General features: G+C 40.7%; 5 protein-coding genes and 1 long non-coding RNA gene across 12 annotated transcripts in view; 3 read left to right on the top strand and 3 right to left on the bottom strand.

Annotated features, from left to right (window-relative positions):
* Positions 1–10,729, bottom strand: part of LOC133653874 (S-adenosylhomocysteine hydrolase-like protein 1) — a 25,637-nt gene extending 14,908 nt beyond the window's left edge. For both annotated transcript variants that reach the window (XM_062053665.1, XM_062053674.1), the window contains exons 1-4: positions 10,239–10,729; positions 1,282–1,393; positions 1,050–1,193; positions 708–808 (exon numbers count right to left, since the gene is read on the bottom strand). In XM_062053665.1, the coding sequence (XP_061909649.1) occupies positions 708–808; positions 1,050–1,193; positions 1,282–1,393; positions 10,239–10,406 (525 nt within the window). In that variant the 5' untranslated portion in view covers positions 10,407–10,729. The remainder of the gene's footprint in view (positions 1–707; positions 809–1,049; positions 1,194–1,281; positions 1,394–10,238) is intronic.
* A 16,042-nt stretch (positions 10,730–26,771) lies between these two features.
* On the top strand, positions 26,772–35,433 carry srsf3b (serine and arginine rich splicing factor 3b). Its single transcript, XM_062053653.1, has 6 exons — positions 26,772–26,930; positions 28,465–28,675; positions 28,751–28,894; positions 31,515–31,553; positions 31,626–31,712; positions 34,899–35,433. Exons 2-6 carry the CDS (start codon positions 28,473–28,475, stop codon positions 34,924–34,926), a joined length of 501 nt encoding a protein of 166 aa, XP_061909637.1. The 5' UTR covers positions 26,772–26,930; positions 28,465–28,472; the 3' UTR covers positions 34,927–35,433.
* Positions 35,434–53,645: 18,212 nt separating this feature from the next.
* Positions 53,646–61,782, top strand: cdkn1a (cyclin dependent kinase inhibitor 1A). 2 transcript variants are annotated; one of them, XM_062053639.1, is made up of 3 exons: positions 53,646–53,803; positions 59,325–59,760; positions 59,882–61,782. In XM_062053639.1, the coding sequence occupies exons 1-3, from the start codon at positions 53,795–53,797 to the stop codon at positions 59,935–59,937; spliced, it is 501 nt and encodes a 166-aa protein (XP_061909623.1). In that variant the 5' UTR covers positions 53,646–53,794; the 3' UTR covers positions 59,938–61,782. The 2 variants fall into 2 exon arrangements, with proteins under 2 accessions (XP_061909623.1, XP_061909613.1); XM_062053629.1 differs by lacking the exon at positions 53,646–53,803 and adding an exon at positions 58,020–58,155.
* Positions 61,783–72,264: 10,482 nt separating this feature from the next.
* tmcc2 (transmembrane and coiled-coil domain family 2) lies at positions 72,265–91,900 on the top strand. 4 transcript variants are annotated; one of them, XM_062053582.1, is made up of 5 exons: positions 72,265–72,385; positions 81,169–81,570; positions 84,205–84,854; positions 87,069–87,204; positions 89,165–91,900. In XM_062053582.1, the coding sequence occupies exons 1-5, from the start codon at positions 72,383–72,385 to the stop codon at positions 89,462–89,464; spliced, it is 1,491 nt and encodes a 496-aa protein (XP_061909566.1). In that variant the 5' UTR covers positions 72,265–72,382; the 3' UTR covers positions 89,465–91,900. The 4 variants fall into 4 exon arrangements, with proteins under 4 accessions (XP_061909566.1, XP_061909573.1, XP_061909582.1 ...); XM_062053589.1 differs by having other exon boundaries at positions 72,320–72,380; XM_062053598.1 differs by lacking the exon at positions 72,265–72,385 and adding an exon at positions 80,899–81,088.
* LOC133653856 (uncharacterized) lies at positions 80,486–81,576 on the bottom strand. The gene is made up of 3 exons (XR_009826782.1): positions 81,424–81,576; positions 81,115–81,345; positions 80,486–81,036 (listed from the first exon to the last, which is right to left on the bottom strand). It is a non-coding gene; the product is annotated as an uncharacterized LOC133653856 (long non-coding RNA).
* A 19,099-nt stretch (positions 91,901–110,999) lies between the features above and the next one.
* Positions 111,000–139,368, bottom strand: usp49 (ubiquitin specific peptidase 49). Of its 2 annotated transcripts, XM_062053548.1 has the most exons (7): positions 139,170–139,368; positions 133,421–133,535; positions 122,910–124,360; positions 120,526–120,727; positions 117,509–117,617; positions 112,572–112,777; positions 111,000–112,511 (listed from the first exon to the last, which is right to left on the bottom strand). In XM_062053548.1, exons 3-7 carry the CDS (start codon positions 124,293–124,295, stop codon positions 112,408–112,410), a joined length of 2,007 nt encoding a protein of 668 aa, XP_061909532.1. In that variant the 5' UTR covers positions 124,296–124,360; positions 133,421–133,535; positions 139,170–139,368; the 3' UTR covers positions 111,000–112,407. The 2 variants fall into 2 exon arrangements, with proteins under 2 accessions (XP_061909532.1, XP_061909541.1); XM_062053557.1 differs by lacking the exon at positions 133,421–133,535.
* Positions 139,369–144,179: the final 4,811 nt, after the last annotated feature.

The following is a 144,179-nucleotide window of genomic DNA, read 5'->3' as shown; positions in this document are numbered from 1 at the left end:
TTCATTCAATACATAGGATTTCAGCAGGATCTACCCCAGTCTGCTGACATGCAAGCAGAGGAGTAGATTTTTGTAAAAAGCTTTTAAAATTGTAAAGGACAATGTTTTATCAACTGATTGCAAAAATGTAAATTTGTTTTAACTATTAAATGAACCAAAAATATGACTTATTTTATCTTTGTGAAAATATTGGACACAGTGTGTTGTCAAGTTTATGAGATGTGATGCAAGTGTAAGCCACTGTGACACTGTTGTTCATTTTTATTTTTATTTTTTTATAAATGTCAAATGATAATGTCAATAAGGGACTTTTAATCACTGCTATGTTGAAATTGTTACTAATATTGATACTGTTGTTGATAATATTCATTTTTGTTTCACTATTTTTGGATTGTTCTGTGTCGTGTTTGTGTCTCCCCTCAATTGCTCTGTTTATTGCTGTTCTGAGTGTTGCTGGGTCGGGTTTGGTTTTGGAATTGGATTGCATTGTTATGGTATTGCTGTGTATTGTTTTGTTGGATTGATTAATAAATAAAAAATAAATAAAAATAGAAATAAATAAATAAAAGAAAATCGATTTTTGAAAAATGAGAATCGATACTGAATCGTACAACGTGAGAATGGCGATTTGAATTCGAATCGATTTTTTCCCACACCCCTACAAAATACTATATCTACGTTTAAGCTTGAAGACAGAAATATCTTACAGCAGTCTGTGCAGTGATGTGTGTGCAGCCCACTATTTTGGCACCTGCCAACGGTTTCTCACTCTGTGCTCTCTTCCTGAGAGCGAGCAGTGCTGACATGTCTGAGAACATAACGTTAGGAGCGATTAGTGGGAGAGAGAAAGAACAATGTCAAAGATGTCAAAGCAAAAACACACACTTGTGTAAGAAACAGGTGGAATGGAAGGCATTGCCACTCACTGGATACCGCATTAAGCACATCTGCACAATGCAACAAAGAAAAGCTATACATTACATGATATTCAATGTGCAGCTGTGCCTGATGTAGAGTCAAGTGAGTTTTGTGTCCTCTGTGCGTCTTACCTTGTTCTGCTATCTCAATCTCACGCCTGCCAAACTCTGCTTGCTTAATGTTCTTGACACAGAAGTCACCGCTGCCCTTGGAGTTGACCTGTGTTTTGTCCCGCGGGGAGGTCTCGTCGTCTGAGCTGTCGGTGTAGGATGCGGCTGAGAGGTAGAACAAAAAGTTCAAAAGGTAATATAAACAAGTCTGAGACTAAAATTAGACGATAAAAAGACTGACGCTGCTTTTTACCGGAGCTGTAGCTGTCTGTAGACGACTGAGAAATGGAGCGGGACAGCGAACGGCGGCCTGCTTTGGTGGGAAACCTGCTGAACTCCTGCTTGTCCTCCACAAACTGGATTTGCTGATAAAAAATAAGACATATTTAGGTAACGGCATAAGTTCCATGCATCTGTGATTTCAAAGTCCCTCCACTGAGAGTATCCGTGTTTTTCATACATTTAGTGCCTGTGGTCAAGGCTCATATCGTTCAGTTTCGCTCCCACACCAACGGCACAACATCATTTTTACTTCATAAAATAGATTTACTGGTAGTAAGTAAGATACCAAAAGTTCGGAAATTGACACCTAGCCCATTTTGTGTAATCGGTGTTGAAAGCCGGTACTATTTTTCAGTGAGGCGCAGTGATATCTAGTGGGGAGTGGCGCGGTTTTGGTCACATGGACCAATCAGGTAGCAGCTTTATTCTAACAACATACCTGCTATGGCGACGACAACATCCGAGAGTGAAGAGGAACGAAAGACCTCAAAAGTTAGAAAAAAAGTGCGTAAAGAGGAAAATAAAAGATGCTATATGCATCTTTCATCTGTGAACAATGAGGACGTCCAGCACTTCACTCGGACACGGTGGGACACATACAGAAACTATTTAAAACAGTGGCTTTGTCTGCAAGACCAGAACAAGCATCTGGCAGAAATCTATAAACATTGCTCGGATGTAGATTTTGACGCTATTCCTGACGACGCTGGGTTTCACGCAACATGCTACCGACGTTTTACAGATAAATCTGCATTGTTTTATGCCGAGAAAAGGACCGCACGGGCGGTGGGAGAACCATCTGCAGCCGCAGGTCAGTCAGCAGGCACGTCTGAAACTCCCCGAAAGAAACTTCGATCTCGTTCAGGTTTGCCCGTTGCTTCTGCCGGCCCCGTCCTGCCAGCCATCTGTATAATTTGTCAAAAAGTGGAAAAGTACACTCGTGTGGGAGGAAAACGCCAGAGGGATCAACTCACACAAGCAGAAACCGTGTCGGCAGGTATGTGACACACACACACACACACACACACACACACACACACACACACACACACACACACACACACACACACACACACACACACACACACACACACACACACACACACACACACACACACACACGTGTGTGAATCTATAGTAATAATGTTACAGTACATAGCGTAGGATTGAAAGAATGTGTTGTTACTTTGTAATAACCAAATGGACCATTTATACACTGTCAGAGTTAAGGGGAGACCTTGGAATTTAAAAGTTTGAGAACCACTGGCCTAGAAAAGGAAGCCCCACCCATCCCCCCATATACCTTCACACCACAGCCCCAATCTCTCTCTCCCCCCCACACACACACACACACACACACACACACACACACACACCCCTGGACTGATTTACACATCACAACCCCCACCCCTCCCCCCGCACACCTTCACACCTCACCCCTCATCCCTGAACTGACTGAACTGTGACCACTACCCACATCCCTGCTGTGACTTCATGTCACCTCCACTGCTGCTACAATAATTGAAGAATGCATAGTGCACTTTATACATCATCATTGTCATATCATCCATTATCATCTTCACTGTGAACTGAATGTGCAATACTGCTTCTGTCTACTCATGCCCACTATAGATCTGTTGTAAGATCCACACTTTAATTTACTTTATCTTATTTCTTTATTTTTGTTTCTTATTTTATTTTATTATATTTATTAGTATTAAACATCCTTAGCATTTACATTTTTAGTAAGTTTATTGTAAGTGTGCAATATAGTTTAAGTTTATTCTTGTTTAATTTTTATATTCTGTGATTCTTTATTTAGCTTAAGTTTATATTTATATTTATATTTTGTGAATTTGCAAGGGGGACCAGCAAAATAAGCTTTTCATTGTGCAGTGTGACTGTCTGTTTATCTGTGCATATGACAATAGATATCTTGAATCTTGGAATGTTTAGCTGGGAGTTCAGCAGCTCACATCACAGAGTCGTAAATCACAGGGTCATAAATACCTCTCCAACCCCCCACTCAAGACACACACACACACACACACTTTTTTACTTGTAAATCTCTGATTTTGCCAATAAAGCTTATTCTAATTATTTTTCTTTTAAAGGCCAGTTGCTGAAGGCAGCTGAGATTAAGAAAGATGCTGCCATTCTTGTCATCAAAAGCCCTGACACTGATGTGGCAGTGATTGCTGTAAGTCTTCAAAGAGCTTTACAGTGTAGCTTGTATTTTTTCACGGGAGTAGGCAACAGAACGAGGATCATAGACGTGGCTAAGGTGGCAGCAGCTCTTGGCAACAGTGTTTGTTCTGCACTCATTGGCATCCATACCTTCACAGGTTGTGACTCGACCAGTGCCTTTCATGGCAAGGGCAAAAGGAAGACATTTTCTCTTGCTTGTCAGAAAGACGAATACCTGACTGCGTTCTCAAATCTGGGCAGCAGTTTTAACCTTGACCAGTCTACGTTCAAAACACTGAGCAAATATGTGTGCCACCTGTATGGACAGGCATCTGCCAAAGACGTGAACGATGCAAGATACAAAGCATTCTGTATGGCATCGTCAGCTTTGCCAGAACTGTCCATTCCCCCAACAAGTGATGCCCTCCACCAACACTGCAAAAGGGCAAACTACCAAGCAGCAGTAATGCGACATTCCCTGACTGGTATGATGTGTGCCCCTTCACCCATTGGCAATGGATGGTACATTGAGGATGGGGAGTTAACAGTAAGATGGATGACTAGAAATCCTGCCCCAGATAGTGTGCTGCAGGTAGTCCACTGTGGTTGCAAGACAAGCAAATGTGAAACAGAAAGATGTTCATGTATGTCTGCAAAAATGTCTTGTACTGATTTATGTCACTGCCAGAACTGTGGAAATGTTTCAAAGGAAACAGAAGAAAGAGGTGCATGGGATGATGACACAGATGAAAGTGATATTGATGAGTAATTACGCACCATGTCACCATGTAAAATTTGCCACTTTTGTTTCTTTATCAAGATGTTTGATTATCGAGATGCCACACTGCCATTTTAACGGTAAAGCTTAAATAATGTCTGTATTACCTTTTTTTTCAAATTTGTTTTGGTCTTTTGTGTGTGTTTGTGTGTGTGTGTGTGTGGGGGGGGGGGTATAAATGACACATGCTGTGAAACAATTTGCTACTTTAATAAATATTTATCATATTTTATACCAATTTGGGCCTTTACTGCATCTATTTTAATCTTGTCCATTTTTGCCTTATTCCAGTTTTGGGGTGCATGGTAATATTTTGCTAGATTTTAAGCCACTTTTGGCCACGGTGTGTTACTTCTTTTGTACCTTTGATTACATAGAAGGTTGTGACATTTTTTTAATGTATGATACATAAGCTTTTAGCTAAATTTAATAAGTGTGTGCTTCATTGTGCTGGGGCAAATCACTTCAGTTGAATCGTTTTTTAAGAAATTTGCTACATTTCATGATCTAAATTCACATATGAGTATACTAAGGCACCAATATTTGTTTCAGATGTTAGGTATATGTATTTATGATATTTGAGAAAGATTTTGTGTTGCCAAAATGAATAAGACATATTTTACAAGCCAAAACTGCAGCACAAGATTTTCGTTTTTTGTGATTTACCTCTATATACATTTCTGGCTTGTGACAAAATTTGGCTAGGTATCATGTTCTGAACTTTTAACCCAAAGTCCAGAAGGGTATTATCTATGCAAAAATGCATTGAACAAGTTGTGCTTAGACGTGGGAGCGAAATTCATTTTCTAGGCACTTTTTCTCATGTCAGCTCACCGTCTAATTCACTTACAGCAGTTGAGGTTACAATTTTATTTGGACTGCCACCAAAAGATCGGGCATTAATTTTGTCTATGTTCTTTTTGGCTTGTCGCTTACAAGTAATTATCTTTAAAACAACCAAGTCACGCCGTCCAACATCTAAAATAAATACACACACTGTTAGAAAAGCCACTATTTTGCATGTTTTGTGTTTCTTATTTTAGTCTTAGTATTTTATCTGTTTAATGGGTAAACTTTTTAAGTTTTAAATATTGGTTTGTACTGTGGCACTTTAAGATTCATTTGAATGAGAAGTGTGTAACAAAGAATCTATTATTATTATAGAATTTTTCTGTTGTGCGTTGTGGCGTCAAACTGTGTTTAGCGGTCTTTGAACGCACCGTAAAAACACCTCCGTCTTATATTGATCCGTGTATAGAACAATCACTGTGAGCTAACAAAAAAACACACACAGCTTGTAGGTTCAATCTGCACAATTGAATATCTTAGTTGTAGAGACTGCAATGTGTTTATATAAATTTAGATTGGGGTATGTTGTTTCTAAATGGCGAAATACGTTAATTTGACTTGTTTTCAGTTAAACATTCAAGCTGTTGCCAGTCCATCTGTGAGCTTATCAAAGTGCATTTATCAATTTTAGTTTTATGATCATTTAAATTTAAAACAGTAATAGTAACTGTTGGGAGTTTTACCGCGGTTACCATTAATACTGTTCATGCCTAGTTGACCTAATCAACAACGTCAATTATTAAAATGCTTCAACAAAGATTTGTTATTTTTGACTAGTCATTTGATACAATTTATTGGTAGACTGTCAAGAATGTTTATGTTTACACTTTTAGGTAAATAATTGCAGCTAAATAACCCTAACAGTACTGGATACAAATACTTTTTGCACTGAATGGTATATTTACAAGACATATTGCACTTAAAGTATGTTATATTTTCACTGTGGTTGTATACTTTGTTTAAAAAGTCAAACCATTCCTTTCTCAGTAAATTATGTTTCTTTTGATACAATGTAATTTACTAGAATAGGTTTTAAAACTGAGTTTAATATCAAGTCGCACAGACAACGTCAAAAAATGTCAATCTATTCGACAAAACGACTAGTGGACTATTAAAACAATCGTTAGTTGCAGCCCTATTACACATAATAGAGTAGACACTGGATTCCTTATTCTCCAACAGGAAATAAGATTCTGAGCAACAAGAGTCTACAATTGACCAAAAACCAATCATTTGGCCATTGAGTGAGATGCCATTTGTGCTCAGAAGGTGAGTCAGATCTTCAATTGTGATTCATACCTGATTTCAAGGACCTGCTACTAAACCCTGGCCGCATACCATCAGATATAACGTAGCAACAAAGAACAATGGGAAGCCGTTTCTCGAGATTTACATGACAAGATGCTGCATAATTCACCTTGCACAAGTTGGCAGAGGTCAATCCAGGGTTTTGTTTCCCCTTCAAAAATAAAATATTTTTTGGCAAAGTTCTTGGAATCCCACATACCTGTTGAGGCACCAGGGCTCACGGCTTACACACTGATGTGTGATTGTTATGTTTAATGCTGGGAGAACTTACTTCAGGTTTTTTGAGCCAGTGTGATTTGGTTCATGCATTGTATACACTTTATTGTACTTTGATATAAAGTTGATTTACAAGGGGAATCGGCATTGTATTCTGCATGTAAAAGTATTAGTGTTCTCTAAAGCATGTGTTTGTGTTTATATCTTTGGCTTCAAAAGTGTCTTATTTGTTGTGGGAAAAATTTGTTTACATTTTTGTCTGACCCTTTACAGTTACTCACGAAAACCAAGATACCTCAGTCAGTACATAATGATTTCACCAAATGTTTAGCACATGCACACGCCTACACAATTATTAGTCTTTTAATCCCACCCACTTCATGTTGTTCAAATGCAGATTTGGTCACAGACGGCACATTTTCATATCACTCAAAAAAAGCTGCCAAATAACCAGAAGGATTACATAATCAGTATTACCGTGACTTGATTTCCATTTTGTTTTTAAGAACAGCATGTCACGTTTGTAATATTTGCACCAAGAAGAGTACAATTCTACCCAATGTGTCTGATTGCAACCATATTCACAATTCACAACCACATTACATTTTCAGGGTATGGAATTGATCGCAGCTGGACTGTTAAGAACAGACAGGACAGCTGCTCTGGTCTTTTGAGCGTGAAATGATGAAGCCTGAAAGCATGAGAGATGAAACGTTTTCTAAAACAACCTAAACGGTCCAGTTACAAACGAGTATACAATGATGGATGAATAAGACTATTGTCTCAGTGCATTACAGATTTTGAAGTACCATTGAGTGAATTGAGATTTTCGAGTACCCATTTAGGTTTTCAAGTGTATGAAGTGTTTTAAGAGCATAAGCGTGTGTGAAAGCTGTGCGTAGTGTTTATAAAGACTTTAAATCCATATATTAGTCACATAAATCATAATAAATAGTGTCCCTATTTGCAGAAATTAATTTACCACATGGGGGGTCTGGAACATAACCCAGTGATAATCGAAAGAACGCTGTAGTATTCTACATTTAATCAGCGACACAATGGAAAGGTGTCCATTTTTAAAAGTAATGAGGATGTGAAAGTATAACTCTAGCACAACACTTCCTGTTGATAGACAGTAAACTGGGCTAAGGTTTGGGCAAAATCTTCCGATTAGACCAACTGAAGGTTACTTTGCTCAGTCTTACTTTGTACACACTAGCTTCGACACAATACAAATATGTCTCACCTTGGAGAGTTCTTCCTGGTTTTTTGATGGCACGGAACAACAAACCCACATGTTGTATCAAATAATAGCAATACAAAATAAATTGTTTAAGACTGTGTTTACAAACTGACACCTGTTCGTTGTTTGACATGTCTGAGCACAAGTCCCTCCTTTTATTCCAACTTTAAAACTGTGCTCAGGGTTTATCTGGCCTAATTTGGCTCAATGTCAATCTAACTGTCTCATTGATGGCCTTGTTCAGCTCACAGGAAACCTTATTTAACCCTTCAGAGATTCTGGGGTTCAATTTTGTTTTATTGTTTAAGCTATGTTGGGGGTGTTGAATACTTTTTGTCTGATTATAATCATGACCAACACATTAAGGAAATGACTAAATCATGAAATAAAAATGGTCAGTATCAGTATCTGCAATAATGACCCTAAAAATACTTATACTTATTAGATTGATGACAGCATTCCCAGTAGAGTATATCCTAACCCGGGGGTCTGCAGCCTGCGGCTCAAGAGCCACATCTTTAGCGCCACCCTAGTGTCTCCCTGAAGAGTTTTCAAAAATGTATGAAAATGGAAAAAGGTGGGGGGAAAATATATTTTTTGTTTTAATATGGTTTCTGTAAGAGGACAAACATGACACAAACCTTCCTAATAATTAGAAATCCCACTGTTTAACTCAATCAATTGGTGAGCACCGTTTTATTCTACTAATTACGGGAGTCCCTAAACTCACCGTAGTTTGTTTACAAGTACAACTATCTACGGCGCTGCCACAGAAAGACATGTTTTATGCCACTCCTTATTTGTCTCATTTTGCCCACCAAACATTTTATGCTGTGCGTGAATACACAAAGGTGAGCTTTGTTGATGTTATTGACTTGTGTGGCGTGCTAATCAGACATATTTGGTCACTGCATGACTGCAAGCTAATCGATGCTAACATGCTATTTGGGTTAGCTGTATTTACGTATTACATCATTATGCCTCGTTTGTAGGTATATTTGAGATAATTTAATGTATTTTACTTATGTCCTCTGTGTATTTAATTCATATTTGCATATCTCATGACACATTATCTGTATGTAATATTGGCTGCATTTCTGATAGTTGTTTGTGTGCCATGCTGTTACATCCATCCATCCATTTTCTAACGCTTGTCCCTTACGGGGTCGCGGGGGGTGCTGCAGCCTATCTCAACTACATTCGGGCGGAAGGCGGGATACACCCTGGACAAGTCGCCACCTAATCGCAGAATGTTCTTCCAGACCACAGCAAACGTTATACAGCTTGCAAAGATTGTAAAAAAAATAGACTAGAAGAACACAGCCTGCGGTTTCCTTTAACTCGGACACACACATCTATACCTTTGGCCGTTCTAAGCCAGTAATTTCCAGGAGTTATCTCACCCTCTGAGAAGCCTCCGTTTTACTACTGTTTTCCAATGTTGTAAAAATTTGTAGAATAAATATTAAATTTCACAACATTTCTGTCAACAAAGATTTGCGTCAGCATGCGACAGTCATTTTGATAGTAGGCTAATACAACTAATATAAACACGTACATCATGTGTTCTCTTCATTATAACACTTATATAAGACTTTTACAGTCATTTTGATAGTGGGCTATTATAACTAATATAGACACTTACTGTACATCATGTGTTGCCTTCATTATAAGACTTATATAAGGCTTTTAATTTTTTGCGTCTCCAGACAAAATGTTTTTTGTATTTTTGGTGCACATTTTGGGTTGCCGACCCCGGTCCTAACCCCTAGTACAAGGCCATTCAACCAAAACTGTTTTGAGGGAGGGGTATTCACCCTTTACTAATATTCTTACTTTGTATATTTCCGAGTAACAGCGTCCTCTGCGGTGAACATCTGATTTGTGTTTATTTTGTCAAATTTACGGAATTTGGGGAAAAAAAACAGGAACACTGTGCTGTTTTCCAGGACCTACTGCGAAAATAGCTAGTTAAAGATTGTCTATATGACAGCGCTTCAGTGTTTTTAGGAATCTGCTACAAAAAATGTTGGTCTCTTTCAAGCGGGACAATGTGGTTCTCTGGGATGGATCTGGCCCGCGGGCTGCCAGTTGAATAACCCTGCCCTAGTAGTCAGGGGATAGATGAATATATGTATTTATCTCGAGAATAAATTCACAGGATTAGTAAAGGCACAGCTGAGCTGTTAGCTTGGTGTTAAATGGTCATTAAACGATTACTGCCCAAAATAGCTGCATGTTACAGCCACTTAGCGTCTTATATACGCTTGTATGCAAACTAGTGTTAACAATTGTAATACATCCACTTCTACTAGTAATACTACCTGCTTGGTGACTACAGTCTTACCTTTTTAACGGGCTTGTGAGTGGGCACGGCGCTGAAGGCGGACGACAGCTCTTCCATGTTCATTTCAGTGTTCTTGCTCACCGTCAAGGCGGAGTATTTCTCCGCGACATTTTCGCTTTCTTTCACCTCTTTGCTCGCCTGCTTTGCCTCCCCGGTGGACTCCGACATGTTGACCGAGACTGTCCGTTCGTTACCGGGCACCCAAAAAAAAAAAGGAGAGTCGATCTTCCGTCGACGTCGCACTTCTGTTGTCTTCTTGTGTGTGCTAGTCAACGTCACAAGCTCGTGTCATCGATGTCCTCGCGCCGCTAGGAAGCTACGCGGAAGCGGGAAATTAAGTCTCAATTGCACTTGTTTGCTAATTATGGACAAAAATAAATCCTTTTGGATTGTTGCTGCGAGTCTAGCTTTGGTATGATGCTGAGTTATCTTGAAGGTGGTAGTGTCGTTCGCCAACTGTCACCTGGCTGGTTGAGATTGTGGGCGGCAACCAAGCTTGGGGGCGTGTCCACAGCGTGTTGCGTTCAGGGTAAAATCGATTCTAGCAAGGTCATTTGGAACTTCTGTTTAGTATGTATTTTGAGGGATGAATCTTCACTTAATCCAGTGTTTTTCAACCTTTTTTGAGTCAAGGCACCTTTTTTGCGTTGAAAAAAATCCGGAGGCACACCACCAGCAGAAATCATTAAAAAACAAAACTCAGTTGACAGTGAAAAGTCGTTGTCGCAATTGTTGGATATGACTTTAAACCATGGGTGTCAAACTCTGGCCCGCGGGCCAAGATTGGCCCGCTGTGTAATTTCACTTGGCCCTTGAGGCAATATCAAATTAACACTAGAGCTGGCCCGCCGATTATATACAGTGGCAGCATACTTGCCAACCCTCCCGGTTTTACCGGGAGACTCCGGGAATTCAGCGCCTCTCCCGATAACCTCCCGAAAGAAATTTTCTCCCGATAAACTCCCGGAATTCAGCCGGAGCTGGAGGCCACGCCCCCTTCAGCTCAATGCGGACCTGAGTGGGGACAGCGGCGACAGTCTGTTTTCACGTCCGCTTTCCCACAATATAAACAGCGTGCCTGCCCAATCATGTTATAACTGTAGAATGATCGAGGGCGAGTTCTTGGTTTCTTATGTGGGTTTATTGTTAGGCAGTTTCATTAACGTCCTTCCAGCGCGGTAACAACACACAACAACAGCAGTCACGTTTTCGTCTACCGTAAAGCAGTTCGTCTGCCGTAAACAGCAATGTTGTGACACTCTTAAACAGGACAATACTGCCATATACTGGATAGCCTCCGGAACACTGAAATTCAAGTATTTCTTTTATTTATATGTATAATAAAATATATATATATATATATATATATATATATATATATATATATATATATATATATATATATATATATATATATATAGCTAGAGTTTATTTATATATATATATATATATATATATATATATATATATATATATATATATATATATATATATATATATATATATATATATATATATATATATATATATATATATATATATATATATAGCTAGAATTCACTGAAAGTCAAGTATTTCATATATATATATATATATATATATATATATATATATATATATATATATATATATATATATGAAATATATATGAAATACTCGAGTTGGTGAATTCTAGCTGTAAATATACTCCTCCCCTCTTAAGCACGCCCCCAACCACGCCCCACCCCACCCCCCACCTCCTGGAATCGGAGGTCTCAAGGTTTGCAAGTATGAGTGACGGTGCCGCGGTAACACCGCATTCACCGCTAATTCTCATACTTGCTAACCCTCCCGGGAGACTCCCAAATTTCAGTGCCCCTCCCGAAAATCGTCAGCTTTTCACCCGGTCCAACGAGTGCTGGCCCAGTCATATAATATGTGCGGCTTCTGCACGCACACACAAGTGAATGCAACGCATACTTGAATCAACAGCGATACAGGTTACACCCCCGCTACCACCAAACCCCGCCCACCTCAACCGACGCACGGAGTGGTGGGGGGGGGGGGGGGGTTGGTGGTAGCGGGGGTGTATATTGCATCCCGGAAGAGTTAGGGCTGCATGGGATTCTGGGTATTTGTTCTGTTGTGTTTATGTTGTGTGTATGTTGTGTTACGGTGCGGATGTTCTCCCGAAATGTGTTTGACATTCTTGTTTGGTGTGGATTCACAGTGTGGCGCATATTTCTAACAGTGTTAAAGTTGTTTATACGTTCACCCTCAGTGTAACCTGTATCGCTGTTGATCAAGTATGCGTTGCAGTCACGTGTGTGTGCGTACAGGAGAAGCCGCACATTTCTTGTGACTGGGCCGGCATGTTGTTAGAATGGATGAAAAGCGGACGTGACGACAGCTCGTAGAGGACGTTAAAGGCAGTGCCTTTAAGCCCACGCCCCCAAGACTGTGGTCCGGGTGGCAGAGGTGTGGACTCGAGTCACATGACTTGGACTCGAGTCAAACTCGAGTCATGAATTTGAAGACTTTAGACTCGACTTGACAAAATGTAAAGAGACTTGCAACTCGACTTAGACTTTAACATCAATGACTTGTGACTTCACTTGGACTTGAGCCTTTTGACTTGACATGACTTGCTACTTTCCCCAAAACCTAAAGCTTAAAAAGTTATTTGGGAGCGCTCCGTAGCTTTCATTTTGTAGGTGTCTGTCTATCAGCGTGTGTGCTGCGTGTCAGCGTGTGTGCTCTCAGTACAACAGCCAATCAAATTACATCTACATTGATTTCATCACACAGCATTCATCCAATCAAATTGCAGGAGAAACAATGAACAAGAGTTGTCAAACAACGCGCCAGTGAGAAAGATGTATACCAAAGTTGGTTTCGTTCGGGTATAAAAACTACGACTTGGTCAACAAAAAACGAATTGCCGTATGCAAATCACGCAGTTCGAATATTACAGACGGAGACGCAACAACTTCCAACTTCGTTCGACATTTGAAGTTGCACAAAGAAGGGTAAGTTTTGAATGTAAGATAACGTTTATTGGCTAAGTAACATGACTTTTATTTGCTGTGTAGTTAAATCAGTGAGGCTGTAAACTCACTGCTAACGTTATAACCATGGACATCTTATAAGGGTACGCAGCATTGAGCGCTACTGCCTACTGGCGCAGACGAGACGCGGAGCCGCCATCTTGGAGTGGTGATCCGCTCCACTCAGTGCAATTCATTTGGCAGGAGCAATGAACTGTCAACGCATTTAATTCATTTTACCTCACTGAATACCACTCATTTTCACGCGCTTTTTCGTCATACGTGTAGCTATGATAACGGACACATGTTTTATTATTCATAGTTTGCTTAACAGTAATAGAATATTCTTATATGCTATAAGTGACCAGACGTCCGAGATCAAAACTGGGAATATAATCCCAGAGAAGGGGGAAAAAAACAGTCAGCTATTTTTCAATTGAAGAAACAATATGATTACGTTATACATACATGCGTATATCCTACATAAACAATGTATGAATACATTAGATATCTATATATCTATAGACTGTATCTCTGTTGCTGCAGCAGCAGAGAGTTTATTCTGTCTTGACACTTTGTATTGATATTTTGTATTACATTCTTCCCTTAAATGATCATGTTTACAGTGTTTGTTTTATATGTATTTTTCATTTATGTCGCTTTGGATAAAAGCGTCTGCCAAATACTTAAACATATATAAACACCTGAAAGTCTTTATATTAGCTAAAACCACCAATCTGTTTCACTGGATTCAGAATACAATCAAATGCTGTCTTACCCAACAATGTTAGTATTTGAATATTGTTACTTGAAGACTTATTCCTGGTTACAATTATACTGTTAAGAAAGTATTGTCTTATATTTTGCCTAAAATGAGAATGCATCATAATCAGTGGCGGCTGGTGAATTTTGTTTTGGGTGGGGCTGAAAGTTTGTAAACCAAACCCCTGTAGGGGCGTCATCCTCCCCCAGAAGATTTATTTGTGATTTTCACATACAAATATTGAAGATCTTTGCTCCTTCTCAACTCTGTGGTAATGTTATTTTCATAAAATACAACCAATAGTACATTAATGTTAAATCTTACTTGTGAAAAGTAATCCCCCGATTCCTATTTTCAACAGTCCGCTCATTTGAGCAGGAAAACGCTGAACACCATCTTTGTTTTCTACCTGTCAACTGTCAGTTTAGGCTGCTCGCCGGCTCCTCATCACCACTTCAAGATGCAAATTGCTCGCGTGACAGCAACCAATACTGCATCTACTTATAAGATGTCTATGGTTATAACGTCATTGCAAACACGGCAATATGTTGCGTCCACTGCAGTTTGCTACCTTATTCATACTTTTTGTCAAGTGATTTTTTTAAGCAGGGTTGCATGAGGTACCTACACTTAACGTTACGTTAATCAATGTATCACACACAGTAACATAACGTTAGACGGCGGTCAGCAGCACCGCATATTTTAGCCACCTACAAAAAGACAAACATAGTCAAATAAAGGTCAGTTAAAATGTATAGTATATTAAGAATATGTGTACATATTGCATAGGGCCCTGACATCTAAAAAGTACAACTCTGTTCATTGTTATGTTCATGTATTTGTTATGTTTTTCATGTGTACGCACACATAAATACACATACAGTATGAGATGAGATCAATGAGATAAGGTAAGAACAGAATAGAAACTGCTGTGGAACTAGTTACAATACAATATTCCATGGAAATACAATGTTAACACTTTTGTACAAATAAGTACAGTTGCACTTGTTTTTGCAAATGTGTTTATTCTGTAAAGGAATGAGTTAAATGTTTAAAATTGTTTAAACTATTAAAATGACTGGTTAATAGTGCTATTATGAATTGCTATGTCAGTACTTTTTTTCCCCTGCTATTTCAAATACACTTGTTTTAATAAATAAATACAGCGGTTTAAAAGCATACACAATCTGTGTAAAAATATTAGTCTGTGGTCAAAAGGACTTGAAAGGACTCGAAACTCAAAATGCAGGACTTGTGACTTGACTTGAGACTTTCCAGTCTTGACTTTGGACTTGACTCGGGACTTGCCTGTCTTGACTCGGGACTTGACTCGAGACTTGAGGGCAAAGACTTGAGACTTACTTGTGACTTGCTAAGCAATGACTTGGTCCCACCTCTGCCGGGTGGACTACGAGATATAATGACTGATGAACATCTTCGTTCGATAATGAAGGTTGCCTCAGCTCAAAGCCTGAGCCCCGACATTAATGAACTAGCATCCAAAAAAAGATGCCAGGTATCTGGCTTCGGCACATCAGATGAGATCAGTGTGTTGCAAACTGAGCAGTTTAAAGTCCTGAATGGTTGGTTTATTCATTGTTATTTTATTTTCAAATTTATTAGCCTGTGGAAAAAGTTAATGTTGATATTTACCTCAGAAGGCTGCATATAGAAAAGAGGCATTCAATTTTTATTTAAATTGTATTTGATATGCCATTGATATTTTTTAATTATTATTATTATTATTTGAAACTCGATTTTGCATGTCACTATAAAGTTATATAAGCCTTGCTTGTTCAATATTCAATGCGAAACTTGTTTAGGTCCCTATTAAAAGGTTAATTTGTTCAATCTTGGCCCGCGGCTTTGTTCAGTTTTAAATTTTGGCCCACTCTATATTTGAGTTTGACACCCCTGCTTTAAACCATAACCAAGCATGCATCAATATTGCTCTTGTCTCAAAGTAGGTGTAACGACCTGTCACATCACGCCGTGACTTATGTTGAGTTTATTGCTGTTTTCTTGAGTGTAGTGTTTTAGTTCTTGTCTTGCGCTCCTATTTTGGTGGCTTCTTCTCTTTTTTTGGTATATTCTTGTAGCAGTTTCATGTCTTCCTTTGAGCGATATTTCCCGCATCTACTTTGTTTTAGGAATATTTCAGTTGTTTTTATCTTTCTTTGTAGGGACATTGATGATTGTCATGTCATGTTCGGATGTACATTGTGGACACCGTCTTTGCTCCACAGTAAGTCTTTGCTGTCATCCAGCATTTTGTTTTTTTTGTTTACTTTGTAGCCAGTTCAGTTTTAGTTTCGTTTTGCATAGCCTTCCCTAAGCTTCAATGCCTTTTCTTGGGGACACTGACCTTTTGTGTATTTTTAGTTTAAGCATTAGACACCTTTTTACCTGCACGCTGCCTCCCGCTGTTCCCGTCATCTACAAAGCAATTAGTTACCGGCTGCCACCTACTGATATAGAAGAGTATTACACGGTTACTCTGCCGAGCTCTAGACAGCACCGACACTCAACAACATATACTTTGCAGACTATAATTACTGGTTTGCAAAAAATATTTTTAACCCAAATAGGGGAAATTAGATAATCTCCCACGGCACACCAGACTGTATCTCGCCGCGGCACAGTGGTTGAAAAACATTTAATTAATCAATACCTTAAATTCGGCAAGCGTTGTTTACACATTATTTAAATTATATTTGTGTACAGTACGACTAGTTTTATTGGCCATACGTACTGATTCCCTCTTTCAAAATAGACTGTTAAGTAATCACCATCCAGATTTACATAAAGTCAGTATCAGTTGAGAATGTATTTGGGCAGGGGTGTCCAAAGTGCGGCCCGCGACACATTCTAAGAATACTGTTACAGACAAAACATACAAAAATGCAATAAAAGTGCAAACAAGTGAAAAGTAATCAAACAAAATTGCAATGTCGACTCTAAAAAAAACAAAGCTGCCATGCAGGCAGATTTTTTTTTTCTTTAAAACTGGCATTGCTCAAAAAATAATCATGAATACAAATCAATGATGTTATGACTTATTTACCTGTTCAAGGCTCCAATTACTTCAAGGCTCCCATTACTTCAAATCAAAAATTCCACTTTGAAGAAAAACTTAGACTTAGACTTAGACAAACTTTATTGATCCACAAGGCAAATTTTTCAACACAGTAGCTCAGTTACAAACGTGGAAAGGGTAAGGATGGAAAGGATAATGCACACAAGGGCACAAAAAGAGGGCGAAAACAAAAGGTATAAAGTAGACTAAAAATGTACCATAGTAGCAATATAAAATATAACATATATGTACTATTTACATATTATTTATACAGTATATAATATATAGTGATACATTATATTTTTATATTCTATTTTTATATAATATACACTACCGTTCAAAAGTTTGGGGTCACCCAAACAATTTTGTGGAATAGCCTTCATTTCTAAGAACAAGAATAGACTGTCGAGTTTCAGATGAAAGTTCTCTTTTTCTGGCCATTTTGAGCGTTTAATTGACCCCACAAATGTGATGCTCCAGAAACTCAATCTGCTTAAAGGAAGGTCAGTTTTGTAGCTTCTGTAACGAGCTAAACTGTTTTTAGATGTGTAAACATGATTGCACAAGGGTTTTCTAATCATCAATTAGCCTTCTGAGCCAATGAGCAAACACATTGTACCATTAGAACACTGGAGTGATAGTTGCTGGAAATGGGCCTCTATACACCTATGTAGATATTGCACCAAAAACCAGACATTTGCAGCTAGAATAGTCATTTACCACATTAGCAATGTATAGAGTGTATTTCTTTAACGTTAAGAGTAGTTTAAAGTTATCTTCATTGAAAAGTACAGTGCTTTTCCTTCAAAAATAAGGACATTTCAATGTGACCCCAAACTTTTGAACGGTAGTGTATACAATATATACCAAATCCCAATTACATGGCAACATGGCGAATTTTGTGATTTTGCTGTAAAAACTCAAGTTTTTTATGACAAAAACGGCATTAATAAATAAATAAATAAATAAATAAAAACTTATAATCGACGGATGGATCTCAAGTTGAACTGGAGATTTAGACATTGAAAGTAAAATAATAATAATAATAATAATATGACCTTTTATAACACTTGTTTGAGTGGGGCCATGAGAATTTAGTGTGATTTTTTTTAAACTGTTAGTTTAAAAATTATTATTATTAAAATCTATGTTGTCATAAATCATCTCTATATCCAACATTATGTATTATTCTAACTGATCTTTTTTGTAACACAGTTAATGAATGAAGTGTACTTTTGTAGTTATTTCCCCATATTTCTACACAATAACTTAGATATGGTAACACTAGCGAGCATTAGAGAATATGAAGTGATGTTTGGTCTAGAACATGTTTTGCTTTATTCATTATTGATGTGTTTCTTGCTACTTTATGTTGTATATTTTTACATGAGATTTCCAGTTCAATGTATCATCAATCATTATACCTAGCAATGTGGTTTCATTTGTATTTGTGTTTGACTTTCTCTTCTACTGTTACCAAATAGCATTATTTTAGTTTTATTGAGATTCAAAGATAGTCTGTTTTTGTCAAACCATCTTTTTAATTTGTTAATTTCTTCTGTTCTTCTGCTTTGGATCACGAGGAGCGAACTGTGGGCCAATGCTACTGGGACACAAGCTGGGGTCTGATCAACCCTGGCTGGGTCACCTGAGGGAGGGAGTATGATGTTGAAAGACCCGAAACCCCCGGTGATCTCAGGCACATCACTGAGGATGTGTCCCAGTGCATCTGAGGATGTATATTACAATCATTTATATCATTTTCATTGCTAAACCAAGTGACTGCAATACCAATCGATGATAAATTGTGTTCTGATCATAATTGTATAGGATTAAATATTGCAATTGAAGACAATACACGTGGGCCCGGATATTGGAAGTTTAATCAAATGCTGAATTTATTGAAAAACAAAGCAATTTATTACAAACTTTTTAAAAAACAATGTAGGATCATCAAATCCCCAAATAGTCTGGGAAGCCTTCATATGTTGTTTTAGGGGATATGCCATTGCGTACTCTTCATGGGGGAAAAAACAACTTAAAATGGCAGAACAGGAATTAAAGAAAGAAATTGAGGATTTACAAAAAAACATTGATAGTAATGATAATCTAACTAGTGAGCAACTGAATTCCTTTACAGCCAAACAAGAGGTGTTAGCAGACTTAGTTGAAAAACAATTATTGAAAAGTTATGACTGCAACAGAGCAATCTGGATGAAAAAAGGTGAGAAGTGTTCAAAATTCTTTTTAAATATCCAAACAAAAAATCGTTCTAAAAAGAACATTTCCAAGCTTATTAAAACAAATGGAAAGGTATTGGATACACACACCACATTGTTGAAAGAAATGGAAAATTACTCTAAAAATATTTTTTTAAATCCGGTAATCCCTCCTGAAACTAAAAAATGTTTTCCAGAAAATTATGAAAGAAAATTGAATTCAGAAGAAAGCCATTCATGTGAAGGCCTCATTAGAGAGGAAGAACTTGTGGAAGCTGTTAAGTCTTTTCATTCAGGGAAAACCCCAGGATTAGATGGAATACCTGTTGAGGTTTATCAAGTATTTTATGAAGAGGTTAAGAAACCATTGCTTTCTAGTTTTAATGACTCATATAAAACAGGTTTTTTGTCTAACACTCAAACAGAAGGTCTTATTTCTTTATTATTGAAACAGGAAATAAATGGTCAGTATAAAGACCCAGTTTATCTAAAAAATTGGAGACCAATAACACTTCAGTGTTACGATGCTAAGATCCTGGCAAAATGTTTGGCTACACGACGTAAGTCTGTTTTGTCAAATATTATTCACCAAGATCAATCAGGTTTCCTACAAGGAAGAAACATAGGAAACAATATTAGACAGTTATTAGAAATTATAGAAAATTATAATATGGAAAATAAAAGAGGATTAATTTTTGTAGCCGACCTGGAGAAGGCATTTGACAAAATTAGCTTAGATTTTATTTGTAAAAGTTTAGTTTTTTTCAATTTTGGCAACTCCTTATTACACTGGATCAAGATGTTATATAATAAAACTAACTGTAGAGTTATCAACAATTTTTAAGATTAAAGATTAAAGTACCAATGATTGTCACACACACACTAGATGTGGTGAAATTTGTCCTCTGCATTTGACCCATCCCCTTGGGGAGCAGTGGGCAGCAGCGGCGCCGCGCCCGGGAATCATTTTGGTGATTTAACCCCCAACTCCAACCCTTGATGCTGAGTGCCAAGCAGGGAGGGAAACGGGTCCCATTTTTATAGTCTTTGGTATGACTCGGCTGGGATTTGAACTCCAACCTACCGATCTGGATACATCTCTGGGACAATGCCTCTATTAAGAGGTCTAAAACAAGGGTGCCCTTTGTCTCCATACTTATTTATTATTGCTATGTAAATATTGGCGATTAAAGTTAGATGGAATAAAAATATTGAAGGGCTCAGTAATATGCAGACGATACAAGCTTCTTTATTAGCCCCAATCCTCAATGTTTGCAAAACCTTCTTAATCTTTTGGACATATTTTCACAGCAATCTGGGTTTAAGCTTAATTATGATAAATGTAAAATATTAAGGATCGGAAATCTAAAGGGAAGGTCCTTTCGAATGGAATGCAAAGTGCCTGTTTTGTGGACAAATGGACCAGTTAACATACTTGGTGTTGTTGTACCAGAGAATCTGGAAGATCTAGGCTCAGTAAATTATGATAATCGACTAAGAAAGCTGGATAAAATTATGCAATTATGGAAAGGGAAATCCTTAACCTAGTATGGTAAAATATTTATTGTCAACTCGTTAATTATTCCTCAATTTATTTATTTGTTTTTGTCATTAATAGTTCCATCACAAAAAATTTTTAAGGTTTATGAGCGGAGGGTCTTCGATTTTGTCTGGTACGGCAAACCAGAAAAGATTAAAAGAAAGGTTTTGTACAATGAATATGAATATGGGGGCCTGAAACTTCTTAACCTTGAAGCTATGTGTCTGTCTTTAAAAGCATCAATTGTTCCAAAGATGTATCTAAACACTGAGTGGTCCACAAGTGTCCTGTTGGACAAAAAACATGTACTGGCAACCCCCGCGACCCCGAACGGGACAAGCGGTAGAAAATGGATGGATGGATGGATGTATCAAAAGAAATTGTATCTGTTTTTACAAGTGATGCCCTCCCATTTTCCTTATGTAGAGAGTTTGCTGGGAAACATAAAGGAAACAATCCAATCATGGTGGTGTTTTCAATTTTATGTGCCAGAAAAAAGAGATGACATTTTGCAGCAGATAATATGGATGAACTTTAATATTGTAATAGATGGAAAGCCTTTCTTTTGGAAAAATATGTTTGAAAAAGGAATCATTTTTGTCAATGATATTATCTATGAGAATGGTAAGATTATGAAGTATGATGAATTTACAACTATGTATGGTGATGCTTGTTCAAGCTTAATCAACTACCTGGAGTAATTGGGAAAAGATGGAAACAAATAATTAGTTATGGAACTACTAAATTATTACTTTGTAAACCTCTAATAAGAAATTCTAGTTGGCAAAAAGGAACTAAAATAAATAGAAACATATATAATTTGTATTTAATAAAGAAATCTTTGAAGGCTGCCCCATATAACACATATGGAAAATGGGAGGACTTTTTTGACTGCCTGTTGCCGTGGGATGCCATATTCAAATTAATCTACAAAACTACTATCTATGTGCAAAATCGTTATTTTCAAATAAAAATTATTTATAACTTCTTACCCACGGGAAAAATGTTAAAACTATGGAATATGACAGAGTCAGATGATTGCCGATTTTGTTGTCAGGAGTCTGAATCCACCCTACATTTGTTTTGGTATTGTCATATTGTGTCTTCGTTTTGGGTGGAAGTTGAAAAAATGTGTTTAAGGATTGGTTTGTTTATGAAGCTTGATGTGATTTCTGTTATGCTGGGAGAGTTCATTGACAGTCATGATTTAGTTCATTTAAATATAGTACTCGGTAAAAGGTTTATTTTTAAGGCCAAAAACAGATATTCACTTAATATTACTTTCTTTAAAACATTTATTCAGTATTTTTTAACTTTAGAAAGTTGTATGGTTGAAAATGATAATGATGCCAAAAAACATTTAAAAAAAAGATTGGAAGTCCTCAAAGGCTTATTTTGAAAATGTAATTTTGTTTATAGATTATATGCTATCTGTTGTTGTGTTCCCTAATTTGAGTGTACATAAATTAAGGTGTGTGTTACTGAGTCCGACCTGGACATAATCTGGACTGTACATAAATGCTTATTCTGAAAATGTAATTTTATTTATAAATTACATGCAATCTGTTGTGTTCCCTAATTTTCAGTGTACATGGATGAAGGTGTGTGTTGCTGAGCCCGACTTGGACATTATCTGGACTGGACCTGGTTTTAAAAACCCTTTAAACAAATCTAATTTCATTGACAACCTGGTCTGGTGAAGATAAGGTCCTTTTAAAAAAAAAAAAAATAAGATAAATAAATAAAAAACATTTTCTTGGATAAAGAATAAAGTAAAACAATATAAAAACAATTACATGAAAAATAGTAATTAATGAAAATGTTAGTGGACCAGCAGCACACAAAATCCTGTGTGCTTCAGGGACTGTATCCCTTGCAGACTGTGTTGTTCTATGTTGTGGGATCCAAAATATTGGTAGCAGAAACAAACAACCCCTTTTGTGTGAGTGGGTGTGGATGAGTGTGATTGGGAGGGAGGTTTTTTTGGGTTGATGCACTAATTGTAAGTGTATCTTGTGTTTTTTTTATGTTGATTTAATTTTTAAAAAAAAAAAAGAAAATTTAAATTAAAATAAAAAATAAAAAGGCATTGAAACTTAGGGAAGGCTATGCAGAACAAAACTAAAACTGAACTGGCTGCAAAGTAAACAAAAACAGAATGCTGGTTTACTGTGGAGCAAAGATGGCGTCCACAAAGTACATCCGAACATGACCTGACAATCAACAATGTCCCCACAAAGAAGGATAAAAACAACAGAAATATTCTTGATTGCTAAAACAAAGTCCATCCATCCATCCATCTTCTTCCGCTTATCCGAAGTCGGGTCGTGGGGGCAGCAGCCTAAGCAGGGAAGCCCAGACGTTCCTCTCCCCAGCCACTTCGTCTAGCTCTTCCCGGGGGATCCCGAGGCGTTCCCAGGCCAGCCGGGAGACATAGTCTTTCCAACATGTCCTGGGTCTTCCCCCATGGCCTCCTACCGGTTGGACGTGCCCTAAACACCTCCCCAGGGAGGCGTTCGGGTGGCATCCTGACCAGATGCCCGAACCACCTCATCTGGCTCCTCTCGATGTGGAGGAGCAGCAGCTTTACTTTGAGCTCCCCCCGGATGGCAGAGCTTCTCACCCTATCTCTAAGGGAGAGCCCCGCCACCCGGCGGAAGAAACTCATTTCGGCCGCTTGTACCCATGATCTTGTCCTTTCGATCATAACCCAAAGCTCATGACCATAGGTGAGGATGGGAACGTAGATCGACCGGTAAATTGAGAGCTTTGCCTTCCGGCTCAGCTCCTTCTTCACCACAACGGATCGATACAGCGTCCGCATTACTGAAGACGCCGCAAATTCTGTCCATAAAAGTTATGAACAGAATCGGTGACAAAGGGCAGCCTTGGCGGAGTCCAACCCTCACTGGAAGCGTGTCCAACTTACTGCCAGCAATGCGAACCAAGCTCTGATACTGATTGTACAGGGAGCGGACCGCCACAATCAGACAGTACGATACCTCATACTCTCTGAGCACTCTCCACAGGACTTCCCGAGGGACATGGTCGAATGCCTTCTCTAAGTCCACAAATCACATGTAGACTGGTTGGGCAAACTCCCATGCACCCTCAAGGTCCCTGCCGAGAGTATAGAGCTGGTCCACAGTTCCACGACCAGGACGAAAACCACGCTGTTCCTCCTGAATCCGAGGTTCGACTATCCGGCGTAGCCTCCTCTCCAGTACACCTGAATAAACTTTACCGGGAAGGCTGAGGAGTGTGATCCCACGATAGTCGGAACACACCCTCCGGTTCCCCTTCTTAAAGAGAGGAACCACCACCCCGGTCTGCCAATCCAGAGGTACCGCCCCCGATGTCCACGCAATGCTGCAGAGTCTTGTCAACCAAGACAACCCCACAGCATCCAGAGCCTTAAGGAACTCCGGGCGGATCTTATCCATCCTTGCCACCGAGGAGCTTTTTAAATACCTCAGCAACCTCAGCCCCAGAAATAGGAGAGCCCACCACAGATTCCCCAGGCACTGCTTCCTCATAGGAAGACATGTTGGTGGGATTGAGGAGGTCTTCGAAGTATTCCCTCCACCGATTCACAACATCCGCAGTCGAGGTCAGCAGAACACCATCCGCACCATACACGGTGTTGACAGTGCACTGCTTCCCCTTCCTGAGGCGGCGGATGGTGGTCCAGAATCGCTTCGAAGCCGTCCGGAAGTCGTTTTCCATGGCTTCACCGAACTCCTCCCATGTCCGAGTTTTTGCCTCTGCGACCGCTGAAGCCGCACACCGCTTGGCTTGTCGGTACCTGTCCACTGCCTCCGGAGTCCTATGAGCCAAAAGAACCCGTTAGGACTCTTTCTTCAGCTTGACGGCATCCCTGACCGCCGGTGTCCACCAACGGATTCTAGGATTACCGCCACGATAGACACCAACTACCTTGCAGCCAAAGCTCCAATCAGCCGCCTCGACAATAGAGGTGCGGAACATGGTCCACTCGGACTCAATGTCCAGCACCTCCCTCGTGACATGTTCAAAGTTCTTCGGGAGGTGGGAATTGAAACTCTCTCTGACAGGAGACTGCCAGACGTTCCCAGCAGACCCTCGCAATGCGTTTGGGCCTGCCAGGTCTGTCCGGCATCCTCCCCCACCATTGCAGCCAACTCACCACCAGGTGGTGATCGGTAGAAAGCTCCGCCCCTCTCTTCACTCGAGTGTCCAAAACATGAGGCCGCAAATCCGATGACACAACTACAAAGTCGATCATGGAACTGCAGCCTAGGGTGTCCTAGTGCCAAGTGCACATATGGACACCCTTATGTTTGAACATGGTGTTTGTTATGGACAATCTGTGACGAGCACAAAAGACCAATAACAAAACACCACTCTGGTTCAGATCCGTACGGCCATTCTTCCCAATCACGCCTCTCCAGGTTTCACTGTCATTGCCAACATGAGCGTTGAAGTCCCCCAGTAGGACAAGGGAATCACCCAGGGGAGCACTTTCCAGTACTCCCTCGAGTGTATCCAAAAAGGGTGGGTACTCTGAACTGCTGTTTGGTGCGTAAGCACAAACAACAGTCAGGACCCGTCCCCCCACCCGAAGGCAGAGGGAGGCTACCCTCTCGTCCACTGGGTTAAACTCCAACGTGCAGGCTTTCAGCCGGGGGGCAACAAGAATTGCTACCCCAGCTCGTCGCCTCTCACTGCGTGCAACGCCAGTGTGGAAGAGTGTCCAGCCCCTCTCAAGAGAACTGGTTCCAGAGGCTTTGCTGTGCGTCGAGGTGAGTCCGACTATATCCAGCCGGAACTTCTCTACCTCGCGCACTAGCTCAGGCTCCTTTTCCCCCCCAGCGAGGTGACGTTCCACGTCCCAAGAGCTAGCTTATGTAGCCGAGGATCAGACCGCCAAGTGCCCTGCCTTCGGCTGCCGCCCAGCTCACAATGCACCCGACCTCTATGGCCCCTCCCATTTAGTGGTGAGCCCATTGGAGGGGGGACCCACGCTGCCTCTTCGGGCTGTGCCCAGCCATGGGGACAGGCCCGGCCACCAGGCGCTCGCCATCGTGCCCCAACTCCGGGCCTGGCTCCAGAGGGGGGCCCCGGTGACCCGCGTCCGGGCGAGGGAAATCTGAGTCCTTGTCGATGCATTCCCCATAGAAGTCTTCGAGCTGCTCTTAGTCTGATCCCTCACCTAGGACCTGTTTGTCTTGGGAGACCCTACCAGGGGGCATGAAAGCCCCCGGACAACATAGCTCCTAGGATCGTTGGGACACGCAAACTCCTCTACCACATTAAGGTGGCAGCTCAGAGAGGAGTAAAACGAAGTAGATGCGGGAAATATCGCTTAAAGGAAGACATGAAACTGCTACAGGAAAATACCAAAAAAATAGGAGCGCAAGACAAGAACTAAAACACTCCACACAGGAAAACAGCAAAAAACTCAAAATAAGTCAGGGCGTGATGTGACAGGTGGTGACAGTACACCTACTTTGAGACAAAAGCTATATTGATGCATAGTTGGTTGTGGTTTAAAGTCATATCCAAAAATTGCGACAACGACTTTTTACTGTCAACTGAATTTCATTTTTTTGTGATTTCTGCTGGTGGTGTGCCACTGTGCCTACGGATTTTTTCAACGCAAAAAATGTGCCTTGGCTCAAAAAAGGTTGAAAAACACTGCTCTACTGAACAAAACGCTGTTGTATCGTCCGCAAATAATTGTTGTTGGTTATAATAAGAATGATTTATATATAATGATTGTGTACATACAGATATGCAGGTGTATATATTAATATGAAATTTGAATCAATGTACTGTATAAATACTTTAGTCTGCGGGCCATTAAGTCACCATTCACACCCAAAGGAGGGCGGCAATGTACTAAATCAGCCAGCAACCGCCGTAAAACAACAAAAGAAGAAGAAATACACAAAATGGCCCCGCCCTCACCAGAGTAGCTCAGTGGTCGATCGAAGCGCCATTTTCCATTGACTAGCGGAACGCGGAAAGGGCAACATTGCGATTGAAGAAGCGCCGACGAAACTTCACTCCGAAATACAACAAATACGGTTAGTTTGTGCAACAAATGTGCACGCATTATCCCTTCACAGCTTTGTGTTTTGTAATACTTGGTGCATTCACAGCAAAAGCAAATCAGCGTAAGCCATTGTTTTATTGGACTGCAGGCTAATGCTAGGCCTCGGCGGAGGCGGCGGCCATTTTAGCTATCTGAGCTAGCCACTCTCTACTGCTAGTTTCGAATAGACACAATGATACACTATGGCGCAAGTTACATATTTAAGGGTGCTGAGTGAGGGGTAATGGTTTAGTTGTATACAAAAACATTGTGACGATGTATTTTCGCCTCACAGAGACTCGGCCGTTCAAGCTATTGTTAGTACTGTTTCAGCAGTAAGGTAGGCCCAGACCCTTAGCGTTCAAGACCAGTACGTTTTGTGGTGAGAAATCTGCTTCCAAATCTTGTTTTGTACGAATTAAGTCACATTTATGTATAATATAAAGCCCTGTGTCTTAGGGAATTGTTCCAAATACTGTTGAAACTCTTCCTGCTAAGCAAGAATTTGGTTTCGAGTGACTGCAGTCGCATGATATTGAAGCGATGTGTCTTTACTGTGGTGATTATACTGCGTTTATTTTATTTGTATTTTTTATTTTATAAACATTTATTTTTAATATGCAACATTTACATACAATCAACAAACAATAATAATCAAAACAATTACAGAAACAGTACAAAACAGCGCCAGGGGGTTGTGAACTCAAAGTAACTAAAATAGAATGCAAAATATATATATGTAACAAAATGTAAAGCCCTAGGCTCACACAAGTTCCGTAAATAATCGAAATTTGGAACACAGCATCATAGTTTTCACGGCCTTTTGGTTGTTCGAGATAGAGAGCGTTTTAAAGTAGAGTTCCAATTCTATTTTTAAAGGCACAAAAAAACAGTTGGGGTATTGAGAATACTGTGTTTCTTTTACTTTGGAAGTCGGAACTGGGAATTATGTCACAGCCGAGTTGTTAGCGTTCCAGTTAGGTCGGAAATCAAAATGGCCATATCCACAATGGCCATTTTTGCGCTTGTATTGTCTGAGTACAAACAACTGACAATATGCACTCTTTCTGCAACCTTCAAACACGGTGGATGACGAGGAAGCACATACTCTACTGCTAGCTATACAGAACATACATAACACACAAAAAAAATGTAGTTTACACTACAATTGAAGATACCATATATAAGTGTACAACAATGCACTGTATATGCCTTATTTACGGCGACCAAAACTAAATAGACGTGCTAATAATGGATATAGTAGAAGCTGATATCATAGTGAACATCCAGAGCAGCCATCTTTAAAACAACAAACTTAGGGGTGATGGGAATGCTATGACTTTCCAAGTCAGAAATCAGAGCATTCCAGTTGAAATTCCGACTATTAACTGGTGAATTTAGACTTCCCAGTAAAAAAAATGGAATGCACCATTATAACCGTTGTGCCCATTTGATTGATGCGCATGTCAGTTAACCTGGATTCAAATTTAAGTCTGTTTCTCTTTTTTTCCTTCTTCCATTTTTAGATCCAGCCATGCATCGTGAATGTCCACTTGACTGCAAGGTCTACGTTGGGAATCTTGGGAACAATGGAAACAAGACCGAGTTAGAAAGATCTTTTAGTTACTATGGGCCTCTTCGCAGCGTATGGGTGGCGAGGAACCCACCAGGCTTTGCCTTTGTCGAATTTGAAGACCCCAGAGATGCTGTTGATGCCGTGCGCGAGCTTGATGGGAGGTAGGAAGTGACGGCCTGCAGCTAAATCTGACACAATAATGAGAATATTCATTGGCAATGTTTGCTGCTTTCCAGAACTTTATGCGGTTGCCGTGTGCGAGTGGAGCTGTCCAACGGCGAGAAGCGGAGCCGCAGCCGCGGGGCCCCACCTTCATGGAGCCGACGCCCTCGAGAACGAGATGACTACAGGCGACGTAGCAGTCCACCGCCACGGCGAAGGTGACCTAGAAAATGTTTTGTCATTGGCCAGTCAAAAGCAATTTGTATTTGAAACTTGACAAACGCTGCTACCCCCTCTCACTCAAAGTATTCTTCCTGGCAGTAAGATTTTCCCAAATAAGGGCTAGTGTTTTGTAATTATTCAGAATTTTTTGCCCTGCTATACGTAAGGATCATAACATTTTATAGAGACAAATAGTTATATACTTGATTACAATAGACGCGCCTATTTTTATAATCCCCGCAAAGTGAACACACTAATCTCATTCAAAGGTCAGAAAAAACTCATGGTTGTTGTTGCTAATCTTGTAATGATGTATTCACAATATATGACTGCTAATATTCAAGGGTAGATGTTAAACCAATAAACGCCCCTTGTCGACACTTTATAGCTTATTTTTACAGAAACAAAGTATATATTATTTCCTGAAATGTATCAGTTATACAGAAGCTATTTGCAAAGGTAGCCTTCTCAAACACTCAGGGTGAAATAACTAAAGATAGATGCATCCATACAAATGTCCCAAAAATGTCTATTTTGGTACCAAAACCCTACCGTATTTTTCGGATTATAAATCGCACCGGCCGAAAATGCATAATAAAGAAGGAAAAAAACATATATAAGTCACACTAGAATATAAGTCGCATTTTTGGGGAAAATTTATTTGATAAAATCCAACACCAAGAATAGACATTTGAAAGGCAATTTAAAATAACTAAATGGTGAACAGGCTGAATAAGTGTACGTTATATGACGCAAAGTAATTTATATTCATCTCCTTGGCAACTATCTGGGCGTAATTTCACACATAAATCGCACCCCCGGCCAAACTATGAAAAAAAATTGCGATTTATAATCCGAAAAATACGGTGTATGCCTCAATTATTGAATACATTTTAAAAGTTATTGCAAAAAATGAAATCTTTACATTTTAAAGCGTAGGGGGGAAATGGTGAATATGCAAGGGAGCAAATGCAGAACTGTGGATAGGTGGGTATTGACTGTCTGTTGACCCGAATATAAATGGATTAAAAAAAGTTAATTTCTCTTAGGAAAAAAGTCGATTCGTATATGAAAGGAAGTCTGAGCTTTTCATGGTATCACTCATCGAGAAAATAAAAATAGTGGCTCCAATGGTAGAGCGGTTGTCCAGAAACTTCAGTTTCTGGTATGAATCTTGCTACTGCCATCGTATCCTTTGGCAGGACCCTTAGCCACACTGGTATAGGAATGTGTGTGGCAGGATTCCTAATCTCATTGGGGGTTTCCTGGGTAAATAAGGGTTACAAAAAATATATTACTGTTGCAAAAACTGGTATAAAAAAGGATCTTATCGTCAGAATTGTCTTCTATTGGAGTCAGCACATTTGTTACTTTCAATGAGCATTATGGGTGATTGGTGATCACTTTGCGGGGACTACACATAATCTGTAACAGTTTTCAAAGTTTAAATATGGCTTGTAAGGCCTAGATTCTGCTTAGCAGTTCACTCTTGAGCTTTCTTCCATAACTGAAGTAAAGCCACTTTTTTCATTAGTGGGGATAAGAGTGGAAAATGTGATGCTTTTCCTTTTTGTTTGAGGATGCTTTTTATTTTTCATCTATATTAATAAGAATGAAACCCGTTGCAGAGCCACCACCATGCCTCTTCTCACCACCCTCAGAGTCAATCAACTAGTCCTCTTTCAGCATCATGTGACTGCTGACCATCGTGCCTCAATCAGCTTGGCTGGTGCTGTCACATGACCCAGGCACGGCCAGTCGTCAGGTTGCACCAGGCCATTGGTTCCTCATCATGCTCTTCTCAACCACCTCCTCCTTCAACCTTAACCCAAATGGCAGCGCCCGCCTCACATTCCAATCAGCGTATCGCGTTTCCAAATGTCGACAACCTACCAACAGCAGCCTTCGGCTAACCAATTAAAGCAGGGAAAAAGTCCACAGCCAGCCCCCACCTGCCTGCCACCTTATCATCTCGCAGCATCTGGCCAGGTCTATTCAGCCAATTCTACCTACCCGGCCAACAGTCTGCCACCCTTTCGTCATATCTAGCTTGTTGAAAACCAAAAATACTAGTAAGTTTTCCTGCTTCATTCAGTTCACTGATAACAGTTTTACAAGTGAAGACAGAGCTGGGTTACAAAAGGTTGTTGTTTTTTAAATTATTATTTACATAAGTTTGTCATTTTGTCCTCACCCATTGCTATAGTTCCATGTGTCAAAGGGTAAGGGGGTCCACCACCAAATGTCTGGAACTTTGTGTCCAGAGATTTGGATTGGAAGTTTTTGTCTCGGGGCTCTGAGCTCAGTTCTGTGCTTTAATCATATTCTAGCCTGTTTGTCAAGGTTTATTCCTTTCTATTTGCTTATGTTGCCTTTGTGACTGTCCACAGTGCAGTGTTCCATCCTCCGGTTTGTTGAGGCACATCTTAATCTGCTAGCATAGCTAACATAGTATATGGATGCACATTATACTGTGGCTGAAGATTTCAATATAGCTCCATGCCAGTAGTTGAATTTGTATTTAAACAAGCCTTGTAGATGGAAGCCCGCATACCAGCGTGCGATGGCGGACGTGTCAGTTGAGGTTCTTAACATCTCCACATTTTCCCTGCACAGATCTCCACGCAGGAGGAGCTTTAGTCGTAGTCGCAGCAGGTAAGTCACAAACTGGTTGATTATGCATCATATGGTTGAAAGTTGCTCTGAAATTTGGATGTTTTTGTGCAGGTCTTTCTCACGAGACAGGAGAAGGGAGCGGTCCGCTTCCCGGGACAGGAACCACAAACCTTCAAGGTCCTTCTCTCGATCAAGGAGGTAATATACCAACAATGGAGGATGCTCTTTGTACATCGTTCGATGCATGACACTAATGTTGCACTATTCTGCCAAAAATATAAATATTGGTTCTCTGGGGTGATTTTTGCTTTAGCTTTAAAGAAATTGTTTTATTTCATTATTATTAGACTCTTTGTTGTCCCCTGCTTTAAATAATTTACCACTGGAAGGACAGTTTACAGGGAAAAAGTGAAAATTATCCTTTAAGTCATAAATTTGGCATGCTCACAATGGTACAGATAACACACAGAATGGTCTGTTTTTGAAACGGTTCGTTTTCAATACTTTTTTTGTTTAATGATAATATAATTTTGCTTGTCAGCAAAGACTGCACTTTGAGGCAAGCAAAGTTATCAATGGTGTAATGAATACTGTTAAGAATTTTCTTAAAGGCCTACTGAAATGAAATTTTTTTATTCAAACGGGAATAGCAGATCCATTCTATGTGTCATACTTGATCATTTCGCGATATTGCCATATTTTTGCTGAAAGGATTTAGTAGAGAAAATCGACGAAAAAGTTCGCAACTTTTGCTCGCTGATAAAAAAAAGCCTTGCCTGTACCGGAAGTAGCGTGACGTCACAGGAGCTAGTATTCCTCACAATTCCCCGTTGTTTACAATGGAGCGAGAGAGATTCGGACCGAGAAAGTGACGATTACTCCATTAATTTGAGCGAGGATGAAAGATTCGTAGATGAGGAACGTTACAGTGAAGGACTTGAGAGGCAGTGATGGACGTATCTTTTTTCGCTCTGACCGTAACTTAGGTACAAGCTGGCTCATTGGATTCCACACTCACTCCTTTTTCTATTGTGTATCACAGATTTGTATTTTAAACCATCTCAGATACTATATCCTCTTGAAAATGAGAGTCGAGAACGCGAAATGGACATTCACAGTGACTGAACATGTAAATACACGATTAATAATTCAGCTTTGCGAAGCTAAAAAAAATAGAAGCTAACCTAGCTACATAGCCAACGTGATAGCATCAGTCTCAAATGCAGATAGAAACTAAATTAAAAAAAACCCTGACTGGATGAATAGACAGAAGATCAATAATACTATTAAACCATGAACATGTAAATACACGATTAATAATATTCAGCTTGGCGAAGCTAAAAAAATAGAAGCTAACCTAGCTACGTGGCCAACGTGATAGCATCAGTCTCAAATGCAGATAGAAACTAAATAAAAAAAACCCTGACTGGATGGATAGACAGAAGATCAATAATACTATTAAACCATGAACATGTAAATACATGATTAATAATATTCCGCTTGGCGAAGCTAAAAAAACTGATGCTATCACGTTGGCTACGTAGCTAAGTTAGCTTCTAGCTCAAATGCAGATAGAAACTAAATTTTTTTAAAAACTGACTTGATGTATAGACAGAAGATCAATAATACTATTAAACCATGAACATGTAAATACACGATTAATAATATTCAGCTTGGCGAAGCTAAAAAAACAGAAGCTAACTTAGATGCGGCGGCGGGCGTTGTACACTTTTGACGACACCCCGGCCGCCATCAGAGTCGGCAAGAAACATATATTTCCCCAAAGTTACGTACGTGACATGCACATATCGACACGCACGTACGGGCAAGCGATCAAATGTTTGGAAGCCAAAGCTAGACTCACCATAGTGCGTCTGCTATCCTGCTCAAAACACAACACAACCTCCTGGTGTTGGTGTTGCTGTAGTCCGCCGCTCCACCGATTGCACCTACAACTTTCTTATTTGCAGTCTCCATTGTCCATTAAACAAATTGCAAAATATTCACCAACACAGATGTCCAGAATACTGTGGAATTTTGTCGAAGAAAACAAGAGGCTTTTCTATCGGGTCCGACGGGGTCCAACCACTTCCGTTGCTTTTGTGACGTCACACGCATAAATCATATCCAAATGAGTTTTTCAACCGGAAGTGTGGCGGGAATTTTAAAATTGCACTTTATAAGTTAACCCGGCCGTATTGGCATGTGTTGCAATGTTAAGATTTCATCATTGATATATAAACTATCAGACTGCGTGGTTGGTAGTAGTGGGTTTCAGTAGGCCTTTAAGTTAACCGTAACTAAAACACTCTCATATGGTAAATGTCTTTGTATTACTTGACTACCGGTACTTAAATATACCAGTGCTTTTCATTAGTGGTTTGGCAGCAGGTGACCCAAACTGCAGATCTTTATTACATCAAATATCCTATATGTAATGAAGAAGCAGCTAAGTGCAGTTAGAATTTGAGGTAGTGCAGAATAATGTATGCCATCATAAAACATGTTCACTGATTATTTCAGGAGCAAGTTTAACAGCTTATGTGACAAACCCCAACCGTAAAGGTCTTTGGTACATGTTATATCTGAGGGGTTGAATTTAAGCCAACACAACAAATAAAGTGTTATTAAAAATATTTAGATATAGAAAATATCGCTACCCACACAGCCGTACACAATGCAAAATTAATTCCATCCATTTTATACTGCTTGTCCCTCCTTACTAAACAAAAAACTGCAGTCAATGAGGAAAGATTTTCCCAACTTTCCGGCATTATGCCGTGTACCGTTGCATCCTTACGCCACAGTATATTTTGCGATAGTAGGGCTGGACAATTATTTAAATATTAATTTCGATTATGGCTTCTCACGAGTATGAAAATACCATCCATCTATTTTCAATAATAATAAAAAAACACTTAATGGGCATGCAAATTCCGGAGCTTGTTACTATAACAGATGAGTGAAAAAATGAGTGGGGGAAAAACATCGCTACTAGAAGTTTGGGATGTCACCATGGTTGCTATTTTTTTGACACAGCACTAGTATGCCTAATTAATAATCACTACGCAACAAAGTAAGGCATGATTTCCGCATTCGTGCAACCACGGACGGAGTCACATAATCAGCCAATAAAACTGAATCCGCTGATGAACTCCAAATAAAATCAGGAAAATTCATTTATGCGAGTTTGCCCTGGCTGCGGAGCCCCGCTAGGGGGAAGGAAGTGTCTGCTGCCATGCCAACAAAGGTGCAGCGTTTGTGATGCAGCTCATCAAATAAATTAAAAAAACTGTTTAGAAGTTAGATGGCATCTTACTGTCAATTAGTGTGTGCAGCATTACTTACCACCTTGAATTAATTTCTTGTTTCTTTTGTCCGCAGTCGCTCCAGATCAAATGACAGGAAGTAGAATGGGAAGTGAGTGGAAGAAAACTGTAATGTTTTGACATTTTCACATGGACATTTGTGTATTTTTTTTTTTTAATCAATCAAGATTTTTAGTCCCAACACCATCAATGTAGTGTGGAAGTCCTGGGAAAAAAAAGTGCACCACCGAGCATTCCATTTCACCAGTTATATTTACTACTTGTTCTTATTTGCCTTTTTTGTAAATGGATATTAACATAGTTTGCCACATAGTAGGAGTTCATGTTTTATGTTGCTTGGTAAGAAACCTTAACGTTTTATCTAGAAAACCAACTCATGTTCACTGTGACTTTCTTACTTCACAGTGAAGGTTTCCATCTGTGCTTGTTAGTCGTTCTTTTTCTTTCTTTTTTTAAACAAGGCAGACAGATTGCTTAAAATATGGAACATACCTGAATCATAAATTACAGGATGTATTTTTGTGTACATGTTTCATTCCTTTGATACGATTTGAAATTGTCTCTCAATTAAACAAAATGGTGGTTTGAAACACGTTTTATAGCATTTTCTCTCTTAGGCTAAGTCCAATAATCAATATGTGGCTTAGTACAGTGGTCCCCGTCCGTGACACATTTGCTACCGGGCTGCACAGAAACAATTCATTCATAAACTACCGCATTTTCTCCGACATAACTTTCGCCTGTCCCACCAAACACACCAATAAGTTTGTTAATAGATGATTATTACAACTCCTTTTATATTACAACTTCAGCGTTATGGGGAGTTGATTTTTCATGCTAATTTTTGGCAGTTTTTATCAGCCACATGTGGGAAGCCGGTCTGTGAAAATAATGCATACATTAAACCGTTCCCTGGAGGAAAAAGTTGGGGACCCCTGGCCTAGAGCAGTGGTTCTCAAATGGGGGTACGCGTACCCCTGGGGGTACTTGAAGGTATGCCAAGGGGTACGTGAGATTTTTTTTTTAATATTCTAAAAATAGCAACAATTAAAAAAATCCTTTATAAATGTATTTATTGAATAATACTTCAACAAAATAAATGTTTAGAATTAAGTTCATGAATCCAGATGGATCTCTATTACAATCCCCAAAGAGGGCACTTTAAGTTGATGATTACTTCTATGTGTAGATATCTTTATTTATAATTGAATCACTTGTTTATTTTTCAACAAGTTTTAGTTATTTTTATATCTTTTTTTCCAAATTGTTCAAGAAAGACCACTACAAATGAGCAATATTTTGCACTGTTAAACAATTTAATAAATCAGAAACTGATGACACAGTGCTGTATTTTAATTCTTTATCTCTTTTTTTCAACCAAAAATGCTTTGCTCTGATTAGGGGGTACTTGAATTTAAAAAATTATCACAGGGGGTACATCACTAAAAAAAAGGTTGAGAACCACTGGCCTAAAGTACATAGTATTGTATGTTCAGTTTATTCTCCACTGAGGGCGCTGTGTATTGGAGTGGGCCAAAAGCGGCTGTGTCACTGTTAGGTTACTTTTGCAGCACAAGGCGGCATGGCCATTTTTACTAAGTTTAATTTCCAGTTGTGACAAATATAGACACTTTATTTGTTATATCAGTTCTTTTAAATAGTTAATGGTAATGTGGTGTTTTGTTGGTTTACATTATAATGGACAACAACTTTTTAAATTGACAAAACACAATGGTCTGACACTAATACTTCCCTTGGTGTCTATGTTCAATATTTGGAGCTCTAGTCTGCTCCAGTGTAGAGCTGTCTTATCTAGTCTTGAGCTTCACAATCTATCCAACCATCTTCAGTTCATGCCAAAGACTAGATAAAACAGCACTAGTCTCTGCTCCAGACATTTATTTTGGTAACATTTGGGGCTATGTTACACAATGTTGACTTTAAATGCACTGATATTTTGCTTACAAAATGCTACTCTAATATCCTTAGGACATTGAATGGAGCACAACTGGAAGCCAAATGAAATTTTCAGGTTGTCTTTGACAGTATTGCCTTTCACCTGAGCCTTATCAATTAATTAGATCTTTTTCAGTTGATGCTCAAGAGTAAGATTATGTAGAGGACAACTTTAGCTGACTAGATAAAACATCTCTTGTCTCCGCTGAAGACTCATCCAAGCAGGTTATATTAAATTCAAGCTCAAAACTAGAATAGACAGTTCTAGTGTCAGAGACTTTATCTTGAATAAATAAAAAACTAGACTAAATAGGACTGCACTAATATTGCACTAGACCAGAGAATAGAGCTGGAGCTCCGGTAGATTACATCGAGTTCAAGTGAGATAGGACAGCTCTAGCCTCCAGTGCTTGGCTAGAGCTGTCCTATCAAGTCTTGAGCTAAATACAATGTATCAAAGTGTCATTTATCCAACCATCTTCAGCTCGAGCTCAAGTAGGACAGTTCTAGTCTAAAGCAGTGATTCAGACTAGATAGGACAGCTTTAGTTTGGCGCACACACTAGAGCTGTTATATCTATTCTTGAACATGAACTAAAGATAGTGAAATGAATTGATGCAATGCAGATTCTAGTTGCGATCAATTCAATGCTCTAAGAAAATTAAACTAGGGTAAACACTTTGTTTGCACAGTATTAGTGAATTTAATGTCAACATTGGTTGGATGTCAAGATGGCCTGTTACTCTGTAGTATGCCTAAAAATATATTTTGCCAGACATACACACGTCTAAAGTTGCTTTTACTCAGAGGCATCTCGAGGACAAAAGATCCAACAACGATTTCAACGATACCAGTGGAGATACTAGCAAGACACATGCATGCTAATCCACCTGGCATGGCACAAATCAACCAGTGCCGGTGTGTGGACCCGGTTTAGGAAGCGGCCGTTCAGAACATCACTACCAGCTCTGATACTGACAAACGTGAGATCGCTAAGGAACAAAATTGATTAACTATTCCCCCCCACCCATACCAACAAAGACTACACTGAATTCTTTGTCATATGTCTTACTGAGAACTGGCTAGACCATAATGTGCCTGATCAGGCCATAACGCCATTCGGCTCCATTCTCCATCGAGCCAACAAGTCAGTGGAGCTGTCAAAGAAATCTACTTTTTGGTAAACCGGCGATGGTGCAACAACTCTTCAGAATTTCTGCTTTCCCTAGCTGGAATATATCCGTGTTAAATGCAGACCCTACTACGACCCAAGAGTATTTACATCGGCTATTCTCATTGACGTATACCATCCCACCATCAGCGAACGTCAACACAGCCACATCAGAACTCTCTGCCTCTATATCCTCTGTAAAAACCCAGATGCAGTTGTCCTTATTCTTGGCGACCTACTACACTAGCCTGTCTGTGGAATTCCCCAACTACGTCCAACAGGGCATCTGCACAAGTAGAGGGGAAAACACGTGGCAATGAAAGACTCTTGCCATTCATTCCTGCAGGCACCGATGGGTGGATCAGATCATGCGGTGCTCCTTCTCATGCCAAAGTAGAAACAGAAGCTTAAGTCCACCTGTGTACAATCCGGAACTGTTAAATGTTGGTCCAACAATGCCATCGAGACTACAAGGCTGCCTGGAGTGTACTGATAGGGACAACTTCATTGCAGCTGCTGGCAACCTGAACAAGCTGACACTGACGTCATGTCAACTTTTGTGTGGTTTTGTGTGACCACCAAAACAAAAACACATGGCAATAACAAACTCTAGTTCACAAACATTCTATTGTTACGGAAAAAGAAAAACTGAGCCATCTCTGTGGCAATAACGACCAATGTAAAAGTGTTCAAAACGGACTACAATCAGTGATCAAGAAAGCGTAATTCTCATACGCACAGAGTGCAACAGCAAACAGCTTCCAACGAATCCAGAGCCACCTGGAGAAAGTTGAAAAGCATTAAAAAAATGTTTTTAAAAGTCTGCACTTGCGATGGATATTGGCAATGATCTCCCAAATACACTCAACCAATTTAACACCAGATTTGAACAGTTATCTGTCTCCACCCTCCCCCCACCACCCTGTGCCATCTAGGAGGAGGAAGTGAGGGCCCCCTTCACTAAGAACAAAATAAATAAAGCTCCAGATTCTGATTGAATTAATAAGTCTTAAATTATGTGCTGCTCAACTTTCCCCTATTTTCACTTGCATTTTCAAATCAGTCTCTCATCCAGTGTATGGTACTAAAATGATTTAAGTCTCCATTGTCATCCCCGTTCCTAAATCAAACATTTTGTGCCTAAATAACTACAGAACCATTGCACTGACATGTGATAATGAAATCATTTTAATGATTTGTTTTACAACACTTAAACATGATAACTCCAATATTTGACAATTAAAAATTTTACATACCGTGCCAATAGATGCGTTGTCAGCCTTGCACATCATACAATACTGCAGCACCTGGAGAAGCCCAACACTTACGCCCGCATTCTGTTTATTGATTTCAGATGCGCTTTCAATACAATCAACCCAGCCAATCTTCTAAATAAACTCAAAGAAATTAACATTCATTGAATCACGAACATACCATATGCCACTGGATTTAAATGTTTTTTCTCCTCAAGGACAGAGTCAGGATCAGCAATGGCCTATCTGGACCTCTGACCCTTAGCACCGGGGCCCCTAAGGCTGCGTTCTGTCTCTATGGCTTTTCTCTCTGTACACAAATAACCTCAACTCCACCCACAACTCAGTCTCCATGATCAAGTATGCAGATGATACCCTCATAATTGTAGTCATAAACAATAACACTACCGTCTGCAAATATCTCAAACAGTAAACTGGTGCCAAGACAACAAACTCCTACTCTACAGCTAAAACACAGAAAATCACCCGTAACCCCACAATAAAATCCCCACTGTACATCACTTCTGAACCCACCTCCATCACAGACACTTTAAAAATTTCTCAGCACTCATATCTTGGAAACTCCAGTCAGATCACATCTACAAAAAAGCAAATCAACAGCTATTTCTCCTTCGCCAGCTCAGAAAATTCAGAGTCAGGCCCAACCTCCGATAGTTCTATACCTCAAGGCTCAAATCATCCAAAGCATACGCCTCTATAACCGTTTGGTTTGGTCATTTGGACTCACATTCATACAAAAAAACTACAGTGCATCGTTGATGAATCCAGCCGTAACACCCTTCCTTAGACACACTAACACAGCATCACTCTCGGGACGGCGTGGCGAAGTTGGTAGAGTGGCCGTGCCAGCAATCGGAGGGTTGCTGGTTACTGGGGTTCAATCCCCACCTTCTACCATCCTAGTCACGTCCGTTGTGTCCTTGGGCAAGACACTTCACCCTTACTCCTGATGGGTGCTGGTTAGCGCCTTGCATGGCAGCTCCCGCCATCAGTGTGTGAATGTGGAAATACTGTCAAAGCGCTTTGAGTACCTTGAAGGTAGAAAAGCGCTATACAAGTACATTTATCACTCTGACCCTTAACATCTACTACACATGCTGTTCACTCTCATGCCCTCAGGGAGGCGCCATAGATCATTGCCAGCCAAGTCTACAAGATTCACCAACAGTTTCATCTAATTATGCTACATACTAACTGGAATGCCTTTTTGATGTTGTGTGTTGCATGTTTATTTCCTTGTAAATGCACTGTAGACGTGAGCTATTAAGGCTGTACCGAATGTGAATTCCACAATTTTTTTGCGTGGCCCCTAAATGTTACCAAACTAAATTGGAATAATCTGGAGCACAGACGAGAGCTGTTCCATTTAGTTTTTGAGCAAGAACTGAAGGTGGTCGGATGGATTGATGAAGCTGGGATATATAGTATCTAGCTCTGCTCCAAACTAGAGCTGTCCTATCAAGCTCTAGTCTCTGCTCAATAAACTGGAGCTGTCCCAGCTGGTATAGGTTCCAGCACCCCCCGCTACCCCGAGAGGGACAAGCGGTAGAAAATGGATGTATGTCCCATCTTGTCTTGAGCATGATGGTGGGATAATATTGCTACATTATGCTTAGTGTATTGAGCACATCCCTCATGGCTGAGGATTTCACATTGGTTGCACAATTTTGATCTTTGCAAAATGATAGTATGATTATCGCAAATCTTCATGATGCATCTTTTTAATCAAATTTAATAAGATATTGAGATTGATTTGGTGGATTAAAAACGTCCTTGTCATTAAATGTAAATCTGTTGGTAGGTTGGTATGAAATGTAACTGGGTATTGGGTGGGTAGATTTTGAAAATAATTGTACTGTACTTTGTATATTATATAATGATGTATATTTTAACTGCGAGACCCTATCCATAAGCTTTACGCTTCTAGGGATTCCTTTTTGCAGAAAGGACTCTAATATTAACTAAAGAAACAATAATATAATATAAAATGGTGTCCGTAAATAAAAATAAATTGATGAAGCTGGAATTACAGTTACGTTCCATTCAATGCCCTTAGAAAAGGATATCATGGTAGACATTTTGTATGAAGTCAATAAATTGTATTGTTGACTATGTAGCTAGTGTATTAGTTGTATCCCCAACAGGTCATATTACAAATGAACTTCACGACATTTAATCAGGTAAAGTTACTTGGTGTCTCACATATTTCCCTCTTCTTTGGTGATACGTAGTCGTGGTCAAAAGTTTGCATACACTTGTAAAGAACATAATGTCATGGCTGTCTTGAGTTTCCAATCATGTCTACAACTCCTGTTTTTTGTGATAGAGTGATTGGAGCACATGTTGGTCACAAAAAACCTTATTACAGTGAAACTTGCCAAGGGACATGTAAGCAAATATTAACATTGCTGTATGTATACTTTTGACCCAGCAGATTTGGTCACATGTTCAGTAGACCCATAATAAATTCATAAAAGAACCAAACTTCATGAATGTTTTTTGTGACCAACAAGTATGTGCTCCAATCACTCTATCACAAAAAAATAAGAGTTGTAGAAATTATTGGAAACTCAAGACAGCCATGACATTATGTTCTTTACAAGTGTATGTAAACTTTTGACCACGACTGTATGTAATGAAGGTGACTGCAGGTAGTTTAACCCTTTCCCTGTGAAAGATAAGACCTTGTGCTGCTATAGTCACTAAGTTGTATGCAACTAGTGAGTCGTTCCATCTGCATCTGTACAAATATCACACACGAAAATCACAGATTTAACGCGGCTATATACAAAATGCCTCTTACTATTGTAACACTACAGTGACAACTTGAATATATTTGAGTCTATATTTGAAACATGAAGTACATCACATGTTTACACTTGCACAATTCAACATGTCCGAAAAGGTGACTGAAGAAGTAGAGCGTATTGACAATACCTATTCAATGTGTGGTATTTTCACTTACTATATGTTTCACATGTTAGAACAAATAAAAACATTTAGTAATACCAAGTATGATGTTTAGTAAATCATGTAAATATAGTAAAACAGACAGAAAAACAAATCATACAGTAAAAATAATAATTGAGAATTCATTTTCTGTATGTCATTGTCATGAGTGTTAATATACTTGACATACTTTTACTCCACATATTGATATGGAACGTGTCTGATGTTTTAAATGTAGTGTTTTCCCTTTATATTGTTGTGTATGTACAACTACAGTTTTTAGTGCAACAATAAACAAACGCAAGCAGCAATTATAGAGATGCTGTGTTTAACATCTCGGCTCAATTTGGAACACTAAAATACCACAAAATATAATTTTAATGGCACAATCTGTTGTATTTATTTTGCGACCCCGAGTGGGAAAAGCGGTAGAAAATGGATGGATGATTTAAATGATGTTACAAACTAAGAACAGGATGTAAACAAGTGTTGTAGTCATTGCTATGAAGTGGAAAATGGGTGTACAGGATTAAATAAACTCTGCTCCTACTCTTTTTCTGACTTGTTATGAGAAGATGAGAATATGATATAACTGCATGCATGTAAGAAATAAGCTACACAACAACCAAGCACAAACGATTTAGATCATTTTTGTTTCATTTGAAGCAAGTCAGGTATCCAGTGACTTTAGATTTAACAAGTAGACAAGAGCAGATTTTCCTCTTGTTTTTTCTTTTTTTGTGGGTATATCAATTCCCTTATTATTGATATATGATCATTAACAGCACAATTTAGCACTAAAACTAATCAGTTTGGTTTGCAGCCAATGGGTGAATTTAGATTGACCTAAAATAATCTTTAATCATTCAAAAACTAAAACAGTATAAGACGTGATGAGACATTTGTCCCACAGGCGGTATTATCTTATACCCCCTCCCCTCTCATCCCACGGTTTAATCACTTGTCTTCAGTCCCACCTGGCAGTTCCACGCGCGTAAATTCTTGCTTACATTCCACATTGCAGCAGCGCGGCGCACATGGCGGGCCTCTCGAATTTGCGCGCGCTTTACCGCCTCGAACCGATGTGACGTCACGTCACAAAGCGTGGACGTGACTCACGGTTGCCACGGAGATGGCGGGAAATCCGCCCAGAACGTGAAAGCATTGTTGTGTAAATGTGCTGTACACGCATGGTGGGTCTCATGGGACGCAAAAACACTTGTTCAGATCAATTTTAAACCCTCCTCGTTGACATTGCAAATAATAAAATAACTGCCATTCGTTTGCGCTGCATTTTTTTGTTGAACTATTTATGTTAACGTTTTATTGTTCATTTATCCATTCCTTGTGAAAATCTCCCCAAAGCTATTCCGTTCGTTTGTGCAGCAAAACTGTTTTTAACTATCAAAGTTTGTATAGTTTTTATGATATATTATGTTATTCATGATAACCAGACCCCCAACTATGTCAAAATCTCCCCAAACATGTCCCATTCGTTTGTGCTACAACATTTGTCTATTATAGTTATTTTGTTAATCAAGTGTTATTATTCATAATCAGCCCCATAACTATAATAGTTAGACAAAACATGTTTGCAGCACAAACTAATGGGACAAGTTTTGGGTGATTTTCACCGTATTATTCGGACTATAAGGCACACTTTCATTTTCTCAAAACTCGACAATGCGCCTTATACCCCGGAGCGCCTAATATACGGAATCATTTTGGTTGTGCTTACCGACCTTGAAGCTATTTTATTTGGTACGTGGTCAAATGATAAGTGTGACCAGTAGATGGCAGTCAAACATAAGAGATATGTGTAGACTGCAATATTTAAGTTAAAGTACCAATGATTGTCACACACACACACTAGGTGTGGTGAAATGTGTCCTCTGCATTTGACCCATCCACTTGTTCAGTGAGGGGAGCAGTAGCGGTGGCCGCGCCCGGGAATCATTTTGGTGATTTAACCCCCAATTCCAACCCTTGATGCTGAGTCCCAAGCAGGGAGGTAACAGGTCCCATTTTTTTAATAGTCTTTGTCTTTGGTATGACACGGCCAGGGTTTGAACTCATGACCTACCGATCTCAGGGCGGACACTCTAACCACAAGGCCACTGAGCAGGTCAACTCAAGTAAACAACACCAAAATTGTATAAGTTCCATTGAAAATATAGAACATTACACACGGCGCTGAAAAATCAATGAAAATGTTTTAGTACTTTGGTAAGCTATGAAGCCGCACCGCTTGATGGATTGTACTGTGCTTCATCATACGAGTATTATTATGGTGTGTATAAGGTAAGACATTATCTGGCGTTTTGTTTCGCAACATTATGCAAAAGGAACTTTTCTTACCTTCTGGTACCTGCTGATCTGTAGAAGTCCTGAAAATTTGCCCGCGTTCGCCTTTGTAGTCCGTGGCGACATCGTGGTCGATAAGCTTCTTCTTTTTCTCTATCTACTTATGGGACATTCATCCTCCGCTGTTGCCATTTCTAATATAAAGTAGCGTGAAGTTCTTACTTATATCTGTCAGTTAACTCGCCATGAAAGCGCTAAAACATACCGGTATATTGAGTTTACATTATTCACCCAAGGAACTTTAGTTATTAGAGTTCCGGTCGGACGTTTTTTTCACGGGACACATTTGTGTTGTTGTTGCATTAGTGAGCCACGGATGAGGAGATGCTGCTCCGTTATTGATTGAAGTAAAGTCTGAATGTCATTAAAGGCCTACTGAAATGAATTTTTTTTTATTTGAACGGGGATAGCAGATCCATTCTATGTGTCATACTTGATCATTTTGCGATATTGCCATATTTTTGCTGAAAGGATTTAGTAGAGAACATCGACGATAAAGTTGCAACTTTTGCTCGCTGATAAAAAAAGCCTTGCCTGTACCGGAAGTAGCGTGACGTCACCGGAGGAAAGACTTCTCACAATTCCCCATTGTTTACAATGGAGCGAGAGAGATTCGGACCGAGAAAGCGACGATTACCCCATTAATTTGAGCGAGGATGAAAGATTCGTGGATGAGGTACGTTAGAGTGAAGAACTAAAATGCAGTGCAAGACATATCTTTTTTCGCTCTGACCGTAACTTAGGTACAAGCTGGCTCATTGGATTCCACACTTTCTCCTTTTTCTATTGTGGATCACGGATTTGTATTTTAAACCACCTCGGATACTATATCCTCTTGAAAATGAGAGTTGAGAACGTGAAATGGACATTCACAGTGACTTTTATCTCCACGACAATACATCGGCGAAACACTTTAGCTACGAGCTAACATGATTGCATCATGCTTAACTGCATATAGAAACAAAGGAAATAAACCCCTGACTGGAAGGATAGATAGAAAATCAACAATACTATTAAACCATGGACAGGTAACTACACGGTTAATGCTTTCCAGGCTGGCGAAGGTTAACAATGCTGTTGCTAACGACGCCATTGAAGCTAACTTAGCAACCGGACCTCACAGAGCTACGCTAAAAACATTAGCTCTCCACCTACGCCAGCCAGCCCTCATCTGCTCATCAACACCCGTGCTCACCAGCGTTCCAGCGATCGACGGTGCGACGAAGGACTTCACCCGATCACAGATGCGGTTGGCGGCCCGGAGACGGAGGAAGTTAAGGTGAGTTCGGCGGCTAGCGCGTCTGCTATCCATCTCTGTCTTCCTGGTTGTGTTGCTGTAGTCCGCCGCTAATACACCGATCCCACCTACAACTTTCTTATTTGCAGTCTCCATTGTTCATTAAACAAATTGCAAAAGATTCACCAACACGGATGTCCAGAATACTGTGGAATTTTGAGATGAAAACAGAGTTTTTGTATAGGATTCAATGGGTCCGTATACTTCCGTACCAACCCTTGACGTCACGCGCATACGTCAGCATAAAAAAACGTTTTCAACCGGAAGTGTGGCGGTAGTAGTGGGTTTCAGTAGGCCTTTGAAGGCCTACTGAAACCCACTACTACCGACCACGCAGTCTGATAGTTTATATATCAATGATGAAATCTTAACATTGCAACACATGCCAATACGGCCGGGTTAACTTATAAAGTGCAATTTTAAATTTCCCCGCAAACTTCCGGCTGAAAACGTTTCGATATGATGACGTTTGCGCGTGACGTCAATGGTTGAACCGGAAGTATTGGTACACCATTGTATCCAATACAAAAAAGCTCTGTTTTCATCGCAAAATTCCACAGTATTCTGGACATCTGTGTTGGTGAATCTTTTGCAATTTGTTTAATGAACAATGAAGACTGCAAAGAAGAAAGCTGTAGGTGGGATCGGTGTATTAGCGGCCGGCTGCAGCAACACAACCAGGAGGACTTTGAGTTGGATAGCAGACGCGCTATCCAACGCTAGCCGCCGACCGCATCGATGATCGGGTGAAGTCCTTCGTCGCGCCGTCGATCGCTGGAACGCAGGTGAGCACGGGTGTTGATGAGCAGATGAGGGCTGGCGTAGGTGGAGAGCTAAGGTTTTTATCATAGCTCTGACGAGGTCCCGTAGCTAAGTTAGCTTCAATGGCGGCGCTAGCAACAGCATTGCTAGGCTTCGACAGGCGGCACAGCATTAACCGTGTAGTTACAGGTCCAGTGTTTGGTTCGGTGTCTCCTGATAGTAGTATTGTTGATCTTCAGTCCATCTTTCCAGTCAGGGGCTTATTTATTTTGTTTCTATCTGCATTTAAGCACGATGCTATCACGTTAGCTCCACAGCTAAAGTGCTTCACCGATGTATTGTCGTGGAGATAAAAGTCTCTGTGAATGTCCATTTCGCGTTCTCAACTCTCATTTTCAAAAGGATATAGTATCCGAGGTGGTTTAAAATACAAATCCGTGATCCACAATAGAAAAAGGAGAAAGTGTGGAATCCAATGAACCCTTGTACCTAAGTTACGGTCAGAGCGAAAAAAGATACGTCCTGCACTGCACTCTAGTCCTTCACTCTCACGTACCTCATCCACGAATCTTTCATCCTCGCTCAAATTAATGGGGTAATCGTCGCTTTCTCGGTCCGAATCGCTCTCGCTGCATTGTAAACAATGGGGAAATGTGAGGAGCCTTTCAACCTGCGACGTCACGCTACTTCCGGTACAGGCAAGGCTTTTTTTTATCAGCGACCAAAAGTTGAGAACTTTATCGTGGATGTTCTCTACTAAATCTGGCAATATCGCGAAATGATCAAGTATGACACATACAATGGATCTGCTATCCCCGTTTAAATTTTAAAAATTCATTTCAGTAGGCCTTTAAAATAGTTAGCTCCATCTTTTGACACTTCTTCCACTCCCGTCCTTGCACGCTACACCGCTACAACAAAGATGACGGGGAGAAGACGCTGTCGAAGGTGAGCCACGTAAATAAGACCGCCCACAAAACGAAACTCTAACGGCACAAACGAATGGCAGTGTTATTTTAATAATTGCAATGATATGGTCAGTTACAACTATTTCGGACATAAATGATCTTTTCCACACAATATTAATCTGTCATAGCTGTAATTAATAAGGTAGACAAAATATAAAGATTATTTGTACAGTATAGACCCCTGCTTTTTGCAAATGGTAAATAAATGCACTGCATAAAAATCTCCAAAAAAAGCCTGTTGTTTATACTGTAAACAAGTGGTGTCCATAGTGCGGCTCGTTTCTTAATGGCCAACGGTGAATTTTAGGGATAAAATCCAACCAAAAGGAAAAAAATGCACAATGTAAAGAGGAAAACATGTCATGTTAATGAATGTCTTTAAACACTGTACAGTGGTCCCTCAACTTGAAGACTATTTTTGAGATAAGAGCAGTCTCTCAGCTAAATGTTGCTTTAAGTTGAGGTCCAAGCATCCCTGCGAACAGTGAACCATGTGTGATCCATAGGGATGATACTCGAAACCGGTTTTCCCGGTTGTTTGATAAGAAAAGAACCGAGTCCTCGGACTCGAATCCCTTTTTGAGAACCGGTACCCGTTATCGAGACCACTATAGTAAAGGAAAAGAGTTGATTCTTTATTCGAATCCCGTCCCGACCAGAAATAATAACTTTACTGAGATTTTAGCAGGGTAAAACACATGACGAACACTTTTACGACCAACCGGAAACATAGCAACGCACCTCCTTTACGGCAGCTGTCGCAACGTTCTTAAAACAACCGCAGCACATACATATATATACACAACATATCTCCCTTTTTTAACTTTTGTTTTTCTTTCCTTGTAAACAAAACAAAATCACACTGTAGATGTGTTGTCTGTCTAATTATAAATAATGCAGACGAGGCGTGTTGGCTGAGTTCTTGACGTTTACTTTCACAGCGTGGCAACATGCAACACTTTTCGGGGCTACCGCGCATGCTCGTAACTCCCGTTGCATGCTGGGTAGTGTAGTTGTTATATTCTCTAGCTCATAACATTTTTCCCCCATAAAGAAATAATGTTAACTCAATAAAGTGTATTTCTTTTTTTAGCTTTAACTTTTCATTTATTAGCATTGTAACCACATTTGCAAAGAACTTTTCATTATTTTCAGTTTTGTGCCCAAGGGACTGATTTTATTTAACACTATATTATTATTTATACACCTATAGTGATCACAGAGACAGGTTGTTTATGTGTTACTGTATATATTTGTTTCTCTGAAAAATCCCACTTAATATACTTTGGGTAACAACAGTCAATATTTATTTTTTTTATTTTATTTTTTTAGGTGGGTAACAGTCAATATTTATTTATTTATTAGATTTTATTTTTTTATTATATAATAAAAGTGAGCTTTTGTTAAACCAAATATTGTGTGTTTTTTTCTATATACAACAACCTATCTGGACTCGATAAGAGAATCGATAAGGAATCGGTTCGATAAGAGGATTCGATAATAGGCTCGAACTCGATAATTCCTTATCAAACATCATCCCTAGTGATCCAACTAAAGAATCTTGCGCAACCGACATAACTTAGTTTTTTCAGCCATGGTTAGGAAGAAAGTGAGAGTGAATGACAGTGCTGAGAAGAAGTGGATGATATTCATTGAATAAATAAATGTTTCCCTATTGTTTGTGTTTTTACCTTTTTGGTCAAACCCCTTTGGGACTGCGCAACGAAGGTTGGCACTTTTGTTACTTTAACGCTACTTATACTTTTTTGGGGACTTTTTGAAACTGCTTCCCAGGAGCCTTTTAGCCGTGGCTCAATTGTTTGGGGTCTAAACAGCCATAAGACCTCACAACACATTTATGTGATTACTGATTCCTTTGATGATTTTCATTGTGTGCTATATGGATGTTGGTGTTTTTTTGTTGTAATCGTATCTCACATCTATACATATTAGTGAGCAATTTTTAGTATTCATTACTATTTGTTTGTTTTTCATTATGCTTTACTTCTGTTACTGTATGTAAAAACCTGCACTGCAACAACGTAATCCCCCCATTGTGCGATAAATACAAGTGTATCCTGTCCTATCCTAACACCAGTCAAGAATAATAAAGTAATATCTAAACAGTAGACATTTATCTATGAAAATATGGAAAAGCTGCTGATGGTGTGTTTGATAAAGAAGCAGCTCGAACAGACCTGGGCAAAATACGGCCCGCGGGCCACATGCGGCCCGTTAAGATTTTCAATCCGGCCCGCCGGATATTCTACATAATTTTTTTAGACCTTTAACATCAAAACTGTAGCCGCGATTATGATGTGCAGTGCTGTTTTTAGATGACAGTAAGTCTTGAACTATAGAAAGTATTTCAATGGTCAAAATCTGCGCTTTTGGATGTCATACAAGTTATTACGGTAATCTACGTCACAGCAGCTCAGATGAGGAACAAAGCAGAGTGGGCGGGGTTTGTTTTCAACCGCACAGCCAACCCAAACGCATGTGTCAGGAACAGATGCGGAAACACATTTTTACGTGATAATATATCATATTGTAGGTGTATATTACACTTTGCATTCATATTTTGCTGGGGTTTTTTTACATTTTTGAGAAGTAAAAGAGGAGCGACGTTCATTTGTTAATATTTTATTGTTCACAGTAAATCCCACTTTCTTTATTTTAATGTACATTTTGGGTGTCCCATTCAGTAAAAAACTGTAAAATTCCATTCCGTTTTTTCGAGGTGGTGTGCCATAATTTTTTAGAATTCCATCAGACATTGTGACTTTTGGTATTAGTGTTTCTGAAAAAAAGGGACCCAAACACACATACTGTACAGCAGGTTTTTACAGCTAAATGCGTATATATACATGATATATATATATACATGATATATATATACATATATATATATATATATATATATATATATATATATATATATATATATATATATATATATATATACATACACACACACATACATACATACACACACACATACATACATATTGGCCCCCCAGACACATTTTTCTCTCAATCAATGATACTCCTTGTTGTTTGAAGATAAATGTAAAATAGAGTTGGCAGTAAACTATTTTAATCAAGGTAAATCACATGAAATATTCACAACTAATTGTATTATACGCTGTAACAATAGGCAGCACGGTGGCAGAGGGGTGAGTGCATCTGCCTCACAATACGAAGGTCCTGAGTAGTCCTGAGTTCAATCCCGGGCTCGGGATCTTTCTGTGTGGAGTTTGCATGTTGTCCCCGTGACTGCGTGGGTTCCCTCCGGGTACTCCGGCTTCCTCCCACCTCCAAAGACATGCACCTGGGGATAGGTTGATTGGCAACACTAAATTGGCCCTAGTCTGTGAATGTGAGTGTGAATGTTGTCTGTCTATCTGTGTTGGCCCTGCGATGAGGTGGCGACTTGTCCCGAGTGTACCCCGCCTACCGCCCGAATGCAGCTGAGATAGGCTCCAGCGACCCCCCCGCGACCCCACAAGGGACAAGCGGTAGAAAATGGATGGATGGATGGGCTGTAACAATAGTTATTAGTCTCAACCCGGGTGACCGAATGCTCATGCTAACCAGCTAAAGCTGATGTGCTTATTTTATCGCCGTGAGATAAACACTGATGTTTATTATTCATATATTGTTATTTACAGCTGAAATGGATCGTAAGGATTCGACCAAGCCTCGTGAATTTATCATTTACTAAGGGGGCGACTTCCTGACTTTTGCACACTGTGGACAAAAGCCTCGCTGGCTGTGGAAGCAAACTACACAAGTCTACAGGGAGCTATAGTTCCAGGAATGAAAGCTTCCAGGGACTCAAAGTTTCTGAACTTTTTGTGGAAAGGAGCCTGAAGTAGGCAACTGTGCTGACTGTGTCATCCTACACTTCATTCTTAACAATGACTCCTCATACTTTTACTGTTGTAGATTGCAGTCTCATGTGAGACAAGCAGGTAAACAAGATGCAGTTCATCACACTCACACACACACACACACACACACACGTATTTGTTAACTTCTTGCGACCTCCGAAAAATGCCTTCCTCTTTAGGACCACCCTTTGTAGATATATAAAGATTTGTATTTACAACATTAATAATATATACATACTATGCAAATATTATAAAGCTTGTTGTGAAAAATGAGTTGGAATTTCACAAGAAAAGGGTGACAATTTCACAAGAAAAACTAAACATTTTGGCAGTCTTATAATAAAGGTTGTAATTTTACTCAGCGCAAGTCAAAATTTTACAAGAAAAACTGAACATTCGTGCAATATTATGACAAAAGTTGGAATTTTACTCAATAACAGTTGCAATTTTACAAGAAAAGCTTAAAATGTTGGCAATTTTATGAAAAGAGTCGTGATTTTACTCGACAAAAGTCAATTTTATAAGAAAACTTTAAAGTTTTGGCAATATTATAATAATAATCGGAATTTTACCTGGCAAAATTATGACAAAAGTCATAATTTTACTCAAAAAATGTCACTATTTTACAAGAACAAAAAAAAATGGCAATATTGTGATAAGTCAGAATTTTATGTGACAAATGTCACCATTTTGCATTAAAAAGTTATAATTTTACATAAAAAAAGTAATAATCTTTACGAGAAACAGAAAGAATGAGAAATTGTTCCCAATTTTATAAGAAGTCTGTTTTTAGTTAATTTATATATTTTAGAATTTTTTATTTGTAATTGGTTTTTAATCTTCATTATTTACTTCGTTATTACAGTATGTCTCTATATACATATTTATTTTATTTTCTTATTAATTTTGGCCAAAGGGGGCACATTTCAATATCTTACACACATTTATTACATGTTGGCCAGAGGGAGAGCACTTCGAATTTTTACACACACTTGTTATTTCATATGTTGACCAGAGGGGGAGCACTTTTAAAACTGACACAGTCAATTTGAAAAAACCCTCCTTTTTAAGACCACCCAAATTTTGATAGATTTCACCACCAGAGGTGAAAATGAGATCTCTATTTTTTATTTGTTGTAATGTGCTTAAGGCCAATGACAAACGAGTCACAGACCACAAATGGCCCCTGTGCCGCACTTTGGGCAACCCAGCTGTAAAAGCCAACTGGCCACTATAGCCTAAGTACCGTAGTGTATTTGTCCATCCTATGGTCACATACGGGACGCGGGTTGTCTTACGTCAGCACCGGAAGTCGTAAAGTCAGCTGTTCACCTGGCGGGTTTTTTCAGGCATAAATAGGGAAATCCTTTAGCTGCCGTCTTGTTCTATCATATATTGCTGCCTTTGCACCTGTCAATGTTTACTTTTGTATGCAAATCAAATCAACTTTATTTATAGAGCACATTTAAAATTTACCACAGGGGTAGCCAACGTGCTGTACAATAGGCAGGTTAAAAGATAACACAAGAAAAACGAGCCAACGCAACACAAACAGAGCACGATAAAAAAAAACAAAAAAAAAACATAGAAACAGGTTCACAGCAGGTGCATTATGGGACACCATAGCAGGATGGAGATCACAGAGTGTTAAAGGCCATGGAATAAAAGTGTGTTTTTAAGAGTGATTTAAAAACAGGAAGAGAGGAGGCCTGCCTAACACTCAACGGTAAGTCGTTCCAGAGCTTGGGAGCAGTAGCAGCGGAAGCTCTGTCACCTCTAAGCTTCAGCCTTGTGTCTAGGGACCGTCAACACAAATCAAAGCACATCAAATAAACAAAAAAATCCTGACTTTGGAGCAATGTTCACGGACTCCAGTATTTGGCTCTCTATTAGATGCAATGGTTTTCCATATTGGGACCATGACTTCGGTCTTAACTTGTTCACCGGTCCTCATATGGAAGGTACTTTTCCTTGTTGATGTCTCAAGAAGGATAGAAATACAAGAACGCACACACACACACACACACACACACACACACACATACACACACACACACACACACACACACACACACACACACACACACACACACACACACACACACACACACACAAATGCCCCTCCTGTGCTGGCATTTCCTTTAGCCAAGTATGCCAAGTGTCACGTGTGCTCGCCCCGCCCCTTGACGAGACTCCTCGTATGGGAAACCTCACCCACATGAGCTCATAAAAGTCTTTACCCGAACCAGACGATAACCTCCTTTTTGGACCACGTTTCAAAGCCTACAAGAATCGCTTAGCCCGGAGTATATTGGACATGGAGAACGTAAGTAACGTCTTTTTAACCACATGAGCTAGTTCCTCATGTCACGCAGGGCCGGCCCGTGGCATAGGCCGTATAGGCAAATGCTAAGGGCGCCATCCATCAGGGGGTGCCACGCCAGTGCCACAAATGTTGGAGGAAAAAAAAAAAAGAAAAAAAAGTTGGTACTATTATTTCTAAATATATAAAATAATCCCACGTTAATTAAAATGCAAAGTAAAGCCTATTTAATAGAAATATTATTTGTTACAACATTACGCCCCCCCTCCCCCGGCACGGTGCGCCCCCTCCCTTCCCGTATCATGACTCTTTTTGGACGTCACCACATAAAAAAATCAACACAAGATGTCAAAACGGCCAAAACTGTCAGGTGCCCAGGGGAGAAAAGAAGGGGAGAAACGATAAAAAGACAGAGGTAGCAGGTAGGTAACGTTTGCCTACATTAAATTATTTGTCTGTTACAGAATGTGATAGTAACCTGTCTTTTTAGCATTAAGCTAATGTTACATGATTCGGCAATTGCTAATCAATAAATAGCTAGTTCTGTTTTAACGTCGGGTTAATATTGTGGAGGGGGCTAAATTGTTATGGAAAATAATAATGTAACGTTAGGTAATTACAGTACTCCCTGGTGTACAGTAATTTGTAAGTCATTCTAGTTAATGCAATATTAAAAAGCACAAATAGAGAACTCTGTAGGATCCCCTTTTTTTGTAATATAGTTGTTAAAGTCATACTGGTTTGATATCTTGTTTTGTGCAGTGCCTTATTTATATTGTATTTTTAATTTATTTTATGCAACTTGTTGACACGTTTTATTTTGTGTTTATGTATGTAAAAAATATTGTATTTCATGTATTCATTTTTTATATTCATTTATTTATCCATATTTTTTTTAATCTTGTTAACTATTCTGATTGTTAATTTGCTTTCTTTAAGTAAAAAAAAAAGGTCAAAGACAAAGCTATTCGGTTTCTTGTGAGTATATACACTTCACTGCCGAAGTGGGGGGGGGGGGGGGGGCACCTAAAATCTTGCCTAGGGCGCCAGATTGGTTAGGGCCGGGCCTGATGTTACGTTGTGGTCAAAATCTGCTTAGCTAGCTTAATGGCGTAAATATAAGTATTAGCTCGTTCCAAGAGGCAAGTGGGATAATATCCAGATTTTATGTATATTTGTAAAATAATGAATACTTAAGTGTTGTTTGTTGTCCACGGAGGTCCGTCGGGTTCGACTGACAGTGCTTGACTCGCCGACAAGGCGGATAGTAAGTGGGCGGGGTCTTCCCAGTCCAGCTCGTGCGTGACTCTGCAAACTCCCGCCACAGCCTTGAATGCTCCTCTCGGCACCGCCTACTCACTTGCACTACGTCATTTCCTCTTGAACGAACTGTGTAACAATAGTATTTTTTTATTTTGTTTATTGAACAACACACATACATTTATATTGCACACAAGTCAAGGCACTTTCAACATCAGCGAAACATGTCAAGGAAAGAAAACAAAAGCAAACACAGAATATTAAATAATAATAAATAATTTAAAAAAATATGGAGAGAACAAAAAAAACAGGGCTACCTAATTCACTTTAAATGTTTTTAACAAATATATCAATTTAAGGGCTTTTGTACTCTCCAAGATTTGATTGATAATTGTAAACCATTAAGCCTATTAGAAAATGTAGGCCTTACTTTCATAAATCTACATTTATGTAGAAAATGTTTTGCCTGGAGCACAATAATGTTGACAAACATTTCTATGTTACAGTCCTATATAAAAAATACCACATTTGATATATGTGTAACAATAGGGTTCACTGTTAAGATATGCGTTCCCCTCAACTCCCCCCAAAATGGATTTACTCGCTGGAAAAAAAAGACAATATAACATACATCCATAAACGTGGACGCATGTGAAAAAGTGCAATATATTTATCTGTACAGTAGTCTATTTATTTATTTATATATATTTATTTATTTTATATATATTTATTTATTTATGTATGCACCTTATTGCTTTTTTATCCTGCACTACCATGAGCTTATGTAACGAAATTTCGTTCTTATCTGTGCTGTAAAGTTCAAATTTGAATGACAATAAAAAGGAAGTCTAAGTCTAAGTCTAAGTCGAACTATTGTTTGTGTTGCAACAGGGACATTAGTCAGTGATGCACCGAAAATGGAGTAGAGCTTGTGATGTACTGTTGTGGACGTGTTTGCCAAAGTTGAACAAAAAAATTACAGCCCATCCATTCATCCATTTTCTACCGCTTGTCCCTTTTTGGGGGTGCTGGAGCCTAGTTTAGTCTAAATAATACATTATGTAGTCCATGTGTAATAGAGAACAGAATTTAACAAAATGTAAAAAAAAATAAAAAATGTTTTATAATAATAACTACCGAAGTGCGTGTGTGTGCTCGCGGAAAATCCAACAACCACGTTTAAGTGTGGAAATTACTTTAATATGAGATAAATATGAATAAACTGATTAATTCACAATTATCTGACTTGGTTGTCAGTTATACAGGCGTGGGTGACGAAGTTACAGTAGCATGACAAATGTCAAAAGTCGTTTTATTTTATTGACATTCCTTCTGCATAATTGGGCCAACATGACAACAAATACCACAAAGTGCTACAAACCTGTGAATGTATTAACATAATGCACTTTTTAAATGTGACACATATGTCTATCTGTGTTGGCCCTGTGATGAGGTGGCGACTTGTCCAGGGTGTACCTTCCGCCCGAATGCAGCTGCAATAGGCTCCCGCGACCCCAAAAAGGGAGAAGTATATGTATTAGAGCAGCGTTTTTCAACTTTTTTGAGCCAAGGCACATTTTTTTCATTTTAAAAATCCGGAGGCACACCACCAGCAGAAATCATTAAAAAATTAAACTTAGTAGTCGATATTGACAATAAAAAATTGTTCTTGCAATTGTTGGATATGACTTTAAACCATAACCAAGCATGCATCACTATAGCTCTTGTCTCAAAGTAGGTGTACTGTCACGACCTGTCACATCACGCCGTGACTTAATTTGAGTTCTTTGGTGTTTTCCTGTGTGTAGTGTTTTAGTTCTTGTCTTGCGCTCCTATTTTGGTGGCTTTTCCTGTTTTGTTGGTATTTTCCTGTAGCAGTTTCATGTCTTCCTTGAACGCTATTCCCCACACCTGCTTTGTTTTGGCAATCAAGATTATTTAAGTTGTGTGGACGCTATTCTTCTTTGTGGGGACATTGTTGATTGTCATTTTCATTTTGGATGTACTTTGTGGACGCCGTCTCTGCTCCACAAGCTGCAAGTTTTTGCTGTCGTCCAGCATTCTGTTTTGTTTACTTTGCAGCCAGTTCAGTTTTTAGTTTCGTTTTGCATAGCCTTCTCTAAGCTTCAATGCCTTTTCTTAGCGGCACTCACCTTTTGTTTATTTTTGGTTTAAGCATTAGATAGCTTTTGACCGCTGTCGTCTGCATATTGTGATTACGGCAAACCATGTTCCCGACATCTACATAGCAATTAGCTACCTGCTGCCACCTACTGATATGAAAGAGTATTACACGGTTACTCTGCCGAGCTCTAGACAGTATAGACACTCAACAACAGCACATTATTTGCGGATTATAATTACTGGTTTGCAAAAATTTTTTTTAACCCAATTAGGTGAAATTACATATTCTCCCACGGCACACCAGACTGTATTTTACGGCACAGTGGTTGAAAAACACAGTATTAGAGCCTGCCTGAGATAGTCTTGATAATGGGAATGCTACTTTTTTTTTTTTTAATAAACCTTTATTTATAATCTGCAACATTTACAAACAATTGCGAAATAATAATCAAAACAAGTACAAAAACAGTACAAAACAGCGCCAGGGGGTTGTAAACTCAATAAAGTAACTAAAATAGTATGCAAAATATAAATATGTAACAAAATGTAAAGCCATAGGCTATGGGAATCCTACCCAACCCTTCCTGGATGAATGTAATGACTCATAGTTTCCTTTGCTTCATGTAATCCTTTTCTATATGATGTGACCAGTTAAATAGTTGCACTTCTCTATTCTATTTATAACTGAAATGTCACGCCTGGTCTTCCCAGTGCGCCATTGCACACATTCATCTCAATAGGAACTCAGTAGTTGGTGTCAGAGTCCCCCTAGTGGCGATTCTTTCCTCCTGCAGTTTTTATCGAGGACATGTTCTTACATGTCTGAGGAGGCAATGTCTAGGCATATCCCGGCCACTGTCACGTGACAGTGAGTCATGGCTGCTCAGTACAAATACAGTCCCGGCAGCAGTAGCAAAAGTCAGAGGCTGTGGTGTGGTGTGGTGTGGTCGCTGAGGAAGACTAAAACAATGGTAAGACACTTTTATACTAACGGGCACAGATAGACTAATTATCTTGTATTCAATTGTAATTAATTGGACATATCATCTACTGTTTGTCAAGTTCCAGATATTTCACACTTTTCTTCAATAATATTTTGTCACTGTCACTAAAAGGCAAAATATTTATGTATATTATTAAATTCAAACACTATTTTTTATGTACAAGAAAAAAACTGTAATGTCTAATGTTTTTATCAAAACATATTTAGAATAAAATTCAAATTTAGATATGTAAAATGTTCATATCTCGTATATGTTCAGATTAGGTTGGAATTTGTTGTGCAATATTAAAATGAGGGTGTGGCATTGGACACATTGTTAATGGACTATGAGTAACATTTGTGATTGATCATCTGAATTGACGTATGGATGGCAGAAAATGCACATAGGAGTGTATTAATTAAAATTTGATAACTTATCAAAACATTTTTGACAACTTCGATGACTGTCTCGACAGCACCCCTGCTGGTTGCAGTCACGTACTGCACCCCGTTTAGCCTTACTTGCTCAACCAACTGTTTAAATTAAATACAATTAAATTACCACTGATAGTCACACACACTAGGTGTGGTGAAATTACTCTCTGCATTTGTTCCACTCCCTGGGAGGGGAGGCGACCAGTGAGCAGCAGCAGTGGCCACGCTCGGGAATCGTTTTGGTGATTTAACCCACAATTCCAACCCTAGATGCTGAGTGCCAAGTAGGGAGGTAATGGGTCCCATTTTTATAGTCTTTGGTATGACTCGGCCGGGGTTTTAACTCACGACCTACCGATCTCAGGGTGGGCACTCTAACCACTAGGCCACTGAGCAGGTTTTACCATGCCAACTTTATTTATAAAGCCCTTTAAAAACAACCACAGTTGAAAAATAATGAAGCAGTTAATAAATATATATATAAAAATGTGATAATATAATATATTAGTATATATTATATACTGTATATATAATATGTAAATATTACATATGTTATATTGCTACTATGGTACATTTTTAGTCTACTTTATACCTTTTTGTGCCCTTGTGTGCATTATCCTTTCCATCCTTTGTAACTGAACTACTGTGTGGAACAATTTCCCTTGAGGATCAATAAAGTTTGTCGAAGTCTAATAACCATGCACATGCTTTTGTTTCCTTTAGTGTCGAATGATGGTGAGTCAAAAGCTCATCCCAAAACGTCAGGGGAGCGGCACCGCACGACGGAACCTGTTCGGCCCGGTCAACCACAAGCAGTTGCACATGTTCTTCCGGACTGAAATGAGGAAAGACCTGGAGGAGGCGTCGCGGCGCTGGAGCTACGACTTCATTGCCGACAAGCCTCTTGAGAGCGGCCATTTCCACTGGGAGAGTGTCCCGGGCACCACGGTGCCGCGGCTTTTCAGGGCCGGTGTGATCGCTCAGACGAAAGGTCAAAGGGCGGCAGTTGGTCCCAAGAAAAGAAGAGCGGCGACGTCACCAAAGTGCGGGAAGGAGAACTTCCCTGAATACGCGTTGGAAAGATGTCCTCTGGACGTGGAGAAAACACCAGAGAAGAAGGAGAAAGTCCGGCTGAGGAGGAAACAAACTAACATTACAGGTCATTATTTCACTTTAATCCTGTGCTCTTTATTAAAACTATTTGACACAGCTAATTATTATAAAAAAACATACTGCTTTTAATTTGCCATCTAAATGTTTTCCTGGCGCTATCCCAACAGATTTCTATCAGGCAAAACGAAGAGTGGTTGGAACGCAGAGTAAATCTGTGGAGTGAATCCCATCAGTCCCTGAAGGAGTGCCAATATTCCATCACTCAGAAGGGACCTCAACACCTTGTCTTCACGGTTCTTTAGACAAACTTTATTGATCCACAAGGGAAATTGTTCAAAATTAGGATGCTTTTTTTTTGAAAGGGAGGAAGATTGAACGGGTGGTTTGGGTTTTTCAAGTTGGTAAGAAGTTGACATTTGATCTGGGGAGATTACCGTTAATCTCCTCAATGGTGGATTTATTCTCATTTGGATCAAGCGGGTGTCCAAGTGTCGACTGAATTATTCCATCTGTGCATTCCGCAACTCAGTGGTGGACAATACTTAGAATGAACAATAATAATACTTGAAACACCTCAGAGTTCATAACAGTCTTCCTCTATGAATGTCATCCATTGAGGATGCAAGGTCCTCTTGACAAACAGGAGTCCACTTTTTGTTGTTGGGGAATGAGTCATTTTAATGTTAACTCTCCATAAGCACTTCCTTTCCAAAGTATATTTACCTTTTACAGCTCAGGATATTTCTGTGTGGAGGTTGTATGTTCTCCCCGTGACTGCGTGGGTTCCCTCCGGGTACTCCGGCTTCCTTCCACCTCCAAAGACATGCACCTGGGGATAGTTGTGTGGTAACACTAAATTGGCCCTAGACATGCACCTGGGGATAGGTTGATTGGTAACACTAAATTGGCCCTAGACATGCACCTGGGGATAGGTTGATTGGCAACACTAAATTGGCCCTAGTGTGAGAGTGAGTGTGAATGTTGTCCGTCTATCTGTTGGCCCTGTGATGAAGTGGCGCCTTGTCCAGGGTGTACCCCGCCTTCCGCCCGAATGCAGCTGAGATAGGCTCCAGCACCCCCGTGACCCCGAATGGGACAAGCGGTAGAAAATGGATGGATGGATATCCACACGCACCACCAATTCATAGGAATAACACTTAGAAGAGTTCTAATGTGCTAAATTTAGATTAGACACGGGTGCCATCATGTCGTCTTCTGTCTTGTGCACTGTACGGATAACACAGTGTAACACATGTACACAAAGTGTGTGTATATATATATATATATGATATAGATATTAGTTTTATAGTATATAGTTTATCACTGCATTGTAAAGTAGCATTGATGAATAGTAAACCCATTGCAGTATTGCACATGCACACATCCAGCATTAGTGTTTGCACATGCAGTAATTTAAGCGCTTAATGGTGCCCCACCTGTAACAATCATGCAGTGCATCAGCCTTAATTGTGATCTGCCTCAAATGTTTGTCTCATCATGGATTCTATGTATGCTCCTGCTGCTGTAGCTGAGCAGAACATGTTCAACTCGGCGACTGAAACACTAATCATGACAAACTGATGTGCACAGCTGTTTTATGTGTAAAGCTACAAAATGAAAAATATATTTATTGTCCCATGCCTTGTTGATTTACTTTGTTATGAAATTAAAATAAATTGTCAGAATTTGATGTTTTTTTTGTCATTTCCTATCACAGTTTTAAATTGGGATTCCACAGTGTCTGCACCAAAATCAGCTTCACGACCAATGCCCCCCATTAAAAAAAAAATATATATATAAGCCAAGTTCCCACATCTGCAGTCCCCGCCAAGGTTTCTCATTGCGTCCAGTGGGTTGACTTTTTTCTTGCCCTGATGTGGGATCTGAGCCGAGGATGTCGTGGCTTGTGCAGCCCTTTGAGACATTTGTGATTAAGGGCTATATCAATAAACTTTGATTAATTGATCATCCAACACGTCCAGACATGTTCATATTTCAGACATCTTCTGACTAGGTTGGAATTGGTTTTGTATTAATACAAATAAGGGAGTGGCATTGGACAAATTGTTGATTGTGAGTTCTTTGTTTTGTCCTGTCTGAACTTTTTTGAAGCCTCTTTCTTTGCGCTGTCCTCAAATCTAAACATCAAACATGGATATGATCAGCTGGACTCTCGACGCAATTGACAAAGTCTTTTCGACAAGGAAAAGAGGTTCGAGGAGCCTGGCTGCCCTGATGGAACCATTGCTGCGGGGTACGTGAGAGACTCCTGGGATAAATGGAGAATCATGTGCCTCTCAGTCCTTTCCATCGAGGACGTGGAAGACATCTACCTATTTGGAACCGTGATCGCGGGGCACCTGCTGATTGGGCTGGGCATTGCTCTGGTGTATCGTCAAATTCGGAAGACGATGGCAGCCACTCAAGGAGCCCAACGGCTGTTCGTCGCAATAGAAGGATTGGGTCGGGCTGTGCGAACACAGACTGTGGCGATTTCTGATCTGAATCACAAAATGGATCTCATTATGGAGAAGCTTGCTGAGAAGGAGAATTCAATTGAATTTGAGAGAACCAGCACGGACACAGAGCAGGCAAGTCATTGTTTTGACTGCTCGAAGAAAACATCCTAATCTACGATTTGACTCCCTCGAATGGCCTTGACGCAGGAACAGGCTGTTCTGAAAAACTCCCCCGAGGACTCCTCAACGATGGACGCTTTTGACCTTCCTTTTTTTCAATAACATCTGGTGTCGAACTTTGAGTTCGGCCCCAGTCCACAAAAACATTTCAACATCTCACCCAAGTTAATTGGGCGTACATGCACGCACCCGCCCCTTCCCCAATCAACACCTTCACCACTGCTTAATTCTTCTTCGGGGTTGTGGACGGCTGAGTAGCGCTTTATAGTGGCAGCCGGCCCCCAGGGCCCCAAATTTCCCCCCCTCCCCCTCTGTTGCGAGTTGTTGTTATTATATGTATCATGTTTATGTGTGCTATGCCATGTGAGTTTTTTTCCTTGGACTCAGTCTGGACCCCTCCCGAGGGTCCAGCCTTAGACTGACATTTTTTTTACTCTTCCCCCCTTTCCAAATATCACTTTTTTCCCACCTTTTTTAAGGAGCGCTGTAAGTGGCTGATCCAATGGCGGTCCCGCCTTGTCCCCCTGTAACGTATGTCTGCTCTTAGTGGGACTGTGCCAAAAAGGAAATTTCAGTTCTTATGTGTCTTGTACATGTTAAAGAATGGACAACAATAAAGCATCTTGAATCTTGAATCTTGTATGTTATGAATATATATAGCTATAGTCTTCTGAGTTGAACAACAAACATTGTAACTGTTGTAATTGTGTGAATTTGGGGCAAATGTAAGTTTTTATTTCTTTCTGCTCCTTTTCATTCATGGTTTTTTATGATTTATTTGAATGTTTTGTTAATTGTTTTTACACCTTAACTGAATGAAATAAAAGAACAGAAAAAACAACAAAAACATGTGAGTACCGGGCAGTAATACGTTTTACTTCTTTCTGTTTCTTTTCGTTCATTATTTATTTAAAATGTTATTATTGTTTTTTTGTTTGACCTTGAATGTAAAACAAAATTATGCGTACCATTTGTGATCGACCGTTTTGTCATCAGAATTGACATTTAAATGGCATGTATATATACACATGAGTATTTTTTTTAATTTTATGAAATGATAAAATCGACTCGTCCAGGGTGTACCCCGCCTTCCGCCCGAGTGCAGTTGGGATAGGCTCCAGCGCCCCCCGCGACCCTGAGAAGGACAAGCTGTAGGAAATGGATGGATGCAGCAAAATCAGACAATGAAAAAAACAAAAAAACATTTCACAACTTTATCTCTTTAATTGTCTAGAGTAGAATGGAAGCTGACGATACATTGAAAAAAAAGATTTGACTTAAAACATCAAGTTAGTGTACATTTTTATTTTTACTGTACAGTTCTGATGACTGAGCTACCATCTTTTTTTTTTTTTTTTTTTTTTTACCGTAAAATGTATGGTAATCTTTACAGCAAATTACTGTAAATTGAAAAACGGTACCACTGTTATTTTTACGGTAAAATTCTGGTAACTTAGCTCCCAGTTGTTTTTTAACTGTAAAACCTAGAGTCGTTATTTTTACAGTGCACTAAAAACGACAGAAATGGTACAACTTTTATTTTTAAAGTAAAATGCTGGCGACTGAGCTACCCAAGTAGCTTCAGTCTAACGGAATCATCATCGCTATAGCAACGTCTAACTGAAGCCTGATGAACACACTGCTTCTCTGATGCTTTTCATGTTTGCTAGCAGTTGACCTGATTTCTGTCAATCTTTTTTTGGGGTCATCACACACACGCCTGTCCCTGCTCGGTCATGATGGCAACCGCTGTCAATATTCAGATAAAGGTGCTCACCATGTACATGATGTATTTCTGGTTAATTTTCACAGTTTATCAAGTAGTTTAAATTAAAGTAGTCTGTGTACAGCATGTAAAGATGTACTATCCACTGAAAAAAATAAATAAATATAATACCATCCATCCATCTTCTTCCGCTTATCCGAGGTCGGGGCGCGGGAGCAGCAGCCTAAGCAGGGAAGCCCAGACTTCCCTCTCCCCAGCCACTTCGTCCAGCTCTTCCCGGGGGATTCCGAGGCGTTCCCAGACCAGCCGGGAGACATAGTCTTCCCAACGTGTCCTGGGTCTGCCCCGTGGCCTCCTACCGGTCGGACGTGCCCTAAACACCTCCCTAGGGAGGCGTTCGGGTGGCATCCTGACCAGATGCCCGAACCACCTCATCTGGCTCCTCTCGATGTGGAGGAGCAGCGGCTTTACTTTGAGCTCCCCCTGGACGGCAGAGCTTCTCACCCTATCTCTAAGGGAGAGCCCCGCTTGTACCCGTGATCTTGTCCTTTCGGTCATAACCCAAAGCTCATGACCATAGGTGAGGATGGGAACGTAGATCGGCCGGTAAATTGAGAGCTTTGCCTTCCGGCTCAGCTCCTTCTTCACCACAACGGATCGATACAGCGTCCGCATTACTGAAGACGCAGCACCGATCCGCCTGTCGATCTCACGATCCACTCTTCCCTCACTCGTGAACAAGACTCAGAGGTACTTGAACTCCTCCACTTGTGGCAGGGTCTCCTCCGCAACCCGGAGATGGCACTCCACCCTTTTCCGGGCGAGAACCATGGACTCGGATTTGGAGGTGCTGATTCTCATCCCAGTCGCTTCACACTCAGCTGCGAACCGATCCAGTGAGAGCTGAAGATCCTGGCCGGATGAAGCCATCAGGACCACATCATCTGCAAAAAGCAGAGACCTAATCCTGCAGCCACCAAACCAGATCCCCTCAACGCCTTGACTGCGCCTAGAAATTCTGTCCATAAAAGTTATGAACAGAATCGGTGACAAAGGGCAGCCTTGGCGGAGTCCAACCCTCACTGGGAACGTGTCCGACTTACTGCCGGCAATGCGGACCAAACTCTGGCACTGATCATACAGGGAGCGGACCGCCACAATCAGACAGTCCGATACCCCATACTCTCTGAGCACTCTCCACAAGACTTCCCGAGGGACACGGTCGAATGCCTTCTCCAAGTCCACAAAACACATGTAGACTGGTTGGGCAAACTCCCATGCACCCTCAAGGACCCTGCCGAGAGTATAGAGCTGGTCCACAGTTCCACGACCAGGACGAAAACCCCACTGTTCCTCCTGAATCCGAGGTTCGACTATCTGGCGTAGCCTCCTCTCCAGTACACCCGAATAGACCTTACCGGGAAGGCTGAGGAGTGTGATCCCACGATAGTTAGAACACACCCTCCGGTTCCCCTTCTTAAAGAGAGGAACCACCACCCCGGTCTGCCAATCCAGAGGTACCGCCCCCGATGTTCACGCGATGCTGCAGAGTCTTGTCAACCAAGACAGCCCCACAGCATCCAGAGCCTTAAGGAACTCCGGGTGGATCTCATCCACCCCCGGGGCTTTGCCACCGAGGAGCTTTTTAACTACCTCGGCAACCTCAGCCCCAGAAATAGAAGAGCCCACCACAGATTCCCCAGGCACTGCTTCTTCATAGGAAGACGTGTTGGTGGGATTGAGGAGGTCTTCGAAGTATTCCCTCCACCGATCCACAACATCCGCAGTCGAGGTCAGCAGAACACCATCCTCACCATACACGGTGTTGATAGTGCACTGCTTCCCCTTCCTGAGGCGGCGGATGGTGGTCCAGAATCGCTTCGAAGCCGCCCGGAAGTCGTTTTCCATGGCCTCCCCGAACTCCTCCCATGTCCGAGTTTTTGCCTCCGCGACCGCTCAAGCCGCACACCGCTTGGCCTGTCGGTACCTGTCCGCTGCCTCAGGAGTCCTATGAGCCAAAAGAACCCGATAGGACTCCTTCTTCAGCTTGACGGCATCCCTCACCGCCGGTGTCCACCAACGGGTTCTAGGAGTACCGCCACGACAGGCACCAACTGCCTTGCGGCCACAGCTCCAATCAGCCGCCTCTACAATGGAGGCGCGGAACATGGTCCATTCAGACTCAATGTCCAGCACCTCCCTCGTGCCATGTTCAAAGTTCTTCCGGAGGTGGGAATTGAAACTCTCTCTGACAGGAGACTCTGCCAGACGTTCCCAGCAAACCCTCACAATGCGTTTGGGCCTGCCAGGTCTGTCCGGCATCCTCCCCCACCATCGCAGCCAACTCACCACCAGGTGGTGATCGGTAGAAAGCTCCGCCCCTCTCTTCACCCGAGTGTCCAAAACATGAGGCCGCAAATCCGACAACACAACTACAAAGTCGATCATGGTACTGCGGCCTAGGGTGTCCTGGTGCCAAGTGCACATATGGACACCCTTATGTTTGAACAAGGTGTTCGTTATGGACAATCTGTGACGGGCACAAAAGTCCAATAACAAAACACCGCTCTGGTTCAGATCCGGGCGGCCATTCTTCCCAATCACGCCTCTCCAGGTTTCACTGTCGCTGCCAACATGAGCGTTGAAGTCCCCCAGTAGAACGAGGGAATCACCCGGGGGAGCACTCTCAAGTACTCCCTCGAGTGAATCCAAAAAGGGTGGGTACTCTGAGCTGCGGTTTGGCGCGTAAGCGCAAACCACAGTCAGGACCCGTTCCCCCACCCGAAGGCGGAGGGAAGCTACCCTCTCGTCCACCGGGTTGAACTCCAACATACAGGCTCTGAGCCGGGGGGAAACAAGAATTGCGACCCCAGTCCGTCGCCTCTCACTGCCGGCAACGCCAGAGTAGAAGAGAGTCCGGCCCCTCTCGAGAGAACTGGTTCCAGAGCCCTTGCTGTGCGTCGAGGTGAGTCCGACTATGTCTAGCCGGAACTTCTCTACCTCGAGCACTAGTTTAGGCTCCTTCCCCCCAGCGAGGTGACGTTCCACGTCTGAAGAGCTAGCTTCTGTAGCCGAGGATCGGACCGCCAAGTGCCCTGCCTTCGGCTTCCGCCCAGCTCACAATGCACCCGACCTCTACGGCCCCTCCCATGAGTGGTGAGCCCATTGGAGGGGTGACCCACGTTGCCTCTTCGGGCTGTGCCCGGCCGGGCCCCATGGGGGCAGGCCCGGCCACCAGGCGCTCGCCATCGTGCCCCAACTCCGGGCCTGGCTCCAGAGGGGGGCCCCGGTGAACCTCGTCCGGGCGAGGGAAATCTGAGTCTTTGTTGTTTCATTCCCATAGAAGTCTTCGAGCTGCTCTTTGTCTGATCCCTCACCTAGGACCAGTTTGTCTTGGGAGACCCTACCAAGGGGCATAAAGCCCCCGGACAACATAGCTCCTAGGATCATTGGGACACGCAAACTCCTCTACCACGGTAAGGTGGCAGCTCAGAGAGGAGCAAATATATAAATATAATGCAATACAAATAAATAAAATGTATTTTTTTATAAAAATTGTATATATATATATGTATGTTAAAACTTTTTATTGTGTATATATAGTTATTTTTTTCTAAATGTGTAACTGACAAAAGAAAACAAAACACAAACGGTTCTCAATCAATCAATTAATCAAAGTTTACTTATATAGCCCTTAATCACAAATGTCTCAAAAGGCTGCACAAGCCACAGATCCCACATCAGGGCAAGAAAAAAACCCAATCCAATGGAAACAACGACCGGTGCAATTGATGCGAGTGATACAGTTAATAATGTGAGAGTCCAGTCTATAGTTCTCAGGACGATATCAGTGTAATATCTAATCATATATTCTATTATTACCTTCTGGGTTTTTTAATACGCCGAAGGGCCAATAAAAAAAGAACTGTGGGCGGAAATGACCCTCTGGGTGCACTTTGGATACCCCTGATGCCATAAAAAAACCATGGGGTTTTAAAATGTGGATTGTTGTCAGAGGACGGGTGGGGGGATTCAGCCAAGAGGAGAAGAATGCGGATCTACCCTGTACAACAGACCTGGTCAATTATTTTGACTCGGGGGCCAAATTTAGAAAAAAAAATGTGTCTGGGGGCCGGTATATCTATTTTTAGGAACACTAATACAAAACCTCACAAATATGTCTAATTGAATGCTAAAAACGTTATGACAGACCGCCTTAAAACTTGGAATGGAATTTGAATTTTTTTTACTGAAAGAGACACCCAGAATGTACATGAAAATAAAGAATGTGTGATTTCTAATATTAACTATGAATGATAAAACACTGAATATTGACAACATATGAACGTCACACCCCCTCTCAATCGACATTTTTTACAATCAAGCGAAACGCAACAAAAATGCAACAAACAGAGAAATATGAAGGCAAAGGGTAAAAAAAAACATCTACAATCTGATATATCAGATATATAACTAAGCTTTAGAACAGTTGTCAAGCTCATTTTAGATCGGGGGCCACATGGAGAAAAATCTACTCCCAAGTGGGCCGGACTGGTAAAATCACGGCACGATAACTTGAAAATAAAGACAACTTCAGATTGTTTTCTTTGTTTAAAAGTCGAACAAGCAGATTCTGAAAATGTACAAATCATAATGTTGAGGTTTTTTTTACACTTACATGTTGCGGTTAATAGTATTCTAGTATCTTTATTTGTCGTTATTTATACTTTCTGAATAAATTATGTGATAATGTTCATCAGTCAACTCAACTCAAGTTAAAAAAATTATATCAAAATCAAATTACAGGATGTTATTTTTTGCTCATTTTCCTCGACTGGTGCACTGGTTTATATTTTTTTACCAATGTAGCATAATCTACAAAGATACAAATAATTGATATTGCGCCATCTAGTGGACACATTTAGAACAGCAGTTTCTTTCATTAAAACATTTCGGCTCATTTTTATACTTTGCAAACACATCCCCCGGGCCGGATAAAACCGTATGTTTGACACCTCTGCTTTAAGAACTTTCTTTCAAAAATCTCCTTCCACGTCTGTCCCTGACACTCGCATTTCAGGCTGGCCGCTCTGGAAACACTCTGTAGAAACGCTCCCCACCCACACTGCTTGGTGCCTCGTCTGAGCTGCTGTGACTTAGATTACCATAGTAAGTAATTAGATTACTATAGTAACTAATTAAATTACCATAGTAAATAAATAAATGATAAATGGGTTATACTTGTATAGCGCTTTTCTACCTTCAAGGTACTCAAAGCGCTTTGACAGTATTTCCACATTTACCCATTCACACACACATTCACATTCACACACTGATGGCGGGAGCTGCCATGCAAGGCGCTAACCAGCACCCATCAGAGGCAAAGGGTGAAGTGTCTTGCCCAAGGACACAACGGACGTGACTAGGAAGGTAGAAGGTGGGAATTGAACCCCAGTAACCAGCAACACTCCGATTGCTGGCACAGCCACTCTACCAACTTCGCCACGCCGTCCCTAACTAGTATATCATGCAAAACCGCAGATTCCAACCATTGAAATACTTTCTATAGTTCAAGACTTACGGTCATTTGAAAACATCACTACACATCATAATGGCAGCTACAGTTTCCATCTTAATGATCTAAAAAAATTATTTGGGAATGTCCGGCGAGCCAGATTGAAAAGCTCAACGGGCCGCATGCAGCCCACGGGCCTTAATTTGCCCAGGTCTGACATAGACCAGTGTTTCCCACACATTCATTTATTTGTGGCGGCCCGCCACGAAAGAATTACGTCCGCCACAAATTTTAAAAAAAATTAAAAAAAAAAAAAAAGTTTTTTCTTTTCTTTTTTTTTGTTGTCCTTTCCAGCTTCTCAGGCAAATCATATAGTTGATGTAGATGCCCATATAGGCTGTTCAGATTTACTTTACAAAAGAGAAGTGTAGGATACTTCTCCTGTTGCCTTATTTGTATTTGACCACTACTGTTTTCTGTTTATTTGTTACTGACTGTGGCAGGACACCTCTGCCTCTGTTTCACTTTATGTTGCTGGTAAATAATATGGTTGTAGTAGTAGGCTAAAGTTAAATTATTTAGTATGCTCTAATTAAAGGGGCAGAGCTTTAAGAGACATTTTAGCTTTTATATTTTATAAGATATATTTTTTGTAAGAACCACAATTAATAAATATATTTCAGTGAATAACTTATTGTTCAAATCTGTATATAAATATGTACATAAAGTGTTGTAATTATATTGTAAAATGGATGGATGGATGGATGTTTAAAACAAAACTGTTATTATTAATTAGTAAGTATACATTTTTTGAGCCTTTTTAGAGAAAATCATATCATTGTAGTAAATTATGCAAATTACTCGATGGTCATGGTGATCACGCCCATAGCCACGCCCCCACCGCCACAGGTATCTTGGCAGTTTATGGGAAACACTGCATAGACACTCCAATTTCCATCCATCCATCCATTTTCTACCGCTTATTCCCTTCGGGGTCGCGGGGGGCGCTGGAGCCTATCTCAGCTACAATCGGGCGGGAGGCGGGGTACACCCTGGACAAGTCGCCACCTCATCACAGGGCCAACACAGATAGACAAACAATATTCACACTCACATTCACACACTAGGGCCAATTTAGTGTTGCCAATCAACCTATCCCCAGGTGCATGTCTTTGGAGGTGGGAGGAAGCCGGAGTACCCGGAGGGAACCCACGCAGTCACGGGGAGAACATGCAAACTCCACACAGAAAGATCCCGAAGCCGGGATTGAACTCACGACTACTCAGGACCTTCGTATTGTGAGGCAGACGCACTAACCCCTCTGCCACCGTGCTGCCCCACTCCAATTTCATTTACCATTTTTAACACAACTCAAACACATCCTACCTTACATCCACTGTAATTCAGTTTGTAATAATATTTTCAGATAAAAAAACTCCAAATGTTCCATATTTCCTCAAATAACAGTCTCCACCCTGACGCCATGCCAGAGTTATTCACATTTAACACAACATGTTCCGTATTCCCTCAAAGAGCGGACTCCACTGTAATTGATGCCATGCTCAAATAAATTAAAGATATCACAAAATGATCCATATTTTCTAAAATAGCGGCCTCTACTGTAATAAATGTCATGCCCTAATAAATCACAATTAACACAAAAGTATCCACATTTCCTCAAAAAGTGGCCTCCACTGCACTTAATGCCATCCCCTAATAAAAAACAATCAAATGATCCGTATTTTTATAAAATTCTAGCCTCCACAGTAATTGATGCCACTCCCCAAACACCAAACGTTCCGTATTTTTTCAAAAACAGCCTCCACTGTATTTAAAGCAATGCTCCAAACACCAAATGTTGCATCTTTTAACAAATAGCGACCTCCACTGTAATTGACACCATGTTCCAAACACTATATGATCCATATATCCTTGAATAGTGCCCTGCATTGTAATGTACGCCACTCCCCAAACACCAAATGTTCCATATTCCCTCAAAGAACGTAATTGATGCCAAGCTCAAATAAACTAAAGATATCACAAAATGATCCATATTTTCTAAAATAGCGGCCTCCACTGTAATAAATGTCATGCCCTATGCCACATCATAATGGCAGCTACAGTTTTCATCTTAAAGATCTAAAAAAATTATTTGGGAATGTCCGGTGGGCCAGATTGAAGAGATTAACGGCCTGCATGTGGCCCCCGGGCCTTAATTTGCCCAGGTCTGCTGTATAGTGTAAACAATTTGAGATCCAAAATCATTTCAAAACCCCTGAAATGAGCAGGATTGGACCTCCTTAAGGTACCGGCTACAGCTGATGATGAATAGGAGGCGTTTAGACAGACAAACACGCATGTTCATCCCCTTCCCATCCCTCCTGTGCGCCCTCTGCCCCTCCCACCTCCTCTCCAGCCTCAGCAGCAGCACTGGCGCCGGTACGCCTGCGCTAACCCATCCCAACCCCCCTCCATCATCTGTTCCTTTGCTCCCACATCCATTATACGGCAGGTTTGCATGTAGACAGAGAGATAGAGAGAGAGAAGGGGGCGGGGGGGGGGGGAGCGAGAGGGGCGCGCTGCAGCCTACAAAGCAAGACTGCAGCGATGGATTCCGTCAACAACGGAGCTGCAGAGGATGCGCTGAGGTGATCCGTCAGCCAGGCGTCGGCTGAGGGTGACAAGGTGGGGTGGGGGGCTCAGGGGGAGGAAGAGGAGGTGAGGAGGGAGGAGGATGGGCCTGGAAGGCAGACTTGCGATGACACGGCAGCAATTGGATTAAAACAGTATGGTAATGTTTCTCCTTTCAATTCAGTCCGCTCGTCCTCACCCCCCATCGTGTCCCGTCGTGTTCTCCCGTGTCATCCTCATCGCCGCCGCCTGGCGACATCCATTGCTACTGCTGCTGCAGTGTTGTTGTTGTCTCTTTGCATCTCATCCATCCGTCACCATAACCCCTCCACCCGGGCACAGTCATCTGTTTGTTTGTTTTTTATAGTAACCTACTTTCGCAGGCCCGCATGGCTCTTAGCTAACAGAGCCACAGTGCGTATCATCACACCGCCATGCAAGGGAGGGGTGTGGGTGGGTGGGGAGGGGTGGGGGGTATATGCATGGATAAATCCTCCCACTAACCCGTCCAGAGAAATGAGAGCACAGCAGCCGAGATGCTCAGTGTCATGTGTCTGCGCTGAGCTCATGTTTGCAGGCTCTGATTACACTGTTTTGATGTCAGGGGGAGGCGAGGGGAGCGGAGGGCGGGTGGGCATAAAACTGGCCGCCATCTGCCAAGCGACAGTGTAACCATGTAACCAGGGGATCCCCTTCCTGGAGCCTTTAAACCTTCTTAATTAATGACGTTTTTCACTTGCAAAGATGGGCAAAATGAGGATGCAGGGGTTGGATGCAACCAGCAGAAGCACTGTTGATTCAGCTTCAACAAATTTTTAGGAGGATGCCAGACAGACCTGGCAGGCCCAAACGTATTGTGAGGGTCTGCTGGGAGAGAGTTTCAATTCCCACCTTTGAAAACATTTTGAACATGTTACGAGGGAGGCGCTTAACATTGAGTCTGAGTGGACCAAGTTCCGTACCTCTATTGTCGAGGCAACCCATCAGAGCTGTGGCCGCAGGGTGGTCGGTGCCTGCCGTGGCGGTGATCCCAGAACCCGCTGGTGGACATCAGCGGTAAGGGATGCCGTCAAGCTGATGAAAGAGTACTATCGGGTCCTTTTGGCTCATGGGACTCCGGAGGCAGCGGACAGGTACCGACAGGCCAAGGGGTGTGCGGCTTTGGTGGTTGTAAAAGCAAAAACTCGGACATTGGAGAAGTTCAGAGAAGCCGTGAAGAACGACTTCCGGAAGGCTTTAAAGCGATTCTGGACCACCATCCGCCACCTCAGGAGGGGGACGCAGTGCACTGTCAACACTGTGTATAGTGGGAACGTTGTGCTGCTGACGTCGTTTGGGGATGTTGTGGATCGGTGGAAGGAATACTTCGAAAACCTCCTCAATCCCACCTACACGTCTTCCAATGAGGAAGCAGTGCTTGGGGACTCTGTGGTGGGCTCCTCGGTGGCAGGGTCCCAGGAATAGATGAGATCCGCCTAGAGTTCCTTAAGGCGCTGGATGCTGTGGGGCTGTCTTGGTTGACAAGACTCTGCAGCATTGAGTGGACATAGAGCTTGGTCTGCATTGTCGGCAGTAAGTCGGACCAGTTTCCAGTGAGGGTTGGACTCCGCCAGGGCTGCCCTTTGTCACAGATTATGTGTACACATTTTATGGACAGAATTTCTTGGCGCAGTCAGGGCATTAAGGGGATCCGGTTTGGTGGCTGCAGGATTAGGTCTTTGCTTTTCACTGGCTGCCTCTGGCCAGGATGTTCAGCTCTCACTGCATCGGTTCGCAACTCAGTGTGAAGCGACTAGGATGAAAATCCGCACTTCCAAGTCAGAGTCAATGGTTCTCACCCAGAAAAGGGTGGAGTACAATTGCCAAGTTGGAGAACAGATCTTGCCACAAGTGGAGGAGTTCTAGTACCTTGGGGTCTGGTTCACGAGTGAGGGAAGAGTGGATATTGAGATGGACAGGCGGATCGGTGCGGCGTCTGCAGTGATGCGGACCCTGTATCGATCCGTCATGGTAAAGAAAGAGCTTAGCCGAAAGGCAAAACTGTCAATTTACCGGTCAAGCTACATTCCCGTCCTCACCTATGGTCATGAACTTTGGGTTTTGACCAAAAGAACAAGATCCTGGGTACAAGCGGCCAAAATGAGTTTCTTCCATCGGGTGGCGGGGCTCTCCCTTAGAGATAGGGTAAGAACCTCTGTTATTTGTGGTGGTTCGAGCATCTTGTCAGAGTGCCCCCCGAACGCTTCTCTGGGAAGGTGTTTAGGGCACGTCCGACAAGTATGAGACCACGGGAAGACCCAGGACACTGTGGACAGACTATGTCTCCCAGCTGGCCTGGGAACGCCTCGGGATCTCCCAGGAAGAGCTGGACGAAGTAGCTGGGGTGAGCCCGGCCCCTGAGCAAATTCCTTTAACCCAATGTAGCCCCTCAGTCAAAACGTTTGGGGACTCCTGCTTTAGCTAATCTAATTTTTCAAGCTTGCCTGATAGAAAGCAGTCAAAAGTAAGGTCCCACTTTTCAACATTTGCTAGCTCGAAGGCTAATTAACATTAGATGTGCTATAGATATGATGGTAAAAGTGAGGGACAAATGCGCCCTCTGATGATGGAAAGTAGAGTGGGAGAGACGGTCAGCCTGCCAGTCGGTGGGGTACTTATGCTATCAGTGTCTTTCTTCATGCTTGAACGATACACAAGCCTCCAGCTAGGTGGCAGCAGCGCTCAACTTCAACAACAGACAAAGCAGGTAATATTAGCAAGTACACATTGCTTTTGGGTTTATCCTAAATACAGTGGATAGGTCGGGTATGTAATATCCTTAAGTAGAAGAAACTCTATTTTGAGCTAGTCACTTGCTGGCTTGACACATACAGAAACATTCCTGAAAAAGATCGTGTTGGCCCTGCAAAGAGGTGGTGACTTCCGCCCGAGTGCAGCTGGGATAGGCTCCAGCTCCCCCGCAACCTTGAAAGGGACAAGCGGGGGTAGATGGATGGATTCATGGATCAGATTTTCAACAGTAGTTTAATACAGGGGTGTGTGAAAAAGTTCCCTGGGTGCCAGAATAGTGTATTGGAAGTGTGTTGTTTAAAATGTAGACTTGATGCTGGAATGTAACGGTTTTAAAGTGTTTTTGATACCCTCTACAGCAGACCTGAGCAAATTAAGGCCCGGGGGCCACAAGCTTTTCAATCTGGCCCGTCGGACATTCCCCCAAATTTTTTTTAGATCTTTAAGATGGAAACTGTAGCTGCCTTTATGATGTGCAGTGATGTTTTCAAATGACCGTAAGTCTTGAACTATACAAAGTATTTCAATGGTTGGAATCTGCGCTTTTGCATGATATACTAGTTTCTATAGTAATCTAATTAGTTACTATAGTAATCTAATTAGTTACTATAGTAGTCTAAGTCACAGCAGCTCAGACGAGGCACCAAGCAGTGTGGGTGGGGTGCGTTTCCACACAGTGTTTCCAGAGCGGCCAGCCTGAAATGCGGGTGTCAGGGACAGACGTGGAAGGAGATTTTTATAAGAAAGTTCTAAAGCTTGGTGATATATCAGATTGTAGGTGGGTTTTTTTTTTACCCTTGCGTTCACATTTCGCTGTGTTTATTTGCATTTTTGTTGCGTTCATATGTTGTCAATATTTAGTGTTTTATCGTTCATAGTTAATATTGTAAATCCCACATTCTTTATTTTCATGTACATTCTGGGTGTCTCATTCAGTAAAATAATTTTAAATTCCATTCTGTTTTTAAAGGCGGTTTGTCATAACGTTTTTAGCATTCAATCAGACATTGCGAGGTTTTGTATTAGTGTTCTTAAAAATCAGATATACTGGCCCCCAGAGACATTTTTTTCTCTAAATTTGGCCCCCCGAGTCAAAATAATTGCCCAGGCCTGCTCTACAGGTAACACACTGTTTTGTGTGTCTGTAGCTTTAATGCTAAAGAGCTGTTTTTGTCCCCAAGTATGTGTCACCAAGAAGTGCTAATGTGTACATTCACCAATGCTTTACAGCTACTACATCTGCAGGTGATTCTCACAAAGTTGGCAAAGTACCATGCTTCAATTTAAGACATGTAGCAAAGCCTGGACTTTTTTTTTAGTTAGAAAGCATTTTAACCAAATTTGAAATAAACAACATAACTTAGCACTTTTACAACATAAAAAGAGTATATGCCATTAATCAAATACAACAACATAACATTAAGGAGTGGCACAGGAGGACACAAATGTTATGTGAGCTACATGCTAACATTACACAACATAATGCTGGGTTAGCCTATTATTACTTTGAACTGTTTTATATTTAAATTTTTATCCTGTAAAGCATCTTTGAGTACCCTGAAATGCGCTATACCAAATAAAATGTATTATTATTATTAATCCATCCATCCATCCATTTTCTACCGCTTGTCCCTTTTGGGGTCACGGGGGGTGCTGGAACCTATCTCAGCTGCATTCAGGCAGTAGGCGGGGTACACTCTGGACCTAATCACTGAAGAAAAACAAAATTATCTAACTCCCACGTCTGTAACTGACTGATGGGTATTTTTATTTCTTAACACAGGAGTCAGCAACCCAAAACTTTGAAAGAGCGATATTGGACCAAAAATACAAAAAACAAATCTGTCTGGAGCCGCAAAAAATGAAAAGCCGTATATAAGTCTTATAATGAAGGCAACACATGACATGTCATGTGTCTATATTAGCTATAATAGCCTACTATCAAAATGACTATGTGTCGCAGGCTGAAGCAAATCTTCGTTGACAGAAATGTTGAAATGTAATATTTATTCTTCACATTTTTACAACATTGGAAAACATTAGTAAATCAGAGGCTAATCAGAAGGTGAGATAACTCCTGGAAATTACTGGCTTAGAACGGCCAAAGGTATAGATGTGTGTGTCCAAGTTAAAGAAATGACAGGCTGTCTTCTTTTAATAGATTTATTACAATATTTGAAAACTGGATAACGCTTGCTGTGGTCTGGAACAAAATGGTAACGTTTGCTGTGGTCTGGAACAACTTGGCACACAAACATCAGAAATGCAGCCAATATTACATACAGATAATGTGTCATGAGTAGAGATGTCCGATAATATCGGCCGATAAATGTTTTAAAATGTGATATCGGAAATTATCGGTATCGGTTTCAAAAAGTAAAATTCATGATTTTTTAAAACGCCGCTGTACGGAGTGGTACACGGACGTAGGGAGAAGTACAGAGCGCCAATAAACCATAAAGGCACCGCCTTTGCGTGCCGGCCCAATCACTTAATATCTACGGCTTTTCACACACACAAGTGAATGCAAGGCATACTTGGTCAACAGCCATACAGGTCACACTGAGGGTGGACGTATAAACAACTTTAAAACTGTTAAAAATATGCCCCACACTGTGAACCCACACCAAACAAGAATGACTAACACATTCCAGGAGAACATCCACACCGTAACACAACATAAACACAACAGAACAAATACCCAGAACCCCTTGCAGCACTATGTCTTCCGGGACGCTACAATATACACCGCCCGCTACCCCCTAACACAGGGGTCACCAACGCGGTGCCCGCGGGCACCAGGTCGCCCGTAAGGACCAGATGGGTCGCCCGCGGGCCTGTTCTAAAAAAAATTAAAAAAAATAAAAACATTTAAAAAAAAAAAAATTTTTTTTTTTTTTTTTTTTTTAAATTAAATATACATAGAAAAAACACAAGATACACTTTCAATCAGTGCATCAACCCAAACAACCTCCCCCATGCACACTCATCCACACCCACTCACACAAAAGGGGTTATTTCTTTCTGCTACCAATATTCTGGTTCCCACAACATAGACAACACATCTGCAAGGGACACAGTCCCTGAAGCACACATGATTGTACAGGCTGCTGGTCCACTAACATTTTCAGTAATTACTATTTTTTATGTAATTATTTTTATATTGTTTTACTTTCTTTTTTTTCCGAGAAAATGTTTTTTTATTTATTTATCTTATTTTATTTTATTTTTTAAAAAATGGCCTTATCTTCAACAGACCAGGTTGTCAATGAAATTAGATTTGCTTAAAGGGTTTTTTAAACCAGGCCCAGTCCAGATAATGTCCAAGTCGGACTCAGCAACACACACCTTCATTCATGTACACAGAAACAAATTAGGGAACACAACAGATTGCATATAATTTATAAACAAAATTACATTTTCAAAATAAGCATTTATGTACAGTCCAGATTATGTCCAGGTCACTCAAATTAGGGAACACAACAACAGATATCATATAATCTATAAACATAATTATACTTTCAAAATAAGCCTTTGAGGACTTCTCATCTTTTTTTAATGTTTTTTGGCATCATTATCGTTTTCAACCATGTAACTTTCTAAAATTAGAAAATACTGAATAAATGTTTTAAAGAAAGTAATACTAAGTGAATATCTGTTTTTGGCCTTAAAAATAAACATTTTACCGAGTACTATAATTCAATTGACTAAATCATGATTGTCAATGAACTCTCCTAAAATAACAGAAACCACATTAAGCTTCATAAACAAACCAATACTTAAACACATTTTTTCAACTTCCACCCAAAACAAAGACACAATATGACAATACCAAAACAAATGCAGGGTGGATTCAGGCTCCTGACAACAAAATCGGCAATCATCTGACTCTGTCATATTCCATAATTTTAACATTTTCCCTGTGGGTAAGAAGTTATAAATAATTTTAATTTGAAAATAATGATTTTGCACATCGATAGTGGTTTTATAGATTAGTTTGAATATGGCATCCCATGGCAACGGGCAGTCAAAAAAGTCCTCCCATTTTCCATTTGTGTTGTATGGGGCAGCCTTCAAAGATTTCTTTATTAAATAAAAAATTATATATTTTTCTATTTATTTTAGTTCCTTTTTGCCAACTAGAATTTCTTATTAGAGGTTTACAAACTAATAATTTAGTAGTTCCATAATTAATTATTTGTTTCCATCTTTTCCCAATTACTCCAGTTAGTTGATCAAATGAAAAGCTTGAGCAAGCATCACCATACATAGCTCTAAATTCATCATACTTCATAATTTGACCATTCTCATTGATAATATCATTGACAAAAATGATTCCTCTTTCAAACATATTTTTCCAAAAGAAAGGCTTTCCATCTATTACAATATTAGAGTTCATCCATATTATCTGCTGCAAAATATCGTCTCTTTTTTCTGGCACATAAAATTGAAAACACCACTATGAGTAGATTGTTTCCTTTATGAACCCCGCCATGTTTCCCAGCAGACTCTCTGGGAGGGGATCACTTGTAAAAAAGGATACAATTTCTTTTGATACAGTACATGTTTTTTGTCCAACAGGACATTTGTGTACCACTCAATGTTTAAATACATATTTGGAACAATTGATGCTTTTAAAGACAGACACATAGCTTCAAGGTTGAGAAGTTTCAGGCCCCCATATTCATACTCTTTGTACAAAACCTTTCTTTTAATCTTTTCTGGTTTGCCGTTCCAGACAAAATCGAAGACCCTCCGCTCATAAATCTTAAAAAAGTTTTGTGATGGAGCTGGTAATGACAAAAACTAATAAATAAATTGAGGAATAATTAACGAGTTGGCAATAGACATTTTACCATACAAGGTTAGGGATTTCCCTTTCCATAATTGCATACTTTTGTCCAGCTTTCTTAGTCGATAATCATAATTTACTGATCCTAGATCTTCCAGATTTTCTGGGACAACAACACCAAGTATGTTAACTGGTCCATCTGTCCACAAAACAGGCACTTTGCATTCCATTCGAAAGGACGTTCCCTTTAGATTTCCGATCCTTAACATTTTACATTCATCATAATTAAGCTTAAGGCCAGATTGCTGTGAAAATATGTCCAAAAGATTAAGAAGGTTCCGCAAACAATGAGGAAAAATCTTATCTTTGTGAATCAGCCTTTTCTGACATGAACTTCATCAAGAACAAACACAGAACACGCCTCACTGATGCACATCTGCAAGACTCACTCAGAGTTGCAGTGTCAAGTTACACACCAAAGTACAACACACTAGTTAACAGCATGCAATGCCAGGCTTCCCACTAACTGACAAAGAAACAGATAACAGATTTGGTGTCCAGTTCAAAGTGTGACATGATTTAAAAATTTGAGAGTTTACATTTGTATTTTACATGAGTTATTATTTGTACAAACATGGTGCAAAGTAATTCATGATTTGTTAAAAAATGTTAGTGGCTAGCTAGTTAAAATGGGATATTGTGATTTCACAAAACTGTCTTAGAAGTGATCATTTGAAAATGTTCAATTTGAAAAATGTGCACTTAGAGAAAATATAAAAATAAAGTGTTGCATATTGATATTTATCTGTTTCTATATATATTTATTGTGAGAAATCATTAAGATGATCAGTGTTTCCACAAAGATAAATATCATTAATTATTAATAATAACAGAGTTAAAGGTAAATTGAGCAAATTGGCTACTTCTGGCAATTTATTTAAGTGTGTATCTAACTGGTAGCCCTTCGCATTAATCAGTACCCAAGAAGTAGCCCTTGATTTCAAAAAGGTTGGTGACCCCTGCCCTAACATCAACAAAGTGCACCTTTGGGCATTTACGCAGAGCATGAAACTTTTGGTGGACAAAATGAGACAAAGAAGGAGTGGAAGATTTTACATGTAAACAAACTGTTGCGTCACAGTTCACACTATGGTGAGTTCAAGAACCGCCGAAATTATTAGGACAAAACGACGTTCACCAAATCAAGAATCCATTCTGAATCATCACCCCTGGAATTAGAATCGGATCGAATCGTCAGGTTTCCAAAGATTCACACCCCTAGTGTGGGACCATGCAGTTACACTAACCTTTCGCAGGTGTTCGTTTATGTTGTTTATGACTGTACCTTCTCATCCTCGCAGCTGGACAAGAGCGAGGCGACGACGCTCAGCCTCCCCGCCACCACCAGCCATGGCGGCTCTGACAGTAACATCAGCGCAGAGGGAGCGGCGGGGTCATCATCGGGGGTCACAGCAGCAGGCGCGGAGGGCGGCATGGGGGCCGGCGAGCCTCATCGGACGCGGGCCGCCCTGGAGCACCTGCAGCAGAAGATCCTGAAGGTGACCGAGCAGATCCGCGTAGAACAGGAAGCCCGCGACGACAACGTGGCAGAGTACCTGAAGTTGGCCCACAACGCCGACAAGCAGCAGGCGTCTAGGATCAAACAGGTGTTTGAGAAGAAGAACCAAAAGTCGGCACAGACTATCGCACACTTGCACAAAAAGTTGGAGCACTATCACAAGAAGCTAAAGGAAATCGAGCAGGTGGGTGACGTCATCATCAATTGATAGTGCTGTAGTAGTTATAATCATGACAGTAAGTAATTATAATAATAACACTATTTTTGGGCCAGATTAATCAGACAAACTTTGACTCACCTTTATTAGGATGTGTTTTAATGGCTAAACTAGGAAATAACAGTATTAATAATATAGCGTATGGTATGGTAAAAAAAAACTACAAGTCCCACAATGCACATCGGTGCTAGCTGGTGTGTTACCACGAAGCTGTCTTTCGCTCCTCCGTTGGCGGTACAGTCCCTTGTTAGCGCTAATGGAGCTCGCTGGCGCCAGGTTTAAGAGGTAATATCACGACACAAGTCACTGCTGCCTTTTGAAGCTATGAAACACATTTTACAGTGTTTATGTGTTCGCTAAATGTTGTCGCGAGGTCGCGAGCTGGGCTACTTCCTGGTATCCCCAAAAATGGATAGCCCCGTGCTACCAAGTACGGAAGTCCTTGAGGGTCAAAACATGCCAGCTAGTGTTTTGAAGTAACAAGTTGAACTTACAGTTGTGATCAAAACTTTACATACACTTGTAAAGAACATAATGTCATGGCTGTCTTGAGTTTCCAATAATTTCTACAACTCTTATTTTTTTTGGGATAGAGTGATTGGAGCACATACTTGTTGGTCACAAAAAACATTCATGAAGTTAGATTTTTTGATGAATTTATTATGGGTCTACTGAAAATGTGAGCAAATCTGCTGGGTCAAAAGTATACATACAGTAATATTAATATTTGCTTACATGGCCCTTGGCAAGTTTCACTGCAATAAGGCGCTTTTGGTAGCCATCCACAAGCTTATGGTTGAATTTTTGACCATTCCTCTTGACAAAATTGGTGCAGTTCAGCTAAATGTGTTGGTTTTCTGACATGGACTTGTTTCTTCAGCATTGTCCACACGTTTAAGTCAGGACTTTGGGAAGGTCATTCTAAAACCTTAAATCTAGCCTGATTAAGCGATTCCTTTACCACTTTTGACGTGTGTTTGGGGTCATTGTCCTGATGGAACACCCAACTGCGCCCAAGACCCCACCTCCGGGCTGATGATTTTAGGTTGTCCTGAAGAATTTGAAGGTAATCCTCCTTTTTCATTGTCCCATTTACTCTCTGTAAAGCACCAGTTCCATTGGCAGCAAAACAGACCCAGAGCATAATACTACCACCACCATGCTTGATGGTATGGATGGTGTTCCTGTGATTAAAGGCCTGACATTTTCTCCTCCGAACATATTGCTGGGTATTGTGGCCAAACAGTTACATTTTTGTTTCATCTGATATCACATGGACAAAGATAAGACCTTCTGGAGGAAAGTTCTGTGGTCAGATGAAACCAAAATTTAGCTGTTTGGCCACAGTACCCAGCAATATGTTTGGAGGAGAAAAGGTGAGTCCTTTAATCCCACGAACACCATGCCTACCATGATAGTAGGCATGGTGGTGGTAGTATTATGCTCTGGGCCTGTTTTGCTGCCAATGGAACTGCTTTACAGAGAGTAAATGGGACAATGAAAAAGGAGGATTACCTCCAAATTCTTCAGGACAACCTAAAATCATCAGCCCCGAGGTTGGGTCTTGGGCGCAGTTGGGTGTTCCAACAGGACAATGACCCCAAACACACATCAAAAGTGGCAAAGGAATGGCTAAATCAGGCTAGAATTAAGGTTTTAGAATGGCCTTCCCAAATCCTGACCTAAACGTGTGGACAATGCTGAAGAAACAAGTCCATGTCAGAAAACCAACACATTTAGCTGAACTGCACCAATTTTGTCAAGAGGAGTAGACAAAAATTCAACCAGAAGCTTGTGGTTGGCTACCAAAAGCGCCTTATTGCAGTGAAACTTGCCAAGGGACATGTAACCAAATATTAACATTGCTGTATGTATACTTTGTACCCAGCATATTTGGTCACATTTTCAGTAGACCCATAATAAATTCATAAAAGAACCAAACTTCATGAATGTTTTTTGTGACCAACAAGTATGTGCTCCAATCACTCGATCACAAAAAAATAAGAGTTGTAGAAATTATTGGAAACTCAAGACAGCCATGACATTATGTTCTTTACAAGTGTATGTAAACTTTTGACCACAACTGTATATTTACTGGTTTCAATCTTTTGAAATTGTACAATTCCCAAGACAAATGATATGTATTATGTATTAATTGTATTAATAATAGTATTGTGGTCATTATAAAGTGCTGTGTTTTATACTGTCTAAATTCCAGCATCAACCGACTATATACCATACTCAGACATATTTAAATGTGTTCAAACATATAATATGGCACCTTCTATTGGGGACGGCGTGGCGAAGTTGCCGTGCCAGCAATCGGAGGGTTGCTGGATACTGGGGTTCAATCCCCACCTTCTACCATCAAAGTCACGTCCGTTGTGTCCTTGGGCAAGACACTTCACCCTTGCTCCTGATGGGTGCTGGTTAGCGCCTTGCATGGCAGCTCCCGCCATCAGTGTGTGAATGTGTGTGTGAATGGGTGAATGTGGAAATACTGTCAAAGCGCTTTGAGTACCTTGAAGGTAGAAAAGCGCTATACAAGTATTATTTATCATTTATTGAGTAAGTGCCACTGTGTTTCTTTGCTCTCTACAGAATGGACCGGCCCGTCAGCCAAAAGACGTCCTGCGGGACATGCAGCAAGGATTGAAGGACGTCGGGGCCAATGTCCGAGCAGGGATAAGTGGCTTCGGCGGTGGCGTTGTGGAAGGGGTCAAAGGTGGCGTGTCAGCCCTCACTCACACTGCCGTGGTCTCTAAGCCGAGAGAGTTTGCCAGCCTCATCAGGAACAAGTTTGGCAGCGCCGATAACATCGCTCACCTAAAGGACACGCTGGAGGACGGCGTCGGGTGCCACGCAGACGACACCCCCACACCCCGCGCCCTGAGTGGAAGCGCCACGCTGGTCTCCAGCCCGAAGTACGGCAGCGACGATGAGTGCTCCAGCGCCACGTCCGGCTCAGCTGCGTGCAGCAACTCTGGCGGGGTGGGAGGAGGAGTGGGAGTAGGAGGAGTAGTAGGAGGATTAGGAGGAGGAGCGTTAGGACCCACAATGGGGAGTCCCAGGTTAGACGGGCACCATCATCATCACCATCATGTGCACAGCTCGTGGGACTCTCTCCTTGAGGGCCTGCAGGAGATCAAAGCTAGTCAGGCCCACATGGAAGACACCATCGAGGACATGAAGGGCCAGCTGCAGAGCGACTACTCCTACATGACACAGTGCCTGCAAGAGGAGAGATACAGGTGCACACACGTTGTTTTCCTCTGCGTTGTGTGGGAAGACTTTTAATAACACGACAAGTAGAGATGCACTCTACTTGTTCGATGCATCTGACGATATACAGGATATACAAAAGGGTCTAATCAATATTTTTTGCAAAATGTCGAGCCCCTCTCAAGTAGATATCGTGGACAGAAGGGCTGTTACATATACGATAACACAGTGAAATAAAAATAACATACAGTACCTGACAATATACAGGAAATACAAATGGTGTAGTCAATATATCGAGCCCCTTCCCAAATTCAACAATACAGAATAGGAAATAATAGTGAAATAAAGTTCTTAATGAGACAATAAATAACTTTTTCTGTCATCACACGGACGCCGACCTTTCACGTAGACATTGTAAACAAAAGGGAAGTAGAAAGGCATGTCCAACACATATAAAGAGGCAGTCAGGGGGACATGGCGAGACAAGGGTTTCACATATTGACAAAACATCAATCAAACTTTCATGTAACTTACACATTTTGTGTGATTATAACAATAATAAAAGGTTATAAAATAAATTATATTTACAAGACAAAATTGACCCTGTTACACACATACAGTTATTCACACAGACCAGGCCTGGGCAATTATTTTGACTCGGGGGGGGGGGGGGGGGGGGACACAAATTTAGAGAAAAAAATGTGTCTGGGGGCCGTTATATCTGATTTTTAGGAACACTAATACAAAACCTCCCAATAATGTCTGATTGAATGCTAAAAACATTATGACAGACCACCTTAAAAAATGGAATGGAATTTTGATTTTTTTTTACTGAATGAGACCCCCAGAATGTACATGAAAATAATGAATGTGAGATTTACAATATTAACTATGACCGACAAAACACTGAATATTGACAACATATGAAAGTCACAACCCCTCTCGATCGACATATTTTACAATTAAGCGAAACGCAAAAAAAATGCAACAAACACAGCAAAATATGAACGCGAAGGGTAAAAAAAAAACCCCACCTACAATCTGATACATCACTAAGCTTTAGAACTTTCTTATAAAAATCTCCTTCCACGTCTGTCCCTGACACCCGCATTTCAGGCTGGCCGCTCTGGAAACACTCTGTGGAAACGCTCCCCACCCACACTGCTTGGTGCCTCGTCTGAGCTGCTGTGATTTAGATTACCATAGTAACTAATTACATTACCATGGTAACTAATTGGATTACCATAGTAACTAGTATATCATGCAAAAGCACAGATTCCAACCATTGAAATACTTTGTATAGTTCAAGACTTAAGGTCACTTGAAAACATCACTGCACATCATAATGGCAGCTACAGTTTCCATCTTAAAGATCTAAAAAAATGATTTGGGAATGTCCGACGGGCCAGATTGAAAAGCTTAACGGGCCGCATGCGGCTCCCGGGCCTTAATTTGCCCAGGCCTGATATAGACACTCCAATGGCATACTGCAATAACAATTTCATTTGCCATTTTTAAACACAACTCAAACACATCCTACCTTACATCCAGTTCATTCAGTTTCTAATAATATTTTCAGATAAAAAACTCAAAATGTTCCATATTTCCTCAAATAACAGCCTCCACTAAAATTAACACCATGCCCCAATAAGTTGCAATTAACACCAAATGTTCCCTATTTTCTCAAATAGCAGTTTCCACCCTGACGCCATGCCAGAGTTAACCCCCTTTAACACCAAATGTTCCGTATTTTCTCAAATAGCGACCTTCACTGTAATTTACGCCATGCCCCAAACACCAAATGTTCCATTATTCCTTAAATAGCGACCTCCAGCGTAATTGACACCATGTTCCAAACACCGAATGATCCCTATTTCCTCGAATAGTGCCCTGCACTGTAATGGACGCCACTCCCCAAACACCAGTTGTTCTGTATTTCCTCAAAAAGTGGTCATGTCTGCATTCGCAATTACCACCATTTGTGGAGAAATTATGACAATTCAGTAATATAATAAAATGAAAACATATTTGCCCTAATAGAGGCCTGGTATTTACTCCAGTTGAGTAGGGCCACTCTATGAGGAAATATAGAATCAGTCATGTTGTCTGCTAATTAAAGTGCATGGCTTTTTTGTATACTAATATCCTATTTACATTTTCTAAGAAGTCTTTTTTTTTTGGTCATTAAAAAAATACAAATGGGAAGGAAAATGTTTAAAAATGTTTTATTTGGATGTTTCTAGGTATGAACGACTAGAAGAACAGCTGAGTGACCTGACGGAGCTTCATCAGAATGAGATGAGCAACCTCAAACAGGAACTGGCCAGCATGGAGGAGAAAGTGGCCTATCAGTCCTATGAGCGAGCACGAGACATCCAGGTTAGCGCCATCATGATCCATCATAATCAATTTCATTCAAGATTCTTTATTATCATTATGCGAGCATAACATATTTTTCAGTGAGGCTCCTAATTAAAGGAAGTGCATAAATAGTGGCAAAGAAAAATAAATGAAGAATAATCATAAATCATCTCTTTTTCGCTGCGTAGAAATATACACAAGACACATAGAGAAAAACAATTATTGGATGGTGAGGTACATTTGTAAAATGAGTGCAATGTAAGTGGATTCATGAAAATAAAATACAACTAAATCACATAAAAAATAATAATGTAAAATTAAATACAGTAATACGAAGGTCCTGAGTAGTCGTGAGTTCAATCCCGGGCTCGGGATCTTTCTGTGTGGAGTTTGCATGTCCTCCCCGTGACTGCGTGGGTTTCCTCCGGGTACTCCGGCTTCCTCCCACCTCCAAAGACATGCACCTGGGGATAGGTTGATTGGCAACACTAAATTGGCCCTAGTGTGTGAATGTGAGTGTGAATGTTGTCTGTCTATCTGTGTTGGCCCTGTGATGAGGTGGCGACTTGTCCAGGGTGTACCCCGCATTCCGCCCGATTGTAGCTGAGATAGGCACCAGCACCCCCCGCAACCCCGAAGGGAATAAGCGGTAGAAAATGGATGGATGGATGGATATAAAATAAAACAAGAATTCAATGATTTTTTTGTTTAATTCTTGCTTTTTTTATTGCAGCAGTTGTAAATAAACTTTGAAAGATTAGTACAAATAAATCAGTGAACATCTTTTAAATACATTTTATTAAAATGATGTAAAAAAATTAATAAAATTAAAATTAAAGAGAACAAGGAAAAACTAATCTAAGATAGTCTAATAAAGTCATAGATTTAGTGCAGATTTTATGAGTAGAGCAGTTGAAAATGTAAGACTTGTAAATGAATGCAACTTTTGAAACCAGCCAAGTAAATAAAAGAAAATGAAAATACAGTTAAAAGCAAATTTTTCAAATTTAGAGAACAAAGAAAAGTGAGTTTTGGTTCTTTTCCTCTTTGTTCCGGAGGACACGACGTCCACAGTTTCCAAAAACTATTTGGAAATGTGGACTCGTCAGACCACAGAACACTTTTCCACTTTCCACATCAGTCCTTCTTAGATGAGCTCGGGCCCAGCGAAGCCGGCGGCATTTCAGGGTGTTGTTGATAAATGGCTTTCGCTTTGCATAGTGGAGTTTTAACTTACACTTACAGATATAGCGACCAACTGTAGTTACTGACAGTGGTTTCCTGAAGTGTTCCTGAGCCCATGTGGTGATATCCTTTACACACTGATGTCGCTTTTTGATGCAGTACCGCCTGAGGGATCGAAGGTCGCGGGCATTGCTGCTTGCGTGCAATGATTTCTCCAGATTCTCTAAACCTTTTGATATTACGGGCCGTAGATGGGGAAATCCCTAAATTCCTTGCAATAGCTCGTTGAGAAATGTTGTTCTTAAACTGTTCAACAATTTGCTCACGCATTTGTTCACAAAGTGGTGACCCTCGCCCCATCCTTGTTTGTGAATGACTGAGCATTTCATGGAAGCTGCTTTTATACCCAATCATGGCACCCACCTGTTCCCAATTAGCCTGTTCACCTGTGGGATGTTCCAAATAAGTGTTTGATGAGCACTTTCTCAGTCTTTTTTGCCACTTGTGCCAGCTTTTTTGAAACATGTTGCAGGCATCAAATTCCAAATGAGATATTTGCAAAAAATAACGTTTTCCAGTTTGAATGTTAAGTATCTTGTCTATGTAGCCTATTCAATTGAATGATTTGCAAATCATTGTATTCTGTTTTTATTTACCATTTACACAAGGTGCCAACTTCACTGGTTTTGGGGCTTGTATTTGAAATGAAATGCAATGAAAAAAATTACACATCAATTATTATTGCAATGTGGCAGAGAATATAGTTATTGAGAAGAGAATAAACTGTGTGCAGGAGGCAGTGGAGTCGTGCCTGACGCGCATCACCAAGCTGGAGCTGCAGCAGCAGCAGCAGCAGGTGGTCCAGCTGGAAGGCGTCGAGAACGCTAACGCTCGGGCGCTGCTGGGCAAGCTCATCAACGTCATCCTGGCGCTGATGGCCGTGCTGCTGGTCTTCGTGTCCACGCTGGCCAACTTCATCACGCCACTGATGAAGACCCGGGCCCGTGTGGCCGCCACCGTTCTGCTGACTCTGCTGCTCTTCGTTTTGTGGAAGCATTGGGACTTTGTGGAGACCTGGCTGCTGCCACGCTGAGCCGGGGTCCAGTGACAAAGGTCAAAGTTCATACTGGAAGGCGGAAACGTGAACTGCTGCAATGGTCTGCGAGGACAAGATGAGGACTTCTCATGAATGTGATGTGCTCTTCATCAAGTGCAATCAACTGACGCTTCAGGAAGGATAACATGGATTTTGGAGGAACTGCCATTTACGGACCTTCACTGGCCACTTTATTAGGTACACCTGTACAATGTGTTGACGTCCAATACAAAGAGTAAGGACAAGACAACAATGCTCCGTTTTGATGGACGCATTTCACTGATAAAAATCATGTTTTATGTTAAAATAAAGTCAATGCAATTAAAAAAAGACATAAGTGAATAGCAAAATACTGTAATTAAATACATTATTATAAATTATTTCATTTATTTGTTTTAAAATGTAAACAACTTTCACTGATAAAAATCCCAATTTGTTATAGAATCAAATTAAATAAATTCAATTAAAAATCACTATTCGTAATAAGTACCGTATTTTTCGGACTATAAGTCGCAGTTTTTTTCATAGTTTGGCCTGGGGTGCGACTTATACTCCGGAGCGACTTATGTGTGAAATTATTAACACAATAATATTATTTAGCTCATTCACGTAAGAGACTAGACGTATAAGATTTCATCGGATTTAGCGATTAGGAGTGACAGATTGTTTGGTAAACGTATAGCATGTTCTATATGTTATAGTTATTTGAATGACTCTTACCATAATATGTTACGTTAACATACCAGGCACGTTCTCAGTTGGTTATTTATGCGTCATATAACGTACACTTATTCAGCCTGTTGTTCACTATTCTTTATTTATTTTAAATTGCCTTTCAAATATCTATTCTTGGTGTTGGGTTTTATCAAATACATTTCCCCAAAAATGCGACTTATACTCCAGTGCGACCTATATATGTTTTTTTCCTTCTTTATTATGCATTTTCGGCCGGTGCGACTTATACTCCGGAGGGACTTATACTCCGAAAAATACGGTAGTGGTACCTCATGATACAAGTTTGATTGGTCCTTGAAAAATTGTATACAAGTCAAAATAAAATGTATTTATTCTGTGCTCGGCTGATCAGTTTATGTTTTGGTCATTGACTATTTTTTGTTTCATGAATTGGAATTGAAAAAGAAAACAATAGAGGATTTGAATAAAACTGAAAAATAAAGTCTCAGTGTCGAAGAGGAAATCAAACTGTTTTCGATCGAGTAACTGCTTTTCAACAAACACAAAAAAAACGTTTTGTTTTTCCAATTAAAATTTTTGTTTCAAAATAAAGTTCAAATAAACAAATCCGCTTATTTTTTTAATATCCATTCATAAAAGGAAAATTCAATGACCAAAAGATACACTGGCCTCAGACCTTGCCCGCCGCCCAAAACAGCACAATTTTAACATGTAAAACATTTGAGATCAAATATGTAAAAAAATTAAGATAAGAAATATTGTATAAAAATGATTACAATACTGGACTACAGTCGTTTTATGAAGTGATGCAATAATGTACAGTATTTACCTTGGAGAGTGGACAATATCTCTGAGCTGCTTCTGCGTCAAACCCATCATCAGCAGCTTCTCCATATTTTCATGGATAAATGTCTGCTGTGTAGATATTATTTGAACAACTTGGCTGGTGTTGGACTCATTCTGTTTCACTATGGCGCAGACTTGCAGTAGTACACTCCAAAATAAGTTAGCCAGCTAAACACTTTCATATTTTGGATTATTTATTTATTTTTCAATTAATATTATCCACTTCTTCTCAGCACTGTACTTTACACTCACTTCCTTCCTTCCTTCCCACGGTTAGGAAAACTAAATTATGTCCATCTCTCGCTATAAGCTAATGCTCGCGGTTAAGGTGGGATGTTTTGGATCGGATCTTACGGGGCTCACTGTGACATTTGCCACTTTATAAGCGGAGGCACGTGTATTGCGAGGTACCACTGTATTTCAATTTGTCATGACTATATTTGATACATTTTTCATTTCATTTAACTATTTTATTGTGATTGTACTTTTTGCAATTTAGAACTGCATTGCATTGTTTGTAATATTAGGTCACCCTATTGAGTCACATGACAAATGTTAAGGAACAGCTCTCAGGGTGATGCAGTGCACAATAATAATCCTATTGGTGAAGAACCAATGTCAAAGTTTATACGTGCAGGTGTACCTAATGTTGTGTTCCTCATCTCTTGTTCGTCGCTTTTTTTTTGCCGTATTTCCTTAGCTGAATAAAATGCATCATCATCATTATTATTATGGGAAAAGACAAACAATTTCTCATGCACATAGTGGATGATTTCACTTTGTTGTAGATATCTGCTTTTGCTCCCTGCAGTGTCAAACTGGCATGTCAACTTGTGTCAATGTTTCTATCCACTTTGCAAAAATATACTTGGAAAAAACTAGTTTTTTCAGTACATTCTTTTTTTCTTTTCTTTTTTTTAAAGAGGTTAAGAAAGCAGACACTGCTGTCTTGCAGAGGATTAATCTCAAAGGATTATTTCCATCTCACAATTTCTAAATATTTGTCTCCCTCTAAGACAATATTCTAGAAATTCAATTTATGTAAGGACTGCTTATGCTGTTAAAGTTGTGCTAGTAATACATTTTTAATACAATGTTTAAAAATAATTTTAAAAAAGGAAATTATATTTTGCTTTTACAATGTATATAAAAGATAAACATAATTATTAATAGAATGAAGGGCATGTGTATTAGAAACACCTGTGTATCATGCAGTTTAGTTAAGATTGATCAAATAAAATAAATGTAATTAGAATAATTTAAATGTATTTAAAATACAGTGACATATTTGAGTATATTTCAAATTGTATATATTACATCTAAAATACCAAAAATATTTGTATTCATTTATATTTAAAATAAAAACACAATCTAAAAAAAGCAACCAGAATTAGTATGTCATCTCAGGGCGTTCAATCGTTCGCAACTGGACTGTGGACTTTCGCCTCTCATCTGAGTAGGCTTCATCAGTTCATGCTCATAGACTTAGATGGTCAGATCTAGTCCAAAACCCAAAATATTTACACTCCAAAAACCAGGAGGGTGTGCTTGGCCAAGGTTGGTTTCGTCCTATTGTAGTGAGAAAAACAGCTGTTTGGACGCAAACGAGCAATTCTACTGTCAAAGCCAACGACAGTCGTTGAAGTGTATGTTCCCTTGTTAGCATTGTTGTATTGTGCGGCAGAACGAACGCTGTGGATCGACTACTACCAGTCTAAAATAGTCGGAATCCCCCACGTAAGCATTCCATTCAGTTGTAAACAAATGTCACAAATGGCATTCTGGTCACCTTCTGTGACCAGAATGTTTCTAACTCCTGGTATTTGTTGGAGGGTAAATTGTAGTCTTTTAGGAATGGTTGAAAGGACAGTGTTGTGTGTGGGAGACAGGTGGTGTTGCAGACCACCTCCTCTGTTCAGGTATGGTTTTTCAACCATTACATAATAATAATATTGAATTAGATTTATATAGGGCTTTCCAAGACACTCAAAGCGCTTCACAGAGAAATGAGAACCCATCATTTATTCACTCAACATTCACACTTGGTGGTGGTAAGCTACATTGTAGCCACAGCTGCCCTGGGGTAGACTGACGGAAGCGTGGCTGCCAGTCTTCGCCTACGGCCCCTCCGACCACCACTTATCATTCATTCGCCAGTGTGAGCGGCATCGGGGGAATGGGTGAAGTGTCTTGCCCAAGGACACAACGGCAGTGATTTGGATGGCAAGAGGCGGGAAGCGAACCTGCAACCCTCAGGTTTCTGGCACGGCTGCTCTACTACCCACCACACAAACCCCCACCTCACTCCTCTTTCGTACCATCCGTCCTCCCTGTCCACAATCTGTACATTTTAGTTCTCAAAGGAGTGCTGTTTCTCCCTGAGGTTCAGGTAGACAGCTGAGTCTTGGCCTGAAGAGTTTGCCCGTCTATGCTGTGCCATGTGTCGGCTTAGTGGTTGTTTGAATCAGTTTTAATACACTGGGTAACATACACCAGATTGTTTTTGTGGGTGTGGGGTGTCCAGTCTTTAGGATGCACCAGTCTCTGTCTCAGGGTGTTGCCTGGTTTGAAGTGTACTGGGATTATGACTATTTTGGACTGGTAGTAGTCGATCCACAGCGATCGTTCTGCCACACAATACATCCATCAGAACAAAGGAGATTACACGATCGTTGGCTTTGACAGTTAGGATTGCTCGTTTGCATCAAACAGTTGTTTTTCTCACTACCATAGGGCGGAACCATCCTTGCCCAGGCACACCCTTCAGGTTTTTTGGCGTATAAATATTTGGGGTTTTGGCACCAACTGTTTGGACTAGATCTGACCAATCTAAGTTTGAGACTAGATCTGACCAATCTAAGTATAAGACTAGATCTGATCAATCTAAGTCTATGAACATGAACTGATGAAGCCTACTCGGATGAGAGGCGAAACGTCTTCTAAGACAAACCAAACAGTCCAGTTGCGATCGATTGAACGCCCTGAGATTACAAAGACCTGGATGAATGAGAACCTTCATAGGTACAAATTTAGTATGATACAGTGAAGTTCTGCACCTCTGTAATAAATACATATATTTCAATAGTAACCGAAATATTGTGCATATACTGTGCATATAAGTATTGGTGTAACCAAAACATCAAATTAAAAATGTTAGGAAAAAAAGCACTCAGTATTATGCAGTGCACTTCTACACAATGATTAACTCAAAACCATATTATTTTATAAAAAAGAATGACTAAATAACAGGATTATTGCAAAATGTATAAATTAAAAAATAACGTAATTTGCTACAGCACAGGTGTGAACCACTGCAAAGCACAACAGAAAACACATACATACATATTGTATATAGAAATATATATTTACATTGTAGATTGTCACTGAAGGCATCAAAACTATGAATGAACACATGTGGAGTTATGTACTTAACAAAAAAAGGTGAAATAACTGAAAACATGTTTTATATTCTAGTTTCTTCAAAATAGCCAACCTTTGCTCTGATTACTGCTTTGCACACTCTTGGCATTCTCTCGATGAGCTTCAAGCACACCTGTGAAGTGAAAACCATTTCAGGTGACTACCTCTTGAAACTCATCGAGAGAATGCCAAGAGTGTGCGAAAAAGTAATCCGAGCAAAGGGTGGCTATTTTGAAGAAACGAGAATATAAAACATGTTTTCAGTTATTTCACCTTTTTTTGTTAAGTACCGTATTTTCCGCACTATAAGGCGCATCGGATTATAAGGCGCACCTTCAATGAATGGCCTATTTTAAAACTTTGTTCATACAAACCCGTTTCCATGAGTTGGGAAATTGTGTTAGATGTAAATATAAACGGAATACAATGATTTGCAAATCATTTTTGACCCATATTCAGTTGAATATGCTACAAAGACAACATATTTCATGTTCAAACTGCTAAAAAAAAATTTTTTTGCAAATAATCATTAACTTAGTAACATGTGACAAAGAAGTTGGGAAAGGTGGCAATAAATACTGATAAAGTTGAGGAATGCTCATCCATCCATCCATCCATTTTCTACCGCTTATTCCCTTCGGGGTCGCGGGGGGCGCTGGAGCCTATCTCAGCTACAATCGGGCGGAAGGCGGGGTACACCCTGGACAAGTCGCCACCTCATCGCAGGGCCAACACAGATAGACAGACAACATTCACACTCACATTCACACACTAGGGCCAATTTAGTGTTGCCAATCAACCTATCCCCAGGTGCATGTCTTTGGAGGTGGGAGGAAGCCGGAGTACCCGGAGGGAACCCACGCAGTCACGGGGACAACATGCAAACTCCACACAGAAAGATCCAGAGGCCGGGATTGAACTCACGACTACTCAGGACCTTCGTATTGTGAGGCAGACGCACTAACCCCTCTGCCACCGTGCTGCCCGAGGAATGCTCGAGGAATGCTCATCAAACACTTATTTGGAAAATCCCACAGGTGAACAAGCAAATTGGGAACAGGTGGGTGCCATGATTGGGTATAAAAGTAGACTCCATGAAATGCTCAGTCATTCACAAACAAGGATGGGGCGAGGGTCACCATTTTGTCAACAAATGCGTGAGCAAATTGTTGAACAGTTTAAGAAAAACCTTTCTCAACCAGCTATTGCAAGGAATTTAGGGATTTTACCATCTGCGGTCCATAATATTATCAAAGGGTTCAGAGAATCTGGAGAAATCATTGCACGTAAGCAGCTAAGCCCGTGACCTTCGATCCCTCAGGCTATACTGCATCAACAAGCGACATCAGTGTGTAAAGGATATCACCACATGGGCCCAGGAACACTTCAGAAACACACTGTCAGTAACTACAGTTGGTTGCTACATCTGTAAGTGCAAGTTAAAACTCTCCTATGCGAGGCGAAAACCGTTTATCAACAACACCCAGAAACGCCGTCGGCTTCGCTGGGCCTGAGCTCATCTAAGATGGACTGATACAAAGTGGTATCAGACGAGTCCACATTTCAAATTGTTTTTAGAAACTGTAGACGTCGTGTCCTCCGGACCAAAGAGGAAAAGAACCATCCGGATTGTTATAGGCGCAAAGTTGAAAAGCCAGCATCTGTGATGGTATGGGGGTGTATTAGTGCCCAAGACATGGGTAACTTACACATCTGTGAAGGCGCCATTAATGCTGAAAGGTACATACAGGCTTTGGAGCAACATATGTTGCCATCCAAGCAACGTTACCATGGACGCCCCTGCTTATTTCAGCAAGACAATGCCAAGCCACGTGTTACATCAACGTGGCTTCATAGCAAAAGAGTGCGGGTACTAGACTGGCCTGCCTGTAGTCCAGACCTGTCTCCCATTGAAAATGTGTGGCACATTATGAAGCCTAAAATACCACAACGGAGACCCCCGGACTGTTGAACAACTTAAGCTGTACATCAAGCAAGAATGGGAAATAATTCCACTTGAGAAGCTTAAAAAATGTGTATCCTCAGTTCCCAAACTTTTACTGAGTGTTGTTAAAAGGAAAGGCCATGTAACACAGTGGTGAACATGCCCTTTCCCAACTACTTTGGCACGTGTTGCAGCCATGAAATTCTAAGTTACGGTAATTATTATTTGCAAAAAAAAAAAAAAAAAGTTTACGAGTTTGAACATCAAATATCTTGTCTTTGTAGTGCATTCAATTGAATATGGGTTGAAAATTATTTGCAAATCATTGTATTCCGTTTATATTTACATCTAACACAATTTCCCAACTTATATGGAAATGGGGTTTGTATATAAGGCGCACCGCATTTTAAGGTGCATAGAATAGACGCCAGTAGAGGCTGGGGTTACGTTATGCATCCATTAGATGGAGCTGCGCTAAAGGGAATGTCAAGAAAACAAATAGTGATTGTACTGACACTTCTGCTTGCTGCTCTCTGTTCAACAACTCACTGTTCGAGTTTGTCCTCCAACTGTAGCCATCTCGCTTTTTTCCCTCGGAAACTCTGTTTAGTCTTCTTTACTTGGCGCAGGTCATCATGTTGCTTCCTCCACTTCCGCACCATAGATTCGTTAATGTTAAATTCTCTCGCTGCTGCTCTATTCCCGTGTTCTACTGCGTGACTGATCGCCTTGAGTTTAAACTCTGCGTCGTAAGCGTGTCTCTTAATAGGAGCCATTTTTGGGTCTTTACATAAAGTTTAGGTCTCGCAACTACGGGACTTAATTTTCCCCCGTAGAAGAAGAAGCGCCTCTTCTTCTACGGGGGAACATGAAGTTGGCGGCTGCTTACCGTAGAAGAAGAAGCGCTTCTTCTTCTACGGTAAGCAGCCGTAGAAGAGGGAAAATGAAGTCGGCATAGTTACCGTAGTTACGAGACCTGTTGTGGCTCAATATTGGTCCATACATAAGGCGCACCGGATTATAAGGCGCACTGTCAGCTTTTGAGGAAATTTGAGGTTTTTAGGTGCGCCTTATAGTGCGGAAAATACAGTACATAACTCCATATGAGTTCATTCATAGTTTTGATGCCTTCAGTGACAATCTACAATGTAAATATGGGGTTCAATCCCCACCTTCTACCATCCTAGTCACGTCCGTTGTGTCCTTGGGCAAGACACTTCACCCTTGCTCCTGATGGGTGCTGGTTAGCGCCTTGCATGGCAGCTCCCGCATCAGTGTGTGAATGTGTGTGTGAATGGGTGAATGTGGAAATACTGTCAAAGCGCTTTGAGTACCTTGAAGGTAGAAAAGCGCTATACAAGTATAACCCATTTATCATTTATTTATTTATAAATAGTCATGAAAATAAAGAAAACGCATTGAATGAGAAGGTGTGTCCCAACTTTTGGCCTGTACTGTATATATCTTTTTTAGACTGTTTTTTTCTCTTAACATTTTTCAGTACAAAGTTTGGACACCAACTCCTACGTATATAGTGGCTTGTGAGTGTACAGTAAACTATAGTATATTAGTGGTATAAGAGACAAATTTGATAATGTGAAGTAAATATAAGTACCGTAAAAATAATCCAACACAATAAAACCACCCAAAAATATTTTCTTTCGTCTTTTTAATAATTACTGTCAGGCAAAAGCATATGAGCAGTACATTGATGTTTACACAGAAGCCACCTGACCTCTAAGCAGTAGGACATTCATCGTCATTAGATTGTTCCCACGTTGGACACAAATGGAGTGTGTGGATCGTATCAAACACAAGTGGTTCTTCTAGCAAATTCTAAAGACCTCCGTAAGAAACAGCAGTGGAGTAGAAAACAATTGTATTTCCTGATCTTGGTTTTGAGGGTGAAGGATGTACAATACCGGTATATTGCTTTCAGGTGCTAAAGTTCATGAAAAGGGAAAAGGAAAAGCAAACATTCTTGTCATCACATCGACATGCGTCACACACAAAGAGCTGCCATTGAGGAACACAATCATCACACAAGTATGTGACAGACAACTTTCAGCTACATTACAACAATCATGGATGTCGGCCTCACAGTCGGTGGTCCCATACAAATATTCACTTCTGATATACTGGAGCCTTGAGTTTGGGCCGATACCGACTTGATACAATATCAGCAGGAAATTGAATCATAAATACTCAAATTACTTTGTAGTGTGGAAAGTTTGAAAAGTCTTGATCAAGCAAACTGATTCGGAGAACATTTAATCAAATTTTAATCACGATTTTGACTGCCACAATGAAATGAGGGTGATCATCAGCGATGTTTAAAAATAAAATCAAACATTTTCACAACCGCAGTGGCAAAGAACAGCCCGGTGAAGAGGCTATTGTGTATGAGCACACAACTCGATCACCATGCCAAACTAAAACATTAACATTATCAGTATTAATAACATGAACAACCTTTGCTTCCGTGGAGTTTCGGCGTGCGCTTTATACAGCGCTGCTGTTATCAGATTGCAACAGGTGTGGACAGTACTAGAGACAGATGCATTTTTTCCCAACCAAAAAGTACACCTACCGCGCAGGAACAAAATATTGGATTTTGCTTCCATTTAAAAAATGTAAAACAGCATTATGTCACTGCTCGCACCTTCACTCACCTGCTCTAACTCAGAGTGTAGAGCAGGGGTCCCCAAACTTTTTGACTTGGGGGCCGCATTGGGTTAAAAACAATTTGGCTGGGGGCCGGGCTGTGTGTGTGTGTATATATATATATATATATTCTAGTTTCTTTATATATATATATATATATATATATATATATATATATATATATATATATATATATACATATATATATATATATACATATATATATATATATACACACACACACACACACATGTGTATATATATATATATATATATATATATATATATATATATATATATATATATATATATATATATATATATATATATATATATATATATATATATATATATATACACAGTGAGGTCCACAGGTATTTGCACACCCTGTAATGTTCTCCCACCTAGAAATTAGGGAAAAGTCTGAAATGTTCATCATAGATGTATTTCCACTGTTAGAGTCATAATCTAAAAAGAAAAATCCGAAAATCACATTGTATGATTTTTTAATGATTTATTTGTATGTTACTGGGGTATTTGCACACATGAGAACATCAGTGTTAATATTTAGTGCAGAATGCAATTACAGAGGACAAACGTTTCCTATAGTTCTTCACCAGGTTTGCACACACAGTAACAGGGATTTTGGCCCACTCCTCCACACAAATCTTCTCTAGATCTGTCAGGTTTCGTGGCTGTCGCCGAGCAACACAAAGTTTCAGCTCCCTCCAAAAATGTTCTATTGGATTTAGGTCTGGAGACTGGCTAGGCCACTCCAGAACCTTGATATGCTTGGTATGAAGCCACTCCTTGGTTATCCTGGCTGTCATTGTCATGTTGGAAGACCCAGCCACGACCCATCTTCAATGCTCTGACTGAGGGAAGGAGGTTTTTGGCCAAAATCTCTCAATACATGGCCTCGTTCATCCTCTCCTGAATACAGTGCAGTCGTCCTGTTCCCTTTGCTGAAAAGCACCCCCAAAGCATAATGTTTCCACCCCCATGCCTCTCTGTAGGGATGGTGCTCTTGGGATGATACTCATCCTTCTTTTTCCTCCAAACCCGACGAGTGGAGTTTATACCAAAAAGTTCTATTTTGGTCTCATCTGACCACATGACTTTCTCCCATGACTCCTCTGGATCATCCAGATGGCCATTGGCAAACTTCAGACGGGCCTGGACATGGGCTGACTTAAGTGGGGGAACCTTCCGTGCGATGCATGATTTTAGAGCACTACGCCGTAGTGTTCTACTGATAGTAGTCTTGGAAACAGTGGTCCCAGCTTTCTTCAGGTGATTCACCAGCTCCTGCCGTGTAGTTCTTGGCTGATTCCTTACTTTTCTTATCATGAGTGATGCCCCATGAGGAGAGATCTTACATGGAGCCCCAGTCCGAGGTAGATTAGCAGTCATGTTTAGCCTCTTCCATTTTCTAACAATTGCTGCAAAAGTTGATCTATTCTCACCAAGCTGATTCCCAATTGTCCCATAGCCTTTTCCAGCTTTGTGGAGCTCTACAATTTTGTCTCTGGCCTCTTTTGACAGCTCTTTGGTCTTGCCCATTGTAGCAGTTGTAACTTGACTGACTGTGGGCTGCACAGGTGACTTTAATGAGCTCAAAGGGGGGGTGGGTGGTTGATTAGTTGTGGGGTAAAGGTGGGCTATTTTTAAGGTAGACTGACAGCTCTTTGAGAGTCCTAATTCTTGCTGATTCTCCTGTGTGCAAATACTTATGAACCCGAGTAACGTACAAATAAATCATTAAAAAATCATTACAATGTGATTTCCGGATTTTTCTTTTTAGATTATGTCTAACAGTGGAAATACATCCATGATGAACATTTCAGACCTCTCCCTAATTTCTAAGTGGGAGAACTTGCAAAATTGCAGCGTGTACAAATATGTTCTTTATTTTCATGACTATTTACATTGTAGATTGTGGCTGAAAGAATCACAACTATGAATGAACACATGTAGAGTTATGTACTTAACAAAAAAAGGTGAAATAACTGAAAACATGTTTTATATTCTAGTTTCTTCAAAATAGCCACCATTTGCTCTGATTACTTTTTCGCACACTTGGCATTCTCTCGATGAGCTTCAAGAGGTAGTCACCTGAAATGGTTTTCACTTCACAGGTGTCATAGTTTTGATGCCTTCAGTGACAATCTACAATGTAAATATTCCTGAAAATAAAGAAAACGCATTGAAATGAGGTTTGTCCAAACTTTCGGTTTGTACTGTATGTATATGTAACAAGCGGTAAAAAATGGATTAGAAAGGACAGATTTTTAAAAATTAAAATAAAAAATATTTTTTATGTTTTTTTTGTTTTTTTAACTTGGGTCTTCCCGCAGGACGGATTTTGGACGCTGGCGGGCCGTAGTTTGGGGACCCCGGTGTAGAGGACAGGAGTAAATCAATAAAATGATGTGTAGGGAACGTTGCCACAACTTGATAACGTCTTGTTATTTATTTTTTGGAAAGGTCGCTCGTACTGTGGTAGCCATTTTAGTGTTATTTATATTTCTGTAGTCCTGCATATATTAAGTTAAATTCATTATTTATTTGTTGCTCGATGAATGCTTGGGCCTACTACGCTACTGCACTTTGGTGTTTGTCATTGCGATGGTGTTTGATGAATACTTGGGCCTATTGTGCTACTGTACTTTAATTTTTTTCTCATTATGGTTGTGGTAGCCATTTTTGTGTTATTTATATTTCTCTAGTACTACATATATTGTTAAGTTTAATTATTTTTGGAATTGCCATGAAAATATGTTTTGATACATTGCACGTTAATTTATTGAATTATAAAGCGTCATTTACATTCTGTGTCATTTACAGCACCTGTGACGAGAGCATATAGGGGCGCAGAGGTGAAATTGATAGGACAAAAAATGTTAGGTTGAGAGACTGGTGGGGAAAACTGTTTTTGACCACTTCTTACGCAACACTTGAGCCTTAGTTTTTTGCTTATAGCTTTGTATGCAGTTAAACTTGTTTTTGTTCACCTTGGATGGACTGTTGGAAAGAAGACCTTTTTGCAAATAAAGCTATTTTTTGAGAGACTTAAGTTGGAGTCGGAAGTGCATTTGAAAGTGCACCAACTGTCCCGGCTCAGCCAACGGCCTTTGGTTTAGAACCTAGGAAAGCTTGGAAAGGCCGAAACACATACTTGATTTAATTTACAACTTTTTCAGTGTTCCAGTAACATCAACACTAGCTCAGATGTTTTGTCACTTCATCGAATTGAACGCAGGCTGTGAAGTGACAGCACGCTGAGTTGTCAGAGAGGCACGAAGCTTGTATATTAGATGTGAGAGGTATCACTCCTATTTATTTTTGTTGGCCAAATTGTTGCACTGAGCCACATTGTGTTGTTGGAGAAGAAAAAAGCTTGTTAATCAAACTTCATCTTTACTGCTTTGTGTTTTAATTTGATATTAAAAAGTAAACAAAAACAAAATATTTTTTTTATTTTATTTACAATTTTTGTGGGTTTATTTTATGTCACAAAGTTTTTACTTTAAAAAAAAATACTTCACGTGACATAACATTTTGTGAATGTTTTGCGGTGTGTAGATCATTCTTATAAGACAGACCTGGGCAAAATACGGCCTGCGGGCCACATGCGGCCCATTACGATGTTCAATCCGGCGTGCCAGACGTTCTACATAATTTTTGGAGACCTTTAACATCAAAACTGTAGCCGCCATTATGGTGTGCAGTGCTGTTTTTAAACTACCCTAATTCTTGAACTATAAAAAGTGTTTCAATGGATGAAATCTGCGCTTTTGAGTGTTACACAAGTTATTACGGTAATCTACGTCACAGCAGCTCAGATGAGGAACAAAGCAGAGTGGGCGGGAAATGTTTTCAGAGCAGCTAGCCCGAAACGCGTGTGTCAGGAACAGATGCGGAAGCAGATTTTTGCAACAAATTTCTGCATAAAAGTGATAATATATCATATTGTAGGTTTATATTACACTTTGCATTCATATTTTTCTGTTTTTTGTTGTTGTTGTGTTTTACTATATCGTTAAAGATGTCTATGGAGGAGTTGGCTTGAGAAGTGTTGGAAGCAGATCAGAATCATATCCATATTTAAGTGTTACTTCTTTCTAAAAACTCCTATAGTCATATTTACATCAGCTAATGTCTCGTGTGGTACAAAGTGCTTGGATTCGAGTGTCCTTGGTTAGAGTCAGAGCGCTGTTTATTCTCTTTGTTGAGACTGCCATTACATTCCTAAGATAAGGAGCACAGCTAGACTGGGGAAACAGCAGGCGGGGGACAGAGGGAAGATCACGGGACTTCCGGGGGTTTGAGGGGAGACCGAGCTAGACCGATCTGGACCGGGCTAGGGAACGCTTGGGTGCTGGGTTGGTCTCAGGTTTGTCCTCTAAGCTTGGAGAATAAACCACAAAATACCAATTACTGCCTGTTGATTGAATATAAACATCAGCGTATTGCCATAAAAAGAATCTGGGAGGGACTAGCAATTTAAATTCCCCATTGGAGGAATGCTGGTCAACGCAACAATTTGGGGGCTTCGTCCGAGATGGCACGCTGTTGATTGATGACTTCTTCCAATCTTCTGGACAGACTCAAATGGCCAATACAAGGTGAGCAGAGCCTTTTTATATAAAATCTGCTTTAGGAGTCTGTCCTGAAGTCTGTAAGTCAAACACTGTTTTGTAATCCCAGGCACAGATTGGTGATTTTGATAGATTGATTGCATTTTTGCCGAGCCTGCCATTGCATTAAAATTGTAAATAAGTAGTCAACTCAGGCCATTGTGTCTTGATTACCGTGACGGGCAGTTTCATTGACGAGTGAACTAATAGTTGGGTGTAGCTTACCCTGGGAATTTGGTCGTCCCTTAATGAGTTCGGGTTGCAAGATCCCAGTGAGATAAGACACTAAAACGTAAGGAAGCGGGTTCAAAGATCCCAGTGAGATAAGACACTGAAACGTAAGGAAGCTGGTTCAAAGATCCCAGTGAGATAAGACACTGAAACTTAAGGAAGCGGGTTGAAAGATCCCAGTGAGATAAGACACTAAAACGTAAAGAAATAGACACATGGCCTTGGAGTGTGACAGACAGGAATGTGATGGCGGTCGGGGAAAAATGTGATTAATCATTACTGTGTAATGATCAATTGAATGGACGGTTGTCGACAATGGAACTAGCAGGTAGAGAAAAAAAAAGAAAAAAAAGGAGAACGTTCCTTGAAAGGGTTAAGAGGGAGTTTACAATACTCGAAAACTCGTGAACTCAAACGTCTGGTAAAATAAAATTTAAAAAAAATAAAAAAGTAACTGGAAGTTTAATGGTAAAGTGAAACGCAGAGAGTGTGCTGCTGAGTGTGAGTGTGTGTGAGCGGGAGTGCTTACGCGTGCTCGTGTGTGTGTGTGTGTGTGTGTGTGTGCGGGAGTGCTTACGCGTGCTCGTGTGTGTGTGTGTGTGTGTGTGTGTGTGTGTGTGTGTGTGTGTGTGTGTGTGTGTGTGTGTGTGCGGGAGTGCTTACGCGTGCTCGTGTGTGTGTGTGCTGCTGAGTGTGTGTGTGAGTGTGTGTGCGGGAGTGCTTGTGTGTGTGTGTGTGTGCGCTGGTGAAAATGGAACACTCAGGGAGAGAATTTAAGAGTTTGGCGTATAATAAAAGTAAACGGGGATTACGTGGAAAAACGAAATGCAGCAAAAGAAATGATGATTAATGACAGAATGAACTGATTGGTTTTTTGTCTGCCGCGCATGCGCAAGACAATTCAAACGACCCGCCCAGACTTTGACTAGGACACCGCCCCCTACTCCAGTGACAAGAGAAGGCGGTATTAACACGCCCCCTCTAAGATTGATCCTGCCTCCGAAAATTAACCCCTTGTACACGTCTGACCATTTTCTCCGGCAGACATTTTTGACACATGACATTAACACTTTGGACATACTACAATATAAGTCTCTTGCCGATGCATACATGCAAGCCATTGTTGACCTTGCTTTCCCACCCGTACCTCCGGGAGGGAACCTCTGGCCAAACACTTTGGACAAAGTTAACCCTGATATAGAAGATGCCAAAAACAATATATGGCAGGACATTTTATTCATCCCATGCAAAATAGGGCTAATGACAGAGCAACAAGGAAACGACTACTTAAATTACAGATCGCTGAAGATAAAAGGTTAAAAGAACCAAAAGGTCAAAGATCAGCAAGGGTATATTCAGCAGTGGGTGACCTTGCTTTTGAGTTCCAACAGGTGGAGGAAAGAATCCTCAACAGACATGCGGTTGGACTCGGGTGGTGGACAACACGATGCTTCAAAGCCGGTCTGGGGTAGACACTGTTTCGGCTGTGACCAGCCTGGTCACTGGAGTCGTGACTGTCCGAACATTTCCGAACAGGAAAGGTTCCGTCGTGCCAACAAACGTACACGAAGGCGTGTAAGAGGACGCCCACATCAGGAGCTGCAGCAGGAAGTACCGACAGGACCCCTGCTGGACATGAGTGTCAACGGACAATTTTATCAGCCACCCATTCGATTCTGAATGCAGAGGTACCAAAAAAACTGTGTGCTTCCTCTTTAAAGGTCGAAGGCTTCGCTGGGGTCACAAGAAGGTTACCTGTCACCAAACCACTTCCGGTTCAGATTGCTGGACCTCCTTTACAGACTGTACCCTGACATTCAAATTGCAAAGAAGGAACATTCCTGGTGTTACCTGACGGCTGAACCACCTAGCTGCGACACCACTACCAAGACTCCTCCATGAGCTCATACCACAGCCTGAAACAACAGGAATGGCTGACATCCAACTGCTCTAACGGTGAAAACCCTGACTGACTGAGATGCTTCCGTGTGTTCTGCCACCCGACTCGCCATATGTTATGATTATTTATATATGTTGGAACTCAAGGTGTGGCTGCTCATGTTGACCTGTCTTTGCAACAGCTAGCATGGTATAAGATGGACACAATAGTGTCCCACATTGTTCCCTTGCTCTCTGTCTCGCCTACAAAACCAAAGAACTTAGGTCCAATGATAAGACACGGCGTAGCTGCCAAACATTACACCGACACCCAAATACCACATTTTCAATTGTTTAGGTTTAGCCCATGGTTATGTTAAACACATAACTATGGGCTGCACTTTAGACACCTGTAGGCTACGAGGAGCTAGCAGCTACACAACAGCTGAGCTAAAACGACACATTACACATTTAAGCATATCAAAGAATTATAGTTGCTCATTACATACACATAGTCGTCAAGACAGAAGTCTGATAGAAAGTATTCAGTACAAACGTGTCTGCATCATTCAACTTTCTACAACATGAGCTTGACTTAATGAATTATTGGGACCACCAGGTGTGGTAAAATTTCAAAATACTATTGCTAAAGCATCCGCCATAAGGGTAGTATTTTTCTAGTATTGGTGACAATATAAATATAAGCATATTTTGTTACTTTCACCATATTGAATAAGTTACATAAAAGTTAGGGTTCGGATGAGTTTGAGTTAATTGTGATATTGCTAAGGGGTCCCCTACCCTAACAACACCCCCCAGTGGACCATAGAGGCTAAAGAGACAATCATTGACCTCAAACATGACCTGCCCTCCGCTACTTGACTATTAGCTGACCTTTTTCTTAGATGTTTCTGAAAGTGATAGTATGACTAACACAGTCCTTTTTTTCAGAAACAGAAGGGGGTGAGTGAGGGTGGATACAGACTCCTTGGAACAAAATCGACAATCATCCGACTCTGACACATTCCATTGTTTTAACGTTTTTCCCGTGGGTAAGAAGTTATAACTAATTTTAATTTGAAAATAACGATTTTACACATCGATAGTAGTTTAGTAGATCAAATTTAGAATATGGAGGAGGTGAGGGTGAACCATGTATAGTCTTTGATTTCACTGATATGATCAATACGGTACAAGGGAAAAGGTACGTACTGACTTGTGTTGACAATCACAGTGGTTGGCCGGAAACAACAACAACCTCAAAAGAGGATGCAATATCAGTAATTAAATGACTTGTGAATGACCTAGTACCCCGACATGGTTTCCCCAAAAAGATTAGGTCAGACAACGGCAACCATTAAAAAAAAAAAATACTCACTTAGCCTTGGTCGAAAAGGCTTTCGGACTAGAACACAGGCTTGGGGTACCATCCTGAGTCCCAAGGTAAGGTTGAAAGGATGGACCAGAACATCAAAAACTAATTGGCTAAAATCTGTGCACAGCCCAAATTTAATTGGATTGACATGTTGCAATTAGCGTTAATGATCATTCGAAGGTCCGTGAATAAAACTGTTTTACTGCCCTTAGAGTTTTTCACCCTATGAGCTGCATACAGGTCAGCCATTCACAAGACCAGCAGCCCCCCATGGAAGGAAGACTCAGCGTAAAACCAAAATGGTATTTTACACAAAAAATTGCAGAATTTGTGTGCCAGTTCTTCTGTACAGATTCCCTTCCGCCCGCTGAGAGGGTCAAGATCAAGGTAATCAAACGCAAGTGGACGGAGCTCAGGTGGACTGGTCCCTTCTAGGTCGTAGAATGGACGTCCCACGCCCTTCGACTGGCTGGTGGAGGGGACACCTGGTACCACCTCTCCCTCTGCACTACAGCTGAAGAACCTGACAGATTACCAGCGGATGTCATTGCTGACATCGCCACATCATCTGCCCCACAGCCCAGGAGACGAGAGAGATTTTCTACCTACATTACTCTTTTCAACTTCTATATTGTATATCCTTGTGTGAGACCAATCCAGTATGCTAAATGTTTCTTAGTTTTTCTTGCTTGTTTTCAGCATAACTGTATGTGTTGTTACATTAAGTGAAAAGTTTGATGTTTATCCGCGTTTTGTTACCTAAATTACTCTGATATTGATAGACGAAAGGCAGGATGTTACACCCGGTAGTGTTCCCTGACGGATTGGTGTTTGGGCGTGTTCTACTGTCTTTGTGTCTCAGTTCATCCTTCCTGACGACAGTGACTGACAAGTGTCTAAGAACATACAGCTGACTTTAAATAGACTGGGTCAAAGGGGATAGCAAGACTTATTTTTGACCTGTGCAGTGTGATTAATCACGGGGGACACAATAGCTATTACCGTGGTAATAACCTCTATATTTGTTACGACTCAACCCTGAACCATTGGTGTCGGATGCAGACAACATACTCTGGTAAGTTGTGCCCATCGTCCCTTTTATGTTGTTTTGGGGCTTGACCTGACTGATACAGACGCTAAAGGAATTATTAAAATTAATGTCCTTGAGAGGGCATTAACTACCTCTACACCCTCTGTAGCACCTAAAGTACCACCCCACCTCGGTGGTGTTTCAAAGGCTCACATCTGTGCGTGCTAATGACATCACCACCGAAGGCCTGATAACTTTGACCTTTGACCTTAGGAGCGGGTGCAGACAACCTGTGGCTCAGGTGGATGCCAAAACCTGGGTGACTGTGTTGCTTCTTCCGCTGGACGTCCCTTTTCCCACACTTACCCCGCCCCTTTTAAGTTGACTGACATGTGTACCTTTCTGTTGACAATGCCACCCGACTTCTTCCCTTTGTGGCCCAAAAGCTGAATTACACGCTTTTTTAAATTGCAGGACCCTCTTCGTCCCCCAACAAATTGGGTGACATTAACCGTTACTGGTGCACCACACTGATAGATGGCTCAAGGATAGGCCCTTGGGCACGAGCTGACTTATTCTGGTGTTGTGGGGAGCACAGATTGTACATTAGAATCCCGACGTCAGCCGTTGGGCTTTGTGCTATGGTTAGACTGGTGACCCCAGTCACCAAATTAACACCCCTTGGAACTCCTGTTTCAGCGGCCTCTCTAACTCCCCGCCGCCATTGAGACTAACCAACCTGACTCGTGACACAGTTGAGGGACTTGCTGAACAACCTCCCTCGAGACCATCCAGAACCGCACAGCCCCTTGTGCTAAGTGTCACTAAAGGGGGTCTAGCAAAGTGGTAACTTTAAGACTTTAATGTGGGGCGTGCTTTATAAGTTTTGTACAAGTAATAAAGATCTTATTAGAAGATCTTAAAGGGGGACTTGTTGGAAGCAGATCAGAATCATATCGATATTTAAGTGTTACTTCTTTCTAAAAACTCCTATAGTCATATTTACATCAGCTAATGTCTCGTGTGGTACAAAGTGCTTGGATTCGAGTGTCCTTGGTTAGAGTCAGAGCGCTGTTTATTCTCTTTGTTGAGACTGCCATTACATTCCTAAGATAAGGAGCACAGCTAGACTGGGGAAACAGCAGGCGGGGGACAGAGGGAAGATCACGGGACTTCCGGGGGTTTGAGGGGAGACCGAGCTAGACCGATCTGGACCGGGCTAGGGAACGCTTGGGTGCTGGGTTGGTCTCAGGTTTGTCCTCTAAGCTTGGAGAATAAACCACAAAATACCAATTACTGCCTGTTGATTGAATATAAACATCAGCGTATTGCCATAAAAAGAATCTGGGAGAGACTAGCAATTTAAATTCCCCATTGGAGGAATGCTGGTCAACGCAACAGAAGTAAAAGAAGAGCGACGTTCATATAATGTTAATATTCAGTGTTTTATTGCTCATAGTTAATATTGTAAATCTTGCTTTCTTTATTCTAATGTACATTTTGGGTAAAAAACTGTAAAGTTACATTCCGTTTTTTTGAGGTGGTTTGTTTTTACAATTTTATCGGACATTGTGACTTTTGGTATTAGTGTTCCTGAAAAAAAGGGACCCAAACGCACATGCTGTACAGCAGACTTTTACAACTAAATGTGTATATATAATTTATACACACATACACATCGGCCCCCCAGACACATTTTTTTTTCTCTCTCTCTCAAAATATTTGCCCAGCTCTGCTATACGACATATTTCTGCTCAAACTCTTTATTGATCTGTTCGGTTACCAATACAGTATGTGTCCTCCCCATGTTAAACTCATTCTTACGCCCTTGGACGTTTGCACAACACGCTGCTCTGCTTGTCTCCATGGAGTCACACTAGCAGGACTAACTGACCATCGTGCTAAATAGAGACTAGAAAGGCTTTTCCATCGGGTACCAACATTTCTGGCGAGACGTGCTCCCCATTGGAATTCGGGCACCCCCTGCATCTGCGCATGTATATGAATTCAGGGAATGCGGAAATATAAATGATTATTGACTGACTCTTTTACATTAGTCAAATCGTTTTTCAATTAAGGCACTGCCCCCAATATTGTTGTCCGTGTGGAAATCGGGAGAAATTCGGGAAAATGGTTGCCCCGGGAGATTTTCGGGAGGGGCACTGAAATTCGGGAGTCTGCCTGGAAAATCGGGAGGGTTGGCAAGTATGACCCTCGATCTCCTGACTGTGAGGCCAACATGGCAACCACTATTCCACCTTGCGGTCATATAAAGGTAAACCACCATCTAATATACCCCAAACTTCCTCAAACTTGTCTGAAACATACTAGTGAGATGAGCTCCTCAAAAATGCAGCTTCAGTCAAAGAAAATGACGAGAAAAGAACGCGAAAAAAACATGAGCCCACATTCCCAGCAGGAGAGGACGTGATGACGTGGAGGCCAAAATAAGCTTCCAGAAGTGACATTTGACCGTGAGGATTATAAAAAAATAAAATAAAATAAAAAGCTCGCTTAGAGTACGGAGCTCACGCTTCTTCTATCCCTGCTGACTTCTTTCAAGTACGCTGACAATGAAGCACTTAAAGCTACAAAAACACACAAAATGACGTCATCGCGAGGAATAAAAGAAGTCCTGCATTGCAGAATATGCAAACACACTACTTAGTGTTCAGGAGGCAGGACAGAATTGAACCTGCGCACACAGTCTGCTGGTGCCAGGCGGACAAACCCGTAGCTTCACTTTCCAAATGTTTTTTGTGGAGAAAAACTAATCCGTTGGAGATCATCAGGTACCTTCGCCAAGGTTAACACATCCCACATTATTTTTATTCATCGAGTCATCATACAAGAACCCAGTAGAGTCACTACAATTTAAAGTAGTCAGCATACAGCTTGTTTAGCAGTACCGTGGTACCTCCATTTGATGTAGCAATATGTTCCAAAGGGTCCGAACAAAACAAAACAAATTCTCCTCATAAGAAATCAAGTAGATCCAAAGATAGACCCAAAAATATGAAAACAAAACAACATTTTAGAGAGAATAATTAAAGTTTCACAAGTAGAAAACAACAAGTTAAATGGATAAATGAGAGGTACTTTTTGTACTTTGCTACACATTTTTTCTTGAATTCAATGGTGTTTTTCACCTTCTTTATCAAAGTGCTGGCACTCGCAACTTTCTTTGGCGCCCTGATGGCTTATTTTGCACTAGGTACTAAACCAAAAAAAGCACACAGAGTGAGTCATTAACGCATAAAATTCTTTGTTTGGACACTTCATTGCACAGAACGTACGCACGAAAAGGAACTTCTTTGTTACGCGCAAAATTTGGTCCTACGATAACAAAGTCTAGCTTTACTATCCACTGGAAAATGAGTCAACACACACACATTATTGTCTAAATAGCTGGCAACACCAGCAAGTAGGAAGATCTTTATGTTTACCAACAGTAAAGTATGGTGTGGGGCTGCATGAGTGCTGCTGGCATTGAGGAGCTGTGGTCCATTGCAGAGAAACGTGAATTTCAACATGCACTGTGCCACTGTGGACCTGAAAAAGTAGCTCTTTTTTTTACCAGGACATAGAGTTGAAACACACCTCCAAGATGACCAGTGTCTTGTTGAAGAAAGTGAAGGGGATGAAGTGGACAAGCATGTCTCCTGAACATAACTGAGCACTGAGGAAAGAAAGAAGGAAGGAAGGAAGGAAGGCAGGAAGGAAGGGAGGCAGGAAGGAAGGAAGGAAGGAAGGAAAGAAGGAAGGAAGGAAGGAAGGTGAAGGAGTACAAATGTGTGCAACATTCAGTTCCAGCAGTGATGTTATCATGGAGGAGTGGAAGAAGATTGCAGATAGATGTTCTGATCAACTCCACATCCAACAGGATTAAAGCAGATTTAAATAATGGTTACACTAAATATTCACACTATTGGAACATGTTCACTTGTGTTGCCAGATATCTACACATTAAAGTATGTGTGTTAGAGCTACTGCTGTAAACTGACTACTTTAAAGTACATCCAAGTTGAACCTCGTGAGGTCAATTGATAAAAAGCGTGATGAAATGGAGGGTTTTACTCATCCTGCTCCACTCTTACTTCCAACTGATCAACCTTGGCGGAGGCCTCCGCTCGACTCGCTATCGTCTCCAGGTGTGAAGATCGTCTCCTCGGGCGAGGCTCAGCAGGTCCAGGTGCACGTCACAGCAAGAGGCGCCTAAGCGGACCTCTGGGTATAGAAGAGAATGTAGGCCTGAGTGTTGCACACTTCCTCCACGCTGCAAACCTTCATCTCTGAGTCGTTGCAGTGGACCCAGAAACCTGAGGAGGACAGGAGTTAATCTGGAAGTGGTCGGGCGTCGAGGGCGCCGGCGGGCTCACCTCCTTCTGTGTTGTAGCAGTATGCGGTGTAGTGCCCTGAGCCGAAGCCTTTCCCGTGATGCATGACCACGGCCGACAGGTCATAGGTGTACCCGCCCCTGTGGACCGAGTGACCCGAGCCCGTGCAGCAGTAGGGTCTAATGTTTAGAACCTGGTCAAAGGCCACGTGGACGCCGATTTTCTCCCGATGGTTCCGCCCCGACCACCTGTAGCGCCGCACAAACCTCGTTAGTGTCTACGAGTCCAAACATTTAACATAATTACAGTAATTATCACAATAATCCAAACAATTTCAAACAGAACTTCTTAAAAAAACTACTGTATTTTTCAGACTATAAGGCGCAATTAAAATCCTTTCATTTACTCAAAACTCGACAGTGCGCCTTATAACGCGGTGCGCCTAATGTACGGAATAATTTTGGTTGTGTTAACCGACCTCGAAGCTATTTTATTTGGCACATGGTGAAATTATAAATGTGACCAGTAGATGGCAGTCACACACAACAGATACGTGTAGACCAGTGGCGGATGCTGGTCTCTCAAGGAGGGGAAGCTCAATTTCAGCCTACATCATAAAATGTGTTGGTGAAAGTGATCTGTGACCCTGTCGTACCAAGAAGGCGTCTTTTCCAGGGATTTGACAAGTGTTCTCTCAATGGCCAGCAGAGCTAGGCTGCTTAAACGGCCTTGGCCCATGGTATTGCGGGTGTAAGACTTCCTTCCATCCATCCATCCATTTTCTACCGCTTGTCCCTTTCGAGTTCGCAGGGGGTGCTGGAGCCTATCTCAGCTGCATTCGGGCGTAAGGCGGGGTACACCCTGGACAAGTCGCCACCTCATCACAGGGCCAACACAGATAGACATACAACATTCACACTCACAATCACACACTAGGGTCAATTTAGTGTTGCCAATCAACCTATCCCCAGGTGCATGTCTTTGGATTGAGCCGCTTTAAACAGGAGAAGCTCCTCTCTACACCTGCAGATGTAGCGCCAATTGTTGCCACTAATGACAATAGTTTGTACACTTGTGTGCATTATAAATGTATGTTTGTTGTTCAATGAAAAAATAAAACATTCAAATTATCTGCCATTATGTGCAGCTTGCAACCTAGCTGGGACTGGCGCGAGGCTAGTGCGAAGTGTGTCCGCCTGTGAGTGCTTCAAGACGGTGGAGGGACTCAGCAGCACCCGCTGCTCGGTAAGGACAGAAACTGCAGAGTGAAAGAAGTCAGTCACCAAACCCCAAAAAACACCAGAAATAGAAGCTCTATTTGTCGCTAGTCGTTTTTAACAAAGAAAATGTCGCTAAGACAGTGGTTCTCAAAGTTGGGGGCGCGGAGGCATGACTGGTGGGGCGCGAGTGACGAGAATTTTTTTTGTAATTTTTTACAAAATTACCAAAAAAAATATTTATTTATTTTTTTTAAATTTATTTTATTATACAAACCATTTAAAAACCCAGACAATAATCAAATAAACATACTATAAAAAGAGGAATAAATAATGTTTCTTAAGGCGATGTAATAAACAAATCACGTTGTCCCACTCACCCACCGCGAGTCACGCCCAACGCAAGTCAGAAAGCAGAAGACACAAACCGCGCTGAATATCAGAAAGTAGCTAGCTACCCTAATTTGTAATCTCAACTCAATGTTGAGCATGACTTAAGAGTGGCAGTATTAAGCCTGCAACCCCGCTTTGAAAAAATGTGCAGTGCAAAACAGGCTCATTGCAGCCACTAACGCTGTGATAAAACTCTAGTTGTTTTAGCAAGGTAACTGTTCATCTTTTTACCAAATGGCTGCATTTTCTTTCATTTTTTGCACGGATTGTAAAGTGAGTTCAATACTTTAAGATGTTTTATCTTTTTGAAAAATTAATTCTGTGACTATTGTGACTTTTCTTAGTGTGAGGGGGGCCCAACATTTTTTTTTCATCTGAAGGGGGGGCCTGACAGAAAAAGTTTGAGAACCACTGCGCTAAGAGGATCTGGAAAGTCTCCGGTTCAACTCAGAACAACAGAATGAATGTTGAAAAATGCTCCCACAGAAGTTTACAACACAAGATCGCTGATTCGCTCATTTCGATGTCAATCAAAAAGGGAATACAAATTTTGACATAGCCCAAAAAAATGAATGAGTCCTCAACACAATGTAGCATTCTTGCTAGGAGCTAACATCCCTCCACAGTGCAAAGCTGCTTTTTAGTCAGCAATCCTTACCTCCATTACGACAAATAAACTATGTTTCATACAAGTGTCATTATCACTGGAGGACGAGGAATCGCTAAACATGCTACACAACACACTGTAGGAAGATAAGCTAACCGTAAACTAAAGCTCATAAATGTAAACAAAAGATGGGCAGAAAGATACATATATTGACCGTAAAAATACCAAGTAGTATTGCATCAAGTCGATACCCCAATGGCTAGATCGATATTTTTTATCATCAAAAACATTTTTTATAGTTTTTGTTATTAATTACAAATTCAGGAAATATGTCCCTTGATACATATCAGGGCGTTAGGGGCTAATACCAAATAATTTAAAACATAGTAGAAAATAACTTTAATATTTAATTGATATTGTTATACTGCCATCCTTTGTTTTTGTCTGATTAAAATTGTGATCAAAAATGTTATCATTCAAAGATTCTGAAAATGTGAAGTATCAGTAACAGCAACGGTATGACCAATACTGCCCCTGTAAATACTTAGCATGATGGATATTTGTAGTATCAGTCAAAACTAATCTCAAGTATCCAATCAACATATGTATATGTGATCATTATATTTTAACAGGTGTAATATATAGTAATAATAAATTAGCATGTATATTACCGTATTTTTCGGACTATAAGTCGCAGTTTTTTTCATAGTTTGGCCGGGAGTGCGACTTATACTCAGGAGCGACTTATGTGTGAAATTATTAACACATTACCGTAAAATATCAAATAATATTATTTAGCTCATTCACGTAAGAGACTAGACGTATAAGATTTCATCGGATTTAGCGATTAGGAGTGACAGATTGTTTGGTAAACGTATAGCATGTTCTATATGTTATAGTTATTTGAATGACTCTTACCATAATATGTTACGTGAACATACCAGGCACGTTCTCAGTTGGTTATTTATGCGTCATATAACGTACACTTACTCAGCCTGTTGTTCACTATTCTTTATTTATTTTAAATTGCCTTTCAAATGTCTATTCTTGGTGTTGGGTTTTATCAAATACATTTCCCCAAAAAATGCGACTTATACTCCAGTGCGACTTCTATATGTTTTTTTCTTCTTTATTATGCAATTTCGGCCGGTGCGACTTATACTCCGGAGCGACTTATACTCCGAAAAATACGGTAATAGTTTTGGGAAAAATACCACAACCGAAAATTATGTAATGTGTTACTGCATATATCAGCTTCTAAAACTGGGAAAACTGTGTGCATATCCCATCTCTGTATAGTGCTGCTATATATAGAATTAAGCATTTTAATTTATTTATTTCATTTTATCGCATTACGCTTTTTGCTATTCTGTTGACTCAAAGAGAACGCCACACGAGAACTGTAAGTTTATGCATAAATGGGCAAGAAAAAAATGTTAATTTGAAGAATGGTGACACTTATTAACATTTGCTTTGCTATTGACATGCTGCTGATTAGCATTAGCAATTTTACATGGAGATGTTAACACCTCTAAATTAGTTAACAAAAACTACAACAAAGATGCACGACTGCACGTTACAATCAAAAAGTTGGGGTGTAATAAGTACAGTACTTACAGTATTAACACTTTCTGAACGCAACAAAAGATTAGACAGCTAAGACTGAAATGAGTAGCCAACACACCATTGACTATACACTACTGCCATCTAATGTCTTGGACTTGCAACTGTAATTGAGACTCAGAAATGTCACAATAAAACAAGATAAAATAACTGGATAGCAGTTATCATAATCAAATCATTTTTAATTGTTGCAAAAAAATAGATTTTAATATTAAAATCGATTAATATTCATTAACACACAACTACCAAAATTGTATCAATGAGTGCCAATATTGATTCCCAGGTATCGAGAATGGGTCCAAATGTGAATGCTACACATCCCTAGCTGTAGGTGGGTTATGGTGAGCATTTCAAGCGCTCCGTTTTTCCTACGTGCAGTGCTGTCATAAACTTCCCCTGAGTTAATTGTAAAGAAACATGGTGTCGATCTTGCGGGACTTTTTTGCTGTTTAAGAGGAAGATGTTGTGTGTGCTATTTGTACCAAATGTTCTGCAAACATTCCGCTAGAACGTAAAAATAAAACATCGAGCTTCAACACATCAAAACTTATCAGCCACCTGAAATAGCAGCATGGCTACGACAGTGTTTTGAAAGCTTAAGAAGACGCCCGCTGCTAAAGAAGTTGCTCTAAAGTTTGTCAGAGACGACCCGAGAGCTAAAGACATCTGTGATTTCATCATGGCGCTGGACAAGCAGTCCTTTACCAGCGTATGATGATGTATAATTAATTTTAAAAAATCATGAATGCAGCTAGGATGGAGGGAACCCATGCAGTCACGGGGGAGAACATGCAAACTAGTGCAAACTCCACACAGAAAGATCCCGAGCCCAGGATCTAACCCAGGAACTTCCTATTGTGAGGCACACGCACTAACCCTTGTTCCACCGTGCTGCCCCCGAAAGGACAATCGGTAGAAAATGGATAGATGGCATCCCAAATTGCTAACATTTGAAATATGTTGCATCTTCATTAAAGGCTATTAAAATCTGCAAGTTTCATCTCTATAAATAACTAAAGTGACGGTCACTCGGGAAAAGAAGAGCTCTTGTGGACAACAACAAAAAGTGCTAGAGCTCCAAAAAGCAAACAAAGAGAGGATTTAACAGAGCAGATGATGATAAAAACAAAGCCACTTGCCTGAAGCGCTTGAGGTGCAGCCGTAGAACCTGAGGTAAGCGGTAGATCAGAAGCTGCTTATGGGCTTCTGAAAGAACTAAAGGCTTGTGGGAGGTTTTCCGTCTTCTTTCTGACAAAGCACACAACAGATGGTAAATGAAACCTTCAAAGTAACATTACTCATGTGAGGTGTTGCAAAAAAAACATTATTGTGCGATTAGTTGCTGGAGCAAAAGCTGTAATTTAAGATCACAAATTAATTCATCTAAGCCACAAAGAGGATAAGATGAATTGAAACTTAGTAAACATTAACTGGAGAGACGTTGGTATTTCCTATATTTGAAAAAAATATTATACATTGCATAAATGGCTATGCTACTTTTGCATGTGGTGGTAATAGACACTGTAGGCGACAGGAATGACGTGGGCAGACAAACAGTGAGTAAAAAAAATGTACAAAAATAGAATGACAAATTAACTTTCTTCTGTCACTTCTTTTTCTATTTTATTCTCATCTCACAAAAAATAAGAGCAACTTGTGCTTTCATGTTAAATTCTCCAAAAGTCTCTTCACTAGATTTCTCACTAGTCACTTTTTATGAAAAAGACTAACTAGATCAGGGGTATCAAAGTCAGGGCCCGCGGGCCAGATCCAGCCCGAAAATTAATTATCTATGGCCCCCGGGATGATATTTGATTAGTTTTAGAACTGGCCCGCAGGCCACAGCCGCCTGCTGCTGTTTTGCACGCACCAATACTCCATCTGTGTTGGCGCTAGGAATTTTCAAAATGGGGCTCCAGGGACCACATCAAGTCATAAAAATGGGCTCCCACAGTACATTTTTTAAGCCCCACTTTTTTGTAACCGTTTTGAAAACAAATTATAAATGTATGCATTATCCTGTTATATCTCACATTCTATATTGTGTTTTGGAAAAAGGTTGTCATAAACGTTAATTCATTAAAAAAAATAATACAAAAGATAAACAATTTTTATGCATATGTAAATGTTTTCAGTTATAAACATTCATTCACTTTCTTTTTTCCTTCATGGATCTAAACCAGACCTGGGCATTCGGCGGCTCGCGGCCCACATCCTGCCCTTTGTGCGTCCCTGTCCAGCCCGCGTGAGGCCAATCATAAATTACAAAATACATTTAAAAAAGTATCTATGTCGAGTGTACAATACAACGGTGCTGCTTTTGTTTTGAAAAACGTTATTTGTTTTACTTCCGTGTGGACGTATGCTCGTGCGCGATTGTGAGTGAATGTGAACAGCGGCAATCACAAATTACAAAATACATTTAAAAAAACATCTATGTCGTGCGTGCAATACAACTGTGCTGCTTTTATTTTGATAAGTGTTATTTATGTGCGTATGTCCGTGTGTAACCTGTGAGTGAAGGTGCACAGCAACAAGTGATGCCCGGTTATCCCCGAGACGCAAAAAAGAGAAAAGTTGATGACGAATGCCGTGTTTTCAACAAGACATGGACTGCCAAGTATTTCTTTACAGAAATTAAAGGTAAAGCCGTGTGCTTAATCTGTGGTACACAGGTTGCTGTGTTTAAAGAATATAATTTGAATCACTACTACACGACGAAGCACGAGGAAAAATACCGCAATCTGTCTGATGAAGCGTGCGCAAGGGAGGCTGATGCATTGATGGTAAAACTGCAAACCCAACAAGGACTTTTTGCCAAATTTCACACCCCCAGAGATGCAGCCATCAGGACAAGTTTCGTAATTTCTCACAAAATCACCAGAAAAAGTAAGGCGTTTTCTGACGGAGAGTTTATTAAGGAGTGCTTATTGGACTCTGTTGCACTGATATGCCCGGAGAAGAGGGGCGCATTTGAGAACGTGTCACTTTCCCGACGCACTGTAACGAGGCGGGTTGAGACCATCGCTGGAAACTTGGAGCTTCAGCTGAAGAACAGAACGGCCGACTTTGACTGTTTTTCGCTGGCTTTGGACGAGAGCTGCGATGTATGTAACACTGCCCAGCTGCTCATCTTCTTACGTGGGATAACTGCAGACTTTCAAATCACGGAGGAGCTGGCAGCCATGCAGTCAATTAAAGAGACAACCACAGGTAATGACTTGTTCACATAGGCAAATGCATGTTTGGACATATTAGGACTGAAATGGGACAAGTCGGCAGGTGTGACAACAGATGGTTGTCCAAATCTGAAGGGGAAAAATTTAGGACTTTTAAAAAGGATGCAGGATAAAGTGACAGAAATTGAAATTTTTGCATTGTATTATACATCAGGAAGTGTTGTGTAAGACAGTGTTAAAAATAAAACCATCAAAAGCAATCTGCTTTTGTATAAAGTTAAGTTAGGTTAAATTAAATTATTATTATTATTTATCTTACGGTATATCAAAAATAATTTGAACAAAATTTTATTGAAATATTGTTCGGTGTGACCCTCCAGCAGTGCTCAGGTTGCTCATGCGGCCCCCGGTAAAAATGAATTGCCCACCCCTGATCTAAACTTTACTGCTGCCGGTATTTTTTGCAATATTTTTATAGTAATATTTTCAGAATGTGTTTGTTCTATTTTTTGGCCGTAGTAAGACAAAGAAAACAATCTGAAGTTGTCTTTATTTTTTAGTTTTAATGCCATGATTTTAATAGTTCGGGCCGCATGTGCACAGATTTTCCTCCATGCGGCCCCTGAGCTAAAATGAGTTTGACACCCCTGTTCTAGAGGGTTCCGATTGCTCCCTAAATTGGCAACACTGATCTCTCCTGCTTCCTCTTCTTATCCTCTGGTGGACCAGGTGCGTGTGAGTATACAGTGTTGTAACAACAAGCTAAATTCACAGACCGTCTCATTATAGACAGGTAGTGCTCAATCTATATGTGGCGGCCCATCACAAATAAATGAATGTATGGGAAACATTGAGTTCTTTCTGTCTTTGTCATGTTCATAGTAAGTATATATACGCATTCATCATACATGTAAAATAAATTCAAAAGAAAAAGTCCCACTCATCCCCATAGCCTAAGTCTAAGCGTCTCTACTCACTGTTGCAGTGGTTGCAGGCATAAATGCTGCCTTCGAGCGCTTCCGTCTCAGTAAACTTGGACAGCATTTCGGTTAGGGTGCAGCTACGCTGGTAGGCCGTGGAGCCTTTGTTTACGCTGTGGTAGCGCTCGGGGAACTCCAGGGACAGGTCCCAGAATGGCTCGACTGTGTTGGACTTGTGCTTGCAGGACAGACACGTCACCTGGACAACAGAGACACAGACAAAGAGTTTGAGTTGAGTTTGAGTTTGAGTTTATTTCAAACATGCAAGCATACAACATGATACATCACAATTTCCAGTTTCTCTTTTCAACATGTTCGAAAAGGAGTAGGAAGAAGCAGAGCTTATTTAATCCTACCCCTTTTCTTTTACATAACAGTTTCTAAAACTTTTGTTCACTTCCTGTTCTCAATTTATTCACAATATACTCCATAAGTAATCACAATAAAAATAAATAAATAAATAATAATTGGTGAAGTAAGTTACATTTCATATGATGAGATAAGTAAGATTATTTTGAGAGTGAAAGAATGGATGAATTAAATAAATTCAGTATTCTTCTTCTTTGTACTTTGTAAACACTTTAAGTTTGAATAATTTCTTGAAGTGGATCATATTAGTACATTGTTTGATTGCTTTGCTTAATCCATTCCATAATTTAATTCCACATACTGATATACTAAAGGTCTTAAGTGTTGTACGTGCATACAAATGTTTTAAATTGTCAGAGGACATGGTTTAGCTTGTGTAGAAACATTTGACTGTATGGACAAAGCAGTCAATAAATAAATAAGAATGAATCATCTAAAATTATAGTTTTCCTCGTGTTAGGGTCTACTGCTGATCTCTTTATTAGGTACACTTACGCAATCTAGAACGGGGGTCGACAACGCTTGTTATCAGGAGACATTTTGCCTCTTCCGCAGAATACAAATATTCTAAAAAGCCACAAAACATAACACAGTCTTTATACATCTTTGAGTAGTAAATCCAAATTTTTATGAAATACATTTTTCTTTTTGGGTTAATGGTTAGCTTACCATGAGGGCCGCCCCTGCTCTTCATGCTCATCCATTCACCAATCAGTACACATTCATGGTCTCACGCAGACAAAACTGTTAACCATCCAAGGGGAGCCAGAGCACCGCAAGTTGCAGACTCCTGAAGTAGCACTGACATTGTAATAGAGCAGACCTGGGCAAACTAAGGCTGGGGGCCACATGCGACCCGTAAAACTTTTCAATCTGGCCCGCTGGACATTCCCAAATAATTGGATGATATACTAGTTACTATGGTAATCTAATTAGTTACTATGGTAATCCAAGTCACAGCAGCTCAGACGAGGCACCAAGCAGTGTGGGTGGGGAGTATGGCTGCAAATAACAACTAATTTGATAATTGATTAATCTGTCGATTATTACTTCGATTAATAATCGGATAAAAGAGACAAACTACATTTCTATCCTTTCCAGTATTTTATTGGAAAAAAAACAGCATACTGGCACCATACTTATTTTGATTATTGTTTCTCAGCTGTTTGTAAATGTTGCAGTTTATAAATAAAGGTTTATAAAAAATTTTTTAAAAAGTAGCCTCTGCGCATGCGCATAACATAGATCCAACGAATCGATGACTAAATTAATTGCCAACTATCGATTTAATCGATTAGTTGTTGCAGCCCTAGTTGGGAGCGTTTCCACAGCGGCCAGCCTGAAATGCGGGTGTCAGGGACAGACGCGGAAGGAGATTTTTACAACAAAGTTCTAAAGCTTAGTGATGTATCCGATTGTAGTTGTTGTTTTTTTTACCCTTCACGTTCATATTTCACTGTGTTTGTTGCATTTTTGTTGCATTTCGCTTGATTGTAAAATATGTCGATTGAGAGGGGGTGTGACGTTCATATGTTGTCAATATTCAGTGTTTTATCGTTCATAGTTAATATTGTAAAAAAAAAAATCCATTACGTTTGCTAAGGTGGTCTGTCATAATGTGAGTAGAAATACCGGCCCGACACATTTTTTTCTCAAGATTTGCCCCATCCCCCCCGAGTAAAAATAATTGGCCAGGCCTGTAATAGAGGTTAGTCTGCATTAATACAGCTGATGTGTTTTTTTAGTGCATACAGAGTAAATAAAGCTGCATGCATGCTAACGTCAAATGCAGCTACTGCCTTTTTGTAGAGTTGATAAAAAAAACTACATCAGGCAGTTGCCTACAGCCACAATGTTTTTGGACCTGGCGTTATTTAGAGAGTTATTTGTTTTCGTAGACCGCGCACCCAGTGACTATAGGAGAAAGGTTTTATTTGGAACATTTACAATAATCAAGCATATCAATTTGAATATTCCAGATCCACAGAGGCTTTGTGCTGAGAAACACTAACCTGGCTGAGTAGCTGCCCGTGAAAGATGGTGTTAAGAACCTTCAGCACTTGTTTGGAGAGCTTCCTCTTGGTGATGGGGATGACTATCCTGCGCTTGGAGCCCTCCGTGTCCAGCTCTTGCTGCACCTTATCCAGCAGCTCGCACAGGAACTCCTGGGCGTCCTGCTGGTCGTAGCCCCGGAATGCTGGGATGAGGTTCCAAACCGAGTGCAGCATGGCGAACGGGGACACCAACGACCAGCGGCCCGACCACATGACCCTGAAAAGCGTATGCAACTCATGGCACAGAGACATCTGCTGGCGGGTGGAGCAGCGAGGCTCCTTGGGCTGAACCAACTCTGCAGCCTGAGGAGGCGGCGGAGCGCTCTCCTTGTTGCCCATTGTCACATTTCCCAGCGGACTTGAGGTCAGCTCTGCCTTACCGGTGCTGACAACACTTCCCGGCGCTGGCTTCATCCCCTGCGAGTGGTTAGTCTTGGCTAGCAGCTCCTCTGTCTCGCACAGGTCCAAAGTGAGAAAACACTCCCTGAATTTCTGCAGGTGACTCAGCACTTGCAAGATGGAGTTCATATAGCACGTGTTCCCCAGGTTGCGCAGACCGGTGACCCCCGGAGCGAGTCGACGGCGAGTCGCCGAGTGAGCCGCGTAGTACCGCCTCAATTTAGCAGCTCTGCCGTTGGGAGGGGCCTTTCTTGACAAGGCGAGGAGGGAAGGCTTCTTCGGAGGAGGGGGAGGCAGGCGTTCCGGAGGGTCACGGAACTTGCAAGGAATGAGCGTGATGGTTGAACGTGGCGCCTGAGTAAGAAGCCTTGCACTCTTCCTAGGGGGGACACTGCCCAGCTCTTCCATGAGTCTCCTTTTCACCTCCTTTTTCTGTCTTTTCACCTCCTCCAGCTTCTCTTTGCGTTCGTTCTGCAGCTCCCGATATTTGCTCATCCACCGCTGAAGCATCTTTGCCAGGAGGCTCTTTCTCCTGTGGCGCAAGGCCAGTTGCATGGGAGGCTGCGGGGCGCTTTCCCCAGGGCGGTGGGTGCACGCCCCCCAAGCCGAGGAGCGCAGCGAGCGCCTGCCCGGGCTCCGGACAGTTGAGAGGGCCCCCCGGAGGAGCTTGAGGTCTCCCTCCGCGTTGTCGTTGAGTACATAGTCTCCACAGGCAAAGCAGAAGACGTCCAGCTCGCGCACCTCCATGGCCAGCGGGTGGTGGGACTCCTGAAAGTGTTTGAGGGAGTGCTCCTCCATGAAGCGTCCACAGGCAACGTAGGAGCACTTGAGGCAGGCCCACACCGAATCGGTGGTGCTGCAGTCCACGCAGTGCCATTTCTGCGGATTGAGGATGGAGTGGTTGTGGCCCAGGCGAAGGCGCACCACATGCTTACAGCGATCCATCTCTCCACATGCACATGTGCCCTCAGTGGTGGGACGCACGTCCTCTAGCCGGGCAGCAAGTCATTCTGCGGGTTGCAACGACCCAATTAGACACATATCTACTCAGCAGGTTTACATTTGACATTGCCCAACAATTCACAATTTTCATAGATTTAAAACAAAGCAAATGGTTCTAATTCCCAAAAGACTTATAAGGTATTTTTGTAAACCAATCAAATTAAAGCCACAACTTCAAACAATCATGGCCTACAATGATAATAACGGTCATTTTTGATGGACACCGTGAGAGGAACGCTTAACCATATGTTTATGATTGTGGTACACTACACAGCGAAACATGCTTAGGTTGGCGGATCTACACACTGGCTGACTGACGTCAATGTAAGCATAACCGAATAAGAAACCAAAACTAGCCGTTGCTGGCACATTTGTGACTTTGGTTACAAGCATATAAGGAGAATAGGAAATGGTTTCACTCTGACTGCAATCAATCTGTGGCAGCGGGTGGTCTAATAAAGCATGTGCATGTCATTTTTTTTTATAGAGCATGTGCATGTCATTTTTATAGACACTCAGGGAGTGACAAAAAGTGAGCAAAAAACATGAAAATAACAAATATCTTAAGAACTACAAATTCTGTGATTTCTTTTTGTGTTTTTTTGTTTATGTCTCAAGTAAGATGGGCTGTCTTTGAGTGCTTTTAAATGGGGGAAGCACCCACTGCTTGTTGAGTAAAGCGATACAAGCTTTATTTATTAGTTTCTGCAAAAGTCTCGTCACTAGATTTGTCGCTTTTTTTTTTTTTAAATGAAAAAGAAAAAAAAAGAATCTCATAGGGTCTGATCACTCGCTAAATATAGCGACAATGTCACTAAGTCAGCAACACTGTTCCCTACCGCAACATCCTCTTATTCTCTGGCAGACCAGGGGCCTCATTTATAAAGGTTGCTGCGCACAATAAAGTTGCATTAGCAGTAGGGTTAAAATGTGCAAACATTGGTATTATTAGAAAATGTTTATGCTGAAAAAGTTGTGTATTACAACGCACTCTTTCGACAATGCGGCGAGATCAGGCAAAGTTTTTTAAACAATGAAAACAACAAAATTAATACCAAATTAAGCTCATACCCACATGCAATATAAAAGACATAGCTAGCATGAATTGATTAACGTGGACCCCGACTTAAACAAGTTGAAAAACGTATTCGGGTGTTACCATTTAGTGGTCAATTGTACGGAATATGTACTGTACTGTGCAAACTACTAATAAAAGTATCAATCAATCAAAGCAACACATATCTCACAATGTACAAACTGTCCTGTAATTGTGAATATACAGTATTGTACAATATATTTCTAACAGCCTAAATATGACAATATGGAGCTTTATTAATTGTACATGCACTTATTATGTGGTGGGCCATTGAAGTATTCTTTATTTTGTTAATTTTTAATTGAATGATAGCACTGCATAGTTATCTCAGGAGGTGTGTCTTTGACTTTGTCTGTGGCCATACAGTGAAAAGTATTTTTTTAGATTAAAGGCCAAAATACGCGGATTGCAGCACAATAGTTTGTTAGATAAAATCATGTTAATAATTTTGAAAATAAATATTTATCTTTTTTCTCTACTTTTAATATTTTATAACACAGATGGAGTGCAAATGTTTTGATCTCACGGAGCCATGCTGCATATACTGTGCGCAGCTACTATATAATCTGTATGAGTATGTATTATTATTATTATTACTACTTAAATATTTTATAAGATAAACAACTGTACAAAAAACCTATTCATTATGTAATTGTGTACGTGCCAATTTCCCAAAAGAGCTTTAAATATTGCTCATGGTGACCACTTGTGTCATGCAACAGAACGTTTGCTTTGCATTACTTGACAAAATAAACAAATATACATTATTTGGACACAGATTTGGCAAACAGAAGGCCAGATTATGAATGATTTACTTAATCACAGCAACAGTTCTCAGTCATGGTGGCACTAAAATATTGCCATTTCAATTGTTATTTTTTATGATGTGATATTATTTATCCCTCCAAAAATAATGCTTAAAGTAATAAGCATCAATCTGAAAATGCTGTCTCCCTTCATTGACAGTCCAACATGTGACACATTATATAACCACCATATACAGTCGTGGTCAAAAGTTTACATACACTTGTAAAGAACATAATGTCATGTCTGTCTTGAGTTTCCAATAATTTCTACAACTCTTATTTTTTTGTGATCGAGTGATTGGAGCACATACTTGTTGGTCACAAAAAAACATTCATGAAGTTTGGTTCTTTTATGAATTTATTATGGGTCTACTGAAAATGTGACCAAATCTGCTGGGTCAAAAGTATACATACAGCAATGTCAATATTTGGTTACATGTCCCTTGGCAAGTTTCACTGCAATAAGGCGCTTTTGGTAGCCATCCACAAGCTTCTGGCAAGCTTCTGGTTGAATTTTTGATCACTCCTCTTGACACATTTGGTGCAGTTCAGCTAAATGTGTTGGTTTTGTGACATGGACTTGTTTCTTTAGCATTGTCCAAACGTTTAAGTCAGGACTTTGGGAAGGCCATTCTAAAACCTTAATTCTAGCCTGATTTAGCCATTCCTTTACCACTTTTGACATGTGTTTGGGGTCATTGTCCTGTTGGAACACCCAACTGCGCCCAAGACCCAACCTCCATTGGCAGCAAAACAGGCCCAGAGCATAATACTACCACCACCATGCTTGATGGTAGGAATGGTGTTACAGGGATTAAAGGTCTCACCTTTTCTCCTCCAAACATATTGCTGGGTATTGTGGCCAAACAGCTCAATTTTTGTTTCATCTGACATCACATGAACAAAGATAAGACCTTCTGGAAGAAAGTTCTGTGGTCAGATGAAACAAAAATGTAGCTGTTTGGCCACAGTACCCAGCAATATGTTTGGAGGAGAAAAGGTGAGGCCTTTAATCCCAGGAACACCACCATCTACCATCAAGCATGGTGGTGGTAGTATTATGCTTTGGGCCTGTTTTGCTGCCAATGGAACTGGTGCTTTACAGAGAGTAAATGGGACAATGAAAAAGGAGGATTATCTCCAAATTCTTCAGGACAACCTAAAATCATCAGCCCGGAGGTTGGGTCTTGGGCGCAGTTGGGTGTTCCAACAGGACAATGACCCCAAACACACGTCAAAAGTGGTAAAGGAATGGCTAAATCAGGCTAGAATTAAGGTTTTAGAATGGCCTTCCCAAAGTCCTGACTTAAACGTTTGGACAATGCTGAAGAAACAAGTCCATGTCAGAAAACCAACATATTTGGCTGAACTGCACCAATTTTGTCAAGAGGAGTGGTCAAAAATTCAACCAGAAGCTTGTGGGTGGCTACCAAAAGCACCTTATTGCAGTGCAACTTGCCAAGGGACATGTAACCAAATATTAACATTGCTGTATGTATACTTTTGACCCAGCAGATTTGGTAACATTTTCAGTAGACCCATAATAAATTCATAAAAGAACCCATCCATCCATCTATTTTCTACCGCTTGTCCCTTTAGGGGTCGCGGGGGGTGTTTTTTGTGACCAACAAGTATGTGCTCCAATCACTCTATCACACAAAAATAAGAGTTGTAGAAATTATTGGAAACTCAAGACAGCCATGACGTTATGTTCTTTACAAGTGTATGTAAACTTTTGACCACGACTGTATATTATATAGCATGACCATTTATGGATAATTGTGGGAAGACACTGGTAAAGGAACTCTTTAAATGTTATCTTTTTGTGTGTCCACACATTCTGAAGTTTGAGCTCACACAATGTTTCATGTTTGAACCCGTGCACACTTTTATAAATGAGGCCCTAGTTGCGTATGAGCCAAGGCACGGCATCTGCAGGTTTCAACAAGTCAAATTTAAAACTTTTTAAGACCATAAAGAATACAATTTAAGACCCATTTCACATCGACAGGCGAGAGACAATATTTATGATGTCGAAGAATAAACTTTCCCGACCACAGAGGAGAGAAAGCAGCTTCACCAGTCGATGATGTCAACATAGCCACACAAGCTAGTTAGCTCTCTGTGATCGCGGCGCCGCTATAAATATTGTGTCTGCGTTAGCGCTTATGATAACATATCACTAATAGCTGGTTGATAGTCAAGTCATAAAATGTAAATGGAGTATTGTTGGCAGTTTTTGGATGGCTATTTAGAGGGCTTTATGGGCGGAATGGAGGACCTCCAACAGGCTCAATTGTAAGCGCACTTTTTCTTGCATTTATTTACGAGTTAGAATGCATTAAAAATAACATACATCTGAATTCTTGTCTAACATAATGATTGTGAACAATACGCAAATTTCCCCCAAAAAAGTGCAGTTCCCCTTTATTAAGCAGTGTTAGGCCTGAGTCGATAATAAGTCAATTAATTGAACGATAAATGAAAATAAATTCAATAATTTTTTCGCCATTGATAAATTGCCATGTCTGTTTTCTTTGTCTCTAAAATTTCAAACAGGGTACAAGAGGAGGCATTGCTTTCAGCACCTGAGTGCGTTCGTTCTATAGCAGAATCAAATGCAGAGATGTGAGCACAATTTGAGAAAAAAGAGAGGAAAACTGATGAAAAAGAGGAACATTTCTATCAGCACAAAGTGCTGCCACACCAGCCCCCAAAATAATAATTTGAGAATCAAGACTACATTACGTGCAATTGGGTGCATTTCTATATTATATTTTGACATTAGAATTATTCTCATCTACCAACCTCTTTTGGCTGTCTTTTTGACACTTACATTACATGTCCCATGTAATTAACCATATAATTATTTGTTTTTGGTAGATAATTTACTAACATTATTATCATCGAACATGTAGTGTAAAACTCTAAAATTATATCAATCAATCAATGAAAGTTTACTTATATAGCCCGAAATATTACTTCGGAGCTGGTGTGGGGACGGCGTGGCTTAGTTAGTAGAGCGGCCGTGCCAGCAACTTGAGGGTTCCTGGTTCGATCCCTCAAATTTGATACTCTAACATTTAACAAGGCAGAACAACATAGATTTAAAAAACGACTAAAAACCAAAATAAGAAAGTTAATTTGCAGTTTTAATCATACTTTATCATACATCTTTTTTAACTCACTTTTGTATCTCTCCTACAGCATACATTGCAATAAATTATGCAAACGAGGTGATAACGTCACTTAGCAACTTTTTGGACAGTCAGGGGACGGCGTGGCGAAGTTGGTAAAGTGGCCGTGCCAGCAATCGGAGGGTTGCTGGTTACTGGGGTTCAATCCCCACCTTCTACCATCCTAGTCACGTCCGTTGTGTCCTAGGGCAAGACACTTCACCCTTGCTCCTGATGGGTGCTGGTAGCGCCTTGCATGGCAGCTCCCTCCATCAGTGTGTGAATGTGTGTGAGAATGGGTGAATGTGGAAATACTGTCAAAGCGCTTTGAGTACCTTGAAGGTAGAAAAGCGCTATACAAGTATAACCCATTTATCATTTATTATTTATTTATCAATGGCTACTTTCCGTGCTGAAGAGTTCGCAACACTGTTGGTGGCTACTCATAAATGCTCTAGAACTACAACTGGTTCGGAACAAAGAGTGTTTGAATTGTCCATCCATCCATTTCTACCGCTTGTCCCTTTTGGGGTTGCGGGGGGTGCTGGAGCCTATCTCAGCTGCATTCGGGCGGAAGGCAGAGTACACCCTGGACAAGTCGCCACCTCATCACAGGGCCAACAGACAGATAGACAACATTCACACTCACATTCACACACTAGAGGCAATTTATTGTTGCCAATCAACCTATCCCCAGGTGAATGTAATCATCCAAATATGATTAAAAGCAAAGTCGAAAGCCGTCAACGTTGTGGCTCGGAGAGCGAACGCAGGTGGCAAAAAGCTAAATGATACTAACTAGCGAGCTTGTTTGGGAGCCCCTGATTGTCTCCCTGTCCTGTAATGTAGTGCGGTGTTTAGGCAAGAGGAACAGCGAGTACCTGCGGCTGAGGCGAGCATTGAACAAATTTTGTTTGGATCCAATTTTTTTTATATTTCATAAAAATAAAAATAAATTTAAAGTACAAAAGACTAATGAAAATTGGAGGCCCAGAATTGAAAGAACTGAACTTTCACATACCCATCTTCCATCCATCCATTTTCTACCGCTTGTCCCTTTTGGGGTCTTATGCAAGTAATTTGGCGTTGCTGTGGGCTTTCTGAACTAAAACAACACATTGCTGCGCATGCACAGCACAGTAGCTGGTGGTTATTGATCATTTCCAACCGGGCAGTACAGGTAGCCTACTTTAGTTCCGTTTTGTAGTTCCGTCATAGCGTCCTCAAAATTCAAAACATTTAAAAGCAAGACTGAAGTTTATGCATGTTTTAGATAAAAGTAACTTTAATAGATTTTTAAGACCTTTCAAAATCTTATTGAAAGAGATTTTAGGCAAATTTTAGACATTTTAAGGCCTTAAATTTTAAAATGTTGGATTTAAGACTAAGACTTTTTAAGACCCCGTGGGTCCCCGCGGTCCCCAAGGTGTGTTAAGCTACATTCCATACTTGCCAACCTTGAGACCTCCGAATTCGGGAGATGGGGGGGGGGGGGGGTGTATATTGTAGTGTCCTGGAAGAGTTAGTGCTGCAAGGGGTTCTGGGTATTTGTTCTGTTGTGTTTATGTTGTGTTACGGTACGGATGTTCTCCCGAAATGTGTTTGTCATTCTTGTTTGGTGTGGGTTCACAGTGTGGCGCATATTTGTAACAGTGTTAAAGTTGTTTATACGCCCACCCTCAGAGTGACCTGTATGGCTGTTGATCAAGTATGCCTTGCAGTCACTCATGTGTGTTTAAAAACCGCATATATTATGTGACTGGGTCGGCACGCTGTTTGAATGGAGGAAAAGCGAACGTGACGACAGATTGTAGAGGACGCTAAAGACAGTGCGTTTAAGGCACGCCCCAATATTGTTGTCCGGGTGGAAATCAGGAGAAATTCGGGAGGGTTGGCAAGTATGCTACATTCACAGATAGTACAAATCCCAAAACCAGTGAAGTTGGCACATAATGTAATTTGTAAATAAAAACAGAATACAATGATTTGCAAATCCTTTTCAACTTATATTCAATTGAATAGACAGCACAGACAATATATTTAATGTTCGAACTGAGAAACTTCATTTTGTTTTGCAAATAATCATTAACTTAGAATTTAATGGCAGCAACACATTGCAAAAAAGTTGGCACAGGGGCATTTTTACCACTGTGTTACATGGCCTTTCCTTTTAACAACACTCAGTAAACATTTGGGAACTGAGGAGACCAATTTTTGAAGCGTTTCAGGTGGAATTATTTCCCATTCTTGCTTGATGTATGTTCAACAGTCTCTGTTGGGGTATTTTACACTTCCTAATGTGCCACACATTTTCAATGGGAGACATGTCTGGACTACAGGCAGGCCAGTCTAGTACCCGCAGTGTTGCAACACGCTGCTTGGATGGCAACATATGTTGCTCCAAAACCTGTATGTACCTTTCACCATTAATGGTGCCTTCACAGATGTGTAAGTTGCCCATGCCTTGGGCACTGATACACCCCCATATCATCACAGATGCTGGCTTTTGAACTTTGCGCCTGTAACAATCCGGATGGTTCTTTTCCTCTTTGTTCCAGAGGACACGACGTCTACAGTTTCCAAAAACAATTTGAAATGTGAACTCGTCAGATCATAGAACACTTTTACACTTTGCATCAGTCCATCTTGGGGACGGCGGAGCGCAGCTGGGAGAGTGGCCGTACCAGCAACCTGAGAGTTCCTGGTTCAATCCCCACCTTCTACCGACCTCGTCACGTCCGTTGTGTCCTTGAGCAAGACACTTCACCCTTGCTCCTGATGGGTCGTGGTTAGGGCCTTGCATGGCAGCTCCCGCCATCAGTGTGTGAATGTTTGTGTGAATGGATGAATGTGGAAATAGTGTCAAAGCACTTTGAGTAACTTGAAGGTAGAAAAGCGCTATACAAGTATAACCCATTTACCATATCTTAGGAGAGGTCGGGCCCAGTGAAGCATTTCTGGGTGTTGTTGATAAATGGCTTTCGGTTTTAACTTGCACTTGCAGATGTAACGAACAACTGTAGTTACTGACAGTGGTTTTCTGAAGTGTTCCTGAGCCCATGTGGTGATATCCTTTACACACTGATGTCGCTTTTTGATGCAGTACCGCCTGAGGGATCCAAGGTCACGGGCATTCAATGTTACGTGCAGTGATTTCTCTAGATTCTGTGAACCTTTTGATGATATTATAGACAGTGAAATCCCTAAATTCCTTGCATTGGCTCGTTGAGAAATGTTGTTCTTAAACTGTTGGACAATTTGCTCATGCATTTGTTCACAAAGTGGTGAACCTCGCCCAATCCTTGTTTGTGAATGACTGAGCATTCCATGGAAGCTGTTTATACCCAATCATGGCACCCACCGGTTCCCAATTAGCCTGTTCACCTGTGGGATGTTCCAAATAAATGTTTGATGAGCATTCCTCAACTTTCTCCGTCTTTTCGGCCACTTGTGCCAGCTTTTTTGAAACATGTTGCAGGCATCAAATTCCAAATGAGCTAATATTTGCAAAAAATAACAAAGTTTTCCAGTTCGAACGTTAAGTATCTTGTCTTTGCAGTGTATTCAGTTGAATATAGTTTGAAAAGGATTTGCAAATCATTGTATTCTGTTTTTATTTACGATTTACACAACTTGCCAACTTCACTGGTTTTGGGGTTTGTACCATTATAATGTGTTTCTAAGTGAGAGCAAAACAGGTAGCGCCAAATCTATTTGTGGCAGTCCAAATTTAATTGTGGCGGGCCGCTATACACACCGTATGTAAAACACTGATGTATGTCGATGTAAGAGGGCACTTTTTAGTAATAAGAACAAGGTGGACCAGAAATTGATGGGTTGGTCAACAAATACGGGTTGTCAACATAAGAGGGACCGACTTCACTGTACTAATAATTCTCAAAATTGAGCATTATCTTTGAAAAGGCAATGAATCCTATTATTAAAAAAAATAGGGATCATGACAGTAGAGAGAAAGAAAGATGTGCTTACTGTACGAATTGTTGCCTTGATCAGATTTTTGGAAAAACATCATTAAGTTCGACGAGAACAGCAACTCTTGGGGCTTTCAGCCATATCCACTATCATCAACATCTACTGGAACATTCTAAAAAAACAAAACAAGAAATGACAAGAAAAATCAATGGTTATAGTTCAAATGCACCAAATTTCCAGTTCAAGTCCTGGGTAGCATTCAAGTTAACCCTGCTGTCAAATGCATGTTACGCTTCCTGTTTGAGCATCTGTGTGTTCACCAGGAATCTGGAGTTTAATCCGTGCGCCTTGAGCAGGATTTGTACAAACTACTTGGAACTCATGCGGCTTAGATGATGTGGCAACTTGGACGTTCCGCTTCACATTAGCGGATGAACTCTTCTGTCGAGCGTACCGCAATGCAACTTTTACAATCAAAATGTATCAAACTCATAAGAAAAGACAAAAAGACATTGCAAGAGTAAACATTAACTGCAGGAAGTGAACTGATTATCAGTAACTGCCCAAATACAGAGAAGGATGAAGGCTCAAATAAACTGTTTCTTCCTACTCCTTTTCAGGACTGTTGAACTGAGTTGAGTTGAGTTTGAGTTTATTTCGAACATGCAAGCATACAACATGATACATCACAATTTCCAGTTTCTCTTTTCAACATGTTCGAAAAGGAGTAGGAAGAAGCAGAGCTTATTTAATCCTACCCCTTTTCTTTTACATAACAGTTGCTAAAACTTTTGTTCACTTCCTGTTCTCAATTTATTCACAATATACTCCATAAGTAATCACAATAAAAATAAATAAATAATACTTGGTGAAGTAAGTTACATTTCATATGGTGAAATGAGTAAGATTATTTTGAAAAAATTAACGGATGGATGGATCTCAAGCAGCCGAGCTGTCACCATGTAATCTATTTTATGTATTATTATTGCCAAGCAAATATTCTTATAAGGTAAACAACTGTACAAAAACATGTATATTGTGCCAGCCTGCCAATAATATATTGAAAGCATCTCATATGCATGCCAAGGTTGTAAAGAAAATGTAAAAATGTGAAGCATCATTTTGAACCTGTATAAAAAACAATCTGAATCTGAATCTGAAATTGCCCAAAGGAGCTTTTAATACTGCTAATGGGGACTACTTGTGTTATGCAAAAAAATGTCTGCTTTGCATTACCAACTTCCATCCATCCATCCATTTTCTACCGGGGTCGCGGGGGGTGCTGGAGCCTATCCCAGCTGCATTCGGGCGCAAGGCGGGGTACACCCTGGACAAGTCTCCACCTCATTGCAGGGCCAACACAGATAGACATTCATACACTAAGGACAATTTTAGTGTTGCCAATCAACCTATCCCCAGGTGCATATCTTTGGAGGTGGGAGGAAGCCGGAGTACCCGGAGGGAACCCACGCAGTCACTGGGAGAACATGTAAACTCCACACAGAAAGACCCCGAGCCTGGGAATCGAACCCAGAACCTTCATATTATGAGGCACGTGCACTAACCTCTGTTCCCGTGCATTACCAACTTGACAAAATAAATAATAAATACATTATTTAGACAAAGAATTGGCAAACAGAGGGCCATTTTCTTTCCTCTAAATCTCAGCAACAGTTCTCAGTCATGGTGGAGCTTGCACTCAAATATTGCCATTCCAACTGTTGTTAATTACTAGATATGACAGTACTTAGCCCTCCAAAAATAATAACACAAGTGTAAACTTAATAAGCACTTTCTGTGGGTTTTATTTATACCAAATAACAGTTTAAAATACTCACTATTGAATTGTGAAACCATGAGATGGTCATGCTTGTAACTTTGTTTGTTATGATGAAAATTAAGCACCTATTTATGTATCAGCAACTCAGTATTGAATTCCTGACCATTCTGCGACCATGTACGCAAAATTAGATAGAAATCCGTCAACACAAAATGCTACAGAACACTCTGGCTAATTATAAGATCCACCAGAGAAATGACTGCTAACTTTTTCTAGAAATATTGTGCAAATCCACATAAAACCACTTGATGCACCTCAGATTTGCACAAACAAACGCTTTGAACAGTGGTTTCGCTGCTTGTTTTGTGTAACAATTGCATTTCATATTTCAATTTCAGATCAAATGTCAACTAGTCCAGTCAAATGTAGACATTTTATATGCTTATTTCCATGCAAAGCCATATCAAAATACCGGCATTGATGTCAATGAAAGTCTATGTGTATGTTAAATTATTACTGGTATCATGCAGTTACAGCAAATAACTGTTTAAAATAAAGCTCAACATTGATTTACTGACGTGTTAAAACAACAATGATAGCGGATAGAAAGGTTTATGTGGGTTGTACTTGTTAATATTTCTCTAATATTGCGTCTGTTCTAACGACACTGTCGACTGCAGTTGTTAATCCCGGCTCATTCGTTACTTGTTGTCCAGTTTCCACACGACACAATAAATACATTATTTAGACAAAGAATTAGCAAACAGACGGCCATTTTTTTTCTGTAAATCTCAGCAACAGTTCTCAGTCATGGTGGAGCTTGCACTCAAATATTGCCATTCCAACTGTTATTGATTACTAGATATGACATAACTTAGCCCTCCAAAAAAAATAACACAAGTGTCAATAAATGGCCATGTGAACGTAATAAGCATTATCTGTGGGTTTTGTTTATACCAAATAACAGTTTAAAATACCCACTATTGAATTGTGAAACCATGAGATGTTCCTGCTTGTAGATAGAAATCCGTCAACACAAAATGCTACAGAAAACTCTGGCTAATTATAAGATCCACCAGAGAAATGACTGCTAAGTTTTTCTAGAAACATTGTGCAAATCCACATAAAAACACTTGATGCACCTCAGGTTTGCACAAAAAAACACTTTTAACAGTGCTGCTTGTTTTGTGTAACAATTGCATTTCATATTTCAATTTAAGCTCAAATGTGAACTAGTCCAGTCAAATGTAAACATTTTATATGCTTATTTCCATGCAAAGCCATATAAAAATACTGGCATTCATGTCAATGAAAGTCCATGTGTATGTTTCTCACTGGCACTCATCGAGGGCAGACGCTCCCCTTTCCTCTCCCTTATCTCTCCTGCTTGCTTCTTTGTCTTGTCTCAACTTTCTTGTTGCCTCTTTTAGCACTGCTCTCCAAATCTAAACATTGGAACTATTTAACTGGCCTCAACGAAATTGACAAGATCTTGGGTTTGGGGGAACCTGCTTGTCGTGACGGAGCGGTTGTTGCTGGACACGCGACGGACTGTTGGGAGAAGAAGGAGGACGTGAAGATATCCACCTATTCGGAATTATGACAACAGGACATTTGCTGATTGGAGTAAGCGTTGCTCTGGTTTGTCGACAAATTGGAAGTTGCTGGCAGTCTTCAAAGTACCCCAAAGCTGCCACAAATGATTGGCGGATGCGGGCAGAACTGTGGACACTCTTGTGATTTGGATAACATCGGACTGTCTGCCCCCCCATCCAACGCCCTTGACGCGAATCCCTTAGGGGTGATGGACGGCTGGGCAGCGCCTGAAGAGCTGCAGCCTGCCACTGTGGCCCCCACTCCCTCGCCTCTGTTGCAAGATGTATGTTGTAATATGTATATGTGCTTTGCTATGGAGGTTTTTTCCCACTCCAGATTGGGCCCCCTTAGGAGCCCAGTCTAGATTGTATTTTTTACTCATCCTTCCCCAGCGTTTATCTTTTTCCCATCTTTTATGGGGCGCCTTGTGGCGACCCATCAGCGTTTCTGTTCTGTAACCCTGTACACTGTTTGTTTGTCTAGTCTTGAACGGGTTTGTGCTGAAAACAAAGTTTTGTTGTACTTGTGCAATGACAATAAAGACCTACCTACCTACTGTTGGAATATATTATATTGGGATATAATTAAGATAAAGAAGGATGAAGTGATTAAGAAATGTTTAGTTTATATATGCTTAGAATAGGCCGTGCAACTTATCATATCCTCTAAGGTCCAGTTGGAACTGGGTCCAAGTCCCAGCACACGTACATTCACTCTTATCGTCCACATTCTTGCTACTGTTGACGTGGCTTCTTTGCCGAGGTCTGAAGGACAACACCAGATATGAAGTCGGAGTCCAGGAAGGAGAAGGCAGAGGAAGATTTCACGCCTGGAAGCAGACACCTCATTGTATATTCATACATTTTGATATATATTGTAAGAGCGCGAGGTCGAGGAGATCTTGCCCCATGTGGAGGAGTTCAAATACCTCAGAGTTTCGTTCACGAGTGAGGAAACAGTGGATCGTAAGATCGACAGGCAGATTGGTGCGGCGTCTTCAGTAATGCGGACGCTGTATCGATCCGTTGTGGTGAAGAAGGAGCTGAGCCGAAAGGCAAAGCTCTCAATTTACCGGTCGATCTACGTTCCCATCCTCACCTATGGTCATGAGCTTTGGGTTATGACCGAAAGGACAAGATCACGGGTACAAGCAGTCGAAATGAGTTTCCTCCGCCGGGTGTAGGGGCTCTCCCTTAGAGATAGGGTGAGAAGCTCTGTCATCCGGAGGGAGCTTAAAGTAAAGCAGCTGCTCCTCCACATCGAGAGCAGCCAGATGAGGTGGTTCGGGCATCTGGTCAGGATGCCAACCGAACGCCTCCCTAGGGAGGTGTTTAGGGCACGTCCGACCGGCAGGAGGCCACGGGGAAGACCCAGGACATGTCGGGAAGACTATGTCTCCCAGCTGGCCTGGGAATGCCTCGGGATCCCCCGGGAGGAGCTGGACGAAGTGGCTGGGGAGAGGGAAGTCTGGGCTTCTTTGCTTAGGCTGCTGCCCCCGCGACCCGACCTCGGATAAGTGGAAGAAAATGGATTGATGGAGTGTGAGGGGGAGGGCGCGTCCGGAAAGCCATGTGTAAGTCGCCGTGTTCAATGCTACTATAGGGACAGATAGCGCTCCAACAAATTGTATTAGAATTGTATCTAATAGGGAATAAATACTTCTGATTTTAAGGTTATACATAGTGTCCTCTTTAAACATCTTCTGGCTCCTTATTAAACGAATACGTCACACTACCTACCTACCTACAGTATTAGGGTTATCACAGTTACAGCGAATAACTAAGCTCAACATTGATACATTGACGTGTTAAAACAACAATGATAGCGAATAGAAAGGTTTATGCCGTTTGTACTTGTTAATATTTCTCTAATATTGCGTCTATTCTAACGACACTGTCGACTGCAGTTGTTAATCCCGGCTCGTCCGCTACTTGTTGTCCGGCTTCCACACGACATCTGAGTCGGTCCACCTCGCCGTCTCCAGTTCGGCGTCGAGGCAGAACAAAGGGGCCAGAAAGGGGGCTGCTCTCCGCGAACTTTGTTGAGACAGCGCGGTCTCCAAGTTAGCTCGCGTCTCTCAATGCTAGCCCAGACCAAACCGCGGCTCCGTGAAGGGCTAGCGGCGCCGCGCCATCTGCTTTGGCCCCGCCGCCGCCGCCGCCGCCGAGAAGGGCACCCGGTCGGTCGCGCGTGGCCGCAGAGTCGCCGGTGGGTAGCTAACATAAAGCCGCGGCTGATATTGCTGGGGTTCTGCTTTTAATTGAAGTTGACCTAGCTGCTGTTGTTGTTGGTCGCCGACCGTCTGAATACTGCTTAATAGCTAACGCGCCGCAAAGCGTGTACAAACTCCCCGCTGACATCCACGATGCAAAGCTCGCTAATGGAGGCTTTGTCTGCTAGCGCAATGGTGATAAAGGAAGATAACGTTACCATCGCCGCAACGCATCCATCCCGCACACCAGAAGGGGGAAAACTGCTTGTTGTCCTCCTCACTCCCAGATTGAACAACCCAACTCGCGATGGGAGCCCGGAATCTCCTGCTCTGATTGGACCGAAGATGATCGACAGCCGGCCTCCCATTGGCCGAGTGGCGGAACAACAGGCAGCAGGATGGACCCACAGTCCGTCCACCCACCCACCGTGCCCACATGGAACAATAACCGAGGATCAGAGCTCAAAGCTGGGCTAGGAGGAGGAGCTGACCTCGGTGTCACAACCGCGGTAGGTGTTCATTGAAGGACTTTTTTGTTGCGTGGTCTCCATTCAAATAGATGGGCTCGAATTAACATAAGAAATACCATTCGAGTGACTATTTTATGTTCTTTAGATATGATTGTGCTTTTTAATTCAGGTGTCCAAAGTGAGGCCCAGGGGGTCGGCAGCCCAAAATGTTGAAAGAGCCATATTGGAACAAAAATATTTTTAAAAATTTTGTCTGGAGCCGCAAAAAAATAACTTTTAGACTTAGACTTCCTTTTATTGTCATTCAAATGTGAACTTTACAGTACAGATGAGAACGAAATCTAGTTGCGTTAGCTCGCTGTAGTGCAGGATAAAAGAGCAATAATGTCCATATATAAATAAATAGATTACTGTACAGATAAATATATTGCACTTTTTCATATGCATCCACGTTTCTGGATGTATGTTATACTGTCTTTATATTCCAGCGAGTTAATCCGTTTTTTGGGGGGAATTGAGGGAATTATTTGGATGCGTTCAAGAGTCTGATGGACTGAGGGAAGAAACTGTTACAGAACCTGGAGGTTCTGCTACAGAGGCTGCAAAACCTCTTTCTAGAGTCCAGCAGCGAAAACAGTCCTTGGTGGGGGTGGGAGGAGTCTCAACAGATTTTCTGAGCCCTGGTCAGGCAGCGGCTTTTTGCGATTTCCTGGATAGGAGGAAGAGGAGTACAGTCCAGACAGAGATGCAGTTGGTCAGTAGGCTCTCTATAGTGCCTCTGTAGAATGGGGTGAGGGAGCTGTGCTCTTTTGATCCAAATGAAAAAATGCATGCGCTGCGGAGCTCTTTTTACAAGAGCTCCGGTGTGTAGGGACCATTTCATATTGTCAGTTATCTGCACCCCCAGGAACTTGGTGCTGCTTACGATCTACACTGCTGTGCTGTTGACGAAGAGTGGAGTGTGGCTGGACTGGTGCCTCCTGAAGTTGACGATGATCTCTTTGGTCTTGTCGATGTTCAGGACCAGGTTGTTGGTTCTGCACCAGTCAACCAGATGTTTCACCTCCTCCCTGTATTCCATGTCGTTGTTGTCACGGATGAGGCCCTCTACTGTTGTGTCGTCCGCATACTTCACAATGTGGTTAGTAGTGGACCTAGCGCAGCAGTCATAGGTCATCAATATAATGAAGACAACACATAATATATAGACTCTAATATAGACACTGTAAGTGCCTACTATCAAAGGCTGACACAAATTTTCGTTGACAGAAATGTTGTTTTTTTATTTTTATTCTACACATTTTTGCAATATTGGAAAACATTAGTAAAATGGAGGCTTCTCACAGGATGCAATAACTTCTGGAAATTACTGGCTGAGAATGGCCAAAGGTATAGATGTGTGTGTCCAAATTTAAGGAAATGGCAGGCTGTCTTCTTTTAATAGATTTATTACAATCTTTGCAAGCTGGGAAACGTTTGCTGTGGTCTGGAACAACATGGCACACAAACAACTATTAGAAATGCAGCCAATAGTATATACAGATAATGTGTCATGAGACATGCAAATATAAATTAAATACAGGGAGGACGTAAGTAAAGGAAATTAAATGAGCTCAGATATACTGACAAACGAGGCATCATGATGCAATATGTACATACAGGTAGCCTAAATAGCATGTTAACATTGATTAGCTTGCAGTCGTGGATTGACCAAATATGCCTGATAAGCACTCCAGCAAATCAATAAAATCAACAAAGCTCACCTTTGTGCATTAATGCACAGTATAAAACATTTGGTGGACAAAATGAGACAAAGAAGGAGTGGCATGAAACACGTCTCTCTGTGGCAGCATTGGAGAAAGTTGTACATGTAAACAAACTACGATGAGTTCAAGGATCGCTGAAATTAGTGGGACAAAACGGTGTTTTCCAAATACTCTCATCAGTGAAGCATGTATGACATAAACAGTGGGATTTGTAACAATTAGGAAAGTTTGTGTCATGTTTGTTCTCCTACAGAAAATATATTAAAACAAAAACAAACATTTTTCTTCCATCCATCCATCCATTTTCTACCGCTTGTCTCTTTCTTCATCTTTTTCCATTTTCACACATCTCTAAAAGAGGTCCAGGGAGCCACTAGGGCAACGCTAAAGAGCCGATGCGGCTCTAGAGCCACGGGTTGCTGATCCCCGGGCTATATGGTACTTTCTCATGGTTCATTATATATTTAAGGAATTAAACAATAAAAAAATCTGTAATACACCCCAACATTTTTACAAAAAAGCTTTTTTGTTGGTAATAATAACTTAACAGTAACACACAACTTTGTTTTTGAATATTTAATATATAAAAAAGAATAATTATATTGGCTGCTGTATAATGTTTTGTTTAGTCTTTTTACAAAAGTTTAAAACAACATCAGTGTGGCCCCGCATCCTTTCATGTTTCTGTTTTCCATACTGTACTGCCTTCGGTGGAAAACGCTTGCAACGTCTGCAATGGTTAATCAATTAAATTGTGTTGCTTCCATGAATCGTTTAATGAGTGTAACTAATAAAAAATTATCAAATCCAACAGCATGGAGTGCATGGAACTTTAAATACGCGGACATAGTTTACGCACATGATCCACATCGTGGCGTTTTTTTGCTCCCTAATTGTTATTAACGCATGTAAAAAGTGAAATTTCAATGTTGATGATCTGCATTTATTAGACAAAAATATTTATTTCAACTATTTTTCATTAAACACGCATCGAGGCTATAAGTGTGTTCCATCCGATTACTCGACTAATCGAACAAACTAATTGATAGAAGTCCTAAAATAGTGTGCAATTTAAATGTTTTTTTTTCTATTTGTATGAATTTATAGAACAACAAACAACATTTGCCCAATCTAAACTGGTACATATAATAATAATAATGGATTAGATTTATATAGCGCTTTTCTAGACACTCAAAGCGCTTCACAGAGAAGTGAGAAGCCATCATTCATTCACACCTGGTGGTGGTGGTAAGCTACTTTCATAGCCACAGCTGCCCTGGGGTAGACTGATGGAAGCGTGGCTGCCAATTTGCGCCTACGGCCACTCCGACCACCACCTATCAATCATCATTCATTCACCGGTGTGAGTGGCACCGGGGGAAAGGGTGAAGTGTCCTATCCAAGGACACAATGGAAGCGATTTTGGATGGTAAGAGGCGGGGAGCGAACCTGCAACCCTCAGGTTTCTGGCACGGTTGCTCTACCCACTACGCCATATACACATATATATGTGTATATATTAGACTTAAAGAAATAGCAACATGAGTGGAAAACGCCATCTGCACCCAACCCCAGGAACTGGTTAAATGAACTTGTGAATGTAATGACTCTTGAAAAAATAAGTTTTATAAACTCTACAAATATGAAGAAATGGGAACTAACCTTGAAACCTTTACTGACATATATTGAGTCATAACTAGGGATGATACTCGAAACCGGTTTTCCCGGTTGTTTGATAAGAAAAGAACCGAGTCCTCGGACTCGAATCCCTTTTTGAGAACCGGTACCCGTTATCGAGACCACTATAGTAAAGGAAAAGAGTTGATTCTTTATTCGAATCCCGTCCCGACCAGAAATGCTCCGTGGGACATCACAAGAATTGACGTCACGTAGCGGCGCAGATAGCGAAAGCAGGAAAACAATGGACGGGGAAAAAAAGCGCTCCAAGGTGTAATAAAGTTCAAAACAAAAGCTATCATCCATCGAATAACTTTACTGAGAGATTTTAGCAGGGTAAAACACATGACGAACACTTTTACGACCAACCGGAAACATAGCAACCAGGCTAGCAACGCACCTCCTTTACGGCAGCTGTCGCAACGTTCTTAAAACAACCGCAGCACATACATATATATACAACATATCTCCCTTTTTTAACTTTTGTTTTTCTTTCCTTGTAAACAAAACAAAATCACACTGTAGATGTGTTGTCTGTCTAATTATAAATAATGCAGACGAGGCGTGTTGGCTGAGTTCTTGACGTTTACTTTCATTGCGTGGCAACATGCAACACTTTTCGGGGCTACCGCGCATGCTCGTAACTCCCGTTGCATGATGGGTAGTGTAGTTGTTATATTCTCTCGCTCATAACATTTTTCCCCCTATAAAGAAATAATGTTAACTCAATAAAGTGTATTTCTTTTTTTAGCTTTAACTTTTCATTTTTTAGCATTGTAACCACATTTGCAAAGAACTTTTCTCTTCATAGAATGTTCTTTCAATAAAGAAATAAAGTGCAAAAATGTCAAAGCATCATAACAAACAGTTATGTCAAATAGCAGCAGAAGTGCACTTTTTGGAGAGCTGTATTATTTTCAGTTTTGTGCCCAAGGGACTCATTTTATTTAACACTATATTATTATTTATACACCTATAGTGATCACAGAGACAGGTTGTTTTTGTGTTACTGTATATATTTGTTTCTCTGAAAAATCCCACTTAATATACTTTGGGTAACAAAAGTCAATATTTATTTATTTTATTTTATTTTATTTTTTTAGGTGGGTAACAGTCAATATTTATTTATTTATTAGATTTTATTTTTTTATTATATAATAAAAGTGAGCTTTTGTTAAACCAAATATTGTGGGTTTTTTTTCCATATACAACAACCTATCTGGACTCGATAAGAGAATCGATAAGGAATCGGTTCGATAAGAGGATTCGATAATAGGCTCGAACTCGATAATTCCTTATCAAACATCATCTCTAG

Source organism: Entelurus aequoreus, linkage group LG01 (assembly GCF_033978785.1).
Source record: "Entelurus aequoreus isolate RoL-2023_Sb linkage group LG01, RoL_Eaeq_v1.1, whole genome shotgun sequence".
NCBI classification, from domain to species: domain Eukaryota; kingdom Metazoa; phylum Chordata; class Actinopteri; order Syngnathiformes; family Syngnathidae; genus Entelurus; species Entelurus aequoreus.
Note: the sequence above shows the minus strand (reverse complement) of the source record. Positions and strands in the feature narration are given on the sequence as shown.

Coding starts and splice junctions, on each gene's coding strand:
- srsf3b (XM_062053653.1), top strand. CDS start 28,473: ATGCATCGTGAATGTCCACTTGACTGCAAGGTCTACGTTGGGAATCTT. Junction 28,676..28,750: donor GTGCGCGAGCTTGATGGGAG/GTAGGAAGTGAC, acceptor GCTGCTTTCCAG/AACTTTATGCGGTTGCCGTG. Junction 31,554..31,625: donor TTTAGTCGTAGTCGCAGCAG/GTAAGTCACAAA, acceptor GTTTTTGTGCAG/GTCTTTCTCACGAGACAGGA.
- cdkn1a (XM_062053629.1), top strand. CDS start 58,060: ATGGCTGCTCAGTACAAATACAGTCCCGGCAGCAGTAGCAAAAGTCAG. Junction 58,156..59,324: donor TGAGGAAGACTAAAACAATG/GTAAGACACTTT, acceptor TGTTTCCTTTAG/TGTCGAATGATGGTGAGTCA. Junction 59,761..59,881: donor GAAACAAACTAACATTACAG/GTCATTATTTCA, acceptor CTATCCCAACAG/ATTTCTATCAGGCAAAACGA.
- tmcc2 (XM_062053582.1), top strand. Junction 81,571..84,204: donor AGCTAAAGGAAATCGAGCAG/GTGGGTGACGTC, acceptor TGCTCTCTACAG/AATGGACCGGCCCGTCAGCC. Junction 84,855..87,068: donor CTGCAAGAGGAGAGATACAG/GTGCACACACGT, acceptor GGATGTTTCTAG/GTATGAACGACTAGAAGAAC.
- usp49 (XM_062053548.1), bottom strand. CDS start 124,295: ATGGATCGCTGTAAGCATGTGGTGCGCCTTCGCCTGGGCCACAACCAC. Junction 120,728..122,909: donor ACGGGCAGCTACTCAGCCAG/GTTAGTGTTTCT, acceptor TCTGTTGTCCAG/GTGACGTGTCTGTCCTGCAA. Junction 112,512..112,571: donor CTGCTACAACACAGAAGGAG/GTGAGCCCGCCG, acceptor TGTCCTCCTCAG/GTTTCTGGGTCCACTGCAAC.